The 144,179-nt window shown below is 43.7% G+C and overlaps 1 protein-coding gene across 1 annotated transcript; it reads left to right on the top strand.

Annotated features, from left to right (window-relative positions):
• The first annotated feature begins 56,308 nt into the window (after window positions 1–56,308).
• LOC126251304 (uncharacterized) lies at window positions 56,309–135,400 on the top strand. The gene is made up of 6 exons (XM_049951670.1): window positions 56,309–56,545; window positions 92,990–93,334; window positions 104,555–104,762; window positions 109,063–109,492; window positions 129,872–130,167; window positions 135,393–135,400. Exons 1-6 carry the CDS (start codon window positions 56,309–56,311, stop codon window positions 135,398–135,400), a joined length of 1,524 nt encoding a protein of 507 aa, XP_049807627.1.
• The last annotated feature ends 8,779 nt before the right edge of the window (window positions 135,401–144,179 follow it).

Raw genomic sequence — 144,179 nt, 5'->3', positions numbered from 1 at the left:
CGCGGTAAGCGCTCGGGTTCGTAATCCGAAGGTCGGCGGGTCGAATCTCTCACCACGCAACTTTTTTTTTTACTATTTGTTTTTTGTAATTCAAATATATATATATATATATATATATATATATATATATATATATATATATATATATATATATGGAATCAGTTGCAACAATTATGCATATAATAAGTTGTTGAAAGTCGTTTGTCGTGGAAAAATTGGCGACTTCGAACATCATTATGTTTTCCGCAAACAAAGTTGTATTTCACAAATGTTATTAATTGTCTTCATAATGTTAACCACATATAGTTAATGGAAGTCGTAGAAACGATATTCCGAAACGAATACGTATAGCGTAAGTCAAACGTTCGAATTAGAATAGAGACCCCACGAACACAAATTCGCTGTGGCAGGTATGAAATATAAACTCCGTTACTCGCTCGTTACACTTGAAGGACAGATGTTGAATGGGCCGAAACGAGCCGCCGCATAACAGCGTAGTTGCCTGCTAACTTCCAAAGAAGGTAGATGCAGTCCCTAGCGCAACTTACAACATCGTCGAAAATCAGTGCGGACGGGAGAGCTTTGGTACACCCCGTTAAAAAAACGGAAAAATGGCGGCGGTACAATGGAAGAGCGATCCGCCTTCACCAACATGCATAAGCAATTCATTAATAGTTTATATATATATATACAAAAATCTAATAATAAAAAATATTGCATGGCGCGAGATTCGATCCGGCGACTTTCGGTTACGAACCAGAGCGCTTACCGCTGCGCCAGGACGCTGTAGAAATCTATTAATCGTAGAGAGTATTTCACCGCAACGGTTTCTTTTAACTGTCGATTTTCTCGACAACGGCTGAGAAGTGCATGTTGGTGCTTTGCCACATTACACCTCTGGCCATGAGCTTTTATTATGCGCAGTATGAATCTAATCTGAATTTCACAATTGGCGGCCTCCCCTTGTTAATCCATCTGAGCCACAGAGGGCGCAGAGGATAGTGCAAGTGCAGGGACTATCTCGCGCACGCATCCCGCGCGACCCACATTGTCCCCTTATATGTCCACACACTACACACACACACACACACACACACACATATATATATATATATATATATATATATATATATATATATATATATATATATATATATACTCCTGGAAATTGAAATAAGAACACCGTGAATTCATTCTCCCAGGAAGGGGAAACTTTATTGACACATTCCTGGGGTCAGATACATCACATGATCACACTAACAGAACCACAGGCACATAGACACAGGCAACAGAGCATGCACAATGTCGGCACTAGTACAGTGTATATCCACCTTTCGCAGCAATGCAGGCTGCTACTCTCCCATGGAGACGATCGTAGAGATGCTGGATGTAGTCCTGTGGAACGGCTTGCCATGCCATTTCCACCTGGCGCCTCAGTTGGACCAGCGTTCGTGCTGGACGTGCAGACCGCGTGAGACGACGCTTCATCCAGTCCCAAACATGCTCAATGGGGGACAGATCCGGAGATCTTGCTGGCCAGGGTAGTTGACTTACACCTTCTAGAGCACGTTGGGTGGCACGGGATACATGCGGACGTGCATTGTCCTGTTGGAACAGCAAGTTCCCTTGCCGGTCTAGGAATGGTAGAACGATGGGTTCGATGACGGTTTGGATGTACCGTGCACTATTCAGTGTCCCCTCGACGATCACCAGTGGTGTACGGCCAGTGTAGGAGATCGCTCCCCACACCATGATGCCGGGTGTTGGCCCTGTGTGCCTCGGTCGTATGCAGTCCTGATTGTGGCGCTCACCTGCACGGCGCCAAACACGCATACGACCATCATTGGCACCAAGGCAGAAGCGACTCTCATCGCTGAAGACGACACGTCTCCATTCGTCCCTCCATTCACGCCTGTCGCGACACCACTGGAGGCGGGCTGCACGATGTTGGGGCGTGAGCGGAAGACGGCCTAACGGTGTGCGGGACCGTAGCCCAGCTTCATGGAGACGGTTGCGAATGGTCCTCGCCGATACCCCAGGAGCAACAGTGTCCCTAATTTGCTGGGAAGTGGCGGTGCGGTCCCCTACGGCACTGCGTAGGATCCTACGGTCTTGGCGTGCATCCGTGCGTCGCTGCGGTCCGGTCCCAGGTCGACGAGCACGTGCACCTTCCGCCGACCACTGGCGACAACATCGATGTACTGTGGAGACCTCACGCCCCACGTGTTGAGCAATTCGGCAGTACGTCCACCCGGCCTCCCGCATGCCCACTATACGCCCTCGCTCAAAGTCCGTCAACTGCACATACGGTTCACGTCCACGCTGTCACGGCATGCTACCAGTGTTAAAGACTGCGATGGAGCTCCGTATGCCACGGCAAACTGGCTGACACTGACGGCGGCGGTGCACAAATGCTGCGCAGCTAGCGACATTCGACGGCCAACACCTAGGTTCCTGGTGTGTCCGCTGTGCCGTGCGTGTGATCATTGCTTGTACAGCCCTCTCGCAGTGTCCGGAGCAAGTATGGTGGGTGTATATACACTCCTGGAAATGGAAAAAAAGAACACATTGACACCGGTGTGTCAGACCCACCATACTTGCTCCGGACACTGCGAGAGGGCTGTACAAGCAATGATCACACGCACGGCACAGCGGACACACCAGGAACCGCGGTGTTGGCCGTCGAATGGCGCTAGCTGCGCAGCATTTGTGCACCGCCGCCGTCAGTGTCAGCCAGTTTGCCGTGGCATACGGAGCTCCATCGCAGTCTTTAACACTGGTAGCATGCCGCGACAGCGTGGACGTGAACCGTATGTGCAGTTCACGGACTTTGAGCGAGGGCGTATAGTGGGCATGCGGGAGGCCGGGTGGACGTACCGCCGAATTGCTCAACACGTGGGACGTGAGATCTCCACAGTACATCGATGTTGTCGCCAGTGGTCGGCGGAAGGTGCACGTGCCCGTCGACCTGGGACCGGACCGCAGCGACGCACGGATGCACGCCAAGACCGTAGGATCCTACGCAGTGCCGTAGGGGACCGCACCGCCACTTCCCAGCAAATTAGGGACACTGTTGCTCCTGGGGTATCGGCGAGGACCATTCGCAACCGTCTCCATGAAGCTGGGCTACGGTCCCGCACACCGTTAGGCCGTCTTCCGCTCACGCCCCAACATCGTGCAGCCCGCCTCCAGTGGTGTCGCGACAGGCGTGAATGGAGGGACGAATGGAGACGTGTCGTCTTCAGCGATGAGAGTCGCTTCTGCCTTGGTGCCAATGATGGTCGTATGCGTGTTTGGCGCCGTGCAGGTGAGCGCCACAATCAGGACTGCATACGACCGAGGCACACAGGGCCAACACCCGGCATCATGGTGTGGGGAGCGATCTCCTACACTGGCCGTACACCACTGGTGATCGTCGAGGGGACACTGAATAGTGCACGGTACATCCAAACCGTCATCGAACCCATCGTTCTACCATTCCTAGACCGGCAAGGGAACTTGCTGTTCCAACAGGACAATGCACGTCCGCATGTATCCCGTGCCACCCAACGTGCTCTAGAAGGTGTAAGTCAACTACCCTGGCCAGCAAGATCTCCGGATCTGTCCCCCATTGAGCATGTTTGGGACTGGATGAAGCGTCGTCTCACGCGGTCTGCACGTCCAGCACGAACGCTGGTCCAACTGAGGCGCCAGGTGGAAATGGCATGGCAAGCAGTTCCACAGGACTACATCCAGCATCTCTACGATCGTCTCCATGGGAGAATAGGAGCCTGCATTGCTGCGAAAGGTGGATATACACTGTACTAGTGCCGACATTGTGCATGCTCTGTTGCCTGTGTCTATGTGCCTGTGGTTCTGTTAGTGTGATCATGTGATGTATCTGACCCCAGGAATGTGTCAATAAAGTTTCCTCTTCCTGGGACAATGAATTCACGGTGTTCTTATTTCAATTTCCAGGAGTGTATATATCTCCGAAAGAACAGACACCATACCCATATAAGTATGTAGTTCTGGCAATAACGGCCATGACCTTGTTCTGTGCGGATGCACACGTATTACCCGAACTCTTAAGGGACTTGGTAAGAATGTCTTCCACGAGTAATGAGTGTGTTGGGTAGGGATACTACGAATGTAGTGTGTGGACATATAAGGGGACAATGTGGGTCGCGCGGGAGGCGTGCGCGAGATAGTCCCTGCACTTGCACTATCCTCTGCGCCCTCTGTGGCTACGATGGATAGAGCGTCTGCAATGTAAGCAGGAGATCCCGAGTTCGAGTCCCGGTCGGCGCACAAATTTTCAACTGTTCCCGTTGATTTACGAGTATATCAACGCCTGTATGCATCTAGGGGTGTTCATTTCATTGTAATTTCATTCTAACGAGCTGCACGGTCACCGATGCTGTCTGTTCTTTCGGACATGTCCGAAAGAACAGATACCATGTTCATGTATACAAGGAAATGTGTCAATAATCGAACAAGGAATAGCTTCATGTCTAAAGATTACCAGTTACCTTAAAAATTGTCGAAGTGTACGATGTTATAGAATTATATGCTACGGACATCCGGAGTCCTCATGTCTTACCTTTCATGCGACAGCAGCGTACTGCATTCTCAAACAAGACAATGCTCGTGAACATAGAGGGAATGTCTGTATGACCTGTCGGCGTGATGCTGAGGTCCTCGATACAATATGCGTGGAACGAACTCGGACGCCTAATTCTATCCCAGCGCCAGTATTCAGGATATGAAGGACCTGTCACAGCAGTTCTGGGCCAGCTTGTCTTAGGAGAAGACATGACGGCTGTGTGACGCCATTCCCAACCGAATCAGTGCGTGCATCCAGGCCAGAGGAGGCGAAATGTCAAACTGATAACTGGGCTCGTACTGCCAAATTCTTCGAAAGTTTGTCTCGATTTTGTCATCACCGAAGTAACATCACATACCGTCTCAAACCGCGAAGTTCCACTTCGATTTTTCCTCCCCTTGTGAGTGCTTTACTATTTTTGTCAGGCAGTCTTTTAGAGCGAAATGAAAGCAGTTTGGGGTAAAAGTGCTGCTGTTAACTACCAGAGACGCAGCTTTTGTTCACTGTTATGCCTGGAGAAACGAGTAACGCGGTCGCAGCTTTCCCATTTAAGAGGACTGGTGCACTCAGTGGCGGCAGAAGTGGTTGTCCGAGCGGCGTAGTCAGCTGTCGAGAGATCGACCCGAGCCTCAAGGACGGAGACAGCACGGTGTGCGCTGGTCGATGCTCCCGCGTGCCGTCTGGTTTACTGCGCCACCAGACTGAGTGAGCTGTTCATGCCAGAAGGTGAAGGAGCGCGAAAGCACAGGCGAGGGAGAACAGGGGGCAGCCACAAGGAAAGGTGCCGGCAATCGATCAAGGAATAGCTTCATCTCTAAAGATGCCGAAGTGTACAATGTTATAGAACTACAGGTTAAAAAGTACCAATGCGTACTTCAGCATCCACACTGTTAGTCAAATTCGCAGACACTGTGAAGATTCTTTTTCTGACCTTTTTTTTTTAAGTCCAGTTACATGGAAGCACAAATGGTTGCCAGACGCAGTTCGAAAGACGTTAATCGACTTCAGCAAACCATTATATAACTGTTTAGACCGGTATTTCAAGTTACTTGTTTGTGGCGATAGGAAACCCATTCACGCTGTCCTATGACAGTGCTTCGATACCATCGTGTCGGTCGAAAGTAGTTAGCTTTTCTAGTAATCTACTTTCAACTCCTCAGCTCAGAACGATCGAAGTGTTTGCAATGATCACCTTATGAAATTATAAGAATGGATATTTCATTATACAAGGTCGAGGTCGATTTTTTTTCCTACTGACTTATGCGTCCGGAAAACCTGACTGCCCGCGCTTCTCTCCCCGTCGGAGTTTCGAGTGCTCCCTCGGGCATGGGTGTGTGTGTTATCCATAGCCTAAGTTAAAAAAATGTTCAAATGTGTGTGAAATCTTACGGGTCTTAACTGCTAAGGTCATCAGTTCCTAAGCTTACACACTACTTAACCTAAATCATCCTAAGGACAAACACACACACCCACGCCCGAGGGAGGACTCGAACCTCCGCCGGAACCAGCCACACAGCCGATGACTGCAGCGCCTCAGACCGCTCGGCTAATCCCGCGCGGCATAACCTAAATTAGTTTAAGCTAGATTAAGTAGTGTGTAAGCTTAGGTACCAATGACCTAAGCAGTTTGGTCCCATAAGATCTTACCACAAATTTACAATTTTACAAAGCTGACTGCCCAACATTGGCTTCTCACTCAGCGCTGTATAGAGTTCCACGTCCGCCCTGCGCTGCTCTCAGTGGAAGACGTTCCACATGCAGAGCAACCTCTGCTTGTTCTTATAATTACATAGTAATCCGGGGTTCACCTCTGTGACGAGGGGTCCACAGTGACTTAGGCTGATGTATTTCGCCACCGTCGTCTCTGTTGTTTTGGTGTATGGAAACTGTGAGGGGGGGGAGGGGGGGGGTAAGAGTGGCTCCGACAATGCCCTCAGTGCTTTGTACGTCGCTTCAGTATAATTTTGTGGAAATTTTCATTCAATGAAATATAACATTTGAAAAGCACTCGCCCGAAAATTTGAGGTATACACGTGTGGCGCAAACGATTTAACAACTGAAACAGCAACAAACTTCGATGTCATAATTTAGCATAAAATCAAAGTGTGCAGTCACTGCGTTTGGTATTTCACTTAGCACTTTAACTGTGAAAACAGGTTTGCAATACGGAAAAAATAGCTCTTCGAGAATGTTAATGGGAGTGAATGCTGTTATTTCAGTCGTTTACTGTCTACGTTCTGCAAAATAGTCATTGCAGATTACTCTTCCGTCTTTGAGTATCGTTCATCTTGGTATTCTGAACGTCTTATTAGACCTTTGATTGCTGAAAGTTTTCTGCAAGTCAGAAATTGTAGCGGTACCAGTAATACCCTCTGCCATATATCACAGGTGGCTTCTGGAATAAAAATGTAGATGTGGGTTCAGGACGCCATTGAAGGCATTCTTTTGAGTAAGTACAAACACCAAACGAAAATTAAATAACAGTAGGGTTTTGTTTTAGTTTTTACATATTTCATTCTTTTGCGTGGCGGACGAAGTTTGTTCAAGATTTCGTTCTCTTTAGACCTCGGAACGTTTCATTCAGATAATGAAAGTGGGTTCTCTACTGAGATTTTTATGAGTAGATTTTCAGGTACAGATTTTGCCTTACACCCAAAGAAAACTTCTCGAAAACCTTGTTGAAAACTGGACCATTGGAGTGAACTATTTTGAACTTATTTCTGAGACAATACTGCCACAGTCAACAGTAAGTTTAGTGTCTGTGTCAGGAATATTTTTAGTTATCTACCCTGAACAGCAGAGTACTCTACTTGACATGGTACAACAACGGTCGTATGGTTTTTGATGTCCGAAATTCCCCATTTGGGGAAGTTTGGCCGCCGAGATGCAAGTCTTTTCAGTTGATATCACACTGGGTGACTTGCGTCTCGGTGAAAAGATGATGATGACAACACAATACACGGACCCCGAACGGATAAAAACTCCGACCCGGCCGAGAATCGAACCCATTCCCGCTGTATGGCAGTCATACACGCTAACGAGGGCAGAGAGGTTTTCAGTTGTCAGGGAGTTGGAGGGAATTTCCACTTTTTGCCTTATAACGAAAGGAAACCTTTCGAAAAAATCGATCGGATTTGCAGCTTTTTTAAGTCGTAAACGAAATAAGGAAGATTTCTTTATGGGGAAAAAGGTATGAGTCGATAATGGAAAGAGGTCGATAGCATGCGCGATATGTGCTGCAGTGTACCTGATAGAAGAACGTCGAGGTTAGTAGAATACAAGTTCGCACTGGGGGAGGATACAGAAGGAAATCGACTGTGCCCTTTCAAAGGAACCATCCCGACATTTTCCATAAGGGATTTTAGGGAAATCATGTAAAACTTTAGATACCCACCAGGTTAGCCGAGAGCGCTAATGCGCTGCTTCCTGGACTCGTGTAGGCACGCGAGCCCCGGATCGAGTCCGCCCGGCGGATTAACGACGCAGGCCGGTGTGCTGGCCAGCCTGGACGTGGTTTTTAGGCAGTTTTCCACATCCAACTAGGTGAATACTGAGCTGGTCCCCTCTTCCCGCCTCAGTTGCATGACTCGCAGATATCTGAACACATTCACAATATTCCGTGGATTACACCAGATGCAGACAGCTGGGGTACACTAATCCCGTCCTGGGGTGTATGGGGTGGCGGCAGGAAGGGCATCCGGCCAGCCCTTGCCAAATCCGTACCTCACTATGTCGACCCTGCGAAACCACGAGATAAGGCACAAGCAAACGAAGAAGATGTAAAACTTTAGCTGGCTGTGGGGGAGATGGGCATGAAGGGGAATTTGAATCGCCGCCTTTCCGAATGCCAGTCTATTAGTTACCACTGTGCTATCTCATTCGGTAGTATACACGATGCGAAGGCATGACACGATTTACATCTTTTTTTAAATTTCTTTTTCCATTCTCTAGGAAGGTTCTGCTGTGTCAGAGCCTTTTTAGCTAAATACCAGGCCTGCTGGTAGTGGGAGCAGAGGCTGTCCCAGCTGGGAACATCTGGGAGAGGATTTCCAGTTCTGACATTTGCTTTAAAGCCAAAGGAAAGCTCTTGAAAACTGTGGTCCAAATCAGGAAATGGCAACTACTATTAATTCAGCTCTGGGATGATGAGACCAAGACAAAAAATATGAAAGATAGTGTGTGTGAAAGTCATGTATATATAAAGTAAAACTGAATTTCTCGACTTGTGCATTGTACCTATGTTACTTTCACACTTATACCATCGATTCTTAAATTTTTATTTAATTTTTTTATTTTTTTCATACGATTACTCTCACACATACCACGTTATTACAATCGAATCACCAATTATGAGACAACTAGCAGTAGCAAAGAAATGTAGACGTTTTTAGTAGATTCCCGATCACAATGCAACGGATTCTGGAAACTACAGAGAGCGTCTATCACGAAGGCAGGGTCCAGCGATCCCGCCAAACTAGCCCTGTAAGGGGAGAGCGGCAGGGGCGGGCAGACCACGAGAAGAGGGCAGAGGGCGGCTGGTATCGACTGACCGGTCTGCGGTATTGAAGCTGCTGCCTCTGCGGCTCAACCCGCGATTACGGCAGACAAACGGCGCCATTAGCGCCAACACAGGCCGGCTTATCGGCCGTTTCAATTACGGACGGGATGGCGCGCCCGTACACTACACCGGCCCGTCTGTTGAACCACCGGGCTGCGAGGGAGCTGTGGTGCCTCTAAGTGGCTCTGACGCGCAGATTAGAGACGCCCGCGGCGGTAGTTGGCTGCCACGGCTGGTGAGGCTGGCCGTGGCGACGCCTCCCTCCACTGCAGTAGCACTGTGGCACCGTTCTGCACACTGTCAATGTCCCACTACCCTCAGGCGCGGATTAGAGTCACCAAATGTATCCTGCATTGAGGCAAACGCCATCCAAAGCTACATGACGGAAGTTGCTGGGCAATGCACAATGCAACATTTTACGTACATGAAGTACCACGTGACTGTATGAACAATCGTCTCGGATGGAAAACTCACCTTCAAGCTTCTGGTGTGCTTTAGTTTCGACGTTTCGTGCCAGTGCCGATAAGATTAAATACACAATGCTCTCCACAATATTCAGTTTACATCAGTAGTCTGTATTGTTGTGCCACAAACTGGTCTGGAACACTGAACTGCCTGATGCCAATGCAGAAAAACGACGTCGTGGCATCATTGTGGTGACTAAGCATTATGAAGTAAGAAGATGTATTCAGAGGGCAAGAGCGCCCATTCAGAAAACTGACAAAGCGGAAAAATCTAGCTAGCGCATCTGAAGGGTTAACTTGGAAAATACTACAGCTCCTGTTAGACTCCTTCAGGAGCTGACTAAACAAGAAGAGCAGCACGAATGATATCATCATCCCCAAGGGCGACGCCTGTCTACTACGACCTGTTACCTCTTCCAGAATGGGGTGCTGCTGTTCGAGACCTGCTGGTCAGCACACTCCCATAATAACCGTCCCCCCTCCCCCCTCCCCCTCTCCCCACCCCAGATGAGACCCTTATTCCCAACTGTTCTCAAGTACTTGCCGATGTTCTCTATACACAACCATATCGAAGGGTGTTTATGATGCCAACCATCTCTGTCTCTGCCGACTTTTGCAGAGTCAGATGGAGTATCCAGTCATCTGCCACGACTTGTCTTCAGTAGCAGTAGGCAACCGGCTGTACTGCTGACCATGATTTAGTGCCTTCGCACTGCCTGGTCTCCATCTTAGTGAGATGCCTGTTGGAGCAGGGTGTGGGAGTGGCTTAGTCTCTCTGTCGCTGTACAGCGGTTCTTGGAGGCTTACATGGAGGCTGACGCCTTCGATGTCGAACATTTTGGGGCTACGGTTTGAGTACTCTCCTTCCCTGTGCTGTGTTCCGTGTCTCAAGGCAGACCAGCATCCTGGATAGAATTGTCGCTGACTGCAGCGAGTAGCACTGCTTATGCACGCCGCTGGCCAGGCATATCTACTGCTGATGAGTCTCTTACCTCTGTGGCTCACTGAACATCGTCCCGTGGGGCGATGGTCTTTCCTCCACTGGTGACCATACCACCCCATCTAACATAAAAGTCTAATTCAACCAGGGACTTCTTATCAGCAGTTCGTTGCTGCCTTCCATCCAGCACCACCATTCTCAACCCACGTTCTGGCGAAGAAGACGTCGTTACTTCCGGCTTTTTGCATAGATGCTTCCTCCACCACAGAAGAGGCCAAACCCTCCGGTCTCCGCCATATTGTATAGAAACAGTCTATTCTCCAGTCGCAGAGATTTCATTGACTGTGTATATTCAGTATTGCCCTTGATGATTTCATAGCAGGGTGGATCAAACAATCTTGGGATATCGGTCACTCACGTTTTACAGCAACATATGTTAAATACTCGTTTCGTGAGAAATCTGGATGGTTCAATTTACAAGGGTTGCCCAGAAGGTAACGCACAGCACTTTTTACTTCAACAATTCTTTATTCAACATAATGAGAATTACATGGTGTTTTATCTACATACTCTACTTTTCCGCGTAATCTCCATCACGTTCTAAGGCTTCCTCCAGCACGAAACAAGGGCGTGCATGCCCTGTCGGTACCAATCCTTGGTTCAAATGGCTCTGAGCACTATGGGACTTAACTTCTGAAGTAATCAGCCCCCTAGAACTTAGAACTACTTAAACCTAACTAACCTAACGCACATCCATGCCCGAGGCAGGACTTGAACCTGCGACCGTAGCGGTCGCGCGGTTCCAGTCTGTAGCGCCTAGAACCGCTTGGCCACCCCGGCCGGCACCAATCCTTGAGCCAGTGCTTCACTGTATGATTGACAGATGCAGCGTCAACTGCCGAGTCGTAATGCGTCTGTCCTCGTCAATGACAGCATCAGCTCGCTGCAACATGTCAGATGTGACAGCCATGGATGGTCTCCCCGACCGCTTCAAATTGTGGAGCTCCGCCGAACCGCCTCATCCTCCATACCCAGTGACTAACTGTACTTCTGCCGACAGCAGATGCTCCAACCGTTTGTCAATATTCCTCACTGTTTCTTTCTCTGCAGTGAGAAATTCAATGACGGCATGTTGCTTGTAACGTACGTCACCTACAGATGCCATTTTGAAACTGTCCTGCAGCTATGCTGTCTGCCAGAAGCGACGGAAACTTGGCGCGCTCACTCAAGACACTTCAAATAGTAGACACGTAAGGTTTCGCATTAGTAGCATTGTTTTGGGCTGAAAAAAAGTGTGATACATTACTTGTTGGGCAACCATCGTACTTAAAAATTCATCAGTGTGGAGACCCAGTGGAGCAATACTTCTTCTGTTATCCTTCAGAAGGCAGATGAATATCTTGAATACTTCTGTCGACCTGTTTGGATAGATAAGCCTTATCTATCACGAATTCGTGTTTCTTTTTTGACAATACTGTATCGTAGTTTGCAGGAAATTGTTTTTCGAAACATTCATAGGATGCATTTTAATAGTTGGATCTGTAGTTTTTCCGTACTATCCACCTGAGAGTATACCGACCTGCTTGTGTGAACCAGGCAGATCAAACTGCAGCCGCATACGCTTCTTTATAATTCTACTGAACCACTGAAGTGCACACCTTTCTATATGAATGTTGAATAAAGACGTATTCATTGTTTGATTATTACCGCTACGAGGTGGGGACTGTAAACGAAAGAACTAATAATTGTAAACTTCCCCTCCGTGGTCACTCTGGAGGTTCGCTAGTTTTCGAACTGTGCCTGTTTCCAAAAGATCTTCAATCAGGCAAGCAATGTCTTTCCTGGTTGTCTGTTTAGCCACATCACATCGTCGTGTTTTTAATAGTAACACGTCTATACGGAATCTTTTGCGAGCCGGTTTGTTCAATTCTCTGACAACCGTCACCATGATTATTAAAGTACACAACGTCTTTGTAGTACAGAAATAACTGAAATTCGTGGATTCATAGATAAAATTATGCATTCACAACAACAAAAAATATGTTGGCAGAAAACAAAAGAGGCAGTATGAATTTTGCAGTACCATAAGGTTTTCACTCTGACACTAAGGGGTACTGAAAGTAGCAAGACGAATTTTGCTCGAGCGTTGTCTTACGATTGCCTCATTGAGTTTCTATCTGCCTGATTGAAGCTCTGCTACAAAGGAATTAAAAGTCTGGCTTCCAGCGAGTCTAGAAAGGCGAACGAAAGCAGCTTGGCGGTGGTAAGCAAGCACTTTTCGAAACATTCATAGGATGCATTTTAATAGTTGGATCTGTAGTTTTTCCGTACTATCCACCTGAGAGTATACCGACCTGCTTGTGTGAACCAGGCAGATCAAACTGCAGCCGCATACGCTTCTTTATAATTCTACTGAACCACTGAAGTGCACACCTTTCTATATGAATGTTGAATAAAGACGTATTCATAACTGCGACAGTTATTTGTGTTTATTGTCTTAATCGGACCGAAACCTTGAAAGCGTATTCACCAGACGCGATTCAACAGAAAATCACTCACATAATTCAATTGAAATGAAACGGTAATATCAAATGAATTTAGCAGGATAGTTCTGTGCCTTCAAGGAAGTAACAGAGTTGCCAATCATATACTGCGTTGTAGCCAAGTTTCAATTATACTACAAGGAAGAATACCAGCTGATGTGTTCTGTGAGTGACCTCGAAAGTGACTATAGCTTCGTCTCAAAGTTGTGGGTGGCAAGGGCCGGAATATCCTCATTACATGTCAAAGAGTCTTATTCGCATTTCTGTAAATAGGTTTAGGGGCTACAGTGTAATTACTAGTAATACACCGATGCACTGAGTGCAAAAGAAACGTCATAGATTAATAACTGCGACAGTTATTTGTGTTTTACTGTCTTAATCGGACCGAAACTTGAAAGCGTATTCACCAGACGCGATTCACAATTTTGGAGCTTCTCCAGTGGTTGAGTTGGCAACGTATCTTTGCTATACAATATTGTTATTGAGATCACTGTCTTTGGCACACCCGCCAGAAGACAGCCATGACCTGGCTTCTTGTTGCCTGCTTTTTTGACGGATATTCTGCCGTTGCTCGAAACGTGAAGACTAAGCTGAATTCGAATATTCCATATGACGAAAATCTTATGTTTCTATTCTTCCAGCTCTAACAGTCAAAAAATAGTTAAAATAAGCCGCAGAAAAGCGCCAGTGAACCAACAATTAATAATGCAGTCATAATTAGTGGAATCTGACAAACTCCATCTATAATCTGATAACTATGAAAAAGTACTCTTTACATCTGCACAGCACCGTAGTATGAACTCAAGGGTTTCGTAGGATTCCTATACATAATTTCGTTGTGGTCGTTTTCAACTATAGTTGAGGAGGAGCAAAACCATCTGATTTGAAATATACTTTTCCAGCGTGATTTGAATCTGTGGCTACAATTGCAGTAGCACATCCAGTGAGGTATGAAGAATGAGTTGACTTTTTCTCACTTCATACTAAAACAAGGGCGTTGATATGAGAGGAGGAAATGAAGTATGCGCTTCCAAGACATAATACTTCCTCGTGTGCTACTACTGCGTACGTGAAAGCTCTGCAGTTAATTTTTATGTGTTGGATAAGTTTTGATATCACCTCCTGTTACTTTGTGAGAAGGTTCCTATTTTCTTGGGATTCAAATAGTGGACATTGCATTACTGGTTAATATTTCGATGACTAACGACATGATACTTGTTCCAATTGCTCCATGGCATCTGTGAGTAGAGTCTCACGTTGGTTACTATAAGAACATTCAGGCAGTGATGTCCGCTCACTGTAATCCGAGCCAAAGTGATTTCTTTCTGTTCACAGCGAAGCGTCTGCTGCAGTGTCCACGCTCAGCCAACATAAACAAATCGCGGCTGCATTGGGCACTGCAAAAAGCTGCACTTGTCGCGAGCCTGCTAACGATATGATGGACTTAATACATCTTACTTACTTAAAGTAATGTGCAGGACGTACGTTGGGTAAAAATTCAGTTTGTAACTTTCCATCGCATTAAAATATTTCACAGTGGTTTTTAATCCGATTGGTAGTACTTCATTTGTTTCACGCCTTAACGTTATTTATGTATCCCATATTGAAACTAGTTTCGTTTTCCATCTCATTAGCTAATGAAACTTGTGATTATTTATTTAATACATTTGTGTTTGTCTTTGTAACAATAAATTGTCTTCAGTTTAAGTTAGTGCGCTGATAAGTTCGCTTTTGAGTGCCTCTAACCCCCTCGCCTCTCCCAACATACACACATGCACACATGGTATATGGATTGTGCTTTACATCATAAAAGCACCAGTCATAACGCATGCTCATTGGAATCAAGAGAGAAGAGTTCGTGTTATGGCACTGACTGAGGACGGAAATTACTGCCCGCCTGAAGCTGGTGAGAGGTGCGGAGTACCGAAGAGGAAGGCTAGGTGTTGGTGGAAAAACTATATTGCAACAGCCCGTATCGGGGCGAAAGGTGGGAGTGAGTGGGCGACCCCGTGTGTCCAGTGAGAGGGTCGACCGATGTCTATTCGACAATATACACACCAGTCCATTCCTCAGTTGCCGTCAACTGCGGGAGGTTTCTCAGTTTCCTGGTAGTGCAAGTACTGTGAGAAGGAGACTTAAATAGCATGGACTTTTATGCCGTGGAGTTGCTATAAAGCAACGCCTGACGGATTATCATAAGATCGACCGTATGATTTTTGTGGAAGAGTATATCGATTTTGACTGGACCAGACTCTTATTTTCTGACGAGAAAATATTTTCTTCCGTTACCAATCCTCCAGTTCAGGTGAGATATCAATAGATTTATTGTACAGGGTGATTCAAAAAGAATACTACAACTTTAGGAATTTAAAACTCTGCAACGACAAAAGGCAGAGCTAAGCACTATCTGTCGGCGAATTAAGGGAGCTATAAAGTTTCATTTAGTTGTACATTTGTTCGCTTGAGGCGCTGTTGACTAGGCGTCAGCGTCAGTTGATGCTAAGATGGCGACCGCTCAACAGAAAGCTTTTTGTGTTATTGAGTATGGCAGAAGTGAATCGACGACAGTTGTTCAGCGTGCATTTCGAACGAAGTATGGTGTTAAACCTCCTGATAGGTGGTGTATTAAACGTTGGTAGAAACAGTAACTACCTGAACGTCAACTACCCGAGGCGATGGATCGGCCGCCAGGCAGCCCGTGACAGAGCACTTCATCACTGGCCTCCAAGAAGCCCTGATCTTACCCCCTGCGATTTTTTCTTATGGGGTATGTTAAGGATATGGTGTTTCGGCCACCTCTCCCAGCCACCATTGATGATTTGAAACGAGAAATAACAGCAGCTATCCAAACTGTTACGCCTGATATGCTACAGAGAGTGTGGAACGAGTTGGAGTATCGGGTTGATATTGCTCGAGTGTCTGGAGGGGGCCATATTGAACATCTCTGAACTTGTTTTTGAGTGAAAAAAAACCTTTTTAAATACTCTTTGTAATGATGTATAACAGAAGGTTATATTATGTTTCTTTCATTAAATACACATTTTTAAAGTTGTGGTATTCTTTTTGAATCACCCTGTATATTGTATCGTAAATGAAATTGTTTTCTATAGAAGTGATTTTACGATATTCTAATGCAGAATAGTTGTTGTAAAATACTTTTCATGTTTTGACGTTGAATTTGTTCGGTATCGCCTTTGTTACATACGTGGTTGTGCTGAATTCGTCAGCGTTTTTATTAACAGATAAATGCTTTTGATATTGTAGGTGTACCGACCACGGGGAGAGCGTTTCAGTCTGAAGTATCTCGTGGAAAGAGAGAGAAGAGGACGCTATTCTGATGGCCTTTGGGGCTACATCTGGGCTCGGGGAGCAGGGCCCCTATTGCATATTGAGGGAAACCTCAACAGAGAGGCGTATGCTAACATTTTAGGAAATATAATGAAGATAAGCGCTGAGCTGCTGTATCCTCAAGATGTGAACAGCGAGCAGCATCAAAGCCGTTTCATAGTTCGAAAATACTGATTCACTCTTTTCCTATGGCCTACAATTTATCGAAGAAACCATTATATTCCGTCGTTTGGTAGTATCTTGATGTTCCCAATATTGTTGTTGCATTTGGTTTTGGTCATGATGTCCTGAAAGTAGAGATTCCTCTTCGCTCTCGTAGTCCCTAGCCTCACACGTCCGCAAATACATTGATGAGGATGAGGATGTATATAAAGAAGTATCAAATGATTTCCATCTTCCTTCTGCTTATTTTCTCCATTTGCCTCTCTCTGCGTCTCGTAGTGCTTTCAGATTTTTTATTGTTTCCATCCATATTATCCTAGTCGCTGTCCCGTGCATGTAATCTACTGTTGCTTCCAGAAAGTTCTCTGCTTGATTCCCCAGAGTTACAGAGATGTGAGTCCCATACAGTTGATTAGGCATTGCATTTATGAATTACCTCTTTGATGTGTTCAATTTTTGAAACGTCTTTGCTATAAATGCTTGCTTTGTTATTACAGTTCTTCTAATCACTTGTACTAAGTATCTGTTATTGTTCACTAAAGCCCACATTTGACATAGTTGAGGAGCTCGACTTCATTAACTTTTAGTACCCAATTCTTTTCCGTCTGCGTTGATCTCATTAGTATTTTTCCTCATTGCCTGCTTAATTACATGTTACTTTGAATCTCCTCTTTCGTAATGTGCTGGATGGCACCTGCACGGTCATTTTTATTTTCTGAATTTTCTACTACTGTTTCTAGTACTATTATTAGTGCACATGTGATGTAGTTTTGTCGGTCGATTTTCTTACACTGCGACGGAAAGGTGTTTCAATTGTTGGAAACAAACTCTAGCTGTGATGGACACACCCTTGGGGAAGAATTCGTAGTGCAAAACACACTTTTGGAGCTATCAGATGTAAAATATTACGTTCACTCCACTCTTTGCTCGAGTTTACGTCTTTTGATAGGGTACAGCCCTTCATTTCTTCTTAAGAAGTTAACGATAAAGGCATCATAACTCGTCACCAGTAACAGTACTGCATAGGAATGCTCAATGAGCGACCTGATGACGTTCAATCAAAACTCCAATAATAGTCACTCCATCGATTTTTGTTGTTTCGAATTAGAGCCTGCAGTACTCCTACACTAGACTTCTGAACCTTTCCTGTTGAATGCAGATGTCGCATGATGGTTAAATGGTAATCCATCACTTACATCGGTAATCGAGCCTTCCTTAACGTGGAAAATCATTCACGCCGGAACGATCTTTGTTGAAACAAGAATATCTTCCTCTGGCGTATTTTTCCCAAAAGCGCTCGCCCCACACACAGTTCAAATCTTTCAAGCTGCCTCCTCTGCATTCACTCCTCTATTACACCAAAAGCAAATACTGTGTTGCAGATTTAACATATTTTTCCACTTCCATCCCAATTTTACAACGCTTGACCGTAGTTCACGATTTTCAAGTATGCAAAATCGAATGCGTAAGTGCAAGATGATAACTAGAACTTCATATTCGAAAATGACAGTTGATACATACATCGACAGCGTCGCGCAGCGTTCACCTGGGCGGCAACGGATTACAGGCGGCGGGTGGCGTCTGGCCGGTGGCCTGTAGCCTCTGTAGCGCGAGGAAACGCTCGATTGTAAGCTGTTCTGATAGCGAGCTGTCCTGCGGTATTTTTTCTGGAGGTATTTGTTATTGCTGGTGGGTAGAACGTGAAGCGAATTATCTTCTATGATCAGTTACGCTCATAACTTACGAGGGCCGAAATGTGGGAAAAAAGGAAAGGAATTACATTGGACGCGAACACGCGACCATAACTTCAGAATGCACGTGATTACCACAAGACCGTGGGCTCACACAAAACGACAACACCTCGGAAGTAGACAACACTTCCTCCTGACACTTCCGCATCTTGCAGTGTTGATAGATTGTGCAGATGGCCGGACTTAGCATTGTCAGGGGCGGCCGGTTTTATTGGCCACCTTAAATGTGGCGGCCGTCCAGCGGTCAGTTTTTATGTCTAAGACTGTACATATATATCTAACGATAGAAAACTAACTATACTTCGACTTTAAACAAAAATGAAATGGGCACAGTATAAAACTGAAGAGTGAAATATCAAATGTCCTAAGTGCCAAATCACTCATTTGTCACGCATCTCTTTCTGTAGATAACTTGTTCTTATCCAGAAGATATTCTAATAGCACAGAACTATGCTGCTCACCTTGTTACTGCAAAACATTATGAGACAAATTAGAAAATAAATAATTTATTAAGACCGTTCTAAAAGTCGTAGCAAGTAACAGACTGGTTCTGTTAGTTTTTGTTTCAAGTGACATTAATATTGAGGCACTATATTTTGTGTGTGATAACACAAGTACAGAAATACTGCAGAAATGTTTCAACTTGTAGAACTGTAGATAAAATCATTTTTCATATCTTTTTAATTTCTTACGAGACAATAACAAAATTAAATTAAAGGAAATAAACCTCTTAGTATTGACTTCTGTTTCTGTCACAACTCCATTCTTTTGATCAGATGTTGCAAAGTTTGCTAATGAAGTCCCTTTACTGTTGTGGAAGAAATGGCGAAAACGTTATCATCTTTGTGTTTTGCAACTGATAAACTCGGCTTCTCTCTCAGATGAAGTACGACGTGGCAGACATCAGCAATGGTATTTTCTCCTTTCAATAAACTGACATTTTTCCATTCTTCTGTTTCAGAGTAAGAATTTTTAATAGCCCGCTGAGATGGATGAGTATGAGACACTTGAGTGACACTGCATTTGGAGATCTTACACGCTTTCATTAAGAACAATGTTTCAACAGCATCTTTAAAAACAAAGAAGTCAGTTGCATGCATTGGAATTAAATGGTATGGGTTCATAACTTTAGCTGTTAAATGTATGGCTCTTCAACTGGTCGTTTACCAATTCATGTTAGTAATTTGAATTAGAAGAACGGTCTTGTGTAAATCTAGCGGAGAAAAGGCGTTGCTTATCTTTCTTCGTTTCTCTATAACTGAAAAATCTTTGCAGCAGCTCAAAAAGATGTGCCCACTCACCAAGAACCTGTGTGTTATCTGTCCAAACCATTCCAGGCTAAATGGAGGAAACCTTGGAACATGATATTTGGAGTTCCAGACGGAGGCACTTGTTAGCGGAAAGACGAGGCGCCATGTAGTAATGAATGTATAAAATATTTTTTCCGTGAATTGACACATGGAACAGGCCTAGGGACATGCAGCTGAAGCGTGGGATTTAGATGGTATGGGATTTGGGGCTGAAGATTATGCAGACGTAGAGCTCAGTTTAAAAGTTATTTTATTAAGCATCCAAACGTCACATTTACAGAAAAGAAAATCACTTACAGTAAAACAAAAGATATATTACTGTAGCCTGTAAGAACTTTAAGTAAGATTAAACTAACCAACAGTACTATTGTTCTTATGACAATAACAGAATAAATTCAAATCCAGGAAAATTCAGTCTTGTCCTTTACAGACAACTGGGCAACAACATAACAATTTACATCTGGCACTGGGCCATAACCGGAAACAATATAAAGCTTATAACGCCAAGGAATACTTAACCTTATCTACGGTCAGTAAATATAACTTCTGACTACATCTTGATGTACTGTTACTACCGTCATCAGACAACTAAAACAACAGCTACCTACAACACTAATAACCTACCCACGCTTAATTCTGAATAACTTGTTATACATTATCATATGTAACAGCTCTTTGACATAAACGCAATAACAATAAAATCTTTATGCAACAACAGTGACCCACAGGCTCAATCACATAAAATGTATACCACAATAAACATTTAAAACTCACAGTACCCACAGACTTCCATGCAGGAACTTGTTTAGACTTGGCTACACTCGATGCACGGTTCGCACATTACATGATGCACCACCTCAATCACAGGATCACGAGGATGTCACCATCACCTGCGAAAGGACTCGGTTGGTGCTCCTTATGATATGCAGAGGCCGTTCGTTCACCTCCACTGGTCAGAAAACAGCAACTGTTCCACGAGGTACTTATCCAGACGGTAGACCCACCCATGCTGACCATCGTCTCCTCCGGTAATTGTCTCCACAACAACTTCTTGAGTCCCTCCCTCTTGGCTCCACCCATAAATGTCTTCTCCATGTTATTCCAGCACCTCCACACCGCAAACGTCCGTCCACACTACAGCTCGCTGCAAAGACGGTACCTAACGTTTCATGGTAGTGCAGTTGCTCTTCCAAACTACATCCCTTAGGAGCAAACTAGTTGCGCCTTTATCTCCAGCTAATCTTACTTTACGTACTTGAGCTATGAACGGCTCTGTTTAAAAAGAATAGCTCGGTGTAGTCATAGGGAGGAGCCTGCTTTTATACCCCACAGCTAATTCGCTACAAATAACAGTCAAACAGTCTATGTATTGGCAGGAGTTGCGAATAATGAAGGATACAGAAATACAAAATAAAAGTTAAAGGAATCATTTAACAACAAGCGTTCTATTCGTACGGCTGAAATTGATGTAGATGACAGAGAATTATGTTGAATAATGTTTATTGAAGAAAACACATATCAAATAAATAGGAAGTGGTAATACGGTATTCAGTTAAATTGCAGACAAAAAATTCTCTTATCAATTGTAGTAACGCTACATCCAGAGCATTACGAGAATAGTCATCAAAGGTACACAAAAACTAGGTCATTTCGTAATTGCAATACTCGAAATATTCACCAGCTCTAAACAGTTCAAAGTTCAACATGATGATTTACAAATTAGCACATTTGAGATGACGAGTAGAAACTGTCATCTTCAGTTTGGTAATACAAGTGGAAAAAGAGTCGTACTCTCAAGCACATTCAGGCCCCTCGAAATATAAAGTGCCTTCAAAAGTTGGAGTGCTGTAGCGGCCGTTCACCGCCCAAGGTCTATCACCAACATGACTGAATATCATACAGTACCTCAGGCAGATCTGTCTTCCACCAGATCTCCAAGCAAACTGTCCTTAAAAGTTAGTCTCACAGCTGCCATTAATTGCACTTGTTACCACAGGAACGTCTGCCTTCTTCAGGTACAAATTTAGAAGTATGCACAATCGCTCCCTTGAGATCTTCCCTAGAAAAGTCCCAGTCTCCACTTGACTCCCGTAGTGTTCCACTTCTGTGTGCTTTTCCATTGGCTGAAGAACGTCCCAACAAAAATACATCATTCTTAAGTTCTACAGACATGATCTGAGTCGACCACTTCCTGGACTAAGCTAACATATGACAATAATATTTAAATAAAGAATTATTATAAATATTCGGTCACACTCAGATCATTCACAGTAATTGCAAATAAAAGTTTGTCCATAAATAAATAAGCTAGTGTTCTTGCACAAGTGTGGTCACGTTAAATGACAAAGAATTGCCGTTAAATACTGTTTAAATAATTATTTATGCCTTCTTGGCAGGTGTGTCGTTTGGCTCTCTTTTCAATTGTAATGTCTGCTAACACATGCAGTTGACCACTTTTAAGTTAGCACAGTTTTTTAATATCACTTGCAGTCAACATTTAAATGAAGTTGCTGGAAAATTATTAAAATGTTCATTAAAGAACTACACAAGTATGTCAAGATATGAGGTATTCATGCTATATTCATTTGTTGTGTAATTGTGGAGAATATGATATTCTGACAAACATGTGGTTAGTAAACAAGATATGAAAGACGTCGTAAGTCACTAAGTAAAGCAGATAGAGATGGGTGGCTTTCAGATATAGTAGCTATCGTGGAGTGCTGTCATTTGAGATATCGTTTGTTGAAATCGCATGAAGCATATAAAAGCTGTTAATTCAGAGATTCAATGCGAATATATTTATTCACTTTGAAATATTAACTTTTGTAGTTTTAAAGATATTGAAAATATTGTTGTGTCACTGGATCTTCCTCATTCAGATTTGCATTAATATTTGATTGTGAGTTATTGTCTAATCTTAAATAGTTGTAACTTAGCCATCTTCAAGACTCTCTGAATCTCCGCAGTTTTTGGTGCCTCTCCTACACAAAGGCTATGCAAGCAACAGCCGTCCAAATTCCCACCTTTGTGATTTACCCACTTCTAGCGACGCTGCGCGTCTTTTTACCTGGTCTAGGCCGTATTGGATCCCTAGTCGAACCTGCCGCGGCGCTCCCTCAGCCCTGGGCCCGCCAGCGTCCAGTCGTACAACAATTTCCCCTTTCCTTCTACCAATTCTAGACGAACGAATCGCTCGCCTACGTATGCGTAACGTACATACCCGTCCTCTCGCAGCACTAGCGCAACGCACCGCTCACCTTGATATCTGGTGCCGGGGAAAAGCCGTGCCGTGCGACACTGCGCATAACAAGAGTCCCGAGAACACAGCAGCACTGAAAACACGTTTTGTGAAAAAAGGACACAGAATGTTTGATATTTCCACTCTTCAATCATTCCGCAAAAGCCTACTTACAAGCTGTATAAATTGTTGTGATTCTTCAACTTCTCCCGGCGTATTTCTTGCTCGAACAGTCCACGGGTGTACTGCCGGTCCACAGTGTCAAACGGGCACAATATTTCGGCGATCAGACATGTCGCCATTGTCAGGTGCGCTGACGAACTGAGCTCCTGAAGGCGGGCGGCCGTCCTAAATCCCCTTCCCCCGCGAGGCGTTCTCTCCGCGGTCCGCGCCGCCTCGTCCACCCCGGTCGCTCGTTCGTTTTCTTTGCTGAGCATCTTTTTATTTGGACTCAGTGCTGGTTCCCATGCCTTTCTGAGGTTATAGCCGCAATCTCTGTTGATAAGTCCGTCCCTGGTACGAATTTCGATAGCCTCTCTAACGACGATGTCCCAGTATTTAGATGTCTGTGCCAAGACCCTGGTATGTTGGTAGTCCATTTCGTGATTTTCGGACAAACAGTGCTCTACGACTGCCGACTTGTTAGGGTACATAAGTCGAGTGTGCCTCTGATGTTCTCGGCAACGACCTTCGATGGTGAGCTCTGTCTGTCCAATGTAAGTCTTCCCACGCTCACAGGGTATCTGGTACATGTCGGCCTTCCGCAAACCGAGATCGTCTTTGACACTTCCCAATAAAGCTCGTGTTTTATTGGGCGGGCAAAAGACAGTTCCTACTCGGTTTTTCCACAATATTCGTCCTATTTTCCACGTTAGTGCGCCAGTATACGGTGTACAGGCGGTGGCTATCTATGAACCGGCAGTACACCCGTGGACTGTTCGAGCGAGACTATATAAATTAATCACCGTCTTTACAACTGTAATGAGAATATTATTACGACCAGACCAGTTTCGCTTTATTGTAAAGCGTCTTCAGCCATCAGGTTTCTCTGCTGTTTTCTTAATTCTTGTTGTTCTTCGACGTACAAAACGGCGAGAGGACGGTAGTTCTTCTCAACACAGAAACGCAACTATTTAGCGCACTAAGAGTGCTGTGTGCGAGTAGCTAAAGCATATACCTGGAAGAACAACAAGAATGAAGGAAACAACTAAAAAGTGTGACCACTGAAGAGACTTTAAAATAAAGCGAAACATATCTGTCTTAAAATCCGCACTTACGTTTAGTGAAAAAAATACGAGCTTACGGAATATCGGACCAGGTTTGTGATTGGATTCAGGATTCCCTAGAAGAAAGAACACAACATGTTATTCTTAACGGTTCAAAATCTGCAGATGTAGAGGTAATTTCGGGAGTACCGCAAGGAAGCGTGATAGGACCTTTATTGTTTACAATATACATAAATGACTTAGTTGACAACATCGGTAGCTCCGTGAGGCTGTTTGCAGATGACACGGTTGTCTACAAGAAAGTAGCAACATCAGAAGACTCGTACGTACTCCAGGAAGACCTGCAGAGGATTAATGAATGGTGCGACAGCTGGCAGCTTTCCCTAAACGTAGATAAATGTAATATAATGCGCATACATAGGGGCAGAAATCCATTCCAGTACGATTATGCCATAGGTGGTAAATCATTGGAAGCGGTAACGACCGTAAAATACTTAGGAGTTACTATCCGGAGCGATCTGAAGTGGAATGATCACATAAAACAAATAGTGGGAAAAGCAGGCGCCAGGTTGAGATTCATAGGAAGAATTCTAAGAAAATGTGACTCATCGACGAAAGAAGTAGCTTACAAAACGCTTGTTCGTCCGATTCTTGAGTATTGCTCATCAGTATGGGACCCTTACCAGGTTGGATTAATAGAAGAGATAGACATGATCCAGCGAAAAGCAGCGCGATTCGTCATGGGGACATTTAGTCAGCGCGAGAGCGTTACGGAGATGCTGAACAAGCTCCAGTGGCGGACACTTCAAGAAAGGCGTTACGCAATACGGAGAGGTTTATTATCGAAATTACGAGAGAGCACATTCCGGGAAGAGATGGGCAACATATTACTACCGCCCACATATATCTCGCGTAATGATCACAACGAAAAGATCCGAGAAATTAGAGCAAATACGGAGACTTACAAGCAGTCGTTCTTCCCACGCACAATTCGTGAATGGAACAGGGAAGGGGGGATCAGATAGTGGTACAATAAGTACCCTCCGCCACACACCGTAAGGTGACTCGCGGAGTATAGATGTAAAAAAAAAAAAAAAAAAAAAAAAAAAAAAAAAAAAAAGATTTTCATTGCAGTTGTAAAAGACGGTATTCGACCTATATAACTCGTATATCTGCAGCTGCGGGACAAAAAGAGGCCGAAAGCCAAAGAAGATCTACTTACAGAGTTTCAATAATCAGTTTCAAGTAAAGAATCTAGAAATATACTACGATTCCGTACGTATCGTTCCCATAGGGACCGTGTAGACATTGTTAGACTTCTTACAGCGCGCACAGAGGCGTTTAAGCAGACTTCCTTCCCGCGGTCCATGCGCTACCGGAACGCGGAAAAATCCTATCACGTGGTACAGTGGTAAGTACCTATGCCAGGCACTTAGCAGTGGTTTTGTGAATATAGACGTAGGTGAAGAATTCTGCGGATCGCTAAGAGGAAGTGACTGGATGGTACGCTGGGTGGTCGCTGTGGGGTTGCGTGTGGGACGAGTGGGTGCCGACTGCAGAGTGAGCGGTCGGCTGTCACGCGACCGCGATTACGACCGTCTTATGTCTTCGCGTGACGTGACGTGCCGGAGCTCCAACACCGCGGTTGGCGGCGAAAGGACCGCACCTCTATCATGGATGTCACGGGCGGCGTGCCGCAGCCGATGACAGCGTAATAGGCGACGAGGCGCAGCCACCTGAAATACGTTACTCGTCCGCTGCCGCTGCCTATTTGTGGACACTCCGCTAGCGGATTACTGAAAGTTACTCGCATGCAAGTCGCCGTTACGTCACCGTTAAGTTGTTGCATTACCCTGCTGTCTGATTGTTCTCTGCCGAACGAGTGGCTCAGTGGTAACACAGAGGGCCGGTATTCAGAAGGACAACTGCATTTAAATCCCCGCCCCCCTTGCGATGACGATTAAACTGCTGCTGTTTCCCTAATTGTCACGTTCCCTTCGCCATGGTCACGGTAGTTTCATTCACCCCTTGTATGATCTCTTGTGATAGTACTAATTCTCTCACAACCTCTCAACGAGACCAAGAACTGCACGTGCACTTCTCTTTCAATTTCTTTAGAATTCACATGAAACGTTCTACCTCTATTTTTCTTTTTTTTTTTACTATTAAAACAGTCTTGGATTCTCCAACAGAAAGAGGTTCCTACTCAATGGCCTGAAGATGACCACAGTAGTGGTCGAAACCGGTCACCTTGATAAATAAATCGTGATCAAGACTGTTTTTAATAGTATATATTTGTAAGACATTGATCAAAAGTAATTAAGTTCTACATCTAAATCAGCCCACATACTCCGCAAGTTGGTGCGTGGCGCGGGGTACCTTACACCATTTTTATTTCCTTTACTGTTCCACTCGAAACAGAGTGGGGATAAAATTACTGTCTGTAGGCCTCCATATGAGTCGTAATTTATATTTTCTTCGTTGTCCTTACGGGAAATGTACTTTGGCGGCAGTAGAATCGCTCTGCAATCAGCTTCAGATGCTGGTTCTCTAAATTTTATGAATAACGTTCCTCGAAAAGAACATCGTGTTCCCTCCAGGGATTTCCACTCGCGTCCACGAAGCATCTCCGTAATACTCACGTGTTCATCTAACCTACCAGTAACAAATCTATCAGCTCGTCTCTGAATTGCTTCGATGTCTTCAAAAATGGTTCAAATGGCTCTGAGCACTATGGGACTTAACTTCCGAGGTCATCAGTCCCCTAGAACTTAGAACTAATTAAACCTAACTAACCTAAGGACATCACACACATCCATGCCCGAGGCAGGATGCGAACCTGCGACCGTAGCGGTCGCGCGGCTCTAGACTGAAGCGCCCAGAACCGCTCGGCCAGACCGGCCGGCTCGATGTCTTCGATATATTATTCGGACCTCGTGGGGATCTCAAACACTACAACAGTACCAATACTCAAGCATGGGTCACAATAATGGTTTTTACGCAGACTCCTTTACAGATGAACCACGTTTTTCTAAAATCCTCCCAATAAACCAAAGTCGACCATTCAGTCTCATATCGCTTTGCGACGTTACGCTCAGATAGTTATTTAATCGACGCAGTTCTGTCAAGTTGTGCACTACTAATGCTGTATTCGAACGTAACGGATTGTTTTTCCTACTCATCTGCATTACCTTACATTTTTCTACATTTAGAGCAAACTGCTATTCGTCCCACCAGTAGAATAACGTAGCATGTTTAAAGATTACGAAAGTTATTGGGTTAAATGAAATCCTATTGCGAAACAATTTTTACGATATAGCTCACACAGCGCTCCTTGTGGCAAAAGTGTAGAATGAGACCCAGCTGTCCAGAAACTTCATGGGTTTACTAGTAGACCTGTAACAAAAACAAAATCACCGCCATAAATATAATTTATATTTAATCTTGAAACCATGGAAAACATTTATGGACACTCTGTATATTCCTGTTGAAACATTCCTCCAAGGTCCAGTTTCCTCCTTCTCTGTTCCTCAATTGTCTGCTGCAAGTCCTTTCATTCTTAATACCTTCTAAAATATATTAGAAAAGCACGCACACGCATACAGGCTCTCGTACCCACATACACACACACACACACACACACACACACACACACATACACACACACACACACACACACACGATTTTAATTGTGAAAGTAGAAAGATTGTATTCTCGAAGTAGCCAAACCACACAAACTGGCGAAAAACAAATGAAAACCAAAGAGAGCACTGCGTGGAAAACCTCAGGAGAATTTTGTGGGAAATAAAAAAAATGTGAAGTGGACATAGAAAACCAAATGGAATTCAAGTAAAATTAGGCTTCCAAAAGCCTGAAGAAAAAATGAATGCACAGCTTAAATTTTGGGTTGGAACGCCTGCTGACAATGGAAGGAGAAACGAGGTGCATCTTGACATGTGGAAAGGATCTGTAAATGCTATACTAGTAACATAAGCCACGTTCAGAAACAAAATTGTTGTTAATGTACAGTAATCAAAATGTCAAATATGATTTGGTATTTAAGTACTTTACAAACCACTATATTTCTGCTGCAGCAAGTGTTAATAATGATGTTTAGTGTGGAACGGCGAGTTTTGACAACAACATTCCATCACCAGGTGCCCATATACTAATTAAACATTATTTTAGATGACTACATTTATCACAAGTGGGATGTGTTTGCCGTTGTTAAGTTTGCCAATGAACGACTTCAGTGATATATACACAACAACAAAAGTCGCACAAGTGGAAAATGAGGTCATACAAAATAATGCATCCCTCAAACCTATCTGATGCAGATCCCACACTGCACAGCAATACTCCAGAAGCGGACGGATAAGCGTAGTGTTGGCAGTCACGTTAGTAGACATGTTCCATTTTCTAAGTGTTCTGCGAATAAATCGCTGTCTTTGGTTTGCTTTCCCCATAACATTAGCTGTATGATCATCCCAATTTAAGTCATTCGTAATTGCAATCCCTAAGTATTTATTTTAAATTCCAGCCTGTAACCGAAATTTAGCGGATTCATTTTAATACTCGTGCGGATGACTTCACATTTTTTATTATTTAGAGTCAGTTTTCACTTTTTTCACCTTACAGATATTTTGTCTAAATCGTTTTGCAATTTGTTTTGATCATCCGATGACTTTATAAGACTGCAAATGATAGCACAGTTTGCGAACTCTCTATGGTTGTTGCTCCGATTGTCTTCTCAATCGTTTATGCAGATCAGGAACAGCAGAGGGCCTATAACACTTTCTAAGGGAACGCCAGATATTGCTTCCGTTTTACCTGATGACTTTCCGTCGATTACTACGAACTATGACCCTTCTGACAGAAAATAGCGAATCCAGTCGCACAACTCTTGTTTATAAAATTTCTTAGATAGTCGTATATCTTATCAATTCCATATAAAGTCTTCTCCCTTTTGTTATGACTTTGTCCCGCATTGGCGCACGGTCGGCATGGTTATTTACGGATTTCGCATGGTTAATTTTAAGGGGTGGCCATATGCCCTTCGCCGGCCGGAGTGGCCGAGCGGTTCTAGGCGCTACAGTCTCGAACCGCGCTACCGCTACGGTCGCAGGTTCGAATCCTGCCTCGGGCATGGATGTGTGTGATATCCTTAGGTTAGTTAGGTTTAACTAGTTCTAAGTTCTACGGGACTGATGACCTCAGAAGGTAAGTTCCATAGTGCTCAGAGCCATTTGAACCATATGCCCTTCCTGTCGCCAATCTAGTTTCATATAACAAGCATAAATTTAAGGCTTTAAAAAACTTTACAGACCTACTAATGAGAATACTCTGGATGCTTTACAAACAAAACGAAACGAGTCTGGTGAAAAATATTTTCAATTTTTCTGAGCTTAGAATGGGTAAACAAAAAAATATTATGTGGAATAATTATATACTGCTGCAGTCACTTTTTACTAATACTTTACTAGCGCAATGCATTTCGGCACCATGATACCATCATCAGGTGCATTATACAGTTACTTATACATCAGCTGATAGACTATGTACGTTAGCTGTGTGTGCCAGTGGGGTTAAGAATCGAAAAATAAACCTGTGTGGAAGGATAAATCTGTTACAGTGTGTACGTTATGTGGATAGCATGATTAGGTAATACACTCCCGGAAATTGAAATAAGAACACCGTGAATTCATTGTCCCAGGAAGGGGAAACTTTATTGACACATTCCTGGGGTCAGATACATCACATGATCACACCGACAGAACTACAGGCACATAGACACAGGCAACAGAGCATGCACAATGTCGGCACTAGTACAGTGTATATCCACCTTTCGCAGCAATGCAGGCTCCTATTCTCCCATGGAGACGATCGTAGAGATGCTGGATGTAGTCCTGTGGAACGGCTTGCCATGCCATTTCCACCTGGCGCCTCAGTTGGACCAGCGTTCGTGCTGGACGTGCAGACCGCGTGAGACGACGCTTCATCCAGTCCCAAACATGCTCAATGGGGGACAGATCCGGAGATCTTGCTGGCCAGGGTAGTTGACTTACACCTTCTAGAGCACGTTGGGTGGCACGGGATACATGCGGACGTGCATTGTCCTGTTGGAACAGCAAGTTCCCTTGCCGGTCTAGGAATGGTAGAACGATGGGTTCGATGACGGTTTGGATGTACCGTGCACTATTCAGTGTCCCCTCGACGATCACCAGTGGTGTACGGCCAGTGTAGGAGATCGCTCCCCACACCATGATGCCGGGTATTGGCCCTGTGTGCCTCGGTCGTATGCAGTCCTGATTGTGGCGCTCACCTGCACGGCGCCAAACACGCATACGACCATCATTGGCACCAAGGCAGAAGCGACTCTCATCGCTGAAGACGGCACGTCTCCATTCGTCCCTCCATTCACGCCTGTCGCGACACCACTGGAGGTGGGCTGCACGATGTTGGGGCGTGAGCGGAAGACGGCCTAACGGTGTGCGGGACCGTAGCCCAGCTTCATGGAGACGGTTGCGAATGGTCCTCGCCGATACCCCAGGAGCAACAGTGTCCCTAATTTGCTGGGAAGTGGCGGTGCGGTCCCCTACGGCACTGCGTAGGATCCTACGGTCTTGGCGTGCATCCGTGCGTCGCTGCGGTCCGGTCCCAGGTCGACGGGCACGTGCACCTTCCGCCGACCACTGGCGACAACATCGATGTACTGTGGAGACCTCACGCCCCACGTGTTGAGCAATTCGGCGGTACGTCCACCCGGCCTCCCGCATGCCCACTATACGCCCTCGCCCCAAGTCCGTCAACTGCACATACGGTTCACGTCCACGCTGTCGCGGCATGCTACCAGTGTTAAAGACTGCGATGGAGCTCCGTATGCCACGGCAAACTGGCTGACACTGACGGCGGCGGTGCACAAATGCTGCGCAGCTAGCGCCATTCGACGGCCAACACCGCGGTTCCTGGTGTGTCCGCTGTGCCGTGCGTGTGATCATTGCTTGTACAGCCCTCTCGCAGTGTCCGGAGCAAGTATGGTGGGTCTAACACACCGGTGTCAATGTGTTCTTTTTTCCATTTCCAGGAGTGTATATATTAATACGTTTACTTACATTTTCGATGGCGATTTCATTTTCTGGCACACACTGTAACAGATTTATCCTTCCACACAGGTTTATTTTTCGTGTCTTAACCCCATTGGTACACACAGCTAATGTACATAACTTATCAGCGGATGTATAAGTAACTGTATAATGCACCGGATGATGACAGCGTGCTGCCGAAATGCCTTGTGCTAATAAAATATTAGTCAAAAGTGACTGCAGCAGTTGAAACATCCACTCAGAAAAATTTATGAGTTACTGTGCTGGAAAACCTCTTACGTTATTTGCTTTTCAAACAGCTGAGCAAAACTGAACGTACTCAGACATTACTCTCTTTACTTATTCTGATCATCACTAAACTGACACACAATATTTTTAGCGCAACGCAATCTGACTTTTAATAATCCCTACAAAAGAATGGCCCTGACTAACAATAACCTATACCTTTCATGAATCACTTACCTCACAAAAATCTTCGTTACTCGAACTACTGCAATACAGCGAGTGCCAATACTGCCAGCTAAATAAAACACTCTAACTACTGAAGGCACTAACTACTGACAGGCATAGTTAGCAAATGAAAGATTTTGATAGAGAACAAACAATGTATTTACCTTAATAGTGTTCAAAAGTCATAATATATATATCAGTTCATGACATCCAGTCTTACAAATTTACTGTCTCTGATGGACACACGTCCAGGTCATCCGCTCTCAAAACTCCACCATCTCTCTCCACACATCCACCACTGCTGGCGGCTCACCTCCAACTGCGCAACGCTATGCGCTGTTCACATCCAGCTGCCCAACACTACAATAGCCAACAACAATGCAAACCAGCCACAGACTGCGCACAGCACAGGCAGTGATTTTCATACAGAGCGCTACGTGGCGTTACCAATATAAAAACCTAAACAGCCTACTTACACTGTATATAATTATTCCACATAATCTTACAGTACAGTCCCAGACCTGAAACAACATCCATATAACGTGGATAAATTTAAACAAAAAATATCGAATGAATATAATAGTCTTTTCATTATGTAGTCACGCAGGGTGCAGATGAAATGAAGATCTGCAGTCGTATATGGAAAAGCATATCCTTCCCATTATCTTCTCCATGCCTTGGAATGACCTGCCTTCCGTCGTTCGCAGCTTGTAACAGGTCCCCCGGGTCGCCCGTACCGTCTCGGAAAGAAAAAGGAGCGGCTTGTTTTCTCCTCTACGTAACGCGCCGCTACGGACAGCCCCTAAGCCGATATTATCAGCTTCGTGTAACGGCCAACGGCGCACGCACGTCAGCTGCCAGCGGTAATTAAGTCCGCGGATTAGGAAGTTCACGGCGACCCGTGGACTCGGCGTTTGTTTTCCTGTAATTAATCCGCCGACCGCGTGTTCAGAGGCCCCTGTAGCTGTGTTCTTTGCAGTGCCAGCGAAACGAGGGAGTGGTCGCCAGGGGTTGAAGGGTTGTGAATACAGCTTTTTGCCTGTCTAACGCACAAAAGGGGGCGTTCCCGACTCAAAATAAACGCGGTGGTCGGCGACGAAATGACGCAGGCACAGGCCTGCCACCATTCGCAGAAGGGGGGAAAGGACCGGGGGTCGCAAATAGCAGGCGGCGCTGAGAGCGCAGTGGCAGCCCTGGGCCACAGACGAGCGCGAGTGACGTCATCTGTCGCCAAGCCGAGGCCACGAGAAAGATAGGCCTCGGCGCGTACGTCACAGACGTGACACCGGAGGTCTTACGAGTGCTGGTAGCTGTCTCCGGAGGGAAGCGAATAACTATTTCTGTCGAGTTCAATAATTCCTGACTGCGCGTTTAAATGTTTCCACGCTCTTGACAGCACACGATAATGTTAATACTAGTACTGGGTACCTTTTCAATTAGATATTGATTTCCCGTGGACCAAGGACAATGATTTCTTGACGCGTGTGTGTTTTTACGATGAGGCTACATTTCATGTGTGTGGTTCAGTTAACCGTCATAATATTCGGATCAGGGGATCAGAAAAATCCTCATATCGTACGGGAACACATTCGGGACAGTCCAAACGATGACCACTTTCTTGTGTTCAGCTGTGTTGTATACTAATTCGCCAGCCGCTGTGCCCGTGCGGTTCTAGGCGCTTCAGTCCGGAAACGCGCTGCTGCTACGGTCGCAGGTTCGAATCCTGCCTCGGGCATGGATGTGTGTGATGTCCTTAGGTTAGTTAGGTTTAAGTAGTTATAAGTCTAGGGGGCTGATTATCTCAGATGTTAAGTCCCATAGTCCTTAGAGCCATTTGAACCATTTTTAAGCATACTCATCTTCCGCTTCCTGGCATTTTTCAGATAAACTGACACGAACTTATTTCAAATACTCTGTTATCTGCTGAAATTTTGTCTCTCAGAGAATAAGCACGCAAGTTGATTCCCGCTTCAATACAACTACAAATCACAATAGAATTATCTTTAGATGTGTGGGCCTGCAATTAATAAAAAAGGATACTATATGTTGTTGTGGGACATTATAACAGTTCGGCCAGAATCTCCTTCAACATAGCCAGAGGGTCACATGCTTCGGTTTATCAGCGAGGAAATGGTGAACGTCCGTTACTTGTGTTTTAATAGCTTTAGAGGTATGTCCCAGTATTCAAATCTCCGACTACTAGATTTGTATAAAATGATGCGTCCACACTGAGTATGTTTCAGGCTGATGCAGACAAGCATCGTGGTACTCTGTTACACCCACACAAACCACAACCTGCGCATAAAATTACCACAGGCTGCTAGACTGTCTTGCGTAACCGGTCGTATCAATGTCCGCTTTCTGACCTTGGGCGTCCAGCCTCTTGTCTAGGTTCCTGCTGGCACATATCAAGTGCCGTTGCAGGTACTCCGTGTTTCAGGTTGTCTCCCGTCGGCCTTCTGTCCAAATGTAAAGCTGTCAGCAATTTTAGCCGCCCTCAATAACCCAGCAGATCAGTGGAAACTAGGTTCAGAAGAATACAAAAGAAGGAGTTCCATGAATCCATGGTACCCGGAACTTCACAGTGCTGTTGTTGAACTTGCACTTTTGTCAGTTGTCAGTTCTCAGCGAATACATTGCATGCCTCAGCCATGATCGGCAACAGCGACATCGCAGGATTTTTGGTCTAACAAGGAAGTGAGATGAGCCTAGGTGCCGAACATCTGTTTTGCTGATGGGATTCCTGATGCTAAACAATCCGTTGCAAAGTGTGTCTGATATGATCGGAGAATAGTAACGTATCATAGGCTTCTTTGTCGTAAATACTGCTTCAGATGGCGTGTTGGAATGGGAAAACTTTGATATCAATAAGTACATGCGTCCAGCGACAGAATTATGCAACACTTTTATATTGAGGAACAGAAAATACAGCTCTTTTTGATGTTCATGTGACAGAGCGCTCGTATTTATTGACGACAATGATACCATTTGTGTGACGTTGCGAGGTGCCGGGGCTAGTAGTGTATTTATCACTAAATTCTACTAGAATCCACATGTGTAAATCATGCTCTAAGCCCCCCCTATTCTAACTCCGACTTTTGCTGTTGCACAAGGATAAAACAAATACGCGAACTGACTCTAATCAACCCTGCTAGTGGAGTAGAAGAGAGTTTGGCACCTGCAATAATTTAATTTGATAAATAAGTTAAATAAACAAAGGTTTCATTAGCATAGTGAGGAATGATAGGGTTGCTCTATTGATTAACAGAAAGAAAGTTCTGTCCAAAATAACAATATGATTTATTAAGATTAAACGCAGAATAGTAAAAGAGACACAGGAAATATAAAACATCAAATTGGCTAAAATTGGAGATTCATACAAACACAGTAAAGGTGAAGTTGTCCCTAACTTAGATCGTGAGGTTTAAGACGAAGTGGTATGTGGAGCCAATTCCTTTCCACTCAAATCTCAAGAGAGACACACAGCTAACCCAATAGTAATTGCTGCTACTCGAAACTGAACAAAGTTAGAAAAGGATGAACAGGCGCGCTCTGCTGAGCTCTGATTATCACCTAGGAAAATCCCTATCTGCCGGTGCTGCGGACGTACATTACCAACAGTCTTCTTATCTCCCAGAACACGATCTGGCGTACCGCAGGCGAGGGCTGGTTGCTCCGACGTCCTCGACCGAAAGGCGACTGCCGACTACCCAGAGCACCCGCACAGGCCGAACACCGAACATTCCCGCCCCCACGACAGTGGCCGTGGTTACGTTCCAATCAGCAATTCGAAAACCGGCGGAAATTCCACTCCATTGCCGGAGCACTACCATTCCACCAATGGAGATTCTTGGCGCCAATTTCTGTGCTGATTTTGCAGAAAGTGCGGGAATTTTCCCGCCACAACTGCGTGGGTACACAAGTCATTCCCACGCCTCGCTGGTAGCCCGCCAGAAAGTGTTTTCGCAAGGTTTCTCTGAAGTAACGGAACCTCTAGCCCAGCCGCTACTTCACACCCCAGCGGGCGTGTCTCTTGACAATGTCGGCGTCTGAAAAGCATTCACTCGACTGCCTCACACACGTCGGCTTAACTCTCTCCTGTTCCACAGAGCCCGCCTGTCACCGGCCCACCCGGGTGACGAGAGACGCTGCGTGGGAAGTACGCGTGTTAAGGAAAAGCAACCCTCCACCGCATGCAACTAGAGAGGAGAATCGTAAGATAGAAATATGAGAGGGGGCTCATGCCACCTCTCATTGCCCCTACGCCATTTTAGATTGTAATTGGTGAGCGGTTGGCTCACTTAGGAGCAAGGTAGTGAGTCAATCGCCCAAGAACAATCTTACAAAGTGACTCCACATACCGCACTCTATAAAAAAGATCATTGCAACTGAAAAATGCAACTCATAGAGGGAGGATTATTTATGATGTAGCCAACTTCACCTTCTTAATATGGAACACTAACACTCACATCACACATCCATACCCAGGGAGCCCCTTCCAAACACCGATTCACGCAGACATTCACGCTCTAAACATGGCCCGGGCATCTGAGCCAAATATGGAGCAGTTTATTCTTTACAATCAGAGTTGGAGTGCTCCGCAATTAAATGCCCAAGATGTTACAACAATTTTAATCATTAAACTAACCTGACCTCACTCACACATGATAATATTTAAGTTAACAATCTCTTTGTGAGTTTTCAGAATCTAGTTACAACCTCCGATTCATTCTGTCTCCCTGCAGCAAGAATAACCTTTACAAAATGTTCCCTGAACTGATGGTCCATTCACAATGACAGTGGTGGTATCTGCTTCAGTTTATGGGGACTTCAGGCACACTGTTAGCATACACACAACAATAAACACAAAATACAAAAAAAACATGATGTGGAGAACAATACAGTAATCTGTAATAAGAATTACAGTGTAAAACACAAACGCATACAAGGTATAACATACATTACAGAAACAACATAAGAGAAAGAAATTTAAGAAAAACAAAAAAAACAAGGTTCATGGGGCATCAAATTGTGCGTGCACATTGCACAAAGTTCACGACTGTGCTGAGAATGAGGCACTAAATCACATTGTTAGAAATATCCGTGGCACTTCACTGATTCCACTGTACTGACATCACATAAGGCTAAACGTCGGGTGTAGTTGCTACGTTGTGGCAACAGCAATAGGGAGTTCTGGAGTGTCTGCAGTACGCTGTTGAGATTGTAGTCAGACCCACGCATATGATCACGGCAGTACGGTAGGAAGACACAGTGATAGGTTCTCCTCACGTCGATTAATTGTCTCTGAGATCTCCTTGTTGGGATACATCACTAGTCTAGGTCTCTTCTCTCGCTGGACAGAACTTTACGTTTCCCAATATTGCAGTTCGACGAGGGATGATGGCACGTGGAGTGACTCCACAAGTGTGTGAGGTCATCCATACAGGATCGAACTAGGAGCGACTATTGTTAAAAACTGCTCTCTAATAGAGAGGAGAAGTAAGACATGAGACCATACATTTGTTAGTGTGGCACGATACTGCTTTGTGTATGCAGATCGGCCAATGCTAGTGAGTTGTAAAAACCCAAACAGGTGAGTATAGAGCGTCCCTTTCTGTCCTGAGGCACATGAGGCGCAGGTTCTGACACGATATGTGATCTTCTTCGTGTACTCACGACAACGTGGTCTGCCGCAGGGAATCCCTCCAAGCGGCTGCCGCGTCCGGAGAGCTAGCAGGCTGTCGCGTGTCAGGGTCAACGGCCAGCCCCACTTTCGCTTGTGGCGGGGCAAGGGTCCCGTGTAATCCCTCAGGTAGGCAGCCGGGTGACTGTCAGCGTGTAGGACGGGACGCTCGCCCTCTAGCAGGTAGCCGAAGACCTCTTGTTTTTGCGCTGGCTGGCCTCTGCATTGCCACGTTCCTCGTCATCTGTACAATTCTTACAAAAGTCTTATGCCTAACTTTTTCCCATGACCTTCTATGTTATAATAAATTTACCTAATGAAACATTGATGGTCTGTCATTTCAGACACTCTTATTTTACTTTTATAGTTATTAATCTATGGCAATCATTATAACATCTAATCTAGACATGGAAATAATTTATTTTGATATACGTGTAGAGACCGATCTCAGTAAGTACATGGTGTGTGATAACTGATGCTTTGTAATGGATGAACAACTAAATGTGCGGGCCCGCACTAATATTACTATTAATTATATAGATCGACAGTAGACATGCTTCAAGAATTAACTACCATATCCCAACGATCTACATTCTACGTCTTTTAATTAAATTATGTTGTTATGCAGGTCTAAGTTTTACTGTGCTATAAAGAACATGCAACTACGCTACTTTCGCTCGCCCGTCGTCCCTCCATCTCGGGTCTGTGGTTTGGTGACCTGAAAAATAGCAACTCAACAGGCGCGCGCCACACTTGTGGTAGAAAACCCCCACAATATTAATCTAGTTATTGTTAAATCCTACAGTTTAACTTATCCTAGTATCGTACTTTCCCTTTTATTTATTTATTTATTTATTTTATTTTATTTATTTATTTATTTATTTATTTTTTTTTTATTTACCTTATACAATACCCTTACATAGTTCCTGTTACGCTGAGATGTCTTGCTGCTCGCCGCTATTGACGACAGTGATGTGCGCGCCATACGACATGACCTCCGAGTTTTCATTACGCCTCACTGAAACTCCAGAGACTGGGTTAGCCATGGCTATACACGACAATAAATTTATAGTTGCAACTTCCTTCTCTATGTGAAGCGGTTTTCGCGATCGAAGTACACCTTTCCAGAAGCAATGTAATATGACCAAGCCAGGACTGGTTCCTGTTGAGGATTCAGACACCCAACACACGCCAGCTACACAGTATGTCACGAATATCCAAGTACAATTCCTTGGTGATTCATCTGTGACAAAAACGAGCAGCACGCTAAATCCCCAACCAGCACATTAGCATGGTAGGCTTTTATGCCCTCATTTCTCTCGTCTAGGGCACCATTAGAGTCAAATGCTCACAGGTTCACCCCGACTTGCAAGACAACGATACCGGCGCAGCTCTGCAAAAACTATACTGCCCATATTCACCCTCGAAATCGCGCAATATACCACAATCGTGCAGTGCACTGACGCGTGCCTGCAAGCATTGGTATGAACGTCTCACGAACTGGTTGTGGCCGATATGGAGCGTATCACGACCTCTCAGAACGCTTCTAAGAGCACGTTCTTGTATGCGCCCGTTTGTGCGACGTCTCGTCACTCATCCTTATCCCTCAACATGGACACCAGATAGGAAAGGACAAATACATTGCTCATGAAAAGGTAGTGTCTCCTACTCCATCGACATTGGAGATCGCGAACATAAACAAAAAGAGGATAGCAGCAGTAAATTCTTATGCAAGACAACGCAGCGTGTTAATACTTTAGCAATCTTAATCTATTAATGTAACGATTATTGTTCCCCGAAAAAAAGGTTCATATCTTTGCCTATTCTACTATGTACATTTCTTACACTACTACTATTCTACGAACTCCTTTATGTGAGAGAAGTGGTGGAGTCCTATGGACTAGCGTCAATCCCTTCTTAGACTCCCCCTCCTCTGACGTGCATTAGGATTTGGAGGTCTAATTTCAATCTCCTGGTTCTCCTGTTGTCCTTGATTTCGCTCCCTCCAATTACGGTCGCTTTGCCGTTCGTCATTCCTCCTGTCCCAGATTGCTTGTCTGGATTGACCCTGTTCCCTGACGTTCTGGTTTCCGTGTCTCTGGTTTCCATAACCTTGAATAGCGTAACCTTGATCTCGGTAACCCTGGTTTCCTAACTGACCAGTGCGATTATGCGATCTGTTGTCGTCTTCCCTTGCTGGCCCGTGGTATTTGTTATTTTGCGCCTTCTTCCTGTCCTTTGCGTCTTGTTTATCGAAGACTACTTCGAGTTCGCGCAGTAGACTCTTGAATGCATCTATGTCAGATCCACACTTCCCGACAAGTGTCTGTTGATACCTAACTGGCAATTTCGAAAAGCAAAATTTAATAATTTCTCCGTTGCTGTATGGACTATCTAAAAACTGATTCTTCTTGAGTAAGTCATCAAAAAATTTGGTTGCGCTCTTATGCCCGGACACTTCCAGTTCAGGACAAAATATTATTTCCTCTTTAATCCTGTCTTGCGTTTCCTTTGACCAGTAGGTCCGCAGGAATGCACCAACAAATTCCTGATAAGTCCGACACGTCGCTGCCACGCCCCGCATCTTTTCCGCGGCTTGGCCTTCGATGTGTCCACACATGAATTCTAATTTGGCCTGGGTTGGCCATGACGACGGTAATGAATTAGTAAATTGCATCACCCAGCTCTTCGGATGCATCGACCCTCCATTATCTTTGAACTTCTGGAATTTGAGTATCGACAGGAAGTGATTGTGATCAAAATTCTGTCCGATCCTCGCACTGGTGTTGTCAGACGTTTCCGATACTTGCACGTCTGCGGAGTGTCCTGATCTATCTTGCTGATAACTGTGATGTGCTACGTCTGTATCACAGTGGAAGTGGCATTCAGCATTCACTCTTCTAAGTGGGCTGCAATTATTGGAGCTATTACTCGCTGTTTCTGCGTGTGCATTGTTTGTTCCGCACGCTGTCACTGGGCTAGAGCACGGCGGGCTTTTCCTCGGAGACACAATCCTGTGTGCTCCATCATTGGTATCCGAACGCGCAGTGCTCGTGTGCCCATTTCGCTCTAGTTTTGCTATCCGACTCTCTACTTCTTTCATTCGTTTCGTGATGTTCGTAACCGCAATATTACCTTGAGTCTTTAAGGCCGCTAGGGATTTCGAGTGGACTTGTGTCGCACGTCGCAAGCGCCCTGCGAGTTTAAGAGTTACTCTTGCGATTTTCATTGCCCCTGTTGCTGCAGTTTTGGCTAGGCCTGCTACTTTTTGTGCTACCATTGACATTTGTTTCGCTTCTCCACATTCTTTCTTTATTGTTAATAATTCCCCACGAATTGCCCCTATATGCGAGATTATTGCCTCAGTGTCCCTCTTACGCTGTTCGTCAGCTTCTTCCTTCTCCTTCTTACGTTGTTTCTCCTCTTCTTCCTTCTCCTTCTTACGTTGTTTCTCCTCTTCTTCCTTCTCCTTCTTACGCTGTTCGTCAGCTTCTTCCTTCTCCTTCTTACGTTGTTTCTCCTCTTCTTCCTTCTCCCTCTTACGCTGTTCGTCAGCTTCTTCCTTCTCCTTCTTACGTTGTTTCTCCTCTTCTTCCTTCTCCCTCTTACGCTGTTCGTCAGCTTCTTCCTTCTCCTTCTTACGTTGTTTCTCCTCTTCTTCCTTCTCCCTCTTACGCTGTTCGTCAGCTTCTTCCTTCTCCTTCTTACGTTGTTTCTCCTCTTCTTCCTTCTCCCTCTTACGCTGTTCGTCAGCTTCTTCCTGCTTCTTACGCTGTTCGTCAGCTTCTTCTTTCATTGATCGTAGGAAGCTCAGTATTGGGTTTACGTCATCTTCTTGATCCTCTTCAAACATGGGCGATGTAACTCTGGACACCTGGGCGCTAGAGCTCTGACGTGACCGAGCTGGCCTCTGTCTGCACTCGTTCGTTTGACTATAAACTTCTGCTACCGTCTCGACCTGTGTGCCTGTCTCTGTTTCATCCTCTACTTCACTATCATAATCACGGCCGCAACGCTGCTCTGAGATCGCGTCCAAATCACCTTCCTCATCAATGCCCCTGGCGTCCTGTCCTGCTAAAAATGTGTCCATCTCATCTCCGAACCTATTCCCGTCAGTAAACTGCCCCTTATCCATTATGCTATCCTCTTTTGTTTTAGCTTCGCCCGATAATAGTCGTGCCTTACTTCTCGTTATCATTCATAAAAACAAATTCATCTAAAATGCACAATAAAATTAATCTACTCCATATATTTTTTACACATAAACATAAAATTTCAACAACGCTGTTCCAACGCTGTAATCACAAACACAATTTGATGTGGTACAGAAACCGCACACAAATCCGACAAAGTGCGATGCGGTACAGACACCACATCAGCGAAACACAAAAAAAACAATGAACAAAAAATATATACACTGAAAACAAAAACTGTAGTCATGCGCCGCTACTTAAAACTAAACGCGGAACTACCAAAAAAAACTTGGGTATTAATCATTAAAAAAAATAGAGAGAAAAAAATTGAATGTTCCTACTAAGAATCCTGTTTGTTTATCAGAGATTCACAGGAAAGATCCGAGGCCAAGGGTCGCCATATTATGCGAGGTGCCGGGGCTAGTAGTGTATTTATCACTAAATTCTACTAGAATCCACATGTGTAAATCATGCTCTAAGCCCCCCCTATTCTAACTCCGACTTTTGCTGTTGCACAAGGATAAAACAAATACGCGAACTGACTCTAATCAACCCTGCTAGTGGAGTAGAAGAGAGTTTGGCACCTGCAATAATTTAATTTGATAAATAAGTTAAATAAACAAAGGTTTCATTAGCATAGTGAGGAATGATAGGGTTGCTCTATTGATTAACAGAAAGAAAGTTCTGTCCAAAATAACAATATGATTTATTAAGATTAAACGCAGAATAGTAAAAGAGACACAGGAAATATAAAATATCAAATTGGCTAAAATTGGAGATTCATACAAACACAGTAAAGGTGAAGTTGTCCCTAACTTAGATCGTGAGGTTTAAGACGAAGTGGTATGTGGAGCCAATTCCTTTCCACTCAAATCTCAAGAGAGACACACAGCTAACCCAATAGTAATTGCTGCTACTCGAAACTGAACAAAGTTAGAAAAGGATGAACAGGCGCGCTCTGCTGAGCTCTGATTATCACCTAGGAAAATCCCTATCTGCCGGTGCTGCGGACGTACATTACCAACAGTCTTCTTATCTCCCAGAACACGATCTGGCGTACCGCAGGCGAGGGCTGGTTGCTCCGACGTCCTCGACCGAAAGGCGACTGCCGACTACCCAGAGCACCCGCACAGGCCGAACACCGAACATTCCCGCCCCCACGACAGTGGCCGTGGTTACGTTCCAATCAGCAACTCGAAAACCGGCGGAAATTCCACTCCATTGCCGGAGCACTACCATTCCACCAATGGAGATTCTTGGCGCCAATTTCTGTGCTGATTTTGCAGAAAGTGCGGGAATTTTCCCGCCACAACTGCGTGGGTACACAAGTCATTCCCACGCCTCGCTGGTAGCCCGCCAGAAAGTGTTTTCGCAAGGTTTCTCTGAAGTAACGGAACCTCTAGCCCAGCCGCTACTTCACACCCCAGCGGGCGTGTCTCTTGACAATGTCGGCGTCTGAAAAGCATTCACTCGACTGCCTCACACACGTCGGCTTAACTCTCTCCTGTTCCACAGAGCCCGCCTGTCACCGGCCCACCCGGGTGACGAGAGACGCTGCGTGGGAAGTACGCGTGTTAAGGAAAAGCAACCCTCCACCGCATGCAACTAGAGAGGAGAATCGTAAGATAGAAATATGAGAGGGGGCTCATGCCACCTCTCAACGTAAGGCTCAAAATAGAAGAAAAATACTTTTATAGGCTTTCAAAATAATCTCCATTGGGTAAAAGTTTTTTCAATACTTATAGCGTACCTGAGAATTGTCTCTTCTTGGAATCGATCTAATTATTGAGACCAAACGCCTCTGGAATATGTGTTGAAATTAGCTGCAAACAAAGAAATGGTTCAAATGAGTCTGAGCACTATGGGACTTAAGATCTGAGGTCATCAGTCGCCTAGAACTTAGAACTACTTAAACCTAACTAACCTAAGGACATCACACACATCCATGCCCGAGGCAGGATTCGAACCTGTGACCGTAGCAGCAGCTCTGTTCCGAACTGAAGCGCCTAGAACCGCTCGGCCACAAGGGCCATCTGCTGCAAACAGTCATCACACTGTGATCGTGACTGTTGCCTACTCTCTTCTGGATCCAACCGGCAGCATCCCGTCTTAGCCCTTGTATTCTTATAGTCTGCAGGAACGCCGGATTTTGGCATTAGTGATTGGTCTCTGCAGTTTTCGTACATGTCAACTCCGCTCGTCAGCCAGTTTGCACAGCTTAAAATGAGAACAGATTTTACACTGAACTACAACTTTGTCAGTAACTCTGTTAGCGGTGTTCTTGCTATTCTCCAGTTGTATAAACCTGTCGCATTTATGCCTCGTTATATGACGCTGATGTTTACGTTCTATGCGAAAGGCGTTCACCATCGGCAGGCTATTCTCCCCCGACGTAGTCGAACTAATCGTAAACTACTTTCTTCTCTGTTCTGCTCCAGCAACGCGTAAGTCTCCATCGCCCCTTCTTTTCCCAAGTCTTATTTTGTGTGGAGCTCTACTGCACCTTCACGCGAGTGCAATATTACCTCTCCAACTGGATGTAACAAAGAAATCTTAGTTCAGTGTGTTCAACTTTAAGTGAGACTCGTTGAAACGTTCCTCTACATGCATGAGGACATGTAAAAGTATTTACAGCCGGCCCTTGTGGCCGTGCGGTTCTAGGCGCTTCAGTCTGGAACCGCGTGACCGCTACGGTCGCAGGTTCGAATCCTGCCTCGGGCATGGATGTGTGTGATGTCCTTAGGTTAGTTAGGTTTAAGTAGTTCTAAGTTCTAGGGGACTGATGACCGCAGATGTTAAGTCCCGTAGTGCTCAGAGCCAGAACCAAAAGTATTTACAACACGGACCCGTTTAAGTGTTGGAGCATCATCATCATCATTTAAGACTGATTATGCCTTTCAGCGTTCAGTCTGGAGCATAGCCCCCCTTATAAAATTCCTCCATGATCCCCTATTCAGTGCTAACATTGATGCCTGTTCTGATGTTAAACCTATTACTTCAAAATCATTCTTAACCGAATCCAGGTACCTTCTCCTTGGTCTGCCCCGACTCCTCCTACCCTCTACTGCTGAACCCATGAGTGTTGGAGCATTTATAACATTTTTGAACACACTTTGTACAATCGTTATAATAAAATTGAGTTTAATTTCTTCTCCTTGATACGCTTCCAGTAACTACAAAATGGTTTTTGTAGATAGTGCTGAATAGCTTCACGTATTCAAAGAACGATGTTGTGGAACTACAGACAATTACATAGTTTCAGTCAAAAGGCCACCTTGAAATCTCGGATTAATATTACATTAAGTGTAAGGAAGTTTCCTTCGTGTCAGATACGTAAATCGATATTTCCAGCATGTGGGGTTGGAGTAAGTGTGTAACTTTTTTGTAATTAGTTACGAAAACCGTCTTAAGTAGCATTGGAAGAACTTTTATTTATTAACGACCGGTTTTTGACTGCTTGTCCATTATCAGATCAGCCATAAATGTAGGTCTTGTGTTACAAGTAAAATGCTGGCCATGAAGTGTGGTAGCAGAAAAATTGGCCTCTACATGTGTCTGTCAGTTAAGACGGTTTTGTAAAGAATTAGTGCCGTTTCAACCATTAGGCTAGACTAGGCGGCCGCCTAAGGCTGTCAAATTTTAGGGGCGGCAAAGGACGGAAAAAGATTAATTTTAAATCAAACAGCGAAAAAACTGAGCAAATGAAGAGAAAAAATGAAAGAGAGGAAAAATTAAAGCACCGAATTGTTTTCAAAAGCATATGGAACAGTTAGTTAATAAGTAATAAAGTAAACATACTGTATTACCTCTACCCACCTCCAAAAAAGCAGGCGCTAACGATTACATTACGCCATCTCCGGCCCCCTGACCGACGCGTAGGAAGAATCCCATCTCTGCTGCAGTGACAATAGGGACCAGCATTCAGTGAGTGGTATCTGTTGACTTTTAACACAGCGATTCCTCCGATCATCACTTGCAGACCACGAGTACCACTCACTGAATTCTGGCCCCTATTCTCACTGTAGCAGAGATGGAATTCTTCCTACACGTAGGTCAGGGGGCCAGGAGATGGCATAATGTAGCTCTTATACTGGTTGCTAAAAATAAAATAACAACACGAAATATAAATAGTTGAAAGTATTTGGATTTGAAATTTTATAACGGAGAACCGAGGTCCCGCAACCATCTGTATAAAGATGGAATTACAGAGACTTGTATCATCTCCGTCGGGCGCTGGAGCGGGGCACGTGCGCTGGCTTGGCGAAGATTGGCAAAGAATTTATGAACTGTTATCATGATTGTTCAGAAAACGTACGATGAATCCAGTATACGTACGATGAATCTGAGTGATACTTTTCATATGAAATAAATGTAAAATAAGAATGAAATACTGTAATTCATAGTATTACTTGGGGTAAATTTTAAATGTTACTAATAGGGGCAACACATAGTAACAAAGCTACATATTGATCTTGTACTAGAATTTCAAAGTGATTCTGTAAAAGAAAAAAACCTGAACCAAAACATTTGATATACAGGAGAAGGAATACTCCGAGTCAAGTAACATTACTTGAAGAAACAGTTCAATGAAAAAAAAGAACGTAACAAAACTTCCTGACAGATTCTGGAAACGTAACAAAAGTTTTCTTTCATTTTTTGTTTTTTTACTTAGGATTCAGCGACCACCGTGAGCAATTCAATGGGCTATAATGCTTCCCGTCCCTAATTTAGGGCCACAGGCCGCAACGAAGGTAAAAAGCCAGTGTCCTTAGATAAACACAACATCCTTGCGTCACTGGGCTTCGAACCCGGATCCATCTCGGATAACTGAACAGACGTCAATCGCTTAGACCACTGTTGCACCGGGGGTGGCTAATAAAAGTTGCAGCACTCTCAACAGAAAATGCAAACGAGGCGTCATTTATTTATTTAATCGCAACAAAGTGGATGCTAAAAATGATTAAATTTATTTCTCTTTCCAAAAATATTTCAAATAAAACAGAAACGAAATAACACCAGGATTATCCAGTTGATCTACTTTGGTGCTTCGGTATTTCTTCCATCAGCATAGCATAATTTCTAAGTTCAAGGAAAAATTCTTTCGCACCACGTTTAATAGTCCATTTCCTTACAAAAAATAAAGTAAGACGTTGACGCCAAATTTGATTGCAGTGGTATATCCAGTTGAGTTCAAGTTTAAAATGTCCAGTACATTCTTCCTATTTAAATTGTTATCGTAAATTTCAAAAATTGAGGAAAAAAATAAGAAATTGAGGACATTTGTTGTCCTCTATCAGTTTTAAAGGAACTGAGGACAATACATAAAAACTGAGGACTGTTCCCAGAAAATAAGGACGTCTGGTCACCTTAGTTTAGTGGTTCTGGAGCGGGGGATATTGAAGACCGATGATAGTAAAAAAGAGGGGACGTCACTTTTCAGTTCTTTCCTAGGGCGGCGAAACACCTAGCAACGGCTCTGTTGGTTCAAATGGTTCAAATGGCTCTGAGCACTATGGGACTCAACTGCTGAGGTCATAAGTCCCCTAGAAGTTAGAACTACTTAAACCTAACTAACCTAAGGACATCACACACATCCATGCCCGAGGCAGGATTCGAACCTGCGACCGTAGCAGTCGCGCGGTTCCTGACTGAGCGCCTAGAACCGCTCGGCCACTTCGGCCAGCAACGGCTCTGTAACGGATATTGTAAATACGTAATTGTTTTTAGCTGCAGCATCTGTCACTTGGAGTCAGTGGCTTGAGTGAAAGTCACTGTCATTACAACAGCTTTCGCTGATCCTATGTTGCTGTACTTTAACCACAAAAGAGTGTAGCAAATCAGTTTGCCTCTTTCTTGGAGAAATTAAAGGGGGAAATCTCTGGTGATCGAACAGCCCAAGGGAACATGTTGACACTCTGAAGAGCATGTTGAGTTACAACAGCACTAAGTGGACGACCGTTATCTTGTTGGACAACACCCACTCGAATGCTGTCCACGAATGGCAGCACAACAGGTCGAATCACCATACTGACGTACAAATTAGCAGTCAGGGCGCGTGGAACAACCATGAGAGGTCTCCCGCCGTCATACGAAATCGCACACCGGACCATAACTCCAGGTGTAGGTCCAATGTGTGTAACACGTAGACCCGTTGGTTGCAGGCCTTCAATAGACCTCGTTCTAACTGCCATTACTGGCAATGAGGCAGAATCAGCCGTCATCAGAAAATACAACAGATTTCCATCGAGCTCTCGCTTGACACCACGGAAGTCACTAACGGCAGCGGTTTTTGGTCACTAAAATGCACGCTGCAGGGCTTCGGAGCTGACATTGAAGTAACCAGTTTCTAGCAATTCATTTTATTGTAGTACCACTGCTGCTCAAATTGCTGTTGCAGATGCAGTACGATGCGCCAAAGCCCCACGCCGAACACAATGGTCGTTTCTCTCGGTAGTGCCACTTACAAGGGAACCTCCCCATCGCACCCCCCTCAGATTTAGTTATAAGTTGGCACAGGGATAGGGCTTGAAAAACTGAACACAGATCAATCGAGAAAACAGGAAGAAGTTGTGTGGAACTATGAAAAAAATAAGCAAAATATACAAACTGAGTAGTCCATGCGCAAGGTAGGCAACATCAAGGAGAGTGTTGGCTTACGAGCGCCGTGGTCCCGTGGTTAGCGTGAGCAGCTGTGGAACGACAGCTCCTTGGTTCAAATCTTCTCTCGGGTGAAAATTTTAACTTTTTATTTTCAGATAATTATCAAAGTTCAGGCACTCACACATAATCAACTTCGCTCTCCAAAATTCCAGGACATGTTCAGATTTGATTGGACATATACAGAATTTGACGGTCTACGCACGGAAACATTTGAAAACGTAAAAAACATATGTTTTGACAGAGCACAGGGAAAACTGTGCGATTCTGAAACTGTTGCATTCATTTGATGCAGTTTATGTGACAAACTCTTATGTTTTCATCACTTTTTTTGGAGTGATTATCACATCCACAAGAAAACCTAAATCGGGCAAGGTAGAAGAATCTTTTTACCCATTCGCCAAGTGTGCAAGTTAGGTGGGTCGACAACATATTCCTGTCATGTGACGCACATGCCGTCACCAGTGTCGTAAAGAATATATCAGACGTGTTTTCCTGTGGAGGAATCGGTTGACCTATGACCTTGCGATCAAATGTTTTCGGTTCCTATTGGAGAGGTACGTCCTTTCGTCTACTAATCGCACGGTTTTGCGGTGCGGTCGCAAAACACAGACACTAAACTTATTACAGTGAACAGAGACGTCAATGAATGAACGGACAGATCGTAACTTTGCGAAAATAAAGAAAGTAAAATTTTCACTCGAGGGAGGACTCGAACCAAGGACATTTCGTTCCGCAGTTGCTCACTCTAACCACGAGACCATGGCGCTCATCAGCTAACATTCTCCTTTATGTTGGCTATCTTGCACATGGACTACTCAGTTTGTATATTTTGCTTATTTTTTCATAGTTCCACACAACTTCTTCCTGTTTTCTCGATTGATCTGTGTTCAGTTTTTCAAGGCCTATCCACTGAGTCAATTTATAACTAAATCTGCGGGGGGTGCGATGAGGAGGTTCCCTTGTTAGCCGTTCGGAGCCCGGTCTTCTCGCGACCGTACAATTCTCGCCACCACTGCTGCCAGCAATCATGTATAGTGTCTACATTTCTGCCAAGTCTTTCTGCAATATCGCAGAAGGAACATCCAACTTCTCGTTGCCCTGTTACACGATCCCGTTCAAACTCCGTGAGGTGTTCATAATGGCGTCTTTGGTCCCTTACAGGTATTCTTGAGTAACGCAACTTACCATATCCAATCTCAAGCACCTTTACAATGCTTATTTAAAGCAAATCTGATTTGCATTCTCGTAGTGGCGCTGCAAGCGTCACTCTTATGCGACTGATGCGAAATCTGAATAGGCATCATCGTTCAGATGTAGAAACGTGCCTACCATCTCTCGTGTACGTCACGCAAGTCCTTCTTGGTGTTGTAATTTTTTTTCCCCCTGTCAGTGTATTAAATGTCTTATTCTCGCTATCACCACAGCTGCGATATGCGGGAGGTAGAAGAATTAGTGTAGATTGCTCACTCAAAACTTGTTTTTGCAACTTTTGCTACAGATACAAAAATTTATAGCACCATACTTCATTGTTTTCGATGTTGTTATTGCTGTGGCCTCCAGAGTGGTTTGATGGTGCACTCTGTGTTGTTCATCTCTGCGCAAGCCTCTTCATGTCCGCTTAACTACGGTAAGTGAGGAGCCGCGCGGGATTAGCCGAGCTGTCTGCCGGCACGGTAGCTCAGCGTGCTCGGTCAGAGGGTTTAACCGCCCTCTGAAATAAAAAAACTGAGTTAATCGATTAACAACGAACTTAAACGGGTGTCTTACGACGTCCGCCCCGAGCAGATGCGACGAACAAAATTGAACAAAATGAGATTTAAAAAAAAAAAAAAAGCGGTCTAAGGCGCTGCAGTCATGGACTGTGCGGCTGGTCCCGGCGGAGGTTCGAGTCCTCCCTCGGTGTGTGTGTTTGTCCTTAGGATAATTTAGGTTAAGTAGTGTGTAAGCTTACGGACTGATGAGCTTATCAGTTAAGTCACATAAGATTTCACACACATTTTATGGTAACTGAGTCTGTGCATCCTCCTGAACTTGCTGTACAATTTTTACCCCTCCACGCTTTCCTCCATAACGAAGTCGACTATTCTCTGATGCCTCAGGATATCTCCCATCAACCGATCCCTTCTTTTAGTCGAGCTCAGCCGTAATGCTGTTCTCTTTCCAATTCTGTCTAGTCTACCTCTTCATGAGTTACTCGCTCTACACTTCTAGTCTTCAGTGGCATTCTGTAACAGCACATTTCAAAAACTTTTATCCTCTTCTTGTCTATAACGTTTATCATCCATTTTTCACTTCCATACCAGCTTTTGCATCACATAAATACCTTCTGTAAAGATGTAACGTCAAATTTATATTAGATGTTTCAATATCTCTCTTTTTGAGAAACACTTTTCTTGCTATTATCGGTCTCAATTGTATTTACTATTTAATTCGGCCGTAGACAGTTATTTTTCTGCTCAAATAATAAAACTCGTCTAGGATTGTCAGTAGGTCCGTTCCGTACGTAGCTCCCGTAGAAATGCCTGATATGATTCAACTGCATTACATTACTTTTGTTGATATTCATCTTATAATTTCGTTTAAGGCCACAATCCAATCCGTTCAGTTTTCTTTGAGGTCCTTTACCATCTGACGGAATTACAGTGTTACCGGCAAACCTTAAACTTTTCATTTCTTCTCCTTTAATGCTTGCTCAGCGTAGGGATTGAAAAACGTGGCAAATAGGGAACGACCTTGTCAACCTCCGTTATGAACTACTTTCATGTCTTTGGACTCTTACAACTGCTGTCTTGTTCCTGTACAGCTTATCGATACTTTTCGTTCTATATGTTTCATCACTGCTACCTTCAGAATTACTCTAAAATTATAATATCTTAACTATCGACAACTTATATTGCAATATTTTTTGTTCTAGCTGCACAGTTCACACTGGCGAAACTAATCCGTTAACGTGACAATATTAGGTTACTTTTGGAAATACAGCAATCATACACTTTTTATGTGACGTTATTTATCCTAAGACGTGTTTCTGGCTTTCATCCATGTTTAATTGGCATAATACATTCACTTGTTCCTCAGTACAATGTTTTCGTCGAGTGCATTTTGAATGCTGCAGTTGCCCTGTATAAAATAACATTCGTTTATCTAGAAGTTTCCCGAGTTTTATATTTGGTTGTACTTATTAATTAGACGCAGTTACTTTTATTCTTTAACTTCATCTTGGTTTTAACTCAAAAGAGTTTTTAATTTGTATGTTAAATTAATCGTAATGTATTTTAGTGTGATATTTGAGTCATCTAGTCTTTTCCACCTCAGCGCAATAAAAATTATTCAATTTTTGCGAATGATTTGTAAAATGTATCTCTTTTAAGAGATTTTTGAGCAGGTCCCAAAAGTGGTCTGATATTTTGTGAGTCTGCAATATTTCCAAAGTTATGGAGAATTTAATATCAGATGCGCTGAAAAAGCTTCTGTTTGAGGGCGTTAGTGCAGCTTATATCCAACGTAGCGCGACTCCGATGCAGGTATATAAGCACCGACATGTAGGCAAGCGATTAGTGTGACAATAGTGCCTTTCCGAATCACGTGCTGTAAATTCGGAAACGTGAACTATGACGACTTTATTATCAAATGGTCCAAACAGGACCAACGTGATGTTATTCCTTTCTTGATTGCCGAAGGAAAAACACTGCTAGACATCCATTGGAGAATGAAGAATGTGCATGGGCAGCTTGTCTGTCGAAAACCATCGTTGTGGAATGGTGCGCCAAGTTCCGTGCTGGTCGCGTTTCGACGTAAGATATCAATCGATCTGGGTCGGCGGCAAAGGTTATGCCAACACAAATGGGAGGCAAGCGATCGCCCGCCCTATAGTCCTGATCTGTCGCCATGTGATTATCATGCCTTCAGTCCTGTAAGGACGGCCTTGAAGGGTCGACGATTCCTGTCGGATGAGGATGTGCAGAAGGCAGTCAAGGACTTCCTCACGCAGCAGGACACGGGGTTTCACCAAACTAGTATCTTCAACCTGAATGATTGCCTCGTGCTCATGGTAATGTTGCCTAACTGTTATTTTATTAATATTGATGCATCTAATCCGTTTGGGTTACAGTTCTACGTGTGAAACTTGATATTTTGGTCGTCCAGCATTAGTTGAATGAGCTTTTATTTTGAAAAGTCTTTTCACCGAATCTCTGTATTGCGTCACAGCTTTTGAAATTAGCTAATGACTAGGTCCCGCCTCATCAGACCGATGCAGCACCTCACATATCGAGAACATGTGACGTCCCTTCCCTCCTTCTGCACTCGTCGGGAGGAGACGCGACTAGTAATGATGTTCGTCCCCGTCGATATGACGTGGAACAGCACGTGTAACTCTCGTAAAACACAGCTCCTCGCGTAGTTAAGAAATATTCTATTGTCTTATCAGTTTGTGTTAACTGATCAATTGTTTATCTTTTATCTTATGCCCGGTTAGTTTCGTTGAGTAGTGAAATCTTGGCTCTTAATCCTATCATGACGGTCGTTTTTCACATCATCCTTAGCGAGGATTAATAATTGCTGTTCGTAATTCTGTTACTATGCGGTCCAACGTAACTCCAGAGGTCAGTTATGTTGAAGTAACGTCCTTGTAACACGCCGTAATGCTGATTTTTATATTATTCACCTTTCACTGTCTGTTATTCCTTCTTCACACAGTCACTTAAAATGTTTAAAAGACTCAATCACTTGCATAAACATTCCTAATATTATTCCTTGAATCATGTAGGCGACACATCTGATTTGTCTCTTGACTAATAGTTTATTAATCTTTTTTGTAATTAATTGTTTGTCACTACCACGCACACACGCCGATATGTCACTCGAGGTTAACTTCTCGTCAGTCCAGTAATCGTGACGTTGATAACAACTTTTGATTGAACGGCGTATTGGTTTTTCTTCATGACTTTGTAGTATTTTGTCCTACTCAAGACTACGAATAGTTTTCGTGTCACTGATCCATCACTTTTTTTTTTTTTAATCTTATGGGACTTAACTGCTAAGGTCATCATTCCCTAAGCTTACACACTACTTAACCTAAATTATCCTAAGGACAAACACACACACCCATGCCCAAGGGAGGACTCGAACCTCCGCCGGGACCAGCCGCACAGTCCATGACTGCAGCGCCTAAGACCGCACGGCTAATCCCGCGCGGCGATCCATTACTATCAAGTTCGCAACTGTTCTTCAGTCCGGAGGTTAAGTCCTGTAAATCAGTATCACTCAATTAAAATCACCGTCGCGTTGATAACGGTAAAGATTACTTTATTCAGTCGAATGGCTGAGTGTGGCTTTAGTCTCTCTCTCTCCCGAGCTATCGAACTTTCACAACTGAAACAATCTAATAACGTTTGCTTCCAGAAGACTATCGCAATAGTACTCTAGAGCGACTCAAGGGCAACTAACTAAACATATCCATATCCGAGTTGCATTGTAGGCGCATTGAATATCTTCCATGGTAAACGTTATTTTTGACCGAATTACGTCCTTGGATTTAACCTTCGTTCATATGAATTTAAATTTATTCTATAGATGTTTAAAAGATAATGCATGACAACCCTTTCCTTTTATCTCCTCTTTTGTATGTTAAGTGTTATAGTTGTTAATCAAAACATTATCAGTGTAATTAATTTTTTTATTACCATTAGTTGTTGTCACTTTCAAGATGACTCACTTCCCTACTTTAAGTTTTCACAAAATGTGTTAATTGGGATTTTCTGTCCTTGGGGAGTTACAAACATCAGGAATAAATAGGATACTACACAAAAATCGCACTTAAATGGGAATTATTTATTCACATATGCTGTGCAAAACATAAATAATAAAATTGTGACTGGCAGCGAAAGGCATTAATTTTTCAGGTTTCACCAACCATTTCTAATGGATAGAAGAAAAATTGAATACGAGGTGGAATGGGTAAAACGCATATATTTTACACGTGGTGCCTTAATATGTGCACACATATGTGTTGGTTGTTTTTTTCTCTGTGTCTAACAGTCTTCCCACAAGCACTTCACATAATTAACTACCTGATGTTTCCTGCGCTACTAGGTGGACTACACGTTTCAGCATAGACTGACCGTTTTGCGACCGTGCATCCACATTTCAACATACGGCCTCCTGCCCAGGGAAAAATAAACACTAATGGTGTGGTCTCGTCACATGTACTCTGAGGTACAACCTAACCTAAAAACATGCGACTTGTAGTAACTGTAAATACTGATGTAAGGTTCAGTACACTGTCCTTAGGCACCAACAGCATTATCTGCACTTACACCCTTTACACTCTGTGTCAGGGCTGAGTATCACTCTGTAACACCGAAAATGCAGGATGCGTGGCACCTGCTACGGGTATATAATTTTTTTTTTCAATTATATGTAAACATTTGTAATTTAAATGCTTTCTTTTAATAAGTAAGGACATTGCTTCACTGTATGTGTACATTTAGGTAGAAGTTTGTTGACATTTCATTGTATTTATCTGTGTTTTACTGTGAAACTTATAAGCGCTAGGAAAAAGCCAAAGGAATTTTTATTTGCATCGAGTAGCAACGATAATAGCAGTGCTTGTGCGTTGTAAAATCTTTGGGTAGGGGGTTGTTGCGCAGAGCGCGCGGAGAGAGCGGGAGACGGGTTCCAGCGCGAGTAGTGTGCGGAAGTGTAGCGTTAACGCTCTCGCAGTAGAGAGTACCTTTTGGGTGGCATCATGTACGCGGGCCGGTCAGATGTCTAGAACAGGAGTACGGACAGTGGACAGGCTGAAGAGGCTGTATTAATTACGATTGCCCATTCCTATAATTAGCCATGGCCCCACAATATGCTACCGTCTTCAACAACAGCAGCAGTTCCAGCAACACAGATTCGCCGTCGGCTCCGAGTTCCGTCGCGTGCACAGCACTGAAGTAAGACTGTTGGTTGTTAGAAAGTATTAACGGCTAACCCAGCAGCACTGAATATGATTTGATTAATGAACTTTATTTAAATAATAATCAGTTAAATTCAGGGCGATTGTGTCCTGATTGCCCCCGGACATTGTTACGAAGCAGGGTCCTTGTTCCCTTTCTTTTCTTATATGCTAACCGAAGTTCGAGAATTTATTACTTGAAAAAATCCATATCTAAAGAAAATGCACAAATTAAGAGTGCGGAAGTTTTATTTATTTTACATATAGCTTGCAGCACATGGCTGTTTGGTTTGGTACGTATTCTAGTATTCTGTTCAAGTCAGTAAAAAAGGTTCATTTATTCAATAATATGAAATCCAATTTGAAAGTAAAGTAACTGCAAAGTGTAAAGTGCTTGCGTTTCTCTAAATTTCTTTGATGACGTTATGTTGAGGTCACTGAAAGACATTGTTCACGTAACGAAGTTCAACACTAACATACAGTTTAAGTGGATATGTTCAAATCGTTACTCGATTGCGTTTTTCAAACTTTAATGACAAAGTTAACGTAAAGGTGACTTCTCAGTTTTCTATATCATTACATACTCACTTAAAATTATTGTAAAAAAAAAAGAGTGAAGTGACAACCTTCAGTTGCCACGTCAAAGTTTAATAATAAATGTTTTTCTTTCCCATCATCTTGTACAGGATTTTGGATGCAAATCGCCCTAGTGGGCTGGCGACCGTAATTATTTCCCTTTCGTTCATTAGTGTAACTTTTGGATTCATGATCAGTGGTACCCCTTTTCTGTCCACTGTTGTTCGTGAGTGAATGCACAAAATAACCTTCATTTTTCCGAATTGTAGACCTGTTCGGCTTAGTTACTTTTTTAATTTTTAGTAGACTTTTCTATCTGAAAGATCGGTTGTACATTTTCCCCCTACTTATCGGTATTACTTCTCTGGGAAAGATTAGAAAAATTCCGTTAGGTATATACGCGATCCAGGGTCATATTTTATATCGAAAGCAGAATAGGCGGATTAGTAAGGGGGGAGGTTACAACCCGTATGTGTTTGTATTGTGTCTCCGTATGTCCGCGTAGCACCCTGTGTACGTGTACGACTCGTCTGAGCGGTGGTGACATTTGGCTGCGTGTCGCGTGCTGCAGGATGCGGCGGGCGTCGTACGCGCCGGGGACGACGGCGCAGGGCCCCGGCGAGCCGCTGATCGTCGTGGAGGAGTCGGGCGGCACCGACGACGAGGGCAGCCCCGGCCCGCCGTCGCCGCCGCCCGGCTTCAACCCGGACTCGCCGCTGCTCAACCCGGGCCTGCTGTCGCCGTTCCGCGACATGCGCAAGCGCTCGCTGCCCACGCCCGCCTGCACCTCCGGCATCACCGCCTCGCAGGTAGGGCGCACCACGCCTGCCCCTCTCCACACCATGTCCACTGTCTGCCTCCACGAAGATGTACGAGGGCTGTTCAATAAGTAATGCAACACATTTCTTTCCTGAAAGCAGGTTGGCATCATTCCGGACTTCAGTACACCATATTACACTACTGGCCATTAAAATTGCTACACCACGAAGATGACGTGCTACAGACGTGAAATTTAACCGACAGAAAGGAGATGCTGTGATATGCAAATGATTAGCTTTTCAGAGCATTCCCACAAGACTGGCGCCAGTGGCGACACCTACAACGTGCTGACATCAGGAAAGTTTCCAACCGATTTCTCGTAGTAGTAGTAGTAGAGGGGTTTGTGGGCGCACGACAGCAAGGTCTTCAGCGCCCGTTCAGTATCATAGTGAGACGGGTGTCAAGAAAAAAAAAGGCTCAGAACATTTACATAAAACGGAACATAAAACACGGGGAACAATCATTGGAAAATATGTGCTCACCCACACCGAAGCGTGGGATGAAGCAGTGCGTCAGCAGTAAAACATGGACAACACAGGAAGAAAATGAGAGAGGGAGCTAAAACAATGTAGCAGATGGAAGTGGCTGGCTGACCGCAAGGAAAAAAAGGGAGGAGTCAGCCACTCTGCAATACACTAAAACCTCCAGCCTAAAGGTTTAGGCCAGAGTCCAGACACAAGGCAGATTCCCATCAACTTGTGCTTCTGCAAACCGATTTCTCATACACAAAAACCAGTTAACCGGCGTTGCCTTGTGAAACGTTGTTGTGATCGCTCGTGTAAGGAGGAGAAATGCGTACCATCACGTTTCCGACTTTGATAAAGGTCGGATTGTAACATATCGCGATTGCGGTTTATCGTATCGCGACACTGCTGCTCGCGCTGGTCGAGATCGAAAGACTGTTAACATAATATGGAAACGGTGGGTTCAGGAGGGTAATACGGAACGCCGTGCTCCCAACGGTCTAGTATCACTAGCAGTCGAGATGACAGGCATCTTATCCTCAGGGCTGTAACGGATCGTGCAGCCACGTCTCGATCCCTGAATCAACAGATGGGGACGTTTGCAACACAACAACCATCTGCAAGAAGAGTTCGACGACGTTTGCAGCATCACGGACTATCAGCTCGGAGACCGTGGCTGCGGTTACACTTGACGCTGCATCACAGACAGGAGCGCCTGCGATGGTGTACTCAACGACGAACCTGGGTGCACGAATGGCAAAACGTCATTTCTTCGGATGAATCCAGGTTCTGTTTACAGCATCATGATGGTCGCATTCGTGTTTGGCGACATCGCGGTGAACGCACATTGGAAGCGTGTATTCGTCGTCGCCATACTGGCGTATCACCCGGCGTGATGGTATGGGGTGCCATTGATTACACGTCTCTGTCACCTCTTGTTCGCGCTGACGGGACTTTGAACAGTGGACTTTACATTTCAAATGTGTTACGACCCGTGGCTCTACCCTTCATTCGATCCCTGCGAAACCCTACATTTCAGGAGGATAATGCACGACCGCATGTTGCAGGTCCTGTACGGGCCTTTCTGGATACAGAAAATATTCCACTGCTGCCCTGGCCAGCACATTCTCCAGATCTCTCACCAACTGAAAACGTCTGGTCAATGGTGGCCGAGCATCTGGATCGTCACAATACGCCAGTCACTAGTCTTGATGAACTGTGGTATCGTGTTGAAGCTGCATGGGCAGTTGTGCCTGTACACGCCATCCAGGCTGTGTTTGACTCAATGCCCAGGCGTATCAAGGCCGTTATTACGGCCAGAGGTGGTTGTTCTGGGTACTGAATTCTCAGGATCTACGCACCCAAATTGCGTGAAAATGTAATCACATGTCAGTTCTAGTATAATATATTTGTCCAATGAATACCCGTTTATCATCCACATTTCTTCTTGGTGTAGCAATTGTAATGGCCAGTAGTGTATTCCCCTCAATTTTAGCTACAAATATAGTTTTTGAAAATAACCTCGGTTCAATGAGAAGGCCTTACGCAGCCTTACTCGGAAGGCTTGTTTTCCCGCATGGTACTCCTGTAATGGTCGACGTCAGGGTCAGTGTCTTTCTGCATCAATAACTTCCCAATCATCCACATACTGCTTCCTGCATTGTGCATCCTTCATTGGGCAGGAAAGATGGAAGTCGGAAGATGCGAGATTCGGGCTGTAGGGTGTACGAGGCGGAACGCTCCAAGGAAGTTTTCTGAGCTCTTCTCGGGTCCGTAGACTTGTGTGGGTCTTGCGTTGTAACGGAGAAGGAGCTGTTCGTTTGTATTTTTGTGGCTATCAACACGCAACACACTGAAGTCATTTCTTCCGTTTCCTGTGGGCAGCACAATACATAACAGAGTTGGTCGTTGCGCCATGAGAAAGGACAACAAACAGGACAACTGCTTCAGAGTCCCAGAAGACAGTCGCCATGACTTTACCGGCTGAAGATGCGGCTTTGAACGTTTTCTATGGAGGAGAGGTGATGTCGCGCCATTCCATGAATGCCGTTTTGTTTCCGGTTCTGTGACGATGTTCGACAAAAAGTTGTCACTATGAGCCTTATAAGCCACAAGCAATTCCACATGGATCGTCCTTCGTTGCTCCTTGTGGTCTCCAACAGGGTGGGGCAAATAAAAGTGGCCTGGAGAACAGAGTTTCATGGCACGAAGAAACACAGCAGAGGAAAGGCAATACAGTACTAATCCGACTATAGCAGATGATGAAAGTGACCACCATTCATCTCTTGCTACATTTGGGCCCTGATGAGCAAGTTACTGAAGGCGGATCGAAGCAGTATTGCTGAAATTGTTGCAGTCTCATCCAAAATGTTCTGCTGCAGTTATTGAAGACTATGACGTTCTTAGGCTTGAGGGCTCCTCACACAAAGTAATCGTACGCTGAGAGTTCAGGTGACCTGGGTGGCAGGCTAGGACCGCGACCGACAGATCTCTGTTAACAACTGTGCTGTACGTGAGATTGTGTAAATGTACTCCGAGGTTCGGCCGGCTGTATAGGCAGTTGCTCCATCCTGTTGGAAGTAACTGTAGGTCTTTTCCTCCTCTGTTAACGCTGCCAAAAATGATTTGTAAAATGATGGCAATGTAACGCACCGAAGTCAGCGTCTGATGAAAGAAGATGGACCAATAATGTGGCGTGCAGACACTGTACACCATATCCCAACCTTCTAATCATGCAATGGTGTTTCGTGGAAGTTATGTGCATTCTCCGCTGCCCAGAACCTGTGACTCTGTCAGTTGACATGACCACTCAGGTTATACCAGACATAACGAACAGATCCATGCCCAAGCCATTCATTGTTGTCTCAGTGAACAGCCACTCACGAAACTGAAGACACTGAGGACAATCTGCTGGTTTTAATGGATGAACGAGAGACACTCGGTAGGGATGCATGTGCAGGTCCAGATGAAGTGTTCGTCCGCATGATCGACGTGATACGCCAGTCTCATGCGACAGGCGTCGGGTTGATCTGGCAAGACTCTGAGGCATTTTCTGGTGAACTGCAGCCACTTTCTCTTGTGTGCGTGCACGTTTCGCAATATTTTTTGACTTTTTCAAAACAGATGATGTCCACACCATTTTCGTACTAAGCTCTGAGTGGCACTCTTTGTTGGTACTTAGATACCATTAAACTTCTCAGCAAACAACTGACCACACTGTTTCCACGACTTTGTTGTCACGTAACTTTCTTCAACGAACACCTGCTGCTCCGCTGTGAGCACCATCGTGCCCTTCGCACTGCTCCACCTGCACTGACACTCTAGTACTATGCACTGAACTGGTGTGGATCACTTGGCGGGCGTACACGTGATATGCGTGTCACGAGGTATGGTTATAAGCGTACATTCACTTCCAATCGTATCCACTCGCACAGGCCACTTTTATTTGCCCCGTCCTGTATTAGCCGGTGAGGTGCCGAGTGAGCACGCACCTTTGAGTGTCCCAACTGGTGGATGAGTGTGTCAGCACTACCATCAGAGATATTCAGCTGAGTATTGAGGTGTTTCATGGAGATCCATCGATCACCTCGAATGAGAGTGTCCGCACATCCCAACGCTGCAGGAATTACAGCTGAGTGCAGCCAGCCAGTATGCGGGAGCTTGGACAGGTTTGCGCGACCTTGTTGCGATGATGACGGACGCCTCGCCCAACGTCTCACAGTGCTTTTGTTCACTGCCAGGTCTCCATAGACGTTCTGCAAGCTCCTATGAATATCTGCGATGCTGTGGGGTTCGGCCAAAAGAAACACAGTCACAGCCCTCTGCTTGGAATGCACCTCCGATACAGGCACCATTTTGAATTATGTATAGCACCGGCAGGTATAAGGTCTGAAGCGAGAGTATTCCACGGTGTCCCACAGCAAATTCCGCTTATTTTCAACATAAATAGGCCAGGAAAGAAATGTGTTGCATTACTCGTCGAAACCCCTTCACATGTAGTAGTAGTAGTAGTAGTAGTAGTACGAATAGTGGTGAGCTTCTCAGCAAGCCTATACACACAAGGGTTTGCTCTAGTGACCAGTGACCAACAGGACAGCAGTAACACGTGGACAAAGGAGTGTACTCCTGAGGATGTAGGTGGCATTCCGCACTATCTCAACAGAGGCGCTGTGTGTGCTGTTCGGTCCCTTCCCAAGCGATGTAACGATCAGATATCGGGTCGCATGCTACTACTGGCTTAGGAGGTGAAGCCTGGTCGGACGAGTCTCGTTTCAAATTGTATCGAGCGGATGGACGTGTACGGGTGTGGAGACAACCTCATGAATCCATGGACCCTATACGTCAGCAGGGGACTGTTCAAGCTGGTGGAGGCTCTGTATGGTATGAATCGTGTGCAGCTGGAGTGATATGGGACTCCTAATACGTCTAGCACTTGTACATTTCCTGACTAACCACGGCCTATACCCAGCGCACCCACAGCGCTTCTCACTATCTGCGGACGGCAACGGCACAATCCAGACATGGCGACTGAGACCAGATGTTTCTAAAACCCAGGTAAGCCTGTTCCACCTCTCTAATCGCCTTTCATCAGCAATGATCAGTCCACAGCACGGCCCTCTTGGCACAGTCAGATTCAACGAAAGCCCAAAATACCTGGGAGTCACTCTGGACAGAACTTTAACATACAAAAAACACCTTTCCAACCTGGCTAAGAAGAGACAAACCCGAGTGAACCTTGTGAGAAAGCTGGCAGGCAGTACATGGGGAGCAACCATATCAGTCCTCCGAGGAGCATCCCTTGCACTGGTATACTCTGCAGCAGAATACTGTGCACCAGTTTGGCTCCGAAGCGACCACGTAGTGAAAGTAGACGTCCAACTGAACTCAGTTATGAGAATAATTAGTGGTACAGTCCGGTCTACACCTACTTGCTGGCTACCAGCGCTTTCAAACATCTGTCCACCAGACCTCCGTCGAAAGGCTGCTCTTTACAACCTCTGTCAGCAAGTTTCTGAAAAAAACTCGATCCCTCTTCATGACGATTTGCTATCACTGCCCAGGAAACGCCTCAAATCTAGAAGACCAGCGTATGAAATGGGAGTCCAAATGCTATCCACAGGATTCGACCAGGACGCAGAGTAGAAACGTGAGTGGCAAGTGCTACAATAACCCGAAACCACGAACTTGTAGACATTCCAACAGTTCCAGTTCCAGGCTTCCACCAACCAAGGGAGGTGTGGGTGCAGTTAAACAGATATCGGACTGAAGAGGGTAGGTGCAAATACAACATGCGCAAGTGGGGCTTTTCAAGTGACAGTGTGTGTGACTGTGGTGACACCCAAACAATGAGCCACATTGTGAATGAATGTCCAATTAGACGCTTCCCTGGTGGCATTGAGAAGCTCCATCAAGCATCCCACGAGGCACTCTGCTGGATGGAGTCCATCAATATCCGAGCGTAGTCTGAGGCGTTTTAAAACTTGTGTACTGTATATAATTTCACATATTCATTTTTATATATAATTCTTTGTTTTGCTAAATGTGTATTATTGTAATTGATGCATACGATAATAATAATGGCCGATGCACTTCGTGCTGTACTGTGAGTACCGCACAGGGTGAAACATATCAATAATCACAACAGAAACAGTGCAACCCACACTCAGGAACTCACACATATGGCGACAAGTAAATAAGCTAACAGACCATACCATCAAGACAGAACACACTATCTACACTGAAGCGCCAAATAACTGGTATACGCATGCGTATTCAAATACAGGCAGAATACGGCAGTACGGTCGGTAACTCATATATAAGACAAATGTCTGGCGCAGTTGATAGATCGGTTGCTGCTACTACAATGACAGGTTATCAAGATTTAAGTGAGTTTGAAAGTGGTGTTATAATCGGCGCACGAGCGATGGGACACAGCATCTCCGAAGTAGCGATGAAGTGGTTATTTTCCCGTACGACCATTTCACGAGTGTATTATGAATATCAGGAATCCCCTAAAACAACAAACTCCGACATCGCTGCGGCCGAAAAAAAGATCCTGCAAGAACGGGACCAATAACGACTGAAGAGAATCGTTCAACGTGACAGAAGTGCAACCCTTCCGCAAATTGCTGCAGATTTTAATGTTGGGCCATCAACAAGTGTCAGCGTGCGAACCATTCAACGAAATATCATCGATATGGGCTTTCGGAGCCGAAGGCCCACTCGTGTCCCCTTGATGACTGCACGACACAAAGCTTTACGCCTCACCTGGGCCCGTCAACACCAACATTGGACTGTTGATGACTAGAAAGATGGTGCCTGGTCGGACGAGTCTCGTTTCAAATTGTATCGAGCGGATGGACGTGTACGGGTGTGGAGACAACCTCATGAATCCATGGACCCTATACGTCAGCAGGGGACTGTTCAAGCTGGTGGAGGCTCTGTATGGTATGAATCGTGTGCAGCTGGAGTGATATGGGACTCCCAATACGTCTAGATACGACTCTGACAGGTGACACGTACGTAAGCATCCTGTCTGATCACCTGCATCCATTTGTGTCCATTGTGCATTCCGCCGGACTTGGGCAATTCCAGCAGGACCATGCGACACCCCACACGCCCAGAATTACTACAGTGTGGCTCCAGGAACACTCTTCTAAGTTTAAACACTTCCGCTGGCCACCAAACTCCCCAAACATAAACATTATTGAGCATATCTGGGATGCCTTGCAACGTGCTGTTCACAAGAGATCTCCACCCCCTCGTACTCTTACGGATAGCCCTGCAGGATCCGTGGTGTCAGTTCCCTCCAGCACTACTTCAGACATTAGTCGAGTCCACGCCACGTCGTGCTGCGGCCTTTCTGTGTGCTCGCACGCGATATTAGGCAGGTATGCCAGTTCCTTTGGCTCTTCAGTGTATAAACAAATGAGATCTCACAGGCATCGTATAGAAGTCAAAGAGACGACTGGGTTAGTTGAGATGAGGACTTCAGTACTGTGAACTCCTCCAACACCGACGCAGAGGATTGAAAACACGAAGAACAGCGTGTAGACACCCAAATATAGGAGCATGAAATACATACCGAACCAGAGATACGTAGGTTATAATCATGGTCAATTATTGTACCAGGCGCCACGTTAAACTCGTTACTATAATAATACAGATTTTTAACGTACGACGTAAGGTAGAATAAGAGTAAGGACACGATAGAACACAGGAGGAGACACAACACATAGCATACACAACACATATCAGTAGTAATCCTTTATCGCTTGGTATACAAACACTATATGTACAATGTGTAACCTAGTTGGCAGGTTACTATACCAGGCGCCACAGTAAACATGTAAATCATTAACTTATAATTAAGTAGAATAGCATATCAGTATAGGTTATAAGTAACCTTGGGAAGCACTGCATAGGGATGTCAGGCCCAAGGCCTCGTTCCGAGACCTCCTTCCCTTATTGCACAGGTGATGGGATTTCTCACTACGCAGTCTATCCCATCTTTCTTCATCGCTCTCCGTAAATCAAAATTTTTTCTTGTAAATAATAGATTTCAGCTATCAGTCGTCCTTTTTAAATTTTATTGGCAGATCTAGATTTCAGCTAGAAACTAGCCATTCTCAATGCACTATCATTTTTGATCAATGCATGTAATACCTGTTGGTCGGGCTTCATCCACTGTTCATTGAACTATCAATATGTCAATATAACAGTCGCTGCGTGCAACAGCCTTCTGAATGGAAGGTAAACTGATAAAAAAAATTTCTTTTATAATTTCCTACATCTATTTATGTATACTAGTTTCCTGAGTATAATACAACTGCCATTTACACAAAGAAAGAGGACAAAAGATCTCCACGAGGCTCCATCTCCACATGGTGCTCCATGGGCAACGGAGTCCGCGGCCTCTGTTGCGTAGCATGTGAGCTGCATAGGTGAAAGGGAGGGGGGCGTTGGTCCCGGCTAGGTGGACTGATTGGAACACTACAGCCTCCACAAAACTTATTAGATGGCGCGCCTAGTAGTCCAAATGCAGCGTTGGTGTTAGCAGTAGTAGAAGTAGCGGTAGTAGTAGCAGCAGCAGTAGTAATTTTATTCATTTATTCATCTGTGGATCACTTTTACAATGATGTTGGAGTGTCATAGTATTACAGTTCCTGAACAAACAAATAAAAACATTATTCACGTAAATAGGAATTTACACATTTGTAGGTTTATTGACAATGATCGAACAGGTATTGGGCTGTGGCCTTATGCGAGGAACCATACTGGCATTTGCCCTGGCCACCGTCGTGTCCGCCGACTGATCCTGCATATTTTCTCATTAAAGAGAATAATCGAAAAAAGAAGAGAATACCTACAAGATACTGTCTATCATTGTCCTCAGACAATTTCAGCTTTTCATAGAGAACGACATACAAGAATACGATGCTGGCTTTCGACCAAACCGACCGACAATAGATCACATATTTCACTCTAAGACAACTGTTTGAGAAACACTCAGAATATCTGTTCGACGGTTTTCAACGCGACGCGACGGTATCCACAGGAAAGGACTATACAATGCGTTGCGTGACTTCGTAATCCTAGAGAAGCGAGTGAGTGTGGTGCAAACTTGTAGAGATGCATCAAGTGCACCAGTGCATATCGAGGGCTCGCAATATAAACGTTCGAGATTGAGACAGGTGTCAGACGAGGGGATGCTCTCTCGTTTGTTCTGTTAAGTGCCATCTTATAGAAAGTAATAATGGAATGCAGGCAACAACAGTGGACTGGGGAACAGATGGATGGTAATTTAATTTGTCTAGCATATGCAGATGTATAATACTACTAAGTGAATGAAACCATGAGGTGAGAGAAATGTGTCAGAAAATCGTCAAATACACACTACGTTTGGGCTAAATATAAATAAGGCAAAACGGAATTCATGCAGTTAGGAAGAAGATAGGAGCAGTAAGAATTTCTTGGGATAGATGGTTTGAGGTTCAGATGAATTCACAGTTCAGATACTTGGGGTGTTGGTTTACCAGTGACAACAGTATAGGAATGGACATAGACGAAAGAGTAGCGGTGGAAATAAAAAGCATGTACTCCCTCAAGGATGCCGTCAACTAAAAATCAGTACCACCGAACACTAAGATAAGAATCTATAACACAGTGTTACGTCCAGAAATTACGCATTTTACAGGAAGCTGGAGCAAAGCTAAACGAGGAAAGGAAAAACTGTCAATCATCGAAAAAAGAGAAGTGAAGACTTTTCATGGGCCGACCTCAGATAAAGGAGAATGGAGGAGAGGAAGAACGAGGAAATCTAGCACACACTGCGAGTTCTGTTCAGTAATAACGTTGTGATAGGGTTAAACAAACTCTTCCTCCTGCGGATTTTGTTGTTATTAACCAATAGTGTCATGGCGTGTGGAGGAGGCCAAGAAACCTCTCCCACTCCATGATACAATTCTGAAGCAGACAAATAGGAAGGTTCACATGTAGACATGCACGACAAAGACCCGGGCGCTTCAGAAACTAACATTACGAATCAATGAGGAAGCCTGTCCCAAAAGTTTAAACTGAATCTTCTTCTGTAAGGCAAACAGCATTTCTCACGCTGAAGCGTTTCTCAAAGGCTGCACCGGGCTTAGATACTTATCTGTCTCAAAGGATTCTTTCTAGACACAAATAACACAGTTTTTTGGCAGATAGCTGGACCTTTCGGGGTCTCCTGGAGACCGGGAATGGGTGAAGCGAAATCCGTTCGGGGCTGCCTATGCTGAAGCTCAGCTTTCGGCTATGACACATTTGTGGCGCTCCTATCTGCTCCTTTAAGTAAAATATCTTGTCCCAGCCAGCTTGAAAGCTTTCAGCTCTGCAGAGTAATAACAAGCACTCACGGTGATAAAAGCAGGGAAGAGAAAAAGCAATTAGCTGGGCAGTCACTGGTAGTGTTGAATACCCTCTGCAGTTATGGTGCAGTTTAAGAGAGCGACTACTTTGAGCAAAGAAGATGAGCATATAGTATGATGAAACATGTTGAGTATAAATTTTTGGGGAATAGCTGCCACATAACACTAAGTGGGGTTTCTTTAGATTATCTAAACATAACTATCTTACAAGCTTTACGAGTATTATTGCCTTTCACAACCTTTTCCATTACTCTTTTCAATAAGAGCTACTGTCTGAAGCAGGAGACAAACTGACTTGAGATAGACTAAGTCTTGAAAACCGGATCTTATAAATTCACTGTTATTAGATACAACGACACACTTTGTACGAACAAGGTGACATTGAGCACTTAATACGATCATAATCCCATTATGATAATAATGCTGGACAGGAACGATGCAAACGAAAAACCAGCTTGTGAATCTTATGAGAAGATGAGGAGGAGGGAGGCCAGATACACCAAAACTGGAAGATGATTCTCACACTACTCAAAAGAGGCGTAAAACATTATATTCCTCCACCATAGGTACTACTTGTGTGCACTGAGGAGTTCACCAATTCCGAGAAAAAGGTTTCCCATCGACAGCGAAGGCGCATACTCAGTCGTGCTTCAAAATAAAATACCCTTTCCCCCTTATTACACAAGCTAAATCGAGTAACAGTAACGCCGAAACTCGATTGATTTCTGAGGCCACTTTACTCGCATAGGTAATCGCACATTGACTATTATTTTTCACACGTGGCTCACAAGCACGGATTAAAGGTTATTCAAAGACACTGTAAAGGAATGCGGCTGGGATGCAACTTTTATCAGAATTATTCTGATACACGATGATCAAGAAACAAGGCTTGTAATTTCTCAAATGAGGGACTATTGCTGAGTGCACAAGGCCACCCCCATCGCGAAAAAAGCCAATTGCTTGTCCACACATTTGTCTCGTAAATTAACTAGATACCACTCACTAAATATCACTCACGAACGTTCTAGAAACTCCTATTCAAATAACACTTGACCACACTTACCGAATATCTCACTCTGTGTTTCGGAGGAACAAAAGGTCTTACGATTTCAGAAGTTACGACCACGACTCCCCGTGTGAAGACGGCCAGCGTAGGGCTTAGGCCCCGGTCAGCGCTTCTTTTACAGGATTGTAGGCAAGACGGCTCCAAACGCCGGTTGCTTAAAAGTGGGAACAGCTCTGACTCGTCAAGGAAAGAAATCGCCCGAATGTTCTAGAAAAAGCTACCAGTATCAAAAATCGAGAAATGCTCCTCTCGAAAAAGCTAACAGAATAGATAGTACAACACAGACTACTCAGGGCAACCTTTGTTTGCTTCCCTCAACAGTCAGTTTCAAACATATAAGATCCCAGATGTTAACCAACCAGAGATTGTCTGTGCGCCTGGAGAGGAGGAAAAAAGGAAACTTTTCGACACGTGGAATACACATGCGATCACACATTGCTCATTCCCTTCACGGTACATCAGCACACAGCAAAAATCATCTGTGGTATTTTTATATATGAATCAGCTGATAACCCGGCTTTGCCCGGGTATGCATTTATTCCAGTATTCTATTAGTTCATCTCCTTCTTTCTCCTCTCTGTCCATCTGTTCCTCCCCCTCTATGTCCACTTCCTTCACCCTCATTCTCTGTCCATCTCCTCCTGCCTCTTTCTCTATCAATTTGCTCCTGCCCTCCTCTCTCTCATCATCTGCTCCTCCCCCCCTCTGCCCATCTCCTTGTCCCCATCTGTGCATCTCCTCCGACTCTCTACGTCCATCTCCTCCTCCTCCTCCATTTCCTCCATTTCTAAGACTATTTCCTCCTCCCCCTCTCTATCTCCTCTAACCTCTGTTTCTCCTCCTCTTTTCACTTCCTCCTCCCTCTGTCTGCTGATCTCCTCCCCTTGTGTTTCTCTGTCCATGTCGTCCCCTCCCCTCTCTTTAACCATCTCCTCCGCTCTGTATCCACTTCCTGCTTGCCGCTCTCTGTACGTCCATCTCCTGCTCCCCCTTCTCTTTCCGCGTTATCACCCTCACTCTAACAAGAGAATGATGGTTCTTATGCCCTCAGAACTTCTTTCCACATAGTAAGTAATATGTGTAAGAAGTATGGTTGGAATTGATCCAGGGATTTAGCAGGAACTTTTTACGGTGGCTTTGCCCGCGTACGCACGTGTCTCACATTTTTAACACACATCAGAAAAAATTTTGCATCACCTCTGTACCGAGAGTTCCAGAACCTCTATAGAACATTTGAATAGAGATCAACATAAACGTCATTTCCACCCTTTTTACTTCTCATGAAAACCACACATTGCATGTTGTACCACAATACAGCGAGACCCTCAGCGGTGATGGTCCAGATTGCTGCCGGCCGGGGTGGCCGAGCGGTTCTAGGCGCTACAGACTGGAAACGCGCGACCGCTACGGTCGCAGGTTCGAATCCTGCCTCGGGCATGGATGTGTGTGATGTCCTTAGGTTAGTTAGGTTTAAGTAGTTGTAAGTTCTAGGGGACTGATGACCTCATATGTTAAGTCCCATAGTGCTCAGAGCCATTTGAACCAAAACGTTTCCATTTGAGGGCGTTGCTGCAGCGTCTATGAAACGTAGTGAGACTCCGATGCGGGTATGGAGCGCCAACGTCCATGCCGGTCGCGATTCGACACAATACGTCGGTCGATCTGGGAGGCCAGCGTCATCCATTACCGATTTCGAGCAACCAGGCGTCTCCATCACTGGGGAACTGCAGTGCGCAGCGCTGGAGAAATTACGGCGTACAATTAAGGCTAAACGTTCGGGAAAACTGCAACAAGAGGCGCTCCTGCTTCACGATAACGCACGTCTCCATGTTGCAAGTGTCGTAACGCAGAAGTCACGCCTCCTCGAGTGAGAGACAGTCGACCACCTGGCATATAGTTCTGATTTCTCCCCACGCGATTATCACGCCTTCGGTCTCTTAAACAAAGACCTTGAAGGGTCGATGATTCCTGTAAAAACAAGAACGTGCAGTAAGCAGTCACGGACTGCACCAGGTGGCAGAACACGGTGTTTTCCCACAGGGGTTGCATCAACCTGGTGCGTGAATGAGATGGTTGCCTCGATGCTCAGGCCAATTCTGGCGGATTGGCATACCGATTCTGGAGAGGGCGGCCTTCGAAGGGAAACTTTTTGATAGAGACTTACAAATATACAGGGTGGTCCATTGATCGTGACCTGGCCAAATATCTCACGAAATAAGCGACAAACGAAATAACTACAAAGAACGAAACTTGTCTAGCTTGCAGGGGGGAACCAGGTGGCGCTATGGTTGGCCCTCTAGATGTCACTGCCATAGGTCAAACGGATATCAACTGCGTTTATCGAAAATAGGAGCCCCCATTTTTTATTTCATATTCGTGCAGTACGTAAAGAAATATGAATGTTTTAGTTGGACCACTTTTTTCGCTTTGTGATAGATGGCGCTGTAATAGTCACAAACATATGGCTCACAATTTTAGACGAACAGTTGGTAACAGGTAGGTTTTTTAAATTAAAATACAGAACGTAGGTACGTTTGAACATTTTGTTTCGCTTGTTCCAATGTGATACATGTACCTTTGTGAACTTATCATTTCTGAGAAAGCATGCTGTTACAGCGTGATTACCTGTAAATACCACATTAATGCAAGAAATGCTCAAAATGATGTCCGTCAACCTCAATGCATTTGGCAATACGTGTAACGACATGCGTCTCAACAGCGAGTAGTTTGCCTTCCGTAATGTTCCTACATGCATTGATAATGCTCTGACGCGTGTTGTCAAGCGTTGTCGGTGGATCACAATAGCAAATATCTTTCAACTTTCCCCACAGAAAGAAATCCGGGGACGTCAGATCCGGTGAACGTGCGAGCCACGGTATGGTGCTTCGACGACCAATTCACCTGTCATGAAATATGCTATTCAATATCGCTTCAATAGCACGCGAGCTATGTGCCGGACATCCATCATGTTGGAAGTACATCGCCATTCTGTCATGCAGTGAAACATCTTGAAGTAACATCGGTAGAACATTACGTAGGCAATCAGCATACACCGCACCATTTAGATTGCCATCGATGAAATGGGGGCCAATTATCCTTCCTTCCATAGTGCCGCACCATACATTAACCCGCCAAGGTCGCTGATGTTCCACTTGTCGCAGCCATCGTGGATTTTCCGTTGCCCAATAGTGAATATTATGCCGGTTTACGTTGCCGCTGTTGGTGAATGACGCTTCGTCGCTAAATAGAACGCGTGCAAAAAAATCTGTCATCGTCCCGTAATTTCTCTTGTGCGCAGTGGCAGAACTGTACACGACGTTCAAAGTCGTCGCCATGCAATTCCGGGTGCATAGAAATATGGTACGGGTGCAATCGATGTTGATGTAGCATTCTCAACACCGACGTTTTTGAGATTCCCGACTCTCGCGCAATTTGTCTGCTACTGACAGCAGCTAAGGCCCCTACTTGGGCATCATCATTTGTTGCAGGTCGTGGTTGACGTTTCACATGTGGCTGAACACTTCCTGTTTCCTTAAATAACGTAACTCTCCGGCGAACGGTCAGGACACTTGGATGAATCCGTCCAGGATACCGAGCAGCATAGATAGCACACGCCCGTTGGGCATTTTGATCACAGTAGCCATACATCAACACGATATCGATCTTTTCCGCAATTGGTAAACGGTCCATTTAACACGGGTAATGTATCACAAAGCAAATACCGCCCGCACTGGCGGAATGTTACGTGATACTACGTACTTATACGTTTGTGACTATTACAGCGCCATCTGTCACAAAGCGAAGAAAGTGGTCCAACTAAACCATTCATATTTCTTTAGGTACTACAGGAATATGTAATAAAAATAGGGGTTCCTATTTAAAAAAAGCGCAGTTGATACCCGTTTGACCTATGGCAGCGCTATCTAGCGGGCCAACCGTAGCGCCATCTGGTTTCCCTTCAAGCTAGACGAGTTTCGTTCTTTGTAGTTTTTTCGTTTGATGTTTATTTCGTGAGATATTTGGCCCGGTCTCTATCAATGGACCACCATTCGTACATCTATTTTTATTATGTGTGCTGATATTAATTAATAATCAATCAGTAATGAAAGTCAGTTCCTACATCCGTGTTTCAGGGCGGTATCATGATCCAATAACATCCGACCCCTCCCCTATCGATGAGCGCCCGAATGGTTGTGTAACGTAGACGGATAAATGGCGTTTCTCCAGCATCGTGTTCAGTCTAACGGCGAAGTATGAGGAGCATTGAATAACTAATGCAACATGTTTCTTTGCTCGTCCGGTTTCGGTTGAGTAAATACGGGCGTTGTTGTGGGACACCTTGGAATATTCGCGCTTCAGCCATTATAGTTTCATGAAGTTCCGAGAGAAGGAGGAGCTGTACGTAGCTTCAAAAATGGCGTCTGTACCGTTTCAAGGAGAGAGCTGTCATCGAGTTTGTTTTAGCGGAAAACCAGAGCATCGCAGATATTTATATTATAGGAGCTTGGAGAATGTCTACGCAGATCTGGCAGTAAAAGAAAGCACGTGAGTCGTTGAGCGACGCGTCTGTTATCACTGCAGCACGGTCGTGCAGACCTGTGCGATCTCCCGCGTGCTGGCCCTCGAGACACAGCTGTGGTTTCCGCAGTGCTGGTAAGCGCGGACACGCTCATTCGAGGTCATCGACGTATCTAATCAAACACCTCGCCGGATGTTCCTGTCGGTAGTCCAGCCGTTGGGGTACTCGTGCTGCACCGATCAACTCCCAAGTTGTGCTACTCTCAGGAAATTGAAAAAAAGATTTCAGCGTGTTCGTCGCCGCAAAAACGCAAACAAACTTCTCTTTCTCCATAACAATACAAGGTCTCACGTTAGTCTACGCACCCGAGAGCAGCTCACAAAACTTCATTGGACAGTTGTTCCTCGTCCAACATGAGTAACGTAGAAGTAAATACAGGGTGTTTCAAAAATGAGCGGTATATTTGAAACGGCAATAAAAACTAAACGAGCAGCGATAGAAATACACCGTTTGTTGCAATATGCTTGGGACAACAGTACATTTTCAGGCGGACAAACTTTCGAAATTACAGTAGTTACAATTTTCAACAACAGATGGCGCTGCAAGTGATGTGAAAGATATAGAAGACAACGCAGTCTGTGGGTGCGCCATTCTGTACGTCGTCTTTCTGCTGTAAGCGTGTGCTGTTCACAACGTGCAAGTGTGCTGTAGACAACATGGTTTATTCCTTAGAACAGAGGATTTTTCTGGTGTTGGAATTCCACCGCCTAGAACACAGTGTTGTTGCAACAAGACGAAGTTTTCAACGGAGGTTTAATGTAACCAAAGGACCGAAAAGCGATACAATAAAGGATCTGTTTGAAAAATTTCAATGGACTGGGAACGTGACGGATGAACGTGCTGGAAAGGTGGGGCGACCGCGTACGGCAACCACAGAGGGCAACGCGTAGCTAGTGCAGCAGGTGATCCAACAGCGGCCTCGGGTTTCCGTTCGCCGTGTTGCAGCTGCGGTCCAAATGACGCCAACGTCCACGTAGCGTCTCATGCGCCAGAGTTTACACCTCTATCCATACAAAATTCAAACGCGGCAACCCCTCAGCGCCGCTACCATTGCTGCACGAGAGACATTCGCTAAAGATATAGTGCACAGGATTGATGACGGTGATATGCATGTGGGCAGCATTTGGTTTACTGACGAAGCTTATTTTTACCTGGACGGCTTCGTCAATAAACAGAACTGGCGCATATGGGGAACCGAAAAGCCCCATGTTGCAGTCCCATCGTCCCTGCATCCTCAAAAAGTACTGGTCTGGGCCGCCATTTCTTCCAAAGGAATCATTGGCCCATATTTCAGATCCGAAACGATTACTGCATCACGCTATCTGGACATTCTTCGTGAATTTGTGGCGGTACAAACTGCCTTAAACGACACTGCGAACACCTCGTGGTTTCTGCAAGATGGTGCCCGGCCACATCGCACGGCCGACGTCTTTAATTTCCTGAATGAATATTTCGATGATCGTGTGATTGCTTTGGGCTATCCGAAACATACAGGAGGCGGCGTGGATTGGCCTCCCTATCGCCAGACATGAACCCCTGTGACTTCTTTCTGTCGGGACACTTGAAAGACTAGGTGTACAGCCAGAATCCAGAAACAATTGAACAGCTGAAGCAGTACATCTCATCTGCATGTGAAGCCATTCCGCCAGACACGTTGTCAAAGGTTTCGGGTAATTTCATTCAGAGACTACGCCATGTTATTGCTACGCATGGTGGATATGTGGAAAATATCGTACTATAGAGTTTCCCAGACCGCAGCGCCATCTGTTGTTGACAATTGTAACTACTGTAATTTCGAAAGTTTGTCTGCCTGAAAATGTACTGTTGTCCCAAGCATATTGCAACAAACGGTGTATTTCTATCGCTGCTCGTTTAGTTTTTATTGCCGTTTCAAATATACCGGTCATTTTTGAAACACCCTGTATCTTCGGAGTAGTGAAGCAACTTAAATCACTTAATAAAAGCAAGTCTTCTCGTCCAGACTGTGTACCAATTAGGTTCCTGTCGGAGTATGCTGATGCATTAGCTCCATACTTAACAATCATATACAACAGTAACTCGACGAAAGATCCGTACCCAGAGACTGGAAAGTTGCACAAGTCACACCAGTATCCAAGAAAGATAATAGTAGTTATCCACTAAATTGCAAGCCCATATCGTTAACGTCGATATGCAGCAGGATTTTGGAACACATATTGTGTTCGAACATTATGAATTGCCTCGAAGTAAATGGTTTATTGACACACAGTCAACATGGGTTTAGAAAATATCGTTCCTTTGAAACACAACTAGCTGTTTATTCACATGAAGTGTTAAGTGCTATTGATAAGGTATTTTAGATCGATTCCGTATCTCTGGATTTCCGGAAGGCTTTTGACACTGTGAAATTGCGTGTTTATGGAATATCATCTCAGTTATGTGACTGGATTTGTGATTTCCTGTCAGAGAGGTCACAGTTCGTAGTAATTGACGGAAAGTCATCGAGTAAAACAGAAGACATTTCTGGCGTTCCCCAAGGTAGTGTTATAGGCCCTTTACTGCTTCTTATCTATATAAACGATTTGGGAGACAATCTGAGCAGCCGTCTTCGGTTGTTTGCAGATGACGCTGTCGTTTATTGACTAATAAAATCATCAGAAGATCAAAACAAACTGCAAAACGATTTAGAAAAGATGTCTGAATGGTGCGAAAAGTGGCAGTTGACCCTAAATAACGAAAGGTGTGAGGTCATCCACATGAGTGTTAAAAGGAACCTCGTTGAACTTCGGTTACACGATAAATCAGTCTAATCTAAAAGACTTAAATTGAACTAAATACCTAGGTATTACAATTACGAACAACTTAAAATGTTCTGGGGAAGGCTAACCAAAGACTGCGTTTTATTGGCAAGACACTTAGAAAATGTAACAGATCTACTAAGGAGACTGCCTACATTACGCTTGTCCTTCCTCTTTTTAGAATACTGCTGCGCGGTGTGGGATCCTTACCAGACAGGACTGACGGAGAACATCGAAAAAGTTCAAAGAAAGGCAGCATGTTTTGTATTATCGCGAAATATGGGAGAGAGTGTCACAGAAATGATACAGGATTTGGGCTGGACATCATTAAAAGAAAGACGCATTTCGTTGCGACGGAATCTTCTCACGAAATTCCAATCATCCAACTTGCGCCTCCGAATGCGAAAATATTTTGTTGACACCGACCTACATAGGGAGGAACGATAACCACGATAAAATAAGGGAAATCAGAGCTCGTACGGAAAGATACAAGTGTTCATTCATTCCGCGCGCTATACGAGATTGGAATAATAGAGAATTGTGAAGGTGGTTCGATGAACCCTCTGCCAAGCACTTAAATGTGATTTGCAGAGTATCGATGTAGATGTAGATGTAGACACCCTACAGCCCAAAAAATGGCTCTGAGCACTATGCGACTTAACTTCTGAGGTCATCAGTCGCCTAGAACTTAGAACTAATTAAACCTAACTAACCTAATGACATCACACACATCCATGCCCGAGGCAGGTTTCTAACCTGCGACCGTAGCGGTCGCTCGGTTCTAGACTGTGGCGCCTAGAACCGCACGGCCACTCCGGCCGGCCCTACAGCCCAGATCTCACACCTTCCATCTTTTTGGCCCAATGGAGGATGGAATCGGTGGAATGATGGGGAAGTTGCTGATGCAGCAATACGTTGACTCCGACGTCGACCATTGGAAATGTACCACACGGGCATGCAGTCCCTCCCAGTGAGATGGCGTAAGGCCGTCGCATTGAACGGAGATTACGTGGAAAAATACGGTTTTGTAGCCAAAAGGAGTGGGGAATAACATGAAGTATTGAAATCCTGACTAAAACCAGCCTGATATCAGAAAAAAAGTGTCGCATTACTTTCTGAGCACCTTTCGTACGCAGAGCAGCCATCTACATCTACATCTACGTGATTACACTGCTATTCACAATAAAGTGCCCGGCAGAGGGTTCAGTGAACCACCTTGATGCTGTCTCTCTACCGTTCGACTCTCGAACGGCACGCGGGAAAAACGAACACTTAAATTTTTCTGTGCGAGCCCTGATTTCTCTTATTTTATCGTGATGATCACTTCTGTCTATGTAGGTGGGTGCCAACAGAATGTTTTCACAATCGGAGGAGAAAACTGCCAACAAAGCATCCTCGTGACCAGCTACCTGCCGGTACACGCACTCACGGCGGTTGTAGAGGAGCCGGTGGTAGCCAGTGACGGCCGCGCTACTGGGAAACGTGACGCAGAGCCGCGTGCGGGCGAGCGCCCCGCCTCCAGCGCGCGGCTGGCAGGCGGCCAGCGGAGGTTCCCCAGCCCGCCGGACTCCCACGTCGGCGCGCGGCCTTGTGTGGGTCGCCGCCGCCTCCGCAGGGCCTCGCGGACACTGACTGCCTGCGCCTCGTGCAGCGCTGGCGGGCACGGCGCACCAGCACGGCCCACTGCGCCCCAACTCCACACGTTACCGCTTTCTCACCCCATCCTTAGGCCGTGCACTGACATCCCATGATTCATCCGATTCCACAACACTGTACGAAATAGCGGAAAAATGTTCCTATCGGAGCAGAAAGAGAGTGCACATACTCCTGTTTATATACTACTGGCCATTAAAGTTGCTACACCAAGATGAAATGCAGTTGATAAGCGTGTATTCATTGGAGAAATATATACTAGAACTGACATGTGATTACATTTTCAAGCAAATTGGGTGCATAGATCCTGAGAAATCAGTACTCAGAACGACCACCTCAGGCCGTAATAACGGCGTTTATACGCCTGGGCGTTGAGTGAAACAGAGCTTGGATGGCGTGTACAGGTACAGCTGCCCATGCAGCTTCAACACTATATCACAGTTTATCAAGAGTAGTGACTGGCGTATTGTGATGAGCCAGTTGCTCGGCCACCATTGACCAGACGTTTTCAATTGGTGGGAGATCTGGAGAATGTGCTAGCCAGGGCAGCAGTGGAATATTTTCTGTGTCCAGAAAGGCCCGTACAGGACCTGCAACATGCGGTCGTGCATTATCCTCCTGAAATGTAGGGTTTCGCAGGGATCGAATGAAGGGTAAAGCCACGGGTCGTAACACATCTGAAATGTAACGTCCACTGTCCAAAGTGCCGTCAGTGCGAACAAGAGGTGACCGAGACGTGTAACCAATGGCACCCCATGCCATCACGCCGGGTGATACGCCAGTATGGCGATGATGAACACACGCTTCCAATGTGCGTTCACCGCGATGTCGCCAAACATGGATGCGACCATCATGATGCTGTAAACAGAACCTGGATTCATCCGAAAAAATTACGTTTTGCCATTCGTGCACCCAGGTTCGTCGTTGAGTACACCATCGCAGGCACTCCTGTCTGTGACGCAGCGTCAAGGGTAACCGCAGCATTGGTCTCCGAGCTGATAGTTCATGCTGCTGCAAACGTCGTCCATCTGTTGGTGCAGATAATTGTTGTGTTGCAAACGTCCCCATGTGTTGATTCAGGAATCGAGACGTGGCTGCACGATCCGTTACAGCCATGCAGATAAGATGCCTGTCATCTCGTCTCCTAGTGATACTAGACCGTTGGGAGCACGGCGTTCCGTATTACCCTCCTGAACCCACCGATTCCATATTATGTTAACAGTCATTCGATCTCGACCAGCGCGAGAAGCAGTGTCGCGATACGATAAACCGCAATCGCGATATCTACAATCCGACCTTTATCAAAGTCGGAAACGTGATGGTACGCATTTCTCCTCCTTACAGGAGGCATCACAACAACGTTTCACCAGGCAACGCCGGTCAACTGCTGTTTGTGTATGAGAAATCGGTTGGAAACTTTCCTCATGTCAGCGCGTTGTAGGTGTGAACGCTTTGAAAAGCTAATCATTTGCATATCACAGCATCGTCTTCCTGCCGGTTAAATTTCGCGTCTGTAGCACGTAATCTTCGTGGTGTAGTAATTTTAATGGCCAGTAGTGTAGGACTTTGATTCTAAAGTGTGGTACCAGCTGCCTAATCCTACCCTCCTCAGCACCTTTCAAATTTTTCCAAACTCTTCCGCATGCGAACATATTCGCGTGTTTTTCAACATGCAGCGCATCTCTTGAAACTTCCTGGCAGATTAAAACTGTGTGCCGGGCCGACACTCGAACTCGGGGCCTTTGCCTTTCGGGGCCAATGCTCTACCATCTGGTCTACCCAAGCACAACTCACAACCCGTCCTCACAGCTCCAGTTCCGCCAGTTCACAGAAGCTCTCCTGCAAACGTTGCAATATCCTTTCTTCCAGGAGTGCTAGATCTGCAAGGTCTGCAAGAGAGCTTCTGTGAAGTTTGGAAGCTAGGAGACGAGGTACTGGCGGAATCTGAGCTGTGAGTACGGGTTGTGAGTCGTGCTTGGGTAGATCATATGGTAGAGTACATCCCCGCGAAAGGCAAAGGCCCCGAGTTCGAGTCTCGGTCCGGCACACAGTTTTAATCTGCCAGGAAGTTTCAAGAGATGCGCTGCATGTTGAAAAATGCGCGAATATGTTCGCATGACGATGAGTTTGGAAAAAATTTTAAAGGCGCTGAGAAGGGCAGGATTAGGCAGCTGGTACCCAACTTTTGAATCAAAGTCTTATAAACAGGAGCATATCCACCTTCTTTCTGCTCCGCTACGAGAATTTTTCCACTAGTTCGTACAGTCTTGTGAAATCGGATGAATCATTTTGAAACACATAGTGTTTCATGGGATGTCAGTGCATGGCCTAAAGATGGTCCCGACTTCGAGTCTCGGTCCGGCACGCGGTTTTAAACCGCCACGAAGTTTCACATCAGCGCACACTCCGCGGGAGAGTGAAAATTTCATCCAGGAAACTCATCTCTTATTCCCACAATATCCCCTAACTGTAACTCGCTTATGCCCACTAGTCAGTCGCTGTAGTCACTCATACGCATACTCCAACTTACCCTTTCTCGTTCACTCATTCAGCCTTAGTCATAGCCATTATTTCTTTGTGTCTCTCTATCTGTCATTGTTTCCTGTCTCACAGCCACAGTCTCCTTCGTTCTGTCCTACTACATCTCATTGTAACTGTCTCTTTCTTGCTGTATCTTACTGGTACTATCCCATGGTTGCCGTCTCTTTTTACTGTCACTATCTCTCTCTTCTTCGTTGTCATTGTCATAGACTACGTCTCTCATTATCATTGGCTCTCAGCCACTTTCTCCTTCTCTTTATTCCTCTCCTTCACTCTTTTCCTAACGCTGCTCTGTTACTGTCAACTAGGTTCCACTGCCACTATGTCCCTCTCTTACACTACCGCTATCTCCTGCTCTCTTTCTTTATCACAACCACTGTGTATTGTCGTCCACTGTTCGTCCGCAGCTCGTGGTCTAGCGGGTAGCGTTGCTGCCTCTGCGTCACGATGTCCCGGGTTCGATTCCCGGCCGGCTTGGGGATTTTCTCTGCCCAAGGACTGGGTGTTTGTGTTGTCCTCATCATTTGATCATCGTCATCATCATTCGTGACAGTGGCTAGATTGAACTGTGTAAAAATTGGGACTTTGTACGGGCGCTGGTGACCGCGCCGTTGACCGCCCCACAAACCAAACATCATCATCAGGGTCCAATATTTATTACTTTTTCGTATCTTTCTCACTGTCACTCCCTCCTTCGCTCTCAGCATAAAAAAGCGATGAAAGCACCACTATGAGGATGCAAATCAGGTTTGCTTTAATTATACGCTGTAACTGTCGTGATCCTTAGTTAGCTCTGAGATTGGACATGGTGAGTTGATGTTAGTTAAGAATCCATTTAAGGCGACCAAATGCCGTTATCAGCACCTCACTGAGTTTGAACAAGGTCGTGTAATAGGGCTACGAGAAGCTGGGCGTTCCTTCTGCGATACTGCAGGAAGACGTGGCAAGGATGTAGCCACTGCACATGATTGTTGGCGGCAGAGGTCACGAGAATGTACGGTCGCAAGAAGATTGGGCTCCGAACGGCCACGTGGTAGTACCAGAGGGAAGACCATCATATTTGGCGTATGGCTCTGGCGCATCGTACTGCATCTGCAGCAGCAATCTGAGGAGCAGTCGGCACCACAGTGACTCATCGAATTGTTACAAATTGGTTACTTCGAGGACAGCCCCGAGCCAGACGTCCTGTAGCGCGTATTCCACTGACCACCAAAACACCGCCATTTGCGATTTCACTGGTGTCAAGCGAGAGCCAATTGGAGGGCAGGATGGAGGTCTCTTGTGTTTTCTAATGAAAGACTGTACTGCCTCTGCTCTGCCAGTGATGGCCTTGTGTTGGTTAGAAAGAGGGCAGCTGACGGGCTACAACCGATCTGTCTGCGTGTTAGACACACTGGTCCTACACCTGGAGTTCGGTCTGGGGTGCGTTTTGTATGACAGCAGGAGCTCTCTCTCGGTTTTTCCACGTACCCTGACTGCAAATTTGTACGTTCAAACATCCCCTTAGAAAAATTAATGAATTACTGTGCTGATAAACCTCTTACGTCATTTTATTTTCAAACTGCTGAGCAAAACTGAACGTGCTCAGACATTTCTCTCTTTACTTATTCTGATCATCAATAAACTGACACACAGTATTTTTAGCGCAACGCAATCTGACTTTCAATGATCCCTACAAAAGAATGGCCCTGTCTAACAATAACCTACACCTTTCACGAATCACTTACCTCACAAAGATCTTCGTTACTCTAACTACTGCAATACAGCGAGCGCCAATACTGTCAGCTAAATAAAAGATTCTAACTACTGAAGGCACTAACTACTGGTCGGCATTGATTTTGATAGAGAACAAACAATGTATTTACCTTAATAATGTTCAAAAGTCATCTTATATATTTATCAGTTCATGATATCCAGTATTATTTACTCTTTCTGATGGACATACGTCCAGATCGTCCGCTCTCAAAATTCTGCCATCTCTCTCCCCACATCCACTACTGCTGGCGGCTCACCTCCAACTGCGCAACGCTACGCGCTGTTCACATCCAACTGCCCAACACTACATTAGCAAATATTCCAACAATGCAAACCAGCCACAGACTGCACACAGCACAGTCAGTGATTTTCATACAGAGCGCTACGTGGCGTTACCAACATACAAACCTAAACAGCCTACTTACAACGTCACTCTGTTGATTCAACCTGTTGAGATGCCGTTCATGAACAGCATTCCTGTGGGTGTTTTCCAACAGTTTAACGCTCACCCACATACGGCTGTTGTAACTCAACATACTCTGCAAAGTGTCGACATATTGCCTTGGCGTGCCCGATCTCCAGTCGAGCAAATATGGGACATCACTGGACGAGAACTCAAGTGTTGTCCACAAATAGCATTAACCGCCCCTGTATTGACCGACCAAGTGCAGCAGACATCGAACTCCATCCCACAAACTGATATCCAGCAACTATACCATACAAAGCATGCACGTTTCCATGCTTGCATTTACATTCTGCCGGTTACACCGATTACCAATGTACCAGCATTTCTCATTTGCGATGGTTTCCTCGCGATTACATTAATAACTTAGATATGTTACCCAGACAAATGTGTTCCCGAAATTTCATTACTCTACAATAATTATTTTTTAGTATTACATATTTTCCGTCAGTGAAAGCGCACTTTTTGTTGTAATGTATACCCTAATTGCTGGTCAGTTGCCTCACTGTTTCCACAGAGAGGCTCGCGCAGTTCTCCGTGGTGTGCTAGCAGAGTGTACATAGAAGCCGTGTGTCTGCGTTACGGAGTGCAAAGGGTTCAACTTCACAGTCGCGTAACATTTTTCCATTCTTATTAACTGCTGCTCCTCGATTTATTACACTTAGGTCCTTAACTGACTGTTCTTGAGACAAGGGACACACGCTCAAGGATACTTCAACTCAATAAACGCAAGGCAATAATTACCAATCAAACACAAACTCTGCCTTGTAATTTCCAACAGATTCTATGTAACAATTATATGACAACAGCAGACTGCTGTTACCCCAGAATAATATACATATTTGCCCTAGAAGACTGTGCGGCTGGTTCCGGCGGAGGTTCGAGTATGTGTGTTTGTCCTTAGGATAATTTAGGTTAAGTAGTGTGTAAGCTTAGGGACTGATGAGTCCCATAAGATTTCACACACATTTGAACATTTTTTGCCCTAGAATTTGAAACATTGCTAAACAATCAAAATATCTACGGATGTCAAAGCCCAACCCAAACAATAAATAATTTTAAAACTCTCTTTACATACATATTAAGAACAATACAAACTCAAGTGTTATCCACAAATAGCATTAACCGCCCCTGTATTGACCGACCAAATGCAGCAGACATCAAACTCCATCCCACAAACTGACATCCAGCAACTATACGATACAAAGCATGCATGTTTTCATGCTTGCATTCAACATTCTGCCGGTTACACCGGTTACCAATGTACCACCATTTCTCATTTTACATATGGACCACGGCAATTTAGCCCTGAAGTTTTAATTAATGAAGACGCCGGCCGTGAAAGCTTACATGTTATGAACAATACAAAGAATAAATTGTTTTCTGAGAAGAACTTCCACAGAAGCATAACACCTTTTAATGTATAACAGCAGAAAAAACTCGAAATTTCTCTTTCAGAATAAGACATTAAAAATGCAGTACAATGAAGGCATCTTTCAGGTATTACAAAATTTCAGTGACAAGCAATGGCACATCAGAGGTGCGCGAAAACTACAACTCAGATCGAGTCTGAATGAACATTGAAAGGCCGCGGGAGTGCTACGGTCGCAGGTTCGAATCCTGCCTCGGGCATGGGTGTGTGTGATGTCCTTAGGTTAGTTAGGTTTAAGTAGTTCTAAGTTCTAGGGGACTTATGACCTAAGATGTTGAGTCCCATAGTGCTCAGAGCCATTTGAACCATTTGAACATTGAAAGGAACGGTGGAGAAGGACAGACGTCACCAGGTACAAATAATAAAATACTCAACTTAAATTCGCCTAAGAACTGGAGTCGACTGATAAACACAGCGACTGCTCTATCGGTTACAACTCAAACTGGCCGCCGTCAGGCGTCGTCCCCCAGTGAAACGACCAGCTACAACGGACGACGCGCACCGCTGATTATACCACTGAAAGAACAACATAAAACCACACAGTAACTGGGAAGAATCCAGAGTAACACAATCCTTAAAACATTAGAAAAATTTCAAAATAGAAATACAATTACTCTTTCCCGGCAAATTAAACCTCTTGCAATCACTGTCTACAACAATCTCTAAATTTTACAAAGAATGCCACTCTATACGTGGATTACACTTAATAGCAAAAGTCAGAAAGAAGTGCCAGAAAATCGAACGTGTGGTTATTGCGGAGTGCACAGACACGCACTTAGGTGCCAGTACCTCAAGTGCGTACAAAACAGGCAACCTTATTCACACAGGTAACGACTGTTCAGTAAGTTGTGCACCAGTGGTCAATACGAAACAGATAACACGGGCGTCCAAACACTGCCGTTAACGGCAAACAACACGAAATTCAACATACGAGTACATATACAGGGTGGTCCATTGATAGTGACAGGGCCAAATATCTCATGAAATAAGCGTCAAACGAAAAAACTACAAAGAACGAAACTTGTCTAGCTTGAAGAGGGAAACCAGATGGCGCTATGGTTGGCCCGCTAGATGTCGCTGCCATAGGTCAAAAAGATATCAAGTGCGTTTTTCTAAAATAGGAACCCCCATTTTTTATTACATATTCGTGTAGTACGTAAAGAAATATTAATGTTTTAGTTGAACCACTTTTTTCGGTTTGTGATAGATGGCGCTGTAATAGTCACAAACATATGGCTCACAATTTTAGACGAACAGTTGGTAACAGGTAGGTTTTTTAAATTAAAATACAGAACGTAGGTACGTTTGAACATTTTGTTTCGCTTGTTCCAATGTGATACATGTACCTTTGTGAACTTATCATTTCTGAGAACGCATGCTGTTACAGCGTGATTACCTGTAAATACCACATCAAAACGATGTCCGTCAACCTCAATGCATTTGGCAATACGTGTAACGACATTCCTCTCAACAGCGAGTAGTTCGCCTTCCGTAACGTTCGCACATGAATTGACAATGCGCTGACGCATGTTGTCAGGCGTTGTCGGTGGATCACGATAGCAAATATCGTTCAACTTTCCCCACAGAAAGAAATCCGTGGACGTCAGATCCGGTGAACGTGTGGGCCAATCCACCTGTTATGAAATATGCTATTCAATAGCGCTTCAACCGCACGCGAGCTAGGTACCGGACATCCATCATGTTGGAAGTATATCGCCATTCTGTCATGCAGTGAAACATCTTTTAGTAACATCGGTAGAACATTACGTAGGCAATCAGCATACACCGCACCATTTAGATTGCCATCGATAAAATGGGGCCCAATTATCCTTCCTTCCATAGTGCCGCACCATACATTAACCCGCCAAGGTTGCTGATGTTCCACTTGTCGTAGCCATCGTGGATTTTCCGTAGCCCAATAATGAATATAATGCCGGTTTACGTTACTGCTGTTGGTGAATGACGCTTCGTCGCTAAATAGAACGCGTGCAAAAAATCTGTCATCGTCCCGTAATTTCTCTCGTGCCCAGTGGCAGAACTGTACACGACGTTCAAAGTCGTCGCCATGCAATCCCGGGTGCATAGAAATATGGTACCCATGCAGTCGACATTGATGTAGCATTCTCAACATCGACGTTTTTGAGATTCCCGATTCTGGCGCAATTCGTCTGCTACTGATGTGCGGATTAGCCGCGACAGCAGTTAAAACACCTACTTGGGCATCATCATTTGTTGCAGGTCGTGCTTGACGTTTGACACGTGGCTGAACACTTCCTGTTTCCTTAAATAACGTAACTATCCGGCGAACGGTCCCGACACTTGGATGATGTCGTCCAGGATACCGAGCAGTATACATAGCACACGCCCGTTGGGCATTTGGATCACAATAGCCATACATCGACACGATATCGACCTTTTCCGCAATTGGTAAACGGTCCATTTTAACACGGGTAATGTATCACGATGCAAATACCATCCGCACTAGGGGGATGTTGCGTGATACGACGTATTTATACGTTTGCGACTATTATAGCACCGTCTATCACAAAGCGATAAAAGTGGTCCAACTACGACATTCATATTTCTTTACGTACTACTCGAATATGTAACACTAAATGGGGGTTCCTATTGACGTATGGCAGCGCCTTCTAGCGGGCCAACCATAGCGCTATGTGGTTTCCCCCTTCAAACTAGACGAGTTTCGTTCTTTGTAGTTTTTTTCGTTTGATGCTTATTTCGTGAGATATTTGGCCCGGTCACTATCTATGGACCACCCTGTGCAGTCGGCTGCAGAGATCTTAAATGGATAAAGCGAAGGCCAAGTATCAGTCCTATTTTGGCGTTCATGTGGTGACACGTGTAATTAACGCGCCGTCTCGGCGCTGGCCGCGTGGCCGCCTCGCCGTGAATGGGACGGCCCTGCTGAGCGGCAGCGGCCACCTGTGGCTGCAGCCAGCCAGCCGTGCCGTGCTGTGCCTGCGGCTTCCCCCAACCGCACACCAGTTTGGCCTGGCCCAGCCCAGACCAGCCCTGCTATCGACCGCTCGGGTCCGTCACGCGATACCCGATGCAGGTTTCATTGTGACATCCTTTATTCAGTGCGGCCGTGGCATGCCGCAGGACCATCTGTAACAATTCCGGTACTCGGAGGGCGGCTTGTTGTCACCCGGGCCCTACCGCCGATGCCGCTTCAGACATCCGAGGGCACTTGCTGCTTGCTGTCAGAAGCGATCGATGTCGTCTCTTGGAGACGTGGAGGCCAGAGAAATGGTTCGACTGGCGAGGAGTTCGCTCGTGTCCAGTGCCAGCCATTGCTCAAAATGCGCTTGGAGAAAGGATGAATTGCGGAAACGGAATTTCGTTCAAGGAATACAGCATCTCCAACCAGTTTGCTCAATAATGTACTAATACGATCCTAATTCCTCTTCTTTACTTTGACTGAATCCGGTTCACCACTGCTGATCGGTTTAGACCGTTTTATGAAAAGTTCAAGGGACTATCATTTAGCTACTCGCTGTATATTGATTTCCACAGTGTCCTACAACTGAATATGCAGCTGATACTGTGCCCCGCCTTTTCAGCTAGTTTGTAATATCTGAAAGCTCATCACTGTGCATAACCTATAATGGTTCTGTAGCAAAACATTCACCACAACTCCTAGTAAACCGCTACGATTAAAGCAGCACGTGCCTGTCCATTTGATCCAACCCTAAGCAGACTGTTTCTATCCTGGACTAATTTATATCTGACATTTTCTAAAAGATAGCGTCCGTCTCTAAGAAAGAGTGACTGAGATACGACTCTCAGGCACACTTCAGCCACACACAAATTAAATACGTATAAGTGGGACACATATTCAGATGAAATAAAACACAAATATTGCTTATATAGCAATAAATTGTGATGGCTTCTCAGTTTTGGTTATTGATAACTTGATACCAGTGAGTTTAATGTGTACAGCATCGAAGATGATCCCTATGTGATCGACAATCGATTATGCTATTACGACCAACGCTGACCTTCCTTTTAATTTAACATATATGGTCGTTGTGCACACAGCACTCCATGGAGTCGCCAATCAAATAACTCTGGTTTACTAATGGCTAATGAAGGCGGACATGTGGATAGGCGGTGCAACTTCGTTAAACGAAAACGTTTTTCACAATGCTAATAAATTTGATGCATATTGGTTTATTACTCTTAGCGACTTACAGCTTGTCCTTGACAGGAAACTTTAATTTTTCAGCAGTGTAATCAACAACAAGTAAATGAACCATGATTAGAATTTCCAAATGTTCAAATGTGTGTGAAATCTTATGGGACTTAACTGCTAAGGTCATCAGACCCTAAGCTTACACACTACTTAACCTAAATTATCCTAAGGACAAACACACACACCCATGGCACAGGGAAGACTCGAACCTCTGCCGGGACGAGCCGCACAGTCCAGGACTGCAGCTCCTTAGACCGCTCGGCTAATCCCCCGCGGCTCCATGATTAGATTGAAGTTAATGTCAGCACCAAGGAATGAGTGATGACCTGGTTCGAAATGACGCAGTATCAGTGAAGCAAAATTACTCAGTCCTTACTCACAATGTCATCAAAATATCTCAGTTGGATTTTAGTTATGGCATTATCACGAATTAATTCCCGAATATTATCGTTAATAACGTGAGTTACAGTATCAGTGGAGCAAAGTTGTTCAATCTTTATCCCCATTGTCTTCAAAATATCGTTAGTTACATTATGGCTTTGGTATTACCACGAATTAACCAAGTAAAGAGAATTAGTACCCTCAGCATAACTTATACGTCAACGCCCTTTGTAATGTGACAACTACGCAAAATTCTGACACTGAAATAGCCCTTAACGGCACAACTGTAATTTGATGTGTTACTAGGGGAGAATTGTGGAAAGGTAAATCTAAAACTGACCTTAATTCATGTAACACACTTTCATAATATTTGTTTATAGGAGTTTGTACTGGTGCGCAGCAACCATGAAAAGTCGGGAGACAATTGACAGTGTGATTGCAGAGATGAGCATTTTACAGCTTCGTACCTGAGATGAATACTACAACATCTCTGGAGAAGACGCTCCGTTGTCTCGTTGACCACTAATCTGTCAGAATAAACCATAAATAAACTTTCACTGGTTCGAAAGCGGAACATGATAAGGCCAGATGAATTTAATATTTAAAACATAGATTTCCACAAGCAACAGTTGACGACTTCCCGAATAACAACCCTGACGTGCAGTCTGTCCCTTTATTTTTTACACTAGCAAAATTAAACTGTTTAGGAGATCGGCCCTAAAGTTCTCTGCCACAAATGACGACAGCCCGTTTCAGTCGTAGTACTCAGCTCTGGTGCTACTCACCACCGACACAGCTCACTATCGCCCCTGAATTCTCTCTCTCTCTCTCTCTCTCTCTCCGTAACGTTTTTGACAGGTATTAATCTTCCTAACGGACCGAAGCACCTAAAATTACATATACAGGGTGTTCGGAAAACCCCGTTACAAACTTCTATGACTTGTAGAGGGGAGTGAGTGCATATTTCGAATAGTAACCCATGTCAGAAAACGTCATTTAACGACGACATTACACAGCGTCAAAGTTCCAGGCGCTGGCGCCTGTAAATTTATGTATATAGAGGATGATTCGATGATAATTTTACATACAAAAATGGCTCTGAGCACTATGGGACTTAACATCTATGGTCATCAGTCCCCTAGAACTTAGAACTACTTAAACCTAACTAACCTAAGGACATCACACAACACCCAGTCATCACGAGGCAGAGATAATTTTACAAATGATCAAGGACAATGAAGAATGATAAATATATCAATTTGAGGTAATGGCCCCTGGTTCGGAAACGAACGAGTCGAAAGTTAAAAGCGAAAAACGTTCTGACACCTTTGACAGTGGAACACACGTACCGGCACTGTTGTTGCTCAGATTTTAGGGTATGTAACTTTACGACTTGGTAGTACTAAAATGCATACCTGGAAGATGTGAGCACTTGTTCATCTGCGGTAGTGTGAAACAAATCTCTTCTCCTCAACAAGTGCTAATAGCTGTTAATGTATGCATTTTAGAGCCCATTTTTACTTGACTTTTTTTCCTTTTGTTTTGGTCCATACTACCACCTCTCAATGCTGCCTCTCCGACAAGCTTAGCAGTAACGGTACCAGTACATATGTATTCCACTGCCAGAGGTATCAGATCGGTTTTCACTTATAACTATAGACTCTTTCGTTTCCGAACCAGGGACCCTTATCTCAAATTGATACATTTATCCCTCTCCATCATCCTTGAAAGTTTGTAACATCATCACCGAATCACCTTGTATATACGAGGGTTGGAACTTATGGTGGCAACTATTTATTTACAGCTCGTACAAAATAGATACGTGTTTCAAAGTTTTACTGACCTTCAAAGTAGTCACCAGCATTGTGTATAACGCGTTGCCAGCGATGTGGAAGTCGTAGGATACTCTTAGCAGTGCCAGTTGTGTTGACAGTTCGAGCGGCGCGATCTATTGCCCGACGACTTTGTAGCAGTTCTGAAGCGAATTCCGTGAAGTGTTTCCTTCAGTTAGAAATCGAGTTGAACTTACGAGGGCTTAAGTCAGGGGAGTGCAGTAGGTGGTAAAGCACTTAGCAGCCTCATCAGTCAGACAAATCAGTAACAGCTTGCACTGTACGTGCTTGAGCATTGTCCTGCAAAATGATGGTCAGGTTTTGCAGAAAGTGTCATCACTTCTGTCTTTAAGATGGTCGTAGGTTGTGTTCCAAAAATGAACAGCATAGTGACAAATGTGATGACACTTTCTGCAGGACCTGACCATCATGTAGATAGTGGTCAGGCTGATAAATGTACGCTCCTGATACACCTAAAAAGACCACTTAAATCAGGAGCAGCGTCATACCAACTATGTAAATACTGGAAATTCGGTGAGGTTGCGATCTTAAGTACTGTTTACGAGAACTACCTGTAAGCAAGAAGGGAACTTTAGTGTCCAGCTACGGTCATCATGCAGCGACTTGCACTGCCCACAGGCTGTTGATAGTAGGTGGTAACGGAAGTTGCTGGTATCTGAGCTGCATAGGCGATGTAATCTGATGAATCCAGATTCCTCCCTCAATGAACTGCCCATTCACTTCCTTTTTTAGAAACTCTCGGGTCCCTCTTTCCTTGTAAGTTCCCAGAGAGGGCATTTTTGTCCCTTGAGCCCTCTTCAGAAGAAACGTATTTACGGGTTTTCTACCGCCAAGTACTGCGGCGATGCGAGTGGTACCCCACTAGTTTTTCGTAAGATAGTAAACACAAAACTACTGATAGCCTTGGGAGAGCCATGCATGAAAAAACTATTCCACATGGTGTGCAAGATGTAGGAAACAGGCGAAATACCCTCAGACTTGAAGAAAAATGCAATAATTCCAATTCCAAAGAAAAGCAGTTGCGAAAAGGTGTGAATATTACGAATAGTTTAATAAACCATGGGTGCAAAATACTAACATGAATTATTTACAGAAGAATGGAAAACTTGCAGAAGCATACCGCCGAGCGGGATTAGCCGAGCGGTCTCACGCGCTGCAGTCATGGACTGCGCGGCTGGTCACGGAGGAGTTTCGAGTCCTCCCTCGGGCATGGGTGTGTGTGTTTGTCCTTAGGATAATTTAGGTTAAGTAGTGTGTAAGCTTAGGGACTGATGACCTTAGCAGTTAAGTCCCATAAGATTTCACACACATTTTGAACATTTTGAAGAAGCAGACCTCGGGGACGATCCGTTTGGATTCCGGAGAAATGAAGAAACACGCGAGGCAGTACTGACCCTACGATTTGTCTTACAAGACAGACAAACCTACGTTCATGATTATAAGAGGCAAGGGATATGAAAGAGAAGCAGTGGTTGAGAAAAAAGTGAGACAGAGTTGTAACCTATCCCTGGTGTTATTCAGTTCGTAAGTTGAGCAAGCGGCAAAGGAAGGCAAAGAAAGATTTTGAGTAGGAATTAAAGTTCAGCGAGAAAAAATAAAAAATTGGGGGTTTGTGGATTACACTGTAATTGTCAGAAACAGCAAAGGACTTGAAAGATCAGCTGAAAGGAATGGACAGTGTCTTGAAAGAAAAATATAAGTTGAAGATCAACAAAAGGAAAACGAGGGTAATGGACTGTAGTCGAATTAAATCAATCGATGCTGAAGGAAATAGATTAGAAAACGAGACACTTGAAGTAGTAGATGAATTTTTCTATTTTTTTAACATCGGATACAGAATTAAGTGTCAGAAAGTTTTTTCTGAAAGTATTTGTCTGGGGTGTAGCGACGAACGGAAGTGGGACATGGACGAGAAACAGTTTAGACAAGAAGAGAGTAGAAGCTTTGGAAATGTGGGGCTACAGATGAATGCTGAAGATTAGATGGGTAGATCACGCAAATAATCAGGGGTTACTTAATGGAATTGTGGAGGGATGAAATTTGTGACACAACTTGACTAAAAGAAAGAGGAGGAGGAGGAGAGTAGTGTTTAACGTCCCGTCGACAACGAGGTCATTAGAGACGGAGCACAAGCTCGGATTAGGGAAGGAGTGGGAAGGAAATAGGCAGTGCCCTTTCAAAAGAACCATCCCGGCATTTGCCTGAAACGATTTAGCGAAATCACCGGAAAAATGGTTCAAATGGCTCTGAGCACTATGGGAATTAACATCTGTGGTCATTAGTCCCCCGAAATCACGGAAAACCTAAATCAAGATGGCCGGAGACGGGTTTGACCCTCCGTCCTCCCGAATGCAAGTCCACTGCGCCACCTCGCTTGATGACTAAAAAAAGGGATCGGTTGATAAGACACATTCTGAGATTCAAGGGATCACCAATTCAGTACTGGAGGGAAGTTTGGGGGGGTAAAAATAGTAGAAGGAGACGGATAGGGTGAAGAGATTGGGAAGTGTGTAGGTTGCAGTAGTTATTCGGAGAGAAAGAGCGTTGCAAAGGATAGAGTAGCGTGGAGAGCTGCATTAGGTCAGCCTTCGGACTGAAGAGCACAAAAACAGCAACAGCAAACACACAGGATAAAAAGAATGCTCATCTTTAGGGACATCTCGATAATACCTTGAGAATGGTCTCAACTCGGAGAGAAAGATAGTCTAACAGTTTCTCCAGGTATGCAGTATCACCTGCAGGCACTCGTTGATGGTTAGATACAGTAGATTGTTATGTTTCATCTTCTGTTCCAAAAAGTCTCAGATGTGTGTATGAGATCGGGTGATTTAGCGGGACATAAGAGTTTCGATAGATTTCCTAAATGTTCGTCAAACAAGGCAGCCATGTAAACACAGCAGTTGATGTCTGGGAAGCTGAGAGTGTCCACAGCATAGGCGTCTTGAAGATGTAGAAGGGACGGGAACACGTTGTCACCAAGTCCTGAGTGGAACCAAGTCGTGGTACGGGACACATCGCGAAAACATGACAGAATCACTTACGGACAGTACTACGCCCTGTACAGTACACACTGTAGGCTAAACGTCTCACGGGACCGGCGGTGCACCCGACGCCGTCACCTCAAAACAACCAACCTCCTGTGGTTTACAAGTAGCAAATGCGTGAGGTGTGGCCTGTGGCTGGTTAGGAAACGAACTGTGTCCCGGCTGTGACTGACGTGTTTCATCCTCAATCGCTTCTTGATGTTGGGGAATAATGCATATACCCCAGGAGCTTCACAGTTGTCCCACTCCCTTCGCCACGAACTGACTGCAGCGGTGTGGTGAGCGAGTGCCGCGGTTGCCGGCAGGTGCGGCGCCTGTCGGAGCACGGCGTGGAGAGCACGGGGGCGGCGGCGGCGCGGGAGGCGGCCTTCCTGGCGACGCTGTCGCAGACGGCCGCCCCCGCGCCCGGCGGCCGCCGCCACTCGGTGGTGACCATCTCGCGCGCGCCGCCCCCCTCCATCCTGTTCGGGCGCGGCCGCCGCGAGAGCATCGCCGCCTTCCCCGGCGCAGGAGGGCCGCCCCCGCGGGTTCTGCCCGGCCGCAGGGACTCCGCCTCCAGCATCCCGCCACGGCCCCCGGCCACCGGCACAGGCACCGGCTCGCAGTTCAACCTACAGCTCGACATCATGGACGACATCGCCGAGATCAAGGTAACAACGCAAACACGTTGAAGCCTATTTTCCACGTACTCTAATCGTATCTGATCAAAAGTACCGGGTGACCAAAAAGTCAGTATAAATTTGAATAAATCACGGAATAATGTAGATACAGAGGTACAAATTGACACACATGCTTGGAATGACATGGGGTTTTATTAGAACCAAAAAAAATATAAACGTTCAAAAAATGTCCGACAGATGGCGCTTCATCTGATCAGAACAGCAATAATTAGCATAACAAAGTAAGACAAAGCAAAGATGATGTTCTTTACAGGAAATGCTCAATATGTCCACCATCATTCCTCAACTATAGCTGTAGTCGAGGAATAATGTTGTGAACAGCACTGTAAAGCATGTCCGGAGTTATGGTGAGGCATTGGCGTCGGATGTTGCCTTTCAGCATCCCTAGAGATGTCGGTCGATCACGATACACTTGCGACTTCAGGTAACCCCAAAGCCAATAATCGCACGGACTGAGGTCTGGGGACCTGGGAGGCCAAGCATGACAAAAGTGGCGGCTGAGCACACGATCATCACCAAACGATGCGCGGAAGAGATCTTTCACGCGTCTAGCAATATGGGGTGGAGCGCCATCCTACATAAACATCGTACGTTCCAGCAGGTGTTTATCAGCCTGGGGGGGGGGGGGGGATGATGCGATTGTGTAACATATCGGCGCACCTCTCACCCGTCACGGTAGCAGTTTTGCTTTCCAGCGCCATCTGTCGGACATTTTGCGAACTTTTTTTTTTTTGTTATAATAAAACCCCATGTCATTCCAAGCATGTGTGTCAGTTTTTACCTCTCTATCTACATTATTCCGTGGTTTATTACGTTTTCAAATTTATACTGACTTTTTGATCATCCGGTATTTGGACACCTATTAGCACACGTAAATACGGGTTTGTCCACCTTCGCTTTTGTGACGGCTTCAGCTCTGCGGGAGACATTCTCAGCGACGTATCTGAATGTCTATGTAGGAATGGCTCCCTATTATCCCCCAAGAGCCGGAACCATAGAAGGTTGTATGCTGGTATCTCGAGTGAAGTTGACTTCCTAATCCGTCCCAAAGACATTCGATTGGGTTCAATTCGGCGTTCGGGGCACGGCAGCCCACTCCAGGAATGTTTTTTTCAGCACTTCATTGCTTCACAGGTGCTACCTTATGACAAGGTGCATGTCATGCCCGATACAAACAATCGACCTCTTCGAACTGTTCCTCTACTGCACGCAGACATAATGCTGTAAAACGTGGTCGTATCCTTCCGCATTTATTGTGGTCTTAAGCACAATAAGGGAGCCAGAACCAAATCACAGATATACTGTTATACCATAACACTACCTCCTCTGTACTTCACTCTTGGAACTACAAATGATGCTAGGAAAGTTCACAGCCAGTCGCCATCCCAAACCCTTTAAGCGAATTTCCACAGGGTATAGCATGACTCATCACTCCCAGTCACTCGTTTCTAGTCATTCGCTGTACAGTGGCGTCGCCCTTTACACCTCTTCAATCGTCCCTTAGCATTGTCTACAGAAATGTGTTTCTTATGAGGAGCTGCTCGACCATTCCACCCCATTCTTTTTAACTCTATACTCACAGTTATTGTGCTAGTTGGACTGTCCATAGAAATAAATTTCCAACTCACGACTGATTCGATCCGTTGATTTCACGTCGTTTTTTTTTTCTTTTTTTTCCCTTATCGTTTCCACTTCACAACCGAGTCACCAACGGTCGATTTGGGCAGCTTCGGAACTATTGAAATGTTCCTCATGAATTTTTTACCCAGGAGACATTCAATGACTACTCCACGTTCGAAGTCAATGAGCTTTCCTGGCTGACGCGTTGAGCTGTTACTGCGTCTCTACTGACAACACAGCACTTTTTTTTTCCTCTATTGAGTTTCGATTCCCCTCGAAGGGGGCGGGCTGGCAGCAGCTTAGTATGCCGCTCTTCAGCCTAACACACCACTGCTCCCCGCCTCCTTTTACACTGGCAGGTTGGTCTCTCCTGACATCTAGCGGTCAAATCCGCATTACAGAGGGGTATCCAGATACTTCTGATCAGACAGTGTAGCTCTACAACGATCGACTCCAATATTTAACCATATCAGTCGTCGTAGTCGAACAGCTGTATTTAATCCAGTAGTATCCAGGCCGGGATTCGAGGTTCGCTTTTTTGGGGAGAGCATGTGGGAAAGGTCGCGCTAATTATTTGTTAGTCTCCCTTCCCTATCTCCAAATTTAAAACGCCGTAACTCCCACTTTTAAGGTGCCACAGCGTACAGGGCGGGAAACTAGGCTGTGGGCGCCAGGATAAGAGGATTTAGGGATGGTTATCACACTGGATTCGCATTCAGGAGGACATCGGTCCAAATCCTCTTCCGGTCATCCCGGTTTAGGTTTTCTGTGTTTCTCCAAGGCGCTCCAGGCAAATGCTGCGGTAGTTCCTTTTAAAAGGGCACGGCCGATTTTCTTCCCAATCCTATAGTAATCCGAGTTTGTGTTCCGTTTCTAATGACCATGCTGTCAATAGGATGTTAAACCAATCTTGCTTCCTGTATACAGGATTATTCACAAGAAAGGCGTTTTTAGTACATGGCTGCATTTTCTCTTTATTTCCGCGTGGGAACGATTTTGGGCACTAGATCCTTAGACCATCCTAAGGTGTTGGTTACTTTATTAAATGGTTCAAATGGCTCTGAGCACTATGGGAGTTAACTTCTGAGGTCAGCAGTCCCCTAGAACTTAGAACTACTTAAACCTAACTAACCTAAGGACATCACACACATCCATGCCCGAGGCAGGATTCGAACCTGCGATCGTAGCGGTCACGCAGTTCCAGACTGTAGCGCCTAGAACCGCTCGTCCACTCTGGCCGGCTTACTTTATTACATTTCTTTCAGCGTTACATACTGTCTCATTTGACCTTACGTTTCTGTCACATAACGTTACGTAACACTTTTTGTAACTTAACATTAGTTTGATACACCGGGTGAGTCAGTAACTGTAGCCACCTAGAATAACTCCGGAAGTATGATAGGAGCTGAATACTTTGTGGGACAAAAGTTGCATGAGACAGTGGGGGCCGTAATATGACGTTGGTTTTTTGTTGCTATCTGGGGTCGCTTCAGAGATACGAAGGTCAACTTTGTTTTTTGTTTTTTGTTTTTTTTGAATGGGATACTATAGTTTGGTACTTATTTTCTGATTGCGGCTCAACTTCAGATTGAGAGGGATGGCACATATGAATGTATTTTATTTACTGACGAGTCTACATTCACGAACCATGGAAATGTTAATTTGCATAACATGCATTATTGGGCAACTGAAAATCCATGTTGGCTGCCGCAAGTTACACACCAAAAACCGTGGTCGGTGAATGTATGGCGTGGGATTCTGGAGGACAGAATTATAGGCCCCTATTTTATCGATGGAAATCTTAATGGTAGGAAGTACACCACATTCTTGCAAGAAACATTAGGTCTGTTACTGGGTGAAATACACGATGGGTGTGCGGCATATTTTTTGCTGATGACTAGAAATGAGTTGCAGAGACAGTTCCAAAACGTTGGATTGGACGCGGAGAAAACGTGTCGTGGCCGGCTCGTTCGCCAAACTTGATGCCTCTGGATTTTTTCTTGTGGGGATTCGTAAAAGACAATGTTTATAAAGACGTTCCAACTACACTTGGAGATATGCGAGAGAGAATTGTCAGAGCATATGCTTCGATAAGTGCCGAAGTGATAAGGAATACCACTCAGTCCTTACTGTTATACATCATTAGATTCGCCTCGATAGCCGCTACCAGAAAATAAGTACCAAACAATAGCATCCTATTTAAAAAACAAAGCTGACCTTCATATCTCTGACGCGACTCCACTTAGCAACAAAAACCAACGTCATATTGTGTCCCCCGTTTTCCCGTGCAACATTTGTTCCACAAACTATTCAGCTACTATCATACATTCGGAGTTATTCTAAGTTCAAAAATGGTTCAAATGGCTCTGAGCAGTATGCGACTTAACTTCTGAGGTCATCAGTCGCCTAGAACTTAAAACTAATCAAACCTAACTTACCTAAGAACATCACACACATCCATGCCCGAGGCAGGATTCGAACCTGCGACCGTAGCGGTCACGCGGTTCCAGACTGAAGCGCCTAGAACCGCACGGCCACAACGGCCAGCGTTATTCTAAGTGGCAATAGTTAGTGACTGACCTTGCATAATAGGAGTGCTCCGATGAAGGCGCAGGGGAATGATGCGATGCCACCTTTCAGGGGCGACAGACTCCAAATAATGGAGATGTCACGTAGTGAGCCTTAGAGCTTCTGTGGCGGCGGGCTGTTTTTGAATGGATGGTACGATTGCTTCCCTTGTTGCATCCGTGTGCAGTTCCCAGTGGAGACGCCCTGATCATCGCGCATTTAGGCCCTCCAAGAATTAACTGTAAGCATTGGTTTTGTAGGTTGTGCAGCGATTTGAGATTGTTGTCACAGGTGGTACCCCAGGAGAAGCGTCAATATGAGGTTCACGGCAGGATAGTTGTTCGGTAAAGGCGTAGTTTGGTCCTCACGTCCAGAAGTTGAATGGACAGCAGTGGGTATGATTGATTAAACAGGTGCACGATATTGTTACATTTTCCCTGAACACGGTACTTGAAGAGAAGTTTGTACTCCAATGTCACTTTCAGGTATTTCACTTGATTTGTCGAAGAGAGTGCAATTTCATGCAGTGTGAGATGGTCTCTGAGTTCAAGCCGACGCCGAACAAACGTAATGGCCTGCGTCTTGTCCATATTCAAGGAAATGCGGTTTGCTGCTGTCCATAATTCAGTAAGTGTAAGCTGACAGACGTTGCAGGTGCTGTATCATTTCAGCAACTCCGTGGTTGCTGGTAAGGATCGCCGTATCGTCCGCGAATTGCGCAGGGGCGACTTCTAGAAGTAACGACAGATCATTCACATACAAGACGAATGGAATCGGGGACAGAGCAGAGACTTGAGCGATGCCCTCGGGCAGTTGTTCCGTCTATTCGGACAAAACACGACTATCTTGAAGATAGCTGTCCACAACCTTGAGCAGTAGTCCGGCAAGGTCGGGACGTCATGGTAGAGAAATCGTCCAAATCGCAGTGACTCACCGAATTAGTTCGCTCGTGCAGATAGGCAACCCAATGATCAAATTTCCAAGACTGGCTGTTGGCCTTGTGCCTTCCCTGGCAGTCCAAACGGCGACTTCAGTTACAAACATTCGATATGCGAACCGTGAGTAACCTGGCAGACGTCAATAGGGTTATCGATTTCTCACGCTAATCTGGTGATCGGGGAGGCCATTTCATGAAACAGCAGTCTCCGTAGCTGAACTCGCCGTGTTTGTGACTAGCGCTGACTATCGGCAAATTACCATACATGAAAAAAAAACTTTCAGGGTTTCTCTTCAAAATGACATATGCATAATATCTCTACAATGTTTGGTTCTTGTGCAATGATTAATTGAAGATGCTCCCGGACTTTATGTACACCCTGTATTACACTGTAAAGTTATTAATATATTCTAAGACAAAAAAATCAGTAGACGTGATGTTAAGTCGTGCTCAAAAGTATCCGAACGACCTGAATTGCATTTCGCCTGATTCGTATACAACCTGCATAACGCAGCTGTCTAGCAGGTCCTCTAATCGCTCCTTGGTACAGTCGTTTGACTAATGAAAATGGTTCCAGCAAGTCACCACTAGAAAACTCTGCTCTGTATCGCAAGAACTCAAGATGTAAAGTAATACCACGATACTACAAATATCAGGGAACACCTTATCACAGATAAGACTGTCATTAAGGCTTGTAAGCTCACATTTATTGCTATAAATGACATACCTGAAATGTTACCACTCTCATTATTACGTCAGATAGGTAATGCACGTAGTAAGTTCATCGTATTCATGATTTCCTCTTCAAAGTAACATACCGTACTTCTTATTTAACACAAAATGACATTAAAAATTTAAGTTATTCACGAGCAGCTAGTTGAGAATATGTATGAACCTCAAATGTCACGACGAACCGTCTTGTTGCGCATATGGATTCAAACCCAGGTCATGCAGACTAAGATTTCGTGACTGACGGAAACTAACAGTCATTCCTGACTAGGCATACAGAGAGTGATATACCTCGATTTTAGACAGTATCAGTTAGCAAATATCAACTTTCAATTATATAACGTTAACATTTTTAACGGACGCGAATTCCTGACCAGCATCTATTGTCCTTGTTAACGAACTACGAGAGATGTTAAGTATTGCTTCTTCACAAGTAACTTACTTGAAATGCCGTGAGGTAAAGGTTTGTGTTGGACAGGGATTCGAACTCAGAACCTAATCGGATTGTTATCGAAGCACAATCAACTGTGACATATCGGATTTTCTCGGCAGTAGCTAGATGTTTTAACTGAAATGACGAGACGAAACATTAATTTTTTCCTTCCCACGACTCCAACTCGGCACCTATCGCTGTTATATTCTAGAGAAAACGAACGTTAAATATAGGTTTGTTGCACCAGCAGCGACATGTGAGCATGTTTGAACTAGAAATAATATGACGAAGAGTTCAGTGCTGACTGGTAATCGAACCCCACACATATCGTTATTGACTACACACAAAGAGACGTCAGCTACCGAATTTTTCTCCACCAGCAGCTCGGAATAACATCCTTGAACTTACAGTGATCTCTCAAATAGTTCTGTGTCTCACTGGGAGTCAAAAACGTCAATATCGTTAGTGTTGACAACGAATGAAAATGCATTAAAGATCAAAATTATTATCCACCAGCAGATAGGTGCTCTCATGCTAGATCCTGATAATACATAATGAAAACTTTAGTGCCGCGCTAGGATTCGAACCCATTCACGCGCAATATGTGGAAATGTTGAGGAATCTGCAGTTTTGAACAAACAACAAATTGTAGTCGAGCTGTATTGTCGCAAAGGGATCAAATTCCGCGTTAAGGGCGGTCTGAGTTGCATTCCAAGCTCAGAACCAATTTTATCGACATACAGAAGCTCAAATAAAAGATGTAATAAGTGTCCTGTGACCCTACAAAGAGTTTGTTTCGTCACTAGAAATAAATAACTAGTATAAGAAAGGTTACTGGTGATAGAGTTCCCACATTTCGCCACTCCTGACTTTATTGTGGTTCAGCATAGCGTCTACTTGGTAGAGAAGGAATGTCATGTTTAATGTGAATTTCATACCACAATGCCATTATACTTTCTTCACTTGGCGTAGCCAGAAGAGAATGGAATCTGTCTCTCCCTATTAAAAATCATCGGCAAAAGCTGGAATCGAACCCAGACCACCATCATAAGAACCTATCATCAATCCAACAGACCACCAAATGTTCTTCTCTCATACTCATTTTTCTATCATAACACCATTGTGGCACACTCGATGAGAATTCTGACACACAGGCTCCCTGTGGTGGTTTGCAGCATGTTCAGTACATTCATTTAATTGGTTGACCGAATCGCCATGAACTAACTGCCTCGGTGACCCAGTGCATACATTCGACTCTATTTTGTAATCACCGAAATAAAATGACGTAACTGCCACCCACACAGAACTGCCAACAGTGTAGGATGCAGAAATTTATGTACGTAGTGTTCCTTTCCATTTGAGCTACTCTATTACGTTATCTGTTTCTTGAAAACGTCGTGTAGTGTAAAAGAAAAGCTGTAACTGTCTGTCTCTCAGAAGTCTAGATCCGGTCATATGCATTATCTCACAGCGCTGTGGAATGCGGAAGTTCTGGAAGAACTATTCCTGACTTCTGGAGACGCTGTAACTACATGACATCTACTAGTGTACCGGTAAGTGTCGCGCACTGTGGATAAGATGTCGCGAGTTCTATTATATTCGCTGCTACATTTTTTAAAACGCAATTCTGCTGTCTTCTGAAGTTATCAATTTAATGGAACTTTGAAAATAATTCCCTTCACTTCTCAACCAAAAATAGCTGCATGTGGAAAAAGGGCTAACTTCTGCTACATTTTGTTCTTTTCAGGTTTAATAGACGGCCAGGCATCAGATGCATCTCGAAGCTTTTGTATTATGTATGGGGCGAGCGCATAGTGCCAAAATAGTCAGAAAAGTATTTTCTACATTAGCTGTCGTCTGGTAGTGCCATTTTATTCTTCTTCAAACCTTGTTTGACTGCTTTAAATCAGAACAAGTTTTCTACACGCATGTAATCAATAAACTGCATGTGCATTGTCAGACTGTTATAGATAACATCAGAGAATTCGCATATGTCGTTGATAATTAATTTCTCTCTCATGTTTAGTATTGTTTTAACAACACTAAAAGAAGCCTTACGAAAATTGTGCACTTTATTATAAGAAATGAAATAAAACTATCCACGCTAACCTTACGACGAAAGTCTTTTTTAACAAAACTGAGTATCTGTACACAAGCGTGCTTCTATCGGCACGAATTAGTAAAATACTTCTCACTTAGATTTCGATTGGGTCTGCATTTAATTGGTATGCTGTGTCATACTCAACAGGTATAGAAATGTGACATTTCATAAATAAAGTTATGTATTCCTAGAAATCCAAAATTTGCTTGTCAGCAGCGGAAAGAAGCGTTACCTGTTGGGCAGCATTGTAAGTTTTTCACTATTGCATTATGAGCTGAAAGTATTTTCTTGCGATTTCCCTATCGATTTTTGATCTGACTTCATATAGCTCTTTCACAGAAGGGATAAAAAAAGTCACAGTCGGCGAGACTAGAACCGCGAACCATAACAGACACTATTTCACAGGTCAGCACGTACCCACGGACCCAGCGAAGAGATATGCGTTGGGCCTTCCTCTTAGAAGCCCAATAGTGACTAGAACTCGTAAACCGCTATTTAAAGAACGAGATTAGTTGCCATTTCACGTGCAATCGAGTCACTGTCACGAATGATGATGATGATAAAATGATGAGGACAACACAAACAGCCAGTCCTCGGGCAGAGAAAATCCCCACACGGCCGGGAATCGATCCCAGTATCCCGTGATCCAGAGGCAGCAACGTTAGCCACTAGACCACTAGCTGCGGTCGAAATCAAAAGTGAAAATTAAATTGCATGATTAATAAAATTAGTCTTTAATTGAAGTTCCTTATGCAGCAATAACATTATAAGACAGCGAAAGTGTCACGATGCAATATAGATACAAGTACCAGCACACAATCAACAAAATTGTTATTAGCTATGATTTTACAAAGCCAACAAAGCGTGTTTCCCTGCAGATAGCCTGAAGATGGCCACAGAGCTGAATAGGTCTATTGCTACTGTATAATCTACAGCACTAAAACAACATTAATTATACACTACTGGCCATTAAAATTGCTGCACCAAGAAGAGATGCAGATGATAAACGGGTATTCATTGTACAAATATATTAGTCTAGAACGGACATGTGATTACATTTTCACGCAATTTGGGTACATAGATGCTGAGAAATCAGTACCCAGAACAACCACCTCTGGCCGTAATAACGGCTTTGATACGCCTGGACATTGAGTCAAACAGAGCTTGGATGGCGTGCACAGGTACAGCTGCCCATACAGCTTCAACACGTTACCACAATTCATCAAGAGCAGTGACTGGCGTATTGTGACGAGCCAGTTGCTTGGCCACCATTGACCAAACGTTTTCAATTGGTGAGAGATCTGGAGAATGTGCTGGCCAGGGCAGCAGTCGAACATATTCTGTATCCAGAAAGGCCCGTACAGGACCTGCAACATGCGGTCGTGCATTATCCTGCTGAAATGTAGGGTTTCGCAGGGATCGAATGAAGGGTAGAGCCACGGGTCATAACACATCTGAAATGAAACGCCCACTGTTCAAAGTGCCGTCAATGCGAACAAGAGGTAATCGAAACGTGTAACTAATGGCACTCCATGCCATCACGTCGGGTGATACGCCAGTATGGCGATGATGAATACATGCTTCCAATGTGCGTTCACCGCGATGTCACCAAACACGGATGCGACCATGCTGTAAACAGAACCCGGATTCATCCGAAAAAATGACTTTTTGCCATTCGTCCACCCAGGTTCGTCGTAGAGTACACCATCGCAGGCGCTCGTGTCTGTGATGCAGCGTCAAGCGTAACCGTAGCCATGGTCTCCGAGCGGATAGTCCATGCTAAGCCAGCCGCGGTGGCCGTGCGGTTCTGGGCGCTGCAGTCCGGAGCTGCGAGACTGCTACGGTCGCAGGTTCGAATCCTGCCTCGGTCATGGATGTGTGTGAGGTCCTTAGGTTAGTTATGTTTCAGTAGTTCTAAGTTCTAGGGGACTGATGAGCTAAGATGTTAAGTCCCATAGTGCTCAGAGCCATTTGAACCATTTTTTTTAGTCCATGCTAGTGCAAACATCGTTGAACTGTTCGTGCAGATGGTTGTTGTCTTGCAAACGTCCCCATCTGCTGACCCAGGGATCGAGACGTGGCTGCACGATCCGTTACAGCGATGCGGATAAGATGCCTGCCATCTCGAGTGCTAGTGATACGAGGCCGTTGGGATCCAGCACGGCGTTCCGTGTTACCCTCCTGAACCAACCGATTCCATATTCTGTTAACAGTCATTGGATCTCGACCAACGCGAGCAGCAATGTCCCGATACGATAAACCGCAATCGCGATAGGCTACAATCCGACCTTTATCAAAGTCGGAAACGTGATGGTACGCATTTCTCCTCCTTGCACGAACCATCACAACGACGTTTCACCAGGCAACGCCGGCCAACTGCTGTTTGTGTATGAGAAATCGGTTGACAACTTTCCTCTTGTCAGCACGTTGTAGGTGTCACCACCGGTGCCAACCTTGTGTGAATGCTCTGAAAAGTTAATCATTTGCATATCACAGCATCTTTTTCCTGTCGTTTAAATTTCGCGTCTGTAGCACGTCATCTTCGTGGTGTAGCAATTTTAATGGCGTGTAGTGTAGTATCATTCTGGTTCAAAAATATTTTTACAATGTCATTACAAGACATCTAGCATGCAGTAGGCCAGAGAGAAAGTAAATAGTGGGCGATTGCTTCCAAACCATACAGCTGTGAACGCGGGTGCAGCTTCTCACACAGTGTCACGAAAGCTGTCGTTTCTCGAGTTCCTGAACAGGTTACCCGGGTCGCTGTGCAGACGGTAAGCTGTGGAGTGCGGTGGTGTGCAGGCGGCGCGCAAGGTGCGGCTCAAGATGTGGCGCACGCCGTCGCGGGAGCGCATGTGCGAGGTGCAGCCGCTGGACGGCGCCGGCGCTGCGGGGCCGGCAGGGCCGTCAGGGGCGGCGGGGGGCCAGCAGCAGCAGCAGCGCTACGGCCGCGGGGAGCTCGGCCGCCGCCACTCAGAGTTCGTGCCCAGCCCCACCTCGCCCGCAGCCGGTGAGTCACCCTGAAACCACACCCACAGACACAGAAACATGCTTAAAACTAACGAGGAGAACACGGCAAGTGCCATTGCGCGATTTTCCAGAAGTTTCGCTCAGTGGATGAGGGGTCAAAGTGAGTGAGGCATGCCTCGACTTATCTGTAGATACCTGTGGAATGGGTGATTTGAGTGAGTTGTTAATATTCGTATACTTCTCTAGAATATAAAGTTCTTAAAATTGAGAAAACATAAACTTGAATTATAGCTACTGCTGATTCTAGGATTAATAGGAGTATTTGTCCAATAATTAGTAGTGAAATTAAATTTATTGCTATAACCATTCCAGAGAAGAAAACGGTTAAAGTTTTCGAGATATTTTATGTGCCTTTTTTCGAGTAAACAGTTCAACTGAAGCGGTAGCACAGTGGCTAACAGTAGTGGGACTACAGGGGTGCCACCCCACATTCCATTGTTGCCAGATGTATCCAAGGTGGCGGCGATGACGTCATCCAAGATGGCGGCGTGTAGACTTGGCAACAGCACATGATGTCGTCCAAGATCGCGGATTTTGGCGGGAAGTTCGAATTTTGGCGGGAAGATAGGTCAATTGGGCTACCCAGACTAACCTAATCCTCCGCCAGCCGGAGTGGCCGAGCGGTTCTAGTCACTGCAGTCTGGAACCGCGCAACTGCTATGGTCGCAGGTTCGAATCCTGCCTCGGGCATGGATGTGTGTGCTGTCCTTAGGTTAGTTAGGTTTAAGTAGTTCTAAGTTCTAGGGGACTTATGGCCTCAGATGTTAAGTCCCATAGTGCTCAGAGCCATTTATTATTAAAAAAAGCCTAATCCTCCAGAAAAAAAATGGCAGCAAATTCAAATTCCAGCAGGATAGTGCATCACATCACGAAAATGGCGGGAAGAAGGTCAATTGTGCTACCTCCACTAACCGCCCACCCCCTAGAAAATGGCGGGAAGTTCTAATTCCAACAGGATAATGCACCACACCGCTCTTATATCTACTAAGCAAAGAAACTCGCAGGAAAATAGCTCACTTGGCCTATCTCCACTAACCTAAGTCACCCAACCGCCACCTCTTGCTACAAACTGGCAACAACTTTTAATTTTGGCAGTAAACAAAATTCAATTCCCATATCTCTATTAAGCTAACAAAATGGCGCGAAAAAATAGACACGTGTACTAACCTCAGTCACCAGACTGCCATCACCACCTAAGGATTCGTGGGAAAAGGTCTTGGACATAACACTTTATTTAAACAATTCCATGCAGGTGCATTCAGTACAAGGACAGTACTCCAACTGACTTAGTATACATCGCCACCACCAGAAGGGGCTCTCATCTGTGACTTAATCCAAGATGGCGACACCCAGTCGGATAGTGGACTCCAGTAGGTTAGTGGAGGTAGGCCAAGTGAGCTATTTTCCTGCGATTTTCTTTGCTTAATAGATATAAGAGCAGTGTGGTGCGTTATCCTGTTGGAATTAGCACTTCCCGCCATTTTCTAGGGGGTGGGCGGTTAGTGGAGATAGCACAATTGACCTTCTTCCCGCCATTTTCGTGGTGTGATGCATTATCCTGCTGGAATTTGAATCTGCCGACAATTTTTTTACTGGAGGGTTAGGTTAGTGGAGGTAGCCCAATTGACCTATCTTCCCGCCAAAATTCGAACTTCCCGCCAAAATCCGCCATCTTGGATGACGTCATGTGCTGTTGCCGAGTCTACACTCCGCCATCTTGGATGACGTCATCACCACCATCTTGGATGCATCTGGCAACAATGGAATGTGGGGTGGCACCCCTGTAGTCCCACTACTGCTAGCATTACACAGTTTTACTGCCTTAAAATGTAGAATCATTCAAAATAATTCATGAAACGCCCTCTAAATCACACAGGGCTAACAGGTAATTTGGATTGTGGATAGGGCCAAGAGAGTTACAGTTGGATTCATTTCACAATTGTAAGTTATTATCATTTAGTTCACAAATACACTTTTGAAAGAATTAAATTTGCTTCACAGCTGAAGGCCCCAAACAGATGCTTTAGAATAAGTTCAGTTTTGCAAAGACATGACACACAGTTAAATTTACGAATAAGATAAATCGTATACATATATGAGATGAGCATGCGAAGCGGCCGAAGGCCACCGGATTAAATCTTCAGAATTCCAAATAGTAATGATTACTGAAGGCAGAACGCCACAATGTTTTAAGATGCTAACAGGGCTGATGTGCCACAAGGTGCACAGAAGGAGACAAGCAAACGCAATAAGATGGCTGAAGGGCGCAAAGTTAAATTCTGCAAATTGTCTTAGGACGACAAGACGGTCGGTCGGTACGGTTGAGCCTTCCGGGGCCTATTCAAACGGAGAGAGACAGAGTGCTGTGGGCCAGCAACACTATGTCGTTACATAGTTACAAACTTCATCGTGAGTGTTCCGGGTTGTAAACCATAATCTCTTAAGATGGCGGTAATGAAGAACTCAACTGAAACTTCCTGGCAGATTAAAACTGTGTGCCGGACTGAGGCTCGCAGTTTCATATCAGCGCATACTCCGCTGCAGGGCGAAAATCTCATTCTGAGAACTCAATTGGCCGTTTACATTGCGAGATTATGGTACAAAATGGTTCAAATGGCTCTGAGCACTATGGGACTTAACTTCTGAGGTCATCAGTCCCCTAGAACTTAGAACTACTTAAACCTAACTAACCTAAGGACATCACACACATCCATGTCCGAGGCAGGATTCGAGATTATGGTACAACCTGGCTCACTTGAAATATCCAAGGAAATGCATGTAATTGCATGACTATCGCTGATGATGGTTCTTTTTTTTTTTTTTTTTTTGCATATTCACCCCTTTTTCGGTTGGGCGGTCTGGAGACGGTTGTAGAAACCAACCGAAACTGTTTATCATGGTTTAACTGTACGAGGTGCGACAACAGAGTAATGAGACTGATGTGAAAAAAAAAGTTGCTTACCGTTTTAGTCAAGTTTAGTGTTGTCTCCTTCTGATTGCACACACTGTTTCCAGCGCTTCTGCCATTGATGGTAACATTTCTGAAACTCATCTTCTGTAATATCCTCCAAGACCCTCGTCATCTTATGTTGTTTGAAAATGGTGTCCCTTGACCGCCGTTTTGACTCTTGGAAATAGAAAAAAGTCGCATGGAGCGATATCTGGTGAGTAAGGTGGCTGTGGTAGTACTGAAATTTGTTTTGAGGTTAAAAATTGCTGTACTGAAAGAACAGTATGGGATGGTGCATTATTGTGATGCAGAATCCAATTATCAGCAATGTTGGCACGGACACAAAGAACTCTTTTACGAAGTCTTTTGAAAATTTCTTTGTAGTAAAACTGGTTAACTGTTTGTCCAGGAGGCACCCACTCTTTATGAACAATTCCCTTGGAATCAAAGAAGGTCCGTGAGGCTGACAGTCGTCCACTGCGGTCCTCATCTTCAACATTCGTTCTGCCTTCACTAAACATTCTATGCCAACGAAAAACTTGAGCTCTTAACATAACCTCGCCTCCAAAAGCCTTCTGAAGCTTACTGTAACTTGTCGTAGCGTTTTCACCCAATTTAACGCAAAAAGAAAGGGCATACCATTGCGCAATATTATGAATTTCCATTTCCGTGATGAGAGACACAAACACGTGTTAATTTATTAGCCGTAATAAGCAGTTGCATCGATGTGCCGCTTGGACTAGAAGCAGCTTATAGACCAAGGTCAAAGATATTGTGCCTACGCAAGCCTGTGGGGTTGCCACATCTTGCAAAGAAAATCAGTCTAATTACTTCATTGTCGCACCTCGCATAAGAAGAAAATTGCGATCTAGATATTAAGGCACTCACTCTCTCTTCAGGCCACGAGTGGCCTACCGGGACCATCCGACCGCCGTGTCATCCTCAGTTGAGGATGCGGATAGGAGGGGCGTGGGGTCAGCACACCACTCTCCCGGTCGTTATGATGGTATTCTCGACCGAAGCCGCTACTATTCGGTCGAGTAGATCCTTAAGTGGCATCACGAGGCTGAGTGCACCCCGAAAAATGGCAACAGCGCATGGCGACCTGGACGGTCACCCATCCAAGTGCCGACCACGCCAGACAGCGCTTAACTTCGGTGATCTCACGGAAACCGGTGTATCCACTGCGGCAAGGCCGTTGCCTAGACATTAAGGCACATTTTATATTTAAAAAAATTATTAAAAATTGCATTAAGACCGCCGACTCCTTCCTGACAATGTCAGGTTTCACTAACGTTACTGGTACGGTGGTGCGCGGTTGGTCTCGCAGGCGGTGCGCGGCGCCGCGCCTCGGAGTTGCCGCCGGTGATCAGCGCGCAGCCGTCCACGTCGTCCGGCGGCGGCTCCGGCTCCGGCTCTGGCATCGTCTGCACCAACACAGACCTCATCTCGATCCTGTCGTCGCTGGCGTCGTCGGCCCAGGAAATCAACCGCAAGGCGGACGAGGAGGAGGAGGAGGAGCGCGAGGAGGCGCGCCGCCGCCGCCGCCAGCAGCAGCAGCAGCCGCCGCCAGTGCCGCCGCGGCTCGGCCTGCAGCAGAAGGCGTCCAGCGTGGCCGAGCACAAGCGCAGCCGCCTCAAGAGCCTGCGCTCCAACAGCTTCGACGTGTCCATGCTGCTGCCCGGCAGGGGCTCCCAGCAGCAGCCGCAGCAGCAGCAGGCCGGCAAGGGCTCCGGGCCCGCCAGCTGGTTCGTCAAGAGGCAAGTGGCCCTACCTGTCCGCATTCACCATGTATACAGGAGGAGGCTCGCATGCCCCAACGATACAGATAGCCGTACTGCAGGTGCAACCACAACGGAGGGGTATCTGTTGAGAGGCCAGACAGAGAGGGGCAGCAGCCTTTTCAGTAGTTGCAGTGGCAACAATCTGGATGATTGACTGATCTGGCCTTGTGACATCAACGAAAATGGCCTTGATCGTACAATGTAAGCTTTCACGGCCGGTATTGTCTTCACTTGAAACTTACGGGCTGATAGGTCGTGGTCTAAGTATAAAACTCTCCCCTGACGTTTCGTCTCCGACTGCGGGAGACATCCTCGGAGGTACAGCGGCGAACTGTCAAGAGAAGTCGAGGAAGCGCTGATTATATAGGCAGTACAGAGGGCGCCACTGTCGATCACGTGGCGTAGGCTATGAGATTCTCTCTGGTAATGCCAACATTCTCGATTGAAAGTAATCGATCGTCACGCTTGCGGAGCAATGCTGACATCCAAATTTTATCCAGTTTAACACCTTCGTCTTTCCTGTTAAAATTATTACGGTGTTTATCAATCTCGATAGCCTCTCTATACGTCGGCCGTAGCGGAACATGTTTACCAGGAAGGTGATCATGAAATAAAATTCAGCGAGACGAGCGTCATATCAAAAACCTCGCATTATAATGCACGCATGTATAGAGAGGCTATCGAGATTGATAAACATCGTAATAATTTTAACAAGAAAGACGAAGGTGTTAGACTGGATAGAATTTGGATGTCAGCATTGCATCGCAAGCGTGACTATCGATTACTTTCAATCGAGAATGTTGGCATTACCAGAGACAATCTCATAGCCGACGCCACGTGATCGACAGTGGCGCCCTCTGTACTGCCTATATAATCAGCGCTTCCTCGAGTTCTCTTCGCAGTTCGCCGCTGTACCTCCGAGGATGTTTCCCACAGCCGGAGACGAAACGTCAGGGGAGAGTTTTATACTTCGACCACGGCCTATCAGCTCGGAAATTTTAAGTGAAAACAAAATGGCCTTGCTATGATGGTACTGCGAACGACTGAAAGCAAGGGGACACTACCGCTCTAATTTTTTCGGAGGCCTTGCAGCTCTAATGTATGGTTTAATGATGATTGGGTAAAATATTCCGGAAGTTGGTTGGTTGGTTTGGGGGATTAAAGGGACCAGACTGCTACGGTCATCGGTCCCTATTCCGGAAGTAAAATAGTCCCCCCCAATTCGGATCTCCAGGCGGGGACTACTCAGGAGGACGTCATTATCGGTAGAAACAAAACTGGCGTTCTACGGATCGGAGCGAGGAATGTGAGATCCCTTAACCAGGCTGGTAGGTTAAGGGAAATGGATAGGTTAAAGTCAGATATAGTGGGAATTAGTGAAGTTCGGTGCCAGGAGGAACAAGACTTCTGTTCAGGTGACTATAGGGTTATAAATACAAAATCAAATACGGGTAATGCAGGAGTAGGCTTAATAATGATTAAAAAAGTAGGAATGTGGACAAGCTACTACGACCAGCATAGTGAACGCATTATTGTAGCCAAGATAGACACGAAGCCCACGCCTACTACAGTAGTACAAGTTTATATGCCAACTAGCTCCGCAGATGATAAAAAGATCGAAAAATGTATGATCCGTTACAAGAAATTATTCAAATAGTTAAGGGAAATGAAAATTTAATAGTCATGGGGGACTGGAATTCGATTCTAGAAAAAGGAAGAGAATAAAAAGTAGTAGGTGAATATGGGCCGGGGAATGAAAGACGAAGCCATCTGTTAGAACTTTGCACAGAGTGTAACTTAATCATAGCGAACACTTGGTTTAAGAATCATGAAAGAAGTTTGTATACGTGGAAGAGGCCTGGAGACACTGGAAGGTTTCAGATAGAGTATATAATGGCAAGACAGAGATTTAGAAAGTAAATTTTAAATTGTAAGACATTTCCAGGGGAAGATGTAGACTCTGATCTCAGTTATATTAATTACGAACTGTAGATTAAAACTGAACAAGCTGCAAAAAGGTAGGTATTTAAGGAGATAGTAATTCAATAAACTGAAAGAACCAGATGTTATAGAGAGTTTCAGAGACTGAATTAGGAAACGATTTACAAGAACGGGGGAAAGAAATATAGTAGAAGAAGAATGGGTAGCTTTGAGAAATGAAATAGTGAAGGCCATAGAGGATCAAGTAGGTAAAAAGACGAGGACTAGTAGAAATCCTTGGGTAACAGAAGAGATAGTGAGTTTAACTGATGAAAGGAGAAAGTATATAAATGCAGTAAATGAAGCAGGCAAAAATGAGTACAAACGTCTCAGAAATGAGATTGACAGGAAGTGCAAAATGGCCAAACAGTGATGGCTAGAGGACAAATGTAATGATGTAGAAGCATATATCCCTAGGGGTAAGATAGATACTACATACAGGAAAATTAAAGAGACTCTTGGAGAAAAGAGAACCACCTGTGTGCATATCAAGAGCTCAGATGGAAAACCAGTCCTAAACAAAGAAGAGAAAGCAGAAACGTGGAAGGAGTACATACAGGGGCTGAAATGAAATGAAATGATCGTATGGCATTGTCGGCCGGGAAGTCCCTTTCGGGTTCGGTCGCCAAGCGCAAGTCTTCTGTCAGCCGACGCCACATTGCGCGACTTGCGTGTCTATACAAGGGCGATGTACTGAGGGCAGTATTACGGAAATGAAAGACGACGTAGATGAAGATGAAATGGGAGACATGATACTGAGTGAACAATATGACAGAGCACTGAAAGACCTAAGTCGAAACAAGGTGCTGGGAGTAGACAACATTCCATTAGAACTACTGATAGCCTTGGGAGAGCCAGCCATGACAAAAGTTTTCCATCTGGTGAGCAAAATGTATGAGACAGGCGAAATACCCTCAGACTTCAAGAAGAATATAATAATTCCAATCTCAAAGAAACCAGGTGTTGAAAGTTGTGAAAATTACCGAACTACCAGTTTAATAAGTCACGGTTGCGAAATACTATCACGAATTCCTTACAGTCGAATGGAAAAAACGGTAGAAGCCGACCTCGGCGAAGATCAGTTTAGATTCCGTAGAAATGTTGGAACACGCAAGGCAATACTGACCCTACACTTATCTTAGAAGACAGGTTAAGGAAAAGCAAACCTGCGTTTATAGCATTTGTAGACTTAGAGAAAGCTTTTGGCAATTTTGACTGGAATGCTCTCTTTCAAAGTCTGAAGGTGGCAGGGGTAAATACAGGGAGCGAAAGGCTATTTAAAATTTGTACAGAAACCAGATGGCAATTATAAAAGTCGAGGGGCACGAAAGAGAAGCAATGGTTGAGAAGGGAGTGAGACAGGGTTTTAGCCTATCCCCGATGCTATTCAATGTGTATAATGAGCAAGCAGTAAAGCAAAGAAAAGAAAAATTTGGAGTAGGAATTAAAATCCATGGAGAAGAAATAAAAACTTTGCGGTTTGCCGACGACATTGTAATTCTGTCAAAGACCGCAAGGAACCTGGAAGAGCACTGAACGGAATGGACACTGTCTTGAAAGGAAGATGAACATCAACATAAGCAAAACGAGAATAATGGAGTGTAGTCAAATTAAATCAGGTGATGCTGAGGGAACTAGTTTAGGAAATGAGTAGTAGATGATGAGATGATGATGTTTGGTTTGTGGTGCGCTCAACTGCGCGGTTATCAGCGCCCGTACAATTTCCCAACCTTTGTTCAGTCCAATTTTCCTCTTCCATGAATGATGACGAAGTGATGAGGACAACACAAACACCCAGTCATATCCAGGCAGGTGAAAATCCTTGACCCCGCCGGGAATAGAACCCGCGACCCCGTGCTCGGGAAGCGAGAACGCAACCGCGAGACCACAGTTTGGTGAGAAAAATAACTGATGATGGTCGAAGTGGAGAGGATATAAAATGTAGATTGGCAATAGCAAGGAAAGGGTTTCTGAAGAAGAAAAATTTGTTAACATCGAGTATAAATTTAAGTGTCAATAAGTCTTTCCTGAAAGTATTTGTACGGAGTGTAGCCATTATGGAAGTGAAACGTGGAGACAAATAGTTTAGACAAGAAGAGAAGCTTTCGAAATGTGGTGCTACAGAAGAATACTGAAGATTAGATGGATAGATCATGTAAATAATGAGGAGGTACTGAGTAGAACTGAGGAGAAGAGGAATTTGTGACACAACTTGACTAGAAGAAGGGATCGGTTGGTAGGACATGTTCTGAGGCATCAAGGGATCAGCAATTTAGTACTGGAGGGCAGCGTGGGGGGTAAAAATCGTAGAGGGTATAGGGAGACCAAGAGATGAATACACTAAGCAGATTGAGAAGGATGTAGGTTGCAGTAGGTACTGGGAGATGAAGCTTGCACAGGATAGAGTAGCATGGAGAGCTTCATCAAACCAGTCTCAGGACTGAAGACCACAACAAAAACAACATGCCTTAGCAAAAGATTTCTGTTCAAAGTCTATATTTACCAATTGTTTTGCGTCAGTTACTGGGCAGAATTGTATATACTGAGCTGTGAGACTCCATTTGCAGAGAACCACTTAATAATTTTCTGAAATACATTATTTACAATTTCCTGAGCTAATTCTTGTTTGTTGGGTGTGATTACTATACTTGTATCATCAGCAAAATGAACTAGCTTTGTATCTTCATGAACATAGAGTGAAACATCATTAATATATTTTACGAAGAGTATGAGACCAAAGACTTAACCCTGTGAGACACCATTCTTGATATCTCTGCTGATTTTTGTAGATTATCTATACTGTTAATTTCAACCTACTGCATTCTTCCAGTTAAATATGAATTAAACCATTTGTGCACAGTCCCACTCATATCACAATACTTAAGCTTACCTGGAAGAATTTCATGATTCACACAGTCAAAAGCCTTTGAGAAATCACGAAATATCCCAATGGGTGATGTACGGTTATTCAGAGCATTTAATATTTGATCAGCGAAAGTATATAAAGCATCATCTGTTCAAAATCCTTTCTGAAAACCAAACTGACATTTGTTAGTACTTCATTTTTACAAATATGTGAAGCTACTCTTGAATACATTGCTTTTTCAAGTATTTTGGACAAATCTGTCAGAAACGAGATTAGTCAGTAAGTCTTATCATCAGACCTAACCCATTTTTTATGCAGCAGTTTAACAACAGCGTATTTCAGTCCATCTGAAAAAATGCCCTGTTTCAGTGACCTATTACATACGTGGCTGAGAATCTTACTTATATTTTGGGAATAACCTTTTATACTCCGTTAGAAATGACATCAATTCCATGCGACCTTTACTTTTCAGTGAATTTATTATTTTCCTAATTTCAATAGGAGAGGTAGGTTGAAAAAATGCTCAAATGTGTGTGAATTCGTAAGTGACCAAACTGCTTAGGTCATCGGTCCCTAGATTTTCACAATACTTAAACTAACTTATCCTAAGAACAACACACACACCCATGCCCAAGGGAGGACTCGAACCTCCGGCGGGACGGGCCGCGCAATCCGCGCATGGCGCCTCAAAGCGCACGGCCATTCCGCGAGGCGGGGTAGGTTGAATTTCAGTTTTATTGAATTGCATAAGTATTTCGTCTTCCATATACAGCCTTGCGTTTTCTAATGAATAGCTGGATCTTATTTTCTCTACAACACTTAAAAAATTATTATTAAAAATATTTTCTACTTCTGACTTTTTGTTAACAAACTTCTCGTTAAGCATGGTAGAAATAAAGTCTTCCTGTGCCCTAAGCTGCCCTGTTTCCCTTTTAACAATATTCCAAATAGTTTTAATTTTATTATCAGATGTGCTAATCTCAGACATAATGCACATACTTCTGCACTTTTTAATATCTTTTCTTAATACATAGCCTCTCCCCGATGTTATTCGATCTGTATATTGAGCAAGCAGGAAACAAAAGAAAAGTTCGGAGTAGGTATTAAAATCCATGGAGAAGAAATAAGAAATTTGAGGTTCGCCGATGACATTGTAATTCTGTCAGAGACAGCAAAGGACCTGGAAGAGCAGTTGAACGGAACATCAACGAAAGCAAAACGAGGATAATGGAATGTAGTCGAATTAAGTCAGGTGATGCTGAGGGAATTAGATTAGGAAATGAGACACTTAAAGTAGTAAGGGAGTTTTGCTATTTGGGGAGCAAAATAACTGATGATAGTCGAAGTAGAGAGGATATAAAATGTAGACTGGCAATGGCAAGGAAAGCGTTTCTGAAGAAGAGAAATTTGTTAACATCGAGTATTGATTTAAGTGTCAGGAAGTCGTTTCTGAAAGTATTTGTATGGAGTGTAGCCATGTATGGAAGTGAAACATGCACGATAGCCAGTTTGGACAAGAAGAGAATAGAAGCTTTCGAAATGTGGTGCTACAGAAGAATGCTGAAGATTAGATGGGTAGATCACATAACTAACGAGGAGGTATTGAATAGAATTGGGGAGAAGAGGAGTTTGTGGCACAACTTGACTAGAAGAAGGGATCAGTTGGTAGGACATGTTCTGAGACATCAAGGGATCACCAATTTAGTGCTGGAGGGCAGTGTGGAGGGCAAAAATCGTAGAGGGAGACCAAGAGATGAATACACTAAGCAGATTCAGAAGGATTTAGGCTGCAGTAGGTACTGGGAGATGAAGAAGCTAGCACAGGATAGAGTAGCATGGAGAGCTGCATCAAACCAGTCTCAGGACTGAAGACCACAACAACAACAATACATTGGAGTAGTTTTTATAATGTTTCGCTCTTTCTGGATCTTTACTCCTTCTAGCTAAGAGATACATTTGCCTTTTTCTGTTTACAAGGTATTTTTATCCTTTGTAGGATAAAAATGATTTATCTTGGCTTTTTAGATTGTTTCTTACAATTATGTTTCACTGTTTTCTTAGGGAAAGTGTTTTGAAATATACCGACAAAGGTATCGTGAAATAAGTTAAATTTTAAATTAGCGTCAGGTCCCCTGTATACATCGTCCCTGTCTTAACTCTTGCAAGGTTTCCCTGAAATTTGCAATTGTTAAGTCGTTTGTTGAATGCACCTTTTGGAGGACTGTTTTGTATTACTGTATGGAGCTGTGTGATATAATCAGATAGACCATTCTTAACAGGAAAAGTTTTTACTTGATTAACTTTACCTTGGTTTATAAAAATATTATTTGCCAGTGTGCTGCTTTCCAGTACCACACGAGAGTATTGGAACAAGGCCAGTCCCATTCCACTGCCGGTACCATTCCGAAGTACCATTATCCATGATGGCGGCCATGGCGTCAGAGACACCCCCCCCCCCCCCCCCCCGCCATCATATACGCGCTAGGCATGAAATGTTTTCATAACACCGCCACCATTCCAAAGCACTGTTATTCGACAACAACAAGGTCGCACCCAGTGTATCCACCACGTGGTGCGTGTCTAGTCCCTATTGCCGTGGCGCGGTCCGAGAGAGAGAGATAGCGTCATCTCTCTATGTCACAACCCCGCGCTTACATACACGCGCTAGGCAGGACCTATACAAATCAGTGCGCGGTCCACCTCCCTCTCACACTGCTCGTATACTTCGTTCGTCCAGTACTTGTCACGTCTTCGTAATTAAACGTGCAAAAATGAAGCGTTCACGATCCGCCAGCGGCAGCAGCAGCATACCTGCTCATGTGGACGAAGTTCCCTCGTGGTTCTCGTCTGCTGTCCCGCTCGTCGTCAGCTGGCCAGTCACCGCCACAAAGTGTAACTGCACTCACTAAGGATACGATATTTTATACATGATTACTTATTGCCTAAGCCACTACCTCTTACGTCATCACGTACAATACATTACAATTATTTTACAGAAATACATTTCTTAAACAAAATTTTCAAAACAAAATTATAAAAACAATCATGATGTTCTGTTCCTGTGGATAAAATAAACGTTTATTAATTTAGTCATCCCATCACCAGATGGTCTCTAACTACTAATTTCTCTATTTCTACTTTCTACAGTTGACGTCAACATGCTACTACTACATGCCGTGACCTTTTATAGTAAACTCCTTTCCCTGGCGTCGCTCAGTTGCTGCTATTATCTGCGAACAATTAAAAACATTTGTTGCACATTATTGTAGGTTACTGTAACTCCGAATTTCTCCGATACCCCTTTGATGTTGTGCTTGTTTGGCTGGTTATGGCATTGGTCTTCCGCTCCTAGTCTGCTTCTGTCTGTAACGGTAGGCTCAATTCAACGTCATGCTTATCTGTTGAACAAAACAAGAGTTAGTTTTGCACGTTACAGCAAGTAAAAATCAGTGATAGTGGTCAAGGTTCATGGCTGGACTTGAGAGCATCTATCTTTTGTGGTGACCTTCATTATCATCCTTTAAACTGACTGGCGTGTTGTTTTAGCGTCTCTGCTTAACTCAAATAGTTAAGCCCAGACTCGGCTAGCGTCGCTAATACGTCTCTACAACACTCCTACGGCCCAAATCATCAATAAGCTCTGTCGATCACGCTATTGCGTGCGACCAGCCACCTGATTTACGTCTTTCTATGACGGCTCAAAACTCGCCTTTTCACACCACATCCTCATCGCACCCATTACGAATTATCCATGTTTGGTGCGTCCCTATCGCCTAATTTCGATTGACTGGCCACCGGATAGTCGTTTTGATCACCGTACTCACACTATCAACACAACTGAGATAACAGGTGCGTCTCGAACACTACTGCGTCGGACAGACCACCTCATAATTATCACCCGAAACACCCACAATCGCCATACGCCGATAACGCAACGGGTGGGTCCTGAACACTACCGCGTCGGACATCATACCCTGCACTCGTCTCAAGAAACGCAACACATTCGGTGGGACGCAATACCCAACTACCACATCACAACACGCTCAACACAGCCCAAATCCATCCACCACAGGTCCAGATTTTATCCTGAAAGCTCTCCTGTCCAATAGCCTTGCCATAAAATTTTGTATAGGAAGTTATCTACATAAGATAACCCCTTCTATAATTAATCTAATACTTCTAAATATTGTTTGTGTCATAGCTGAAGCAAATTTTCTATACTAAGCGACCCAGTGGTCCCCATACAACAAAATTTAACATCAAACACATAATATACACACAATCCATACCAAAATAAGACAAGCACATGAAAATAGGAAAATAAATACACACAACATAAAACAAATAATCACGAAACACAAATAAAACACTGCCTATACTAATACAAATAAACATCGCCAACAAATCACAAAAATCTAATCTAATTATACACTACTTTGTTCCCGGCCGCGTTCTTCCGCTGCCGAGTGTGCCGCCCTAGTCATTCTTGTCTGTTTTGCGCAGTTTGCGTACGGCCAGGGTTCGCCGGACGTATTTCGATTATTTGTGCAGGTTCTGGATTGCGGTCTTCACTCGCTCTCCAGTTCTGCACTGGTTGATCCCTTTGCTTCTTCTTCTCACCCACCTGCTGGTCGTTACAGGCAAACTCCAGTTCCCTAAGAATACCCTTAAATGCTTCTACTTCATTTCCGCATCTGCCAGCTAGCGTCTGCTGATATGTAAGTGGCAACTTCATATAGCATACGCGTATAATCTCCCCAAGGCTGCACGGTTCGTCCAGATACTGATTCTTTTTCAGCATGTTCTATAAAAATTTCACAACACTTCGGAAACTTGAGCTCTCGAAGTTGCGTGTCATGAGGATTTATTGTTTAATTCTGTTTTGGGTCTCCTTTGACCAATATCTGCTCATAAATGCGTCGCGGAACTCTTGGTATGTTCTGCAACCTTTAGCAACCCTACGCATACTTTCCGCTGATGCACCTTCCAAGTGCGCACACACAAACTCAAGTTTGTACATTAACGGCCACTGTGGTGGTAACGTTAGATCAAACTGTCCAATGAACGTTTTTGGATGTAACGTATTATTATCATCCTTTTAGTGCTGGAACTTGTGTACCGACAGAAAGTGTTTATAATCAAACTGCCTAGTTTCATCTTTATGCTGTGGCGTTTCGATGTTTTCATAAACTACCTCCGTGTGCGCCTCCTGGATATCCTGTGGCTCTTGCAAGTGCGAGGTGGATCGCCTAAGCGGGTAGCAATTGCTTGCGCCAGTTGTTCTGCTACTGAACTCCGCCTCCGGCAAATCACTTACTACACGCGGTACCTCCGTACGTGTGCCTCGCGGTTCATAGCTGCCATGACGCTCTAACGGTCTGGTTTCCAGCATGCGTGCTTCATTATCACGTCGGTTCACAACTCCTGTGACAAATACTGTGTCCCGTTGCCGTAGTCCGAGGTTATCTCTTCCGTGGATACTGTCTGAATATCGGCTCCAGTTTGTCCTGTATTTGTAGAAGTTCTGTCGACTGACAGTGCCTCTACCCTGCTCTCGATTTGTCGTTTAAATTCGGCAAATTCTGCCATCAGTGGCGCCTCTCCGGCTTCCTCCTTCCTGCTCGACACGGTTTCTTCAATCTTTTTCACTCGTATCTGCAGCATATTTATAACAGTTTTGCCGGCCTTGGTCTTGTTCTCTGTGACCTCCTTCGTTTCTCTCGTTATTCTCTTGGCTCTCCGCGCAATTAATTTCGCCTCATTGGCGGTTCTTTTCGCTTCGGCTATCTCTCGCTCTAACTTCTCACGCAACGCTTTTACTTCATCCTTCACACCGCATGTTTCCCGCTTTATGATGGCAAGCTGCGCCCGGGTTTCCTTTCTACACTCCTGTATGCTGCTGTGTGTTTCTTCGCTGATTCTTTCCAGACTAGCTTGCCTCTCCTTTCTACACGCTTTAAATTCTTTCCTGCATCACTTTCGTACTAGCGTCTATCTTCTGCATCATACGCTCCAAGAATCCAGCGATGCCTGAACCGTCTACCGCCAAGACTCCCCTTTCCGCATGATAACTACTGTCATGACTTGCAGGTGATCCCGTGCTCATTCTTCTGTCTCCTGTCGAGTAAGGTCCAAACCCTGCTCGGTACCACTGTCGGACGCATTTATGAGCAGATATTGGTCAAAGGAGACCCAAAACAGAATTAAACAATAAATCCTCATGACACGCAACTTCGAGAGCTGAGGTTTCCGAAGTGTTGTGAAATTTTTATAGAACATGCTGAAAAAGAATCAGTATCTGGACGAACCGTGCAGCCTTGGGGAGATTATACGCGTATGCTATATGAAGTTGCCACTTACATATCAGCAGACGCTAGCTGGCAGATGCGGAAATGAAGTAGAAGCATTTAAGGGCATTCTTAGGGAACTGGAGTTTGCCTATAACGACCAGCAGGTGCGTGAGAAGAAGAAGCAAAGGGGACCGCATGAGGAAGGCCAAGACGCGAATATAGAGAGAAACAGAAACCAGATGAGGAATAACTATGCCGGTAACGGTAACAGTAGGGGAAACAACCCACAGTGGCGCGATAATAGAGGACGAACATTTTCCGCCACAGGAACGTAGGTGGAACCAGGGTAATAATAACTGGAAACCAGCCAATCAAAATGGAAGGGATCAACAAGTGCAGAACTGGAGAGCGAGTGAAGACCGCAATCCAGAACCTGCACAAATAATCGAAATACGTCCGGCGAACCCTGGCCGTACGCAAACTGCGCAAAACAGACAAGAATGACTAGGGCGGCACACTCGGCAGCGGAAGAACGCGGCCGGGAACAAAGTAGTGTATAATTAGATTAGATTTTTGTGATTTGTTGGCGATGTTTATTTGTATTAGTATAGGCAGTGTTTTATTTGTGTTTCGTGATTATTTGTTTTATGTTGTGTGTATTTATTTTCCTATTTTCATGTGCTTGTCTTATTTTGGTATGGATTGTGTGTATATTATGTGTTTGATGTTAAATTTTGTTGTATGGGGACCACTGGGTCGCTTAGTATAGAAAATTTGCTTCAGCTATGACACAAACAATATTTAGAAGTATTGGATTAATTATAGAAGGGGTTATCTTATGTAGATAACTTCCTATACAAAATTTTATGGCAAGGCTATTGGACAGGAGAGCTTTCAGGATAAAATCTGGACCTGTGGTGGATGGATTTGGGCTGTGTTGAGCGTGTTGTGATGTGGTAGTTGGGTATTGCGTCCCACCGAATGTGTTGCGTTTCTTGAGACGAGTGCAGGGTATGATGTCCGACGCGGTAGTGTTCAGGACCCACCCGTTGCGTTATCGGCGTATGGCGATTGTGGGTGTTTCGGGTGATAATTATGAGGTGGTCTGTCCGACGCAGTAGTGTTCGAGACGCACCTGTTATCTCAGTTGTGTTGATAGTGTGAGTACGGTGATCAAAACGACTATCCGGTGGCCAGTCAATCGAAATTAGGCGATAGGGACGCACCAAACATGGATAATTCGTAATGGGTGCGATGAGGATGTGGTGTGAAAAGGCGAGTTTTGAGCCGTCATAGAAAGACGTAAATCAGGTGGCTGGTCGCACGCAATAGCGTGATCGACAGAGCTTATTGATGATTTGGGCCGTAGGAGTGTTGTAGAGACGTATTAGCGACGCTAGCCGAGTCTGGGCTTAACTATTTGAGTTAAGCAGAGACGCTAAAACAACACGCCAGTCAGTTTAAAGGATGATAATGAAGGTCACCACAAAAGATAGATGCTCTCAAGTCCAGCCATGAACCTTGACCACTATCACTGATTTTTACTTGCTGTAACGTGCAAAACTAACTCTTGTTTTGTTCAACAGATAAGCATGACGTTGAATTGAGCCTACCGTTACAGACAGAAGCAGACTAGGAGCGGAAGACCAATGCCATAACCAGCCAAACAAGCACAACATCAAAGGGGTATCGGAGAAATTCGGAGTTACAGTAACCTACAATAATGTGCAACAAATGTTTTTAATTGTTCGCAGATAATAGCAGCAACTGAGCGACGCCAGGGAAAGGAGTTTACTATAAAAGGTCACGGCATGTAGTAGTAGCATGTTGACGTCAGCTGTAGAAAGTAGAAATAGAGAAATTAGTAGTTAGAGACCATGTGGTGATGGGATGACTAAATTAATAAACGTTTATTTTATCCACAGGAACAGAACATCATGATTGGTTTTATAATTTTGTTTTGGAAATTTTGTTTAAGAAATGTATTTCTGTAAAATAATTGTAATGTATTGTACGTGATGACGTAAGAGGAAGTGGCTTAGGCAATAAGTAATCATGTATAAAATATCGTATCCTTAGTGAGTGCAGTTACACTTTGTGGCGGTGACTGGCCAGCTGACGACGAGCGGGACAGCAGACGAGAACCACGAGGGAACTTCGTCCACATGAGCAGGTATGCTGCTGCTGCCGCTGGCGGATCGTGAACGCTTCATTTTTGCACGTTTAATTACGAAGACGTGACAAGTACTGGACGAACGAAGTATACGAGCAGTGTGAGAGTGAGGTGGACCGTGCACTGATTTGTATAGGTCCTGCCTAGCGCGTGTATGTAAGCGCGGGGTTGTGACATAGAGAGATGACGCTATCTCTCTCTCTCTCTCGGACCGCGCCACGGCAATAGGGACTAGACACGCACCACGTGGTGGATACACTGGGTGCGACCTTGTTGTTGTCGAATAACAGTGCTTTGGAATGGTGGCGGTGTTATGAAAACATTTCATGCCTAGCGCGTGTATGATGGCGGGGGGGGGGGGGGGGGGGTGTCTCTGACGCCATGGCCGCCATCATGGATAATGGTACTTTGGAATGGTACCGGCAATGGAATGGGACCGGCCTTGTTCCAATACTCACGAGTAGGAAAATCAGTAACTGACCTCAAATTGAAAGGACATGGTAATATCTTTCCGTGAGACTCTTTCAGAAAATCTACACTGAAATCCCCTTAAACAATTGCGTCTATAGAAAAATGTTTTAAAAGAAAGGGCTGTTGAAAAGTTTTATCTTGTGGTTAATAATCTACCACAACTTGAAACTTGACTGTTGTTGAGTAAAGATAGTTTAATTCGTCAGCAGAGCCTTGAGTAACATCATCAGGTATTTACCTTTTCTATGCCGAAGCTGTGCAGTGTTTTCCACAGTTCAGGATTTGGCATGCTGCATACAAACACAGGGAGCATGACTGATTTTGGCATTGCGCAAGTTTTGCTTCGGTTTGTTTCGCAGCTTCCTGTATACATCATACAGGTAGTTAGGAGTTGGAATTGGCTTGGATCCTCTATGTCAGAATCACGTTTTTGCATCATCTGTTGTGATTCTGTAGTCAACCGTGGTGTAGGAGTTCTCTGCACTTTTGCGTAACGTTTGGGAGCATGTTTGTCGTACGACATAATAAGTCTGCGACTTAATTCCCGGTATTCACGGTATAATGTTGGGTCAATGCTTGTATCATGCCATAAAACATGAGAGCAATCCTTTTGTAGGACATGATGATCATGGTTAGCTTATTTTAAGTTTGTGTAAGTTATTATGTGAGATTTTTATCTGGGACTCTACTCTGAGTACATTACGGATATCACATCAAGAGCAGAAAGTTCTGTAGCAGCAGTGTGACTGCTGGCGACAGGTGAGGCCTCGCTACCCAATGCCGAGGAGGTGGTCTGGTCCCAGGATACCGTGCTCAGTAGCATGTACTGATAACGAATGGAACAAGTTTGTTTCCGAACGGGACACACAGCATATCGGCGACATTTGCACTGTTGTACAGATATTTTCCCATTCTTGATTATGGTGATGCTGTTCTCCAAGGAATTTTGTACAAAAGCTCATGCCAGCTGGAACTGCCGATGAATTCTTGTCTATGTTACATGTGTGACTTACACTATTTCGACCATATCGTTCCTGTCTACGAGCAACTCTCATGACTACGTGGCGATAAGTGTAGAGACTATCATACTCTACGTTACCAGAGTTCTCTATTCAAATTCTGGTTTCTCGTAACAGTCACTGTAACTTTCCTCTCAACCTTCACTTCTGTCTACTGATTCCGCTTCTGATAACAATAGATACGACTTCAGATTTGTTAAACTAACTTACACTATTCTTAATGGCCTGTATTATTATTATTATTATTATTATTATTATTATTAGTAGTACCAGTAGTAGAAGTAACGAAATTTCTTCGCAGTTGCAAATATTTCTGACATCAGCTGCCGGCCGCTGTGGCCGTGCGGTTAAAGGCGCTTCAGTCTGGAACCGCGTGATCGCTACGGTCGCAGGTTCGAATCCTGCCTCGGGCATGGATGTGTGTGATGTCCTCAGGTTAGTTAGGTTTAATTAGTTCTAAGTTCTAGGCGACTGATGACCTCAGAAGTTAAGTCGCATAGTGCTCAGAGCCATTTGACATCAGCTGTGTTAGGTATGGGCATCTTACCAATTGGTGACACATGACGTACGGAGATTTGGATCGGTTCTGGAAGCGTTCACGGATAGGTGAAATGCTTACGGCGACCGCTCGTGATAAGTGGGAAATTCAGGTTGGAGTCCCGGTACAACACAAATTGTCATGTGTCACTAACAGGTATGATTTCCATATCTAATACAGATGATATCCACATCTGTTGATCGACACAAATGTCTCTTCTTCAGGCATCCATGCATGTCTGAAGGAACATACATTGTACATAAAACTTATTGATAGTGTCTGTTATTATTATCATTTTTATTATTGTGAATGTTTCGCAGTATCTTCGTTATGTGTTGTTCTTGGCCATATGCAAGAGAGGACCTTACAGCTCTTATCTGATCAGGCTAAAAAAGCTATTAAATAAATAAAATGGGGATAGGAAATGAAATGAAGTTCAGTTGCCCTGTAATGACCCTCCAGAGACCATGGGTTTCTTACACCAAAACATACAGTAAACGTCCCTGAACAATGTAAGAAACTCTGTAGGTGCATCATATAGTACAATGTACGCTTTCACGACCAGTACTGAATTCGCTTGAAACTTCCTGGCTAGTAGGCCGTAGTCGATGTACAAAACTTTCTCCGAACCTTTCCTTTCGGACATCCTGAGAGGTAAAGCGGCGAACTGCAACGAGAATTCGAAGGAACGCCGAATGTATGGCCAGTGTAGCGGACGCCACAGTCCATCAAGTGACGTCGGCTATGAGATTACCTCTGGTAATGCCAAAACCCTGATTTAAAAGTAATCAATCGTTATTCTTACGACTCAACGTTGACATCCCAATTTTATCTAATTGCCGGCCGCTAGTGGCCGAGCGGTTATAGGCGCTTCAGTCTGGAACCGCGCGACCGCTACGGTCGCAGGTTCGAATCCTGCCTCGTGCATGGATGTGTGTGATCTCCTTAGGTTAGTTAGGTTTAAGTAGTTCTAAGTTCTGGGGGACTGACGACCTGAGATGTTAAGTCCCATAGTGCTCAGAGCCATTTGAACCATTTTTTATCTAATTTAACGCCTTCCTCGTCTCCGTTAAATTTATTAAGTTATATATAACTCTCAATAACATTTCTGTACATGTGCGCACGAAATGAAATGTTTTCGATATGACGCTCACTCACTAAATTTTATTTTGTAATCACCTTCTTGATGAAAGTGTTCCGCTAAGGCCGATTTATCCGTATGTTCCAGGTAGAAATTCCTCTTGTGTTCAACCAGATGGGTGTTAACTCTTCTTTTGGTGGTACCAACCAGGTACCGCTAAGGCCGATTTATCCGTATGTTCCAGGTAGAAATTCCTCTTGTTTTCAACCAGATGGGTGTTAACTCTTCTTTTGGTGGTACCAACCAGTCCAGAACTACAAGGAATTTCATATACACCCAGTGTATCCAAAGGGTGTCGTATATCTTCTGCCGATATTAAAAAATTCTTTTTACCTTCCTAATGGGTCTGAAGATAGCTTCCACACCGTACCTACTCAGTATTTTCCCAATGCGAACTGTAATCTTACTAATGAACGAAAGGAAAACTTTCTCCTTGGGCGGCCGTTGTTCCTCGTTGTTCTTGAACGCAAGAGGAATTACTGCCTGGGACACAGTGATAAATCGAACGTAGCCGAACATGTGTACCAAGAGGTTGAGCGTAGAATAATATTCAGTGAGAATAGCACCACGTCGAAAATATCGAATGCACAGAGAGGTACTGAGATTTATAAATAGCTTAATAATTGTAACAGCAAAGAGGAAATTGTTAAATTAGATAAAATTTGGATGTCAACGTTGCATCGTAAGAATGACAATCCATTACTTTCAATCGAGAATCTTGTAACTACCAGAGATAATCTCGTAGCCGACGTCACGTGATGGACTGTGGTTAGATTAGATTAGATTAGTACTTGTTCCATAGATCATGAATACGACACTTCGTAATGATGTGGAACGTGACAGGTTAATAAAAGGTGTCTATACAAGATATTACATTAGACAAAATATTACATGACACTCAATATTTTTTTTGGGAGGGGGAGGGTTGGGAAATTACCCACTTACTATATCCAAAAATTCATCTAATGAGTGGAAGGAGCTACCATTAAGAAATTTTTTTTAACTTCCTTTCAAATGCTATATGGCTATCTGTCAGACTTTTGATGCTATTAGGTAAGTGACCAAAGAATTTTGTGGCACCATAATTTACCACCTTCTGAGCCAACGTTAGATTTAACCTTGAGTAGTGAAGATCATCCTATCTCCTAGTGTTGTAGCCATGTACACTGCTATTACTTTTGAATTCGTCCGGATTGTTTATAAAAAATTTCATAAGTGAATATATATATTGTGAGGCTACAGTGAAGATTTCTAGCTCTTTAAATAAGTGGTTCTCTCTACACTGACCGTATTCTCTAAGCTACCTAGAGTTATCGTTGCGATTCGCCACTTTACCTCTGAAGATGTCTCCAGTAATCCGAGAAAGTTCTACACATCAACCACAGTCTGTTAGGCCGGAAGTTTCAAGTGAAATTTATGGGTGCAGTTCGACTTCACGCTGTATATGGACCACCAGACGAGTCCTTTAGGTTTTGTGTGATTAACGAGAAGCCGCTTGAATCTTGTTGCAGATTTCGGCTTGTGATGAGATCGCCTTTCGCTCCCTGTATTTTACCCTAGCCACCTTCAGAATTTGAAAGAGAGTAAATGATGACTAACTGACAACCACAGCTGCTGATAGGTGTTGTTGTTATACCTCGATGTGGACAGCTGAAAATGTGTGCCCCGACCGGGACTCGAACCCGGGATCTCCTGCTTACATGGCAGACGCTCTATCCATCTGAGCCACCGAGGACACAGATGAATAGCGCGACTGCAGGGACTTATCCCTTGCACGCTTCCCGTGAGACTCACATTCCCAACTGTCCACAATTCTACATATGTACTGTACCTTATAGACATTTGCCCACCCACTCATTACTCGCGCACGCGCTGGCGATTCCCGTAAGAGTTAGGGCAACCTGTGCGCATTCGCACAGACAAAGGTCAATGGCTGGGTAGCCTTTAACTATATATACAAAGACAGTAACTTGTTCTCGAAAGAACAGTTATTGTTGATGACCGTGCAGCTTTTCCCTGAAATAAATGATTTCAGGGAAAAGCTGCACGGTCATCAACAATAACTGTTCTTTCGAGAACAAGTTACTGTCTTTGTATATATAGTTAAAGGCTACCCAGCCATTGACCTTTGTCTGTGCGAATGCGCACAGGTTGCCCTAACTCTTACGGGAATCGCCAGCGCGTGCGCGAGTAATGAGTGGGTGGGCAAATGTCTATAAGGTACAGTACATATGTAGAATTGTGGACAGTTGGGAATGTGAGTCTCACGGGAAGCGTGCAAGGGATAAGTCCCTGCAGTCGCGCTATTCATCTGTGTCCTCGGTGGCTCAGATGGATAGAGCGTCTGCCATGTAAGCAGGAGATCCCGGGTTCGAGTCCCGGTCGGGGCACACATTTTCAGCTGTCCACATCGAGGTATAACAACAACACCTATCAGCAGCTGTGGTTGTCAGTTAGTCATCATTTATTTCAGGGAAAAGCTGCACGGTCATCAACAATAACTGTTCTTTCGAGAACAAGTTACTGTCTTTGTATATATTGAAAGAGAGTATTCCAGTCAACATTGTCAAAAGCTTTCTCTAAGTCTACAAATGCTAGAAAAGAAGATTTGCCTTCTTTAATCTTTTTTCTAAGATAAGTCGTAGGGTCAGTATTGCCTCACGTGTTCCAACATTTCTACGAAATCCAAACTGATCTTCCCCGAGGTCGGCTTCTACCAGTTTTTCCATTCTTCTGTAAAGATGGCAGTTATAAGACTTAGAGAAAGCTTTTGACAATGTTGACTGGAATACTCTCTTTCAAATTCTGAAGGTGGCAGGGGTAAAATACATGGAGCGAAAGCCTATTTACAATTTGTACAGAAACCAGATGGCAGTTATAAGAGTCGAGGGACATGAAAGGGAAGCAGTGGTTGGGAAGGGAGTGAGACAGGGTTGTAGCCTCTCCCCGATGCTATTCAATCTGTATATTGAGCAAGCAGTAAAGGAAACAAAAGAAAAGTTCGGAGTAGGTATTAACATCCATGGAGAAGTAATAAAACTTTGAAGTTCGCCGATGACATTGTATTTGTGTCAGAGACAGCAAAGGACTTGGAAGAGCAGTGGAACGGAACGGACTGTGTTGAAAGGAGGATATAAGATGAACATCAACAAAAGGAAACGAGGAATGTAGTCGAATTAAGTCGGGTGATGCTGAGGGAATTAGATTAGGAAATGAGACGCTTAACGTACTAAAGGAGTTCTGCTATTTGGGGAGCAAAATAACTGTTGATGGTCGAAGTAGAGAGGATATAAAATGTAGACTGGCAATGGCAAGGAAAGCGTTTCTGAAGAAGAGAAATTTGTTAACATCGAGTATTGATTTAAGTGTCAGGAAGTCGTTTCTGAAAGTATTTGTATGTAGTGTGGCCATGTATGGAAGTGAAACATGGACGATAAATAGTTTGGACAAGAAGAGAATAGAAGCTTTCGAAATGTGGTTCTGCAGAAGAATGCTGAAGATTAGATGGGTAGGTCACATAACTAATGATGAGTTATTGAACAGAATTGGGGAGAAGAGGAGTTTGTGGCACAACTAGACTAGAAGAAGGGATCGGTTGGTAGAATGTGTTCTGAGGCATCAAGGGATCATCAATTTAGTACTGGAGGGCAGCGTGGAGGGTAAAAATCGTAGAGGGAGACCAAGAGATGAATACACTAAGCAGTTTCAGAGGGATGTAGGCTGTAGAAGGCACTGGGAGATGAAGTTTGCACAGGATAGAGTAGCATGGAGAGCTGCATCAAACCAATCTCAGGACTGAAGACTACAGCAACAACAACAATGATATCGCCTCCCTGGTTTCTCCATTTGCTGTTTTTATCATTGATCTCGTTTGCAGACACCAGCCGAAACGTGCAGACTCGACGCTGGCGGCTGAGACCAGCCACACCGCGGCAGCAGCCAGCACAACAGCGCCGCCCCCATCTACGACAGTGGCCGGCGGAACCGGGGCGGCGACAGCCTCGAGCTCGGGGGCGGCGGCCGTGGCAGGGGTGTCAGTGGCCACGCTGCCCGAGCCGGAGCGGCAGGTGGTCTGGGACGGCCGCAGCGGCTCCGTGGTGGACGCGCAGTTGCTCGGTGGCGCCATAGAGGCCTTCCTGGCGCAGCAGCGCGGCCCCTCCAACGGCGCTGGGGGTGGCGGGGGTGGCAGCGACAAACAGCCGGAGGTGGGGGCAGCGGCGGCGGCTGCGGGGGACAGGCCACCGGCCAAAGAGGGAGCTAAGGACGAGGACGAGCCTGCGGCCTGCGACACGTCCATCTGTTCTGCTCTCAAGGACTTGTTCGTCAAGTAGGCAGCCAGCCGCCCGCGTGGAGGCCTGCGAATCTTGGTGCAGGCGCAGACAGCTTTAGCTCGTGGCGCATTTGCAATGTTCTGGGGACTGACGTTAAGAACGCATGTCAGGGGCCAGCACGAGAGATGGTTGCATGCTATTGAGTGACACTCATCATCTGACTTGACCAGCTCTTCGACAGCAATTCCCAAAAAATGTTCTCAGAGCTTTAGTATTGCATAACAGTTCCATGTGGACCTCACTGAGCATTCGTCGATCAGAGGGAATGTCTCAGAAAAAACTATAAATTGGTGAAAATCAGCTCTTCTGCTACTGATAAACCAGTTTAGTATGTTGTCTTGAGACTCCATGGTAACGACACAAAGCGCGTTGTTTGGGTGAGGATAATAAGGCTTCTCGAGATGAAAGTCTGGGAAGCACTGATCCATAATTCAGCCAGTCTCATTTACTGCTGTTGAAGTAAACTAGAGTGCTGTAACACGAACCAGGACGGAAAAATACAGATGATCTCTGTCAAAATTTCACTCGAATTCGTTCACTTAACTTTTGAAGCTTGATGGTACAAAGTACAGGGCAATTCAAAATGTATGTAGCGATTACAAACGGCTATAATTAGGTAATACGTAGCGATGCACCTATAAAAATTGCAGAGAATGCGAAAGAAACTTTAATTTTTTGATGTACTTTATAGGTACAAGATCTAGGCGATAATCCATTTCATGCCATACATTCTGAAACATATGTGGAATCACTGACGTCAGTGCACTAGAAACGCACATTTCAAATTCTGAAATTGTTTTCAGGAAATAAGGCACATGCACAAGACCCTTCACATAAACTCATTAAATAAATCTGTGGGTGTCAGATTTCGAGACCAGAATATAGCGTCGTCATTCCAGTGTGACTAATCCAGTGAGTTGGAAGATATTGATTTAAGACTGTGGATACCCCAATGTGGCATTGCTCCGTCTTGCTGAGACATGTCATACGTGCAGTTCTTATCAAGCTGTGACAACAACTATTGTTCATACAGATCAAGGTAAATGTTTCTTTAAATATTTGGCTCAACGAAGAAAATGAACTGCATAATTTTTTTGCATGCGCCGTTTTCCGATTCAATGCACTTGCGCAATTATAACTATTTAAATGTTGAACCTTATTTTACATTCTCAGTAATTCTTATCTACGTATCGCTGTTCATTCATTTTGTATTGCCCAGTATATTCTGTTCCTCTTAATAAGGAATTGCGACACTTTTCGTGTCACTTATGTTTCATTTATTTATCCCACGCAAACGCTCATATTTCCTGTGCAAGTCTTGTTGTGGAATGTACTTACAATGTGGAAATGGATAACTATGTCTGCAATTGCATACATTGGATCTGACACAACGACCCATATTACTAATTAAATGCTTTTTTGCAAAAGACACTCTTATGAACAAGTGTCTATTGAGGTTTCTCCAGAAGAGTAAAACATTTTCTCGATTTTCCTAAGTGATTAATTTCTGGCTTTTTCCATTGTGAAGTAAGGATGCCATACTCATCCTGAAAAGTATGATCAGAGCCCCCAGTGAGTATATATTTGTGGCGTTATATATCTGGCAATTTATCTAATGAGACTTCTGTGGACTGGACAAACGACTCCTAGTTATTAACAAATCAGTTTCTAGATTTAACCATTCCAGTCACAACCATTGTAGGGTAACATGCAAAAATGTCACAGTTCCACCATATATTAAATTCCATTGTCAACTACAGACAAAAAATATTGTTAGAGGACTCATAAGAGCAACATTGTAGGCAAGATATAATGCTGTTGGTGATGTTCTGTGAGAGTACTTCCATATGGGTACTGACTTCCATTTGACACTAATGATGAAGCACTTTATCTGTTCTATGAAACTTTTATGAATTAATAGCTGAGAATGTTATGAATCTCTCACATTTCCTTATGTTTCCAGATTGCAATAGAAATACATTTAGTTGTAGTCCTCTTAGCACTGATCTCAGTCTGGGAAGGGAATTTTTCCTTAGCCATTTCGTCTTACAGAGTAACCTAGTGAAGTTAATATCAAATTACCGAAAAGTTTAAGGCTAGCTGAAACAGCTTTCTTTATGTAATTGTCTTAGCAATGTTGAAAAGCCTTGAAATTACAAATTCCTTGTTTCTTTTCAGTTGGTTCAACATGGAAGCTAGCAACTTCACAGCAAATTAATATTCAGTCAGAAGACAAGATTTTTCATAGCCTACCCCTGTTTGTGATCCCATAAAATTAAAGTGAAATTCAGAGTAATTTCACCATAATCTGTGAAATAATTGAGTCCTATATGAAAATACGAAAGAACTTTTTATATTCAGTTGATATTGGAATCGAAAAGGTTAACATCTCCTTCAGACACCATGGATCATTATTGATTTTCCTAATACTGTTCTACTGTTGTTAACTACACATGAGGAATCAGTCAGATTTTCTGAACAGGGACCTAATCCCAGGATATGTTTGTCTGGAGCCTCTTTGAATGTGTACTAATGCATTTGTAAAACTCAACTTAATAACAGCTTGTCACAAACCTGAACTTTCGAATGTGTCCTACTAGATGTGGAGTTCTTCAATTAAAAAGGAAGTGATGAAAAAGGCTGAGCTTTGGAATTCTGCAGCATATTAACTAACCATAATAGCATTATTGATAATGAACAGTTTACACAGAATTTGAGCTAAAACGTAGTTTGCCCTGCATCAAGCTCACATAATTGAAACACGCCACAAAAAAAAAACATTTTGAGTTTAGTATTTAAGGTCTATCAAGTTCTTGACTGTGGAACACATTCACTTCGTTTCATCAAATGAAAATACTGTTGTTTCTGAAATGAAATGTCTATGTAATGGTGTGAATAAAAGGTTTTCTTTCTTGGTACCAATGTGCTCCAATAAATTGTGAAACACGATTCTACAGTAATCTTTTGTTCATCAAAGTAGAACTTCATAGGTCTTGGAACTGAAGGACACAAATTTCTTTCACACATTTTATTTGATAACACCACACTTATAAGAAATTGATTTTGTTTGATTTGATAATTTCTATGAAGGCTAAAATACTTTAGAGTGTGTACAAATGTACCAAAACGTATCTCAAACAATAACTTGAAATCTTACAATATTCATTATTAGTACAGTACAAACTTCTCGACTTCTTTCTGTATAAGGGCATTGGTTAACACAGCTGAGAAATTCTGTCACTATTTTGTTGATTTGAATTGCATACAACTGCTGCTGAATATCGGTTTAAGTAATTTTTTAAAAATTGCATGTACAGTACGTCGCTCTAACTGTTTGCACATGTGTATGTGTATAAACAAAATTTATTTACAAACCAAAAGCAAGTAACAAAATGTCTTAGAAAAACTACAATGAAATATAAATTATTACATTATATCAAACCACAATGTATGACTCCTGTACTAATCAATCATTATGAAAGTCTTAAAATTATTAGCAGGTACAATTATACCAGGCCTTGGCATTAACTTCTAAGATCCAGTCATATTTAGTAGCTATGAATTGTTAGTATGATATAATGCCCCAAAAGTCAGCAGGATGGTTGTGTAGGCTGTACATCAACCATTTTTGTACTCACAAGTAGTCTCAACCTTCAGCTGTATATTATTTAATTACAGTGCATGATTACAGAAGTTTCATCCTTTAGCTCCTATACCTGGAAGTCATTAGAGAATTTATATTTTAATCCTTAATGAAATTACAAATATGTTAAATGGCCAATATGCTAACACTGCTGCTAGATGATGCAGACATTCCAAGAACAAGCTCTAGTGCATGACAGGATTTAGAGCTGAAGACTTAATTGGACTCTATCACTTTGTAGATGATCTGTATTTTATTCTATCGAACCAGTTTTGTAGAGGATGTCACTTATGGTGATTAAAGCAGTTCTACACTCATAGATATTAAAGTATGGTTTTTGCAGGAAAATTGGAAATATATATCTATTGTAATGTTAATATGCAGTCCTTGTAAAACTAGAAGAATCAAAGTCTGTTGAAAATGTAAAAGGGCCTGAAGTTCTTTAACAGTCTGGCAGTCAAACACAAAAGCTACATTTCCTGAGTGCAAAGGTGTCAGTAAAATATTCCTATAACGAATCATTATGACGTTTTATAACCAATTTGTCTCTTTAGAACATTAGCTCCAATGTAGCAAAGGTACCATATGTTTGCTTTCCACTACATGCCACAACTGTTAAGTTTGTGACAGTGAACTGAAAAAGTAAATTCATTTGCAAGGCAATTTCTAAAACCTGATTTATTTTCTTTCTTTCATGATTATTTGTAACAACATAATCAAAATAACAGTTTCTATAGAATACAAGGGTGTGTTTTATTTTGCAGCAATTATAATATTTCTTTCATTTATACTTTAAAGAAGCAATTACAGCTAGCTGTATTCCCTAAACATGTAGTCTTATAAACCTATTTTAACAGACATACATTTGCAGACAACCTCCATACAGAATCCGAGATGTTTGCATTTCTAGGTCAAACATTGTAATTAAATTAGAGTCAAGTCTGATTTATTATGCTTATATGAAACCATCTATAAATATGTTCAACAGATACTGTGAGTTTTCTTTCCAAATAGAAAAACCTGTATGGTTTATTGTCCTTTTAATACTTGCTATTAGAAGTAACATCATCATACTGGGATGTATCACTAAAAACATGTTTCTAAATATTATTCTGAATATGATCAATAATAACCAGACTCTTATGTAGCAGTTTGTGCCTCTTATTATCTTAAAAATATCAAAGATAATGGTATGGTCATTTTATTTATCACTATATTGGACCATAATTAATATACTTTTCATATAAATGATACAAAATACTAGACATCAATAAATCTCTCAGAATGTTTTATAGCAGTAAATGTATTTTAAACAGTACTAAATTTTGATAAGTAAAAAAGCAGATAAGAGATCGTGAACCTTTCTGATATTCTCCACAATATAACTTAGAGATTTAATGATTAATGTGTTCTCTATTTTTCAGTGTCTTAGAGTTAACTGCAGAAACAGAAGAGTCTGGTTATCTTGTTCTCAGATGCACACTGATAAGCAAGTGTTGTTCAAAAGTGTAATTTTAAGTGACGTTCATAGTGGAAGTATAACTGTTCATGCATTGTTTTCACTTTACGCTTATAATATGAGATGCGCAATGGACACGTTCATAAGAATAATATATGTTGACGTCACACTGAACATAATCAGAGGCTGTTTTAAGTAATGTAACATTTTTCACATTGCGTGACATAGTAAATGAAGATCTGACCACTATGTGTTATCATAAATACGGTTCAGAGATATTATAATAAGTTGAAGAAGTTTCCAAGAACTGAAAATCAACGAGCACTCAGCATGCAGACTGATTTTGGAGGACTTTTAAAAATTCTATTGTAGGGGGAAAGAGATTATTTGGCTTACACTGATGAATAAAATACAAAATATTGTAAGCATTGTTTTCATTCTTAATGTAAATAAATCTGTAGTTATGAATTATGTAGAATATCAGGTAAATAAATTTTAATTTGTGTTAACTTTTAATTTATTTGAGAAGCATTACAATAAGCGTAAAAACTCTAAAATAAAATATAAATTTATACACAAGTGTTTTTGCTATATGTATAATGTCATATGTAGAGTTTATTGTTAATGTTGATATACCCAGCCTATATGTGTGTGTGTGTGTGTGTGTGTCTTATTTAGTTAAGTATTCTTGTCTATTCAAAGAATTTCTTTTAGCAAATATGTTTGTAGCTGCTACTGGAGGAAATCAACTTACACATTTATAATAATTAGTTAGTATACAGAACTTGACATAGTTGAGCCTTCATAGAATTCTTGTCCACCTGGTATAATTAATTGCAGTATTTAAAACTTTGTTAAAACAGTGTAAATCATTTACTAGTTGTAATTTAGAATTGATTCTTGAATGACTGGCAGCATTCTAAGTGTTTAAACTTCTTCAATCATAGGAAGTTGTTTGCTTAGTCACTGTAAATAACTGTAAGAAATAAGAAAATCTTGCTGTTTTTCGTGGATACATTTCAAATAACTTTTCAGCAGCAAATATTGAATTCAGGAATAAAAAAGATAGCATAAGTTTTTCTTCAAGTTAGGTGAATAACTTGTCATTTACTGTTGTAATACTTGTACCCAGTTGATTCTCTCCATTTCCAACAGCATCAGGAAGAAAGAATGCAGCTTCTGAAGATTCTTGTCTGTCCTCCCAATGACTCCCCAATATGTTATATGAGGTACAGACATTACTGAAACAAGAATTAATTATAAATCAGTATGCATTATTTCACATAATGAAATATTTTAATTAATGCAGCTGTTTTTCAGTATTATGAGCCTCAAAATCAGTTGTGTAGTTGTAATGATAAAAATTGTTTCCTCAAAACATAAGTGTTGTAGACATATGGCCTTCTAACACAAGATATTAAGTATTAGAAATACTTAAGCAATTGTTTTCAGTATGTGAACAAATGTTCTCTTCTTCTCAGAGGAACCTTGGTTAAATATACTAATGACAAACTTCCCCAAAGGTTTGCTTTTAGCATATTCCTAAAGCACGATACTTAAGCATTGCACAACAGATATCTATTATAAGTTAATAAACAGAAAACGTTTTCAAAATTTTATATTATGCACTCTAAAATTCAATAACTCATTTCATTATCTGAACAAGATATTTACACATTCAGTAACTCATTAAAAATATATGTATATCAGAGTAATTTGTGGTTTATAAATTAGTTTTGAAATGAGCAAAAATACATAATGGTAAATCAGTTACTTAGACTTAATATGGAAGATCTGTTTGTACACAGATTATATAAACGTCACAGTGAAAAAATATCTTCCTGGATGGAGTGATGCTTCCTCTGAAAATTATTTTCTGTAACTAAATTCAGGACAATACCAAAAAGTTGTTTAAACACAAAATCATATTTGTGCCTCCAGTTTAAATGTCATATCAAATCGATATTTTAAATATTTTACTAATTTTTATCCAAATATGAATCAATTTAATAAGAAGTGTAACACATTAGAGAAGTGATAGAAGGCTGTGTTTGTAAATAAGACCTTTAAGTAGTACATAAACATGAATTAGAAAATGTTTACTGCGTGAGCGTATTGACATTGACATTAGCATAAGGCCTCAATGGTATCACAGAAAAAAAGTTTTACTAAATATGAAAGCTGATATAGATGTTTCCTCTTATTGTTCATGTAAAAAACCATTTACACTTGTGACAATCAATTAACTGATCTGGCTCTCTGCACTGTAACAAAAATTATATTTGTAATTATACAGAAAATGTGAAGTCTAAAAAAAATTATGAAATATACACCCAAACGAATTAGACCAATTAGAGTGGTCTCTTACAAAGAATCTACAAGCAGTAAATCTCTAAATTTTTATCAGGGGATCAGACATTAAAAAATCTACATTATTTCACTAACTAAACCAAATAAAGAAATGGAGATGAATACATTAATCATAAACAAGGGAGAGTCAGATCAGTTTAACGACTATCGTTTCATTAACAAGTAGTAACTAGAAAGAAGACTGCTTTCTGTATTACCTGGCATACTTACATTTTGTTAAAAATAAAGTTAACTATGAGGTGTCAAAACCGACATATGTAATTTTGTCATAGGTTATTATACGTTTCTGAATTCTGCTGTAGCTAAATTATTAAGTGTCTGTCAGTGCATCAATTGTGTAACATATGTGTGTGTCTACAGCAGTAGAAAATTCTAAGTACAATCTCTAAATAAAATCAGGAATGTTTGGTGTTGTATCAGATGAACAATTTTTGTGTAGATATTTCTGGTGTGTGGCTGGAATATAATTTAGAGTTACCTTGTAAATGCAGAATAGTAAGATCATTCTAGGGATTAGTTATTCACTGTTATCTCGCACAATTATAACATAAAAAATACTGAGAAAAAGTCTGAGTATTATAATGTACTTAATTTAAGCTTCAGAAAACTAATCCTATAACATGCTTGTTCTGTATATATGGAAATGTAAAATTAAAATTTGGTATTAATAATGTTGTTCATTATTTCAAGTTTAATTCCTTTATAATGCAACACATTAATATCACTAAGTATAAGTCCAGATTTATTGTTTATTGTCTGTACATATAATCAAAAATTTATAATTGTTACATTGCTGTTGTTGTAATTTATACTAAAATTATAAATGTGGATTTTGGTGTTTACTTGAAACATCTTACTTTAAGCAAAATGGATGTTATTAAATAAAAATCTCCAGGGGCTAGATGTTCAGAGGATATTGTGTTGGTTGCCTATGTTCATATACTATTCTTAAAATATTTGTGGATGTGTAACAGTTAGTCCTGTATAAAATTGTAAATATTTTCAGAATGTGTGTTTTAAATAAAGATTGTTGAACCGTTTCTATTTACTTGCAATCATCATATGCTGTAGGAGCCTGGCTGAACATCTGAACTGACAAATTCTTTGCAGTTGATTTATTTTAGTTTGGATCAAATCCATCCATATAGGTCCCACTACTAATTCCAGATACGTGTTTGGTTACTCAAATGTTTCTAAATGTTCAGAATTATCACACAAAATATGCATTTCTATTTTAATTACAATAATGACATTACAAAGTATTGTCCTTTTGATATTTTCTGCAACTCATCTCCAAACACAAAAAAAGATCTGGACTGAAATTAACTGGTATTCATAATCTAACCTGACAAACTGATTCAGTTTTTTGCTGCTTTCTCTATATTATATCAAATGAATGCCAACAGAATTTTTATGAAAATCAGTCTGTATCTTATGAGTAGATTTTTCGAGTCACTAAACCTTTATGAGACAAACATTAGTCAGTACTAAATGATCATAAGTTTCATAAAGATAAAACCGAATGCCTAAGAAAAGCATTAGAATGAGCTTCTTCTACTGCATACAGATTATTTAATATGATATAAGGTATTATTCATAAAACCCTTTCATTATAATAGTCGTCAGAACCGAATGTTTGTTGCTTCATAATAACTACAATTATACTTTTAATGGTTGAAAAAGTTACTCACAATGTGCTCTCATCATCTTGGATAGTTATATAATTATTTTGCTACCTAAATATGCTCATCAGTGGCCACTAAGACATAAAATATTGTGGCCAATTTATGGGATTTACATAATTTAGTTACCACAGAAATGTCCCCAAATTGCCATGAACAGAGATTATACTCATAGGAGATTAGTGTACTTTTTCACAATGAATGGTGGTTTATTATTCTTCTATCTATTTTTCATTGTCAGATATTTTATATATTCTAAAGGAGTCTATACTTAAAATAAAGAAGTGCCAGCATTATAAACAGAATATCAAGATCTGATCTCCACATCCATCAGCAAAATGAAAGGCATTATCCACATGAAACTGTGAGAGCTTTATATATCACATACATAGATACAAAGGATAGAACACACTGTGAACTCTAGTATTGATACACACTGACTGATATTACAGGAACACATCTATGATACAGGTATATTACGATGACCTTAGAAGTTAAGTCGCATAGTGCTCAGAGCCATTTCAACTATTTTTGAGCAACAACAACAACAACAGTGCTTCACAGATGATTCATTTAATAAGATCCATTTACTTGTTATTACTGTCTGTTTTGGCCATTAAGCTATTATTAGACACACAAAATACTTATTAGTAAACAAAACCATTTTTTTAAGTTAGCAAACAGTAGTGTGGGAATGAATACAGTTACATTAATTATTATAGTCCATACCAATCATGATAAGAGATTTGTGAAACACTCAAAACATATGGTTCAGAGCAATAAGAGAGACAAAAATTTTGTAAAAACATTACTGGGTTTTAGTTTTCCTGATTGTGATCCACCATTTGGTAACGGTTTGATGATTCAATGCTAATTATAAGAACTGCATATGAGATAAATTCAGTGTAGGATAAAAAATAACTGCAGACAGCCGTGGAAGTAACACAGAGAAAAAAATCAACACTGACACATACACTTAAACAGACATAAATGGAGGTAGTGGCCAAACACAAACCTTTCTGCGCCAACACTCTTACATTACCATATCTCTACCTAATGTATCGACTAAAAACAAGCTCTTGAAACCAGTTTCATGAGTCAAAAGAGTGAAACGAACTGTACTACAGACTAGTTAATGAGTGTTTACTGTACGACCTCAAATGATGCTTACTGGATCTCGCAATTAGAGAAAGGCTCAAAGAAAGGCAAGCAAACAAAAGTATGAAGGCTACTTGAAATTGAGGCTAATACGAAATAGTTAATAAAAAATCGTATTTTACAACTGTGGGAAAATAAATGCGACACTGTCGATACAGGTGGAGAACATACAACTTTCATTGTATCATTCCGAGAAACAAAAAATGAGGTTTCGTTTTCCATGGAGCAGACATACATTACCTAACTACTCATGCCCCATAGGTTATGTATGAATAATAGCTCCATTTTCGGCATTGTGGGCATTCCAGAGCACACATCGTAGGCCAAAGGAATCTATGAACATGCAGCAGGTAATGGTTGTCAGGAATTAATGGCGCTGGATACTAGAGTAGCGCTGAGGAAAGTGTCGGCATGGCGCATCTTTGACGATTTGTAGCCACTGTGTCTAGGAAGTTAAAGAGGACTTCACCAAACATTCAACCAAATGACAAAAAAATGGCTCTGAGCACTATGGGACTTAACATCTGAGGTCATCAGTCCCCTAGAACTTAGAACTACTTAAACCTAACTAACCTAAGGTCATCACACACATCCATGCCCGAGGCAGGATTCGAACCTGCGACCGTAGCGGTCGCGCGGTTCCAGACTGTAGCGCCTAGAACCGCTCAGGCACACCGGCCTGCAACCAAATGCCAGATACAGCCTTCTGGAGAAAGACACATCTCGTAGAGATTGAGAGAAGATAACTGACGTGTACGACCACTGAACGTTTTTAAAGACTGTCCATCTCAATGGCGCAAGTGATTACAGAAATGTGGATCCTACACGTTTATAGTGAATCATGAAATGGATCGTCAAAGTGGAAATGCTGCTGACATGCTGCCCTTTACTGAATGGCTGTTTATCAGGTTAGTTTGACAGCACATTCACTAACAGCTAACTAAAACTTCCTGCAGTTTAAATATACCCTAATGAATGAATAAAAAGTGTACTGATTTCAGTTTCAGAAGCGTTAGTGCCAACTGCAGTATTAGTAGTTGCGTAACTGGTTAAAGAATTAATAGGTGATCTGTAGTAGTAGAAACCAGTTTCCTCCTTTTCCCTGTTTTTTGTTGTAGTATTAGTGTCTTGGTCAGCATTGTTACAGTATAACGATGTTTTCTTTGTGGTATTTGTAAGTTCCAGGTAGAAATAATAATTCTATGCAAATTTTTTTACACGCAAAAAAGTGAGTTTTGTGACCTACTTTAGCTTTCCAGATAATAGGCTACAATTGTGAGTAGAGGATCAATACAGGTATGAGCACAGGTAGGCAGCAGGCAATGAACCATGTATGCCTCTGGGACAATTACGTGAGGTATAGTCAAGGTCATCATATTACCTGATAGCTGTCATGTGTCAAGATAACCCCTTCCAATGTCACCCATCTAATGTGTGGATTCTGGCTCAGAAATCACGGTTATCTCCCCCTCTACCTGCCCCTCATCGTTACCCCTCTCTGGGACTATAGGATGACTTAAATCAAGACTCGCCTCCTATATCTCTCAATTTCCTTTCTAGTCCAATTATATGAGTCTCTCATTCGTGCTCTGTGCTAGGAGTGTTAATATTTTTGAAAATATCAGGTATCCAATAACGCTGGTTAACAAATATCATCATCGTCCCTTACATAAAAACATCGACATATTGTCTAAAAAGAATTGGCTGCAAATTGTAAATACACTGCCAGATTTAGAGCTGTATATTTACGTACTGATATATTAAGAGATCTTCTGTACATCAACAAACTAACAGCCTGCTTCCCCCCTTTGAGCAAGAACTGAAAGGAAAACGATGCACGTTCATGCTCGGCGATAACGACTTTGCTAACAATGGTAACTGCAGATAAGTGGCACAATATAAAGTGTCTGATGGATCCTTCGTTCAGAATCATCACATATAGGATTTTTGTCGAACACTTCATGTCGACTTCCCCATTTTTTCATTTCTACAAACGCTAAAGTACTAAAGTACGGTGGCGCAACTTTTCAAATTTCTTCATGCTGCAGTACATCTCCTCCCCGTAAAGGTGTATGATGTGATTCTTGAGTTTCTCCCGGCGTATTTGATAATCAAAATATCCACGGGTGTACTGCCGGTCTACAGTGTCCAACGGGCACAATATTTCGGCGATCATACATGTCGCCATCATCAGGTGAACTGACGGACTGAGCTCCTGTGAACGTGCCGGCACGGAGATCCGTACACTATGGCTGCTCAGGGGAAAAGTTGTGCCACCATAGATGTCGTTTGCTAAGTACTCTTGCCTTTCCAAAGAGATGTCGTTCCGAGAATGTTGTTCCAAATTTTGCTAAGGTTATGCATTACATCGATTCTGCAGCAGCTAAGAGAATCAAGAAACGAGCCAGCCTCGCATTGGTACGTGAGAGAGTGCAATTCACCCGCCAGAGCCTTGAGTTTATCTCACAGGAATTACTCAAACTACATTTGCAACTGGCTAGTAATTTCACTTCTTTTTCCTGGGATTGTATTGATGGTGTCACCTGGGTTGCAGCTGATTCCGCCCATAAGAAGGCAACGGGACGTCAAACAGCTCTCACGTCTCCTTGACAAACCATCTCTGCAGGTTCCGGGCAAGACTGTCATCAATTTGAGTGGCATGGTGTTAAGTGATGATGGGGTCTCGGTTTTGCAGAAAGGTCTCAACTTCGCTCCCACCCCCAAGTTCACTACGGTCGCAGAAATTGTTAGTGCTGTTGAACAGGTTGCAGCTCGACTTCCGCCTGAATCAGCTGAAGAAATACGTCGTGAAACTTGTCGTGCGTTGACGAAATCCAAGCCGATGAAGTCAAATATCACTAGTAAAGAGAGGGCGGCCATTCGTGATCTGAGGGAGCGCTCTGAAATTGTTGTCTTACCGGCTGACAAAGGCAATGCTACAGTTGTTGTCTCCCATAAGGACTACACTGATAGGATGCACAGCCTGCTAAATGACGATTCCTACCGGAAGATCAGCGTTGACCCTACAAAGAAGGTGGACAACAAGACGAGGTCGCTTCTCAAGGACGCAGATTTACCGGAGGGTGACGCTAAGAAATTGTTACCCCAAGGTCCGGTACCGCCTAGACTATATGGACTCCCGAAGGTTCACAAAGAGGGGGTACCAATACGCCCCATTGTCAGCAACATCAGGGCACCGACATATTTGTTGGCCAAATACCTCACTGGAATATTAAGTCCTTATGTGGGTAAATGCCCTCATCACATCCGTAATTCCGTGGATTTTGTTAAACGCCTTGATAGCTTCACGTTGGGTGAGTCAGATATCATGGTGAGTTTTGACGTCGTTTCCTTGTTCACGAGGGTACCCCTGCGAGAGTCACTAGAATTGATTAGTCAGAAGTTTGACGAGAAGACCACTGAACTTTTTAGGCATGTCTTGACTTCCACGTATTTTCTTTTTAATGGAGAATACTACGAACAAACGGAGGGAGTCGCCATGGGTAGCCCACTCTCACCGGTGGTAGCGAATTTGTACATGG

The sequence above is a fragment of the Schistocerca nitens genome, chromosome 1 (assembly GCF_023898315.1).
Source record: "Schistocerca nitens isolate TAMUIC-IGC-003100 chromosome 1, iqSchNite1.1, whole genome shotgun sequence".
Lineage (NCBI taxonomy): Eukaryota > Metazoa > Arthropoda > Insecta > Orthoptera > Acrididae > Schistocerca > Schistocerca nitens.
The sequence above is the reverse complement of the archived record's forward strand: the minus strand, read 5'-3'. Positions and strand labels throughout refer to the sequence as shown.

Excerpts from the sequence above, each read along its gene's own strand:
- LOC126251304 (XM_049951670.1), top strand. The coding sequence starts at position 56,309 with ATGCGGCGGGCGTCGTACGCGCCGGGGACGACGGCGCAGGGCCCCGGC. Across the intron at positions 56,546-92,989 it reads CCGGCATCACCGCCTCGCAG|GTGCGGCGCCTGTCGGAGCA; the intron begins GTAGGGCGCACC and ends GGTTGCCGGCAG. Across the intron at positions 93,335-104,554 it reads ACGACATCGCCGAGATCAAG|GCGGCGCGCAAGGTGCGGCT; the intron begins GTAACAACGCAA and ends GGTGGTGTGCAG.